This window comes from Etheostoma spectabile, chromosome 24 (assembly GCF_008692095.1).
Source record: "Etheostoma spectabile isolate EspeVRDwgs_2016 chromosome 24, UIUC_Espe_1.0, whole genome shotgun sequence".
Lineage (NCBI taxonomy): Eukaryota > Metazoa > Chordata > Actinopteri > Perciformes > Percidae > Etheostoma > Etheostoma spectabile.
The window spans coordinates 10,093,875-10,238,053 of NC_045756.1; the positions used below are offsets into that span (position 1 = coordinate 10,093,875).

The 144,179-nt window shown below is 40.4% G+C and overlaps 3 protein-coding genes across 3 annotated transcripts in view; 1 reads left to right on the forward strand and 2 right to left on the reverse strand.

Annotated features, from left to right (window-relative positions):
* Window positions 1–4,705: 4,705 nt before the first annotated feature.
* On the reverse strand, window positions 4,706–82,817 carry LOC116673667 (E3 ubiquitin-protein ligase HECW2). Its single transcript, XM_032505884.1, has 26 exons — window positions 82,157–82,817; window positions 66,232–67,564; window positions 63,450–63,557; window positions 63,146–63,240; window positions 62,869–62,944; window positions 62,607–62,776; window positions 56,974–57,116; window positions 56,267–56,367; window positions 51,184–52,046; window positions 50,963–51,104; window positions 48,997–49,108; window positions 42,794–42,910; window positions 34,589–34,668; window positions 26,750–26,846; window positions 26,578–26,661; window positions 21,150–21,259; window positions 20,607–20,727; window positions 20,385–20,498; window positions 8,559–8,711; window positions 8,355–8,453; window positions 7,782–7,911; window positions 7,423–7,569; window positions 7,155–7,269; window positions 6,787–6,872; window positions 6,085–6,197; window positions 4,706–5,520 (listed from the first exon to the last, which is right to left on the reverse strand). Exons 2-26 carry the CDS (start codon window positions 66,629–66,631, stop codon window positions 5,409–5,411), a joined length of 3,888 nt encoding a protein of 1,295 aa, XP_032361775.1. The 5' UTR covers window positions 66,632–67,564; window positions 82,157–82,817; the 3' UTR covers window positions 4,706–5,408.
* Window positions 82,818–87,621: 4,804 nt separating this feature from the next.
* Window positions 87,622–117,183, reverse strand: gtf3c3 (general transcription factor IIIC, polypeptide 3). Its single transcript, XM_032506495.1, has 19 exons — window positions 116,866–117,183; window positions 115,306–115,381; window positions 114,202–114,515; window positions 113,575–113,698; window positions 113,298–113,489; window positions 107,465–107,630; window positions 107,179–107,326; window positions 100,685–100,853; window positions 97,306–97,406; window positions 96,974–97,145; window positions 92,675–92,877; window positions 91,549–91,650; window positions 91,203–91,335; window positions 89,754–89,979; window positions 89,110–89,164; window positions 88,783–88,918; window positions 88,340–88,464; window positions 88,098–88,250; window positions 87,622–87,840 (listed from the first exon to the last, which is right to left on the reverse strand). The coding sequence occupies exons 1-19, from the start codon at window positions 116,956–116,958 to the stop codon at window positions 87,718–87,720; spliced, it is 2,811 nt and encodes a 936-aa protein (XP_032362386.1). The 5' UTR covers window positions 116,959–117,183; the 3' UTR covers window positions 87,622–87,717.
* A 23,387-nt stretch (window positions 117,184–140,570) lies between these two features.
* LOC116674068 (adenosine receptor A2b) overlaps window positions 140,571–144,179 on the forward strand; it is an 8,066-nt gene continuing 4,457 nt past the window's right edge. The window contains exons 1-3 of the mRNA XM_032506601.1: window positions 140,571–140,785; window positions 140,919–141,053; window positions 141,456–141,640. Of these exons, the coding sequence (XP_032362492.1) occupies window positions 140,606–140,785; window positions 140,919–141,053; window positions 141,456–141,640 (500 nt within the window). The 5' untranslated portion in view covers window positions 140,571–140,605. The remainder of the gene's footprint in view (window positions 140,786–140,918; window positions 141,054–141,455; window positions 141,641–144,179) is intronic.

The following is a 144,179-nucleotide window of genomic DNA, read 5'->3' on the forward strand; positions in this document are numbered from 1 at the left end:
TTCACGGCAAAAAGGTTTTTTTTCCCAAACTCTATTGTCCAATTTCGATGAGCTTGTGCAAATTGTAGTCTCAGTTTTCTGTTCTTAGCTGAAAGGAGTGGCACCCGATGAGGTCTTCTGCTGCTGTAGCCCATCTGCCTCAAAGTTCGACGTACTGTGCTTTCAGAGATGCTCTTCTGCCCACCTTGGTTGTAACGGGTGGTTATTTGAGTCACTGTTGCCCTTCTATCAGCTCGAACCAGTCTGGCCATTCTCCTCTGACCTCTGGCATCAACAAGGCATTTCCGCCCACAGAATTGCCGCTCACTGGATGTTTTTTTCTTTTTCGGACCATTCTCTGTAAACCCTAGAGATGGTTGTGCGTGAAAATCCCAGTAGATTAGCAGTTTCTGAAATACTCAGACCAGCCCTTCTGGCACCAACAATCATGCCACGTTCAAAGTCACTCAAATCCCCTTTCTTCCCATACTGATGCTCGGTTTTGAACTGCAGGAGATTCTCTTGACCATGTCTACATGCCTAATGCACTGAGTTGCCGCCATGTGATTGGCTGCTTAGAAATTAAGTGTTAACGAGCAGTTGGACAGGTGTACCTAATAAAGTGGCCGGTGAGTGTAGATTTCTAGTTTCTTTTGCCATGCAAAGTCTATGTGAAAAGTCTTTCTGGGCCATGGTTTTATGTACCACCCTTATCCATGGCGCTCTTCCTGGGGGCTTGATTACAACAAATTAACAGCATGGGACATTGTTGAATTGCTTGAAGCTTTAGCAAGAGCCACTAAATCTCACAATCACTGAATCCTGTTTTTTTTCTCCATTTTTCCGTTTCATGACTGCTTCATGCATGAACGGCTTCTTTACAAGGCTGTAATATTCATTGATTGATGTAGATCTTATCAGGAAAAAAATGGAACAGCCTTGGGAGGAGCGTGAGGGTCTTGCAGAACTGCATAAGGTAACGCACGTCCATATTTATAATGAGAGGAGTCTGTACATGTGTGCGCTGCATGGTGTCATAAATCAGAATGTTTGAGGTTTTGGCGCACTAAATCTTTCAGAATAGAATCTACGCAGAGTGCGTAATGAGGCCCCTGATCTGTATCACACAGGGAAGAAGAAAGAAGATTTGATAGGGATTGGGGATCATATCCTATCGTCTGGCTCTTCGATTTGATTTATTTCTTCTTTTATTAATTTATTTATACATTTATTCATGGATTTATTTATTTATGAGAAGAAGACATGGCTTCTTGCATTGCAGTGTCACACAGGAGGCAAGAAAGCTTTAACATCCTTATCCAGGTAAGATTAGCAGATACAGATTGCATGATTATAACAGGTTTACTATATATATATATATATATATATATATATATAATATATATATTAGAATTGTAAATAGAACAGATAGTTTGTCGTACTTAAAAAAAGACAACACAAATATGAATTTCCATTGTATCCTGCTTTGTTTGTTCAATTACAGTTTAATGAACATGGAAAGAAAAAGGTAAAGCTTGCAAGAGTGATGACATTTTATTGTAAAAGAAGTGCTTAACTAACATTCATAATCAAAAGTATGTTGGTTGTGTTAGGGTTAGATGTGCGGCAGTTGATTAAGGCTCAAAACTTTGGTACATTCAGGTAAGATTGTTAAGGGTGGGATATAATATAATTATGGGATGAAATTATTTTATCAAATTATGAATTCAACTGAATTTATTCCTCATCACCTTATTGTGGTGGATATTTTTTGGGTGAACCTGAGAGCTGTGTTGTCTGGAGCCTGGTGTTCCTGGCAGGGTCTCCCATGGCAAACAAGTCTCAGACGAGGGACAAGACTAACAATGGTTTGAAAAGCCGTAGTGGAAGCCCGGGGCCACCATCCCGGGGCCAGGCCCAGTTGGAGGGCTTGTCAGCAGTCGCTGGGTTTGCCACAGAGCCCAGCCTGGCACAGCCAGAACAAGCTACGTGGCCCACCCCCCTCTCCATTCCATAGGCCCACCACGTGTGGGAGGAACCTCTGGGGTCAGGTGCGCTGCTACACAGTGAAGGTCAGGGGCCTCAACGGACCAGACCCGGGTAGCAGAGGCTGCGGAATACAGGGATAAGTATACGATGATTGATTTTGTAATCGTATTGTCTGATCTGAGGCCACATGTTTTGGACACTCATCTAAAGAAAAAAAGCTGTCAACCAATCACCATTTGGTAATGAGTTGGGTGAAGGGGGTGGGGGAAGACTACCCCAAACGGGTAGTGCAGGTGAACTGGGAAAGTCTCTGACAGACTTTCAACTCATACTTCTGGCGGAGCTTTTCAGGCATTCCTTTGTAGGTTGGGGACATTTAAACCCAAGTGGGCAATGTTCAAAGCTTCCAAACCTGAAGCTGCGGTGCGGGGCTGTGGTCTTAGGTGTATCTTCAATCACCGGGGGGGGCAACAGTTTGTCAGGGAAGCAGTCCAAGTGAAGAAGGAGTCTTTCTGAGATATATTATCCCAGACATGGACTGGAGGAAGACTTTCGGTCGGCACCAAGTTGTTTCTGGAGAAAACGTTTTACACTTCAGGAGGGGGAAACGGGGAACCATCCAAGCTTTCTACAGTAAGGCTCCTGCACACTGCCTGCATGGCATGAGCGTTTTTATTTCAGCTCCCATGTTGACAAGTTAAAGTTTGCACTACTGACTCTTATTTTTCACAAGAAACGTAAGCGTGTTGGAAGCGATTCCAGGCAAAATGGAATACGAAAAGATGTAGAAATGTAAGATGTAATTTTGACAAAAATACATTTAATAAGTGACATTTTGATGTTTGAAAGTCTCAAAGTATTGACATAAATGCAGATTATAAATGTAATTAAAAAAATATGAATAAAATGTATTGATTTTCAAATATTGTACCTGTCAATATGTACAGACAAGCCGCGTCAAACTGATTTCTGGTGTGCAAAGACATAGAAAACACCACGCAACTGACACGCAACAGAGATGCCACGTTCACACCACACAGGCAGTGGGCAAATAGGGGGACCAGAGAGTGTGTGTCGATTACAGGGGTCTCACGCTCTCAGCCCCCTGGTAGTTTCTCCAAGGTGCTAAAAGGAGGGTCTGGCTGATGGTGTAACAGATGGAAGTGGATTAATGCGGATTCTGAATTCCTTCGCAAGGATCCTGGAGGGGCCTATAAGTGTTTTGTGGATCTGGAGAAGGCGTATGACCGAGACATACTGTGGGAGGTGCTGCAGGAGTTAGAAGTGAGGGGGTCCCTTCTCAGGGCCATCCAATACCTGTATGTCCAAAGCAATAGCTGTGTCCGACTCCGAGCAGTAAATCAGAGGTGCTCTACGCCACCAATCCTGTTTGTGACAATCATGGACAGGATATTGAGACGTAGTCGTGGTGGGGAGGAGTTGCAGCTCAGTAGGCTGGGGATCTCATTGCTGCTTTTTGCAGGTGATTTTGTCCTGATCATCGTTTAGTACTGTTCAGTACTGCTATTACCCCAAGTAAAGGAGTTTAAGTACTTTAGAGTCTTGTTTGAGAATGAGTGGACAATGGAACAAGAGATTGGGCTGAAAATTGGCGCAGCTGGGGCGGTAATACATTCACTCTACCACACCGTTATGATGAAAATAGCTGAGCCAGAAGGCAAAGCTCTCAATCTACTGGTCAATTTTTGTTCCTACCCTCACCTTTGGTCATGAAGGCTGGCTCATGACAGAAAGAGCAAGAACCCAGGTACAAGCGCACAAAATGGGTTTCTTTAGGATGGTAGCTGGCGTCTCCCTTAATGAACTAAAGAAAGAACCACATGTTGTACATGTTGCAAAAGGATCAGAAAATGGCACATTTCGTAAGAAACTCAGTCATCTGTGAGAACCTCAAAGTAGAGACTCTGCTCCTTTGCGGTAAGGAACCACAGGGCTTTAACTGTGGCTCAGAGTTAGAGTGGTCGGCTGCCAATCAAAAGGTTGGTAATTTGATCCCTGCCCCTGCAGTCCCATGTCAAAGTGTCCTTGGGCAAGACACTGAACCACGAGTTTCCCCCGATGCTGCGCCATCAAAGTGTAAATGTGTGTGAATGTTTATCTGATGAGTAGGTGGCACCTTGTACATCTGTGTGTGAATGGTGAATGGTTAAGCGCATGACGATAAATGGATGGATAAAAATGCATGTGAAAATATACCTGAGTTCCAACCCAAGTGTTAACATCAAACTGACAGTTTATATTCTGGATTAGAGTATATTCTTTAAACGTGTAAACAGGAAAAGTTGGTCCAGAACTAATAAAAATCTTTAGTGACATTTTCTAAGTATATAATAAAGTGGACTTAAAATGGCATCTTAAAATCAGATGACCTAACTGTGTTTTTGACACAAGCAGCTGTATTTAGGGAAGTCTTTCGGTTCTGAGCTAGGTGTGCATGCCACTCAGCTAAATGTATTGCCATCCCAGTTTTCTAAATTCACAACTGGTAGAGGACATTTACTTTACTTTGCCTGGACTGGAAATACAATTTTCTTTCAATCTGAGTTTAGACTACTTTTGAATAAATAAATAAAAATAGACCTAGATCAAAGCTAATCAATCAAATAAAATCAAAGTAAATAGACATAGTTACATACTATATGTAAGTTGTAAGTGGTGGCCCAATATCTTTTTCCAATTGATCCAGATCAGGTTCAAAAATACTTCCCACACCATGTACGTCACAAGTTATTAACATTCAAATAACATTGTCACTGCTACATAATTCAAAAATCACTTTTTCTTGCAGATGAAAATACTGTAACAATACCAAAGCATCTGTTTCTGGACTGCAAAATTAGCTGTAGAAGTTTACAGGAAAATTCCACAAACATTACCAAAAGTTATATAAGCAGGCTTTGAAACGCTTTAAGAAATAACTACAGGCCACTGAAGCTCACAGTTCTGGACAGGCTTATAACCTTTTGAGGTCCATCGACACTAGAGTAAAAAAGGCTGAGTCCACTCAGCTTTTGGCAGTGGTTGCATCTTCTCTGATGTGTACATCTTACACTTTAAACTCATGGTATCAAAGAGAGAAAAACAAAACATCCTGGGCTCTGATTGGTTAAATCCCAGCAGTTAGGATTCTGGTCTCAAAGGCAGTGTGGGTCTTCATTCATCACATCATTCAGGTGTACTAAGGTAGGTGCAAAATATGTGCACATGCAACCAAAAATCAGTGTTTACCTCTGTACATTTCAAAAGGTCAGAGTGCAGCTTAGTTGTTCAAAGGTCTTATAAGCTTCTGCTATAAATAGCCTACTATAAATTAAATAAAGCCATACATTTAAATCCAGCTTTTCGAACCTTTGTCCATCAGCTACCTCTTCACTACCACAAGCAGTCATTTGAGATTTTGCTAGGTGGACAAACAAGGCTTATTCCAACCCAAAGGTGCTGGTTTCTTCTACAGCGGTCAGCATCTTCTCATACAGCATTGAGAAGGACGGGTATGGTGGCATGTCCAGCCGGTTGAAGCAGGTATGAGCTCTGAAAAGAGACCACAGGAGTGATAGCATACACTGGTAACCAATTTCACTTAGTGTGAGCAGCACGTTCCTTATTGCAAATATCAAATTTCTTTGAAACGGCTAACCTGCTTCTGTCAAACTACTGTAACAAAAATCACCTACCAGCATCTTTGAAGCTTACTATATTTCTTATAACTTTGTTTAAATAGTACCAGATCAGTACTGTTTATTCAGTACAAAAACAAAAAGTGGTAAAAATCTATTCCAATAAATTCCATAAATATTCTGCCCTAATCTCCTTGGCCAAATTACTGACTGTTGCCTTGTTCCTTTTACTTTGTATGTACTATTGTACTCTAACTAAAGTTATTGTTTTGGTTACTACTTTTACTTCTTTTTGGTTCTAAACAGTAACAGTACATTTACTCTAATACATTTTTGGATACTTTAGCCTAATTAAATTTTTTTAACTTTCGATAATTCGTATATCAATCATACTCCAAAATCACAGTAAAAAAGATGACGGCATGAAATTGTGACCAAAATCAAACCCTGATGAGCATTGTGTGATTTCTGTGTTTACCTGGGCAGGGCTGTGACCTTTCCCCACTTCTCCACACAAAACCTGCGAGGTCCATTGCTGCCACGCAGAGAAGCAAAGCCCTCATAAGGAATACTGGATGTACCGGTCACAAACTGAATCGGCACAGAGGGGAAGAAGGGAGCCGGAGGGAGAGAGGAACAAAGATGGAAAAAGAGTATTAGAAAACTTAACAAAAGAGGTGACAAAAATTCCTGTTGCACTTTAATAAACAGACAGACACAGACAAACACACACACAACCAGACACACACACACACACACACACACACACACACACACACACACACACACACACCACACACCAGTTTGAGCCATTTATGCTATTTAATGTTTTTCATATTTGTAAATTTGTATCATAATAAATTATGGTTTATTATGATATTGTCTGGTTCTGTCTGTCACGGGTGAATTGTGATTAGGATACAGATATGGTGCCTCAGCTCTGCCTATTTTAGGTGACCACCTACGTATACAGGTGTCAGTGTGGAAGTGATTTGTAATGAGGTGGCGGGAGTACAAGGGAGACAGTTTTTTTAACCGTGGTATCTGATATATATGATATATGATATATGATATCTAACAGAACGAACTTTGAACATATATCTATCTATCTATTAAACACACACACACAAACAAACAAACAAACAAACACACACACACACACACACACACACTTACACACCTGCAGGAGCCGTAGTCTCTGTTCGTTGTTGAACCTCTCCACTGCTGCCCAGAACCACCGGATTACAATATGGTTGTCATGGTAACCTAAAATAACACATTATGTCATGTAACTATTTAACTACATTGGGTTGTTCCCCTTTTCCCCCTAGGGAGGTAGTTTATGGTTTTCCAGAAGCACCTTTGTGCTGACCAAAAGTCCTTCTCCATGGCTTCTCTAAACTTCTCCCACACCTGCTGCGGGATAACCCCTGGTTACTTCGTTTTGGGAATTTGCGTTAACTCATTATTATTGTTCATTTTGACAGCTGTATCTTTTCATTAATGTAGTCTAATAAACAGCCCATTCATCCATCTTTTATTCCATACCTCCTCTGTACTCTGTGTTGTTCCTCCAGTCTGATAAGTCAATCTCAGCTGTGCCGGCGATCACCAGCTCCAGCTCCCTTGCATCAAACACTGATACTAGCCTGGCATCCACCACCTAGAACACACACGCACGTGCGCGCACGCACACGCACACACACACACACACACACGTTACATATCAAACATATAGTTGGGAAAAAGCCTAAATAAGCATCGTAGTAGTATGTAGTTGTTGTTAGATGTTAAATTAGGTCACACTAAGCCATACTTCGTAGAAACCTCTGACCAGACTGTCAGTTTGTTGCACAACTCCTCTCTCTATCCTCCACTTAACCATCTGCTCAATGTATTCCTTTTTGTTCTTCTCTGACACAGGGATGTTGGCTCCACCAGGCTTCAGCTCCCTTTCTGTTATCTGTGGTAACACACACACACACACACACACAAAATTAATAAATAAATAACTCTTTTTTTGTCAGTTTTGAAAGATGTCTATTTTTGTGTGAATTGAAAGTCTGTCAGAGACTTTCCCAGTTCACCTGCACTACCCGTTTGGGCTTACCAGGTCTGTCCAGAGTCTCACTGTCTTGCCCATGTGTATAAATGGAAACACATTCAGAGCCTAACCTGTCCAAAGACTTCTTCATTGACGGTGAAGGTGAGGTCCAGCATGTCTTCTATGTCGTTGTCCTTCATCCACTGAAGGGACTGGTGAAACTCCTCGTCCAGGTACTCCAGGTCACTCAGGTCACAGAGACTATATGGTGGGAAATGAGAGTACAGTGGGGTTCAAAAGTTTGGGCACCCCCAGGGCGCCCAAACTTTTGCAGACGCCCTTTGTTGTTTTCTGTTATTTTGAAAGTGTAAATGATGGAAATAAAATCTAACTTTTTGTGACATATTATACAAATGTCTAATCTGTCATGTGATGCCTTTTGGAGATTTTCCATCTTTTCTTGGCTTCTTTATCCACATTAATACAAATTTTGACTTGGGGTGCCCAAACTTTTAAACCCCACTGTAAGTGTGTGTGTGACCTGTTGGCAATCCGGGTCACATTAAACACACACTGGCTAAGAAGAGAACCGGACAATTGCAAGAATACTCAACTTTAACTTGTCAAATGAGTTTAAAATTAGTTTAATAAGTATGTGTATGTGCATCAATGTCCATGCATCTATGCTTTGTATTTACACATACATGCGCAGTAGGCCTTTATAGAAGGGTCTAGTGAAGAAGGCATCCAGCAAGTACTGATGTATCAGAGCCAAACCAAGAATGCGACCACTAAACCGGAACCTGAAACACACACACACACAGACAAAGTTAACCAGGATACTAGAAATCACATCTGAGCTTTACTGTCTCTTGTATGTGTTACTGTGCGTGTACAGTAAACCTCACCATTCCTGGTGATTGTCTACAAATGCGGACATGGGGCTGATCTGGACAGTGTAGGTGTCATTGGCAGAATACTCAAATAAACCATAATAAGGGTTGAAGAGCTCCCTAGAAACCAGGAAGAAAAACTCTCTGGAAGGCCCGCTGTAATCCAACCTGCAACACACACATTTAGATCAATCCTTACATTACCATACATGTCAGTAGTGTTTTGTTGATGTGTTTTGGCGATGAGCAAACATGTTACAAACTATTCTAAAATTATTTGAGATAAACCAGGGAAATACCCTTATATCTATAGAATATTTCTGAATAATGAATAGTGCTCCATGTTCTAATTATTGATAGCTTGATTTGATAAATTGGTAACAGCAGTTCTAAATATATCAGAACTTGATCGTTTGGAGTCTACATGTATATTAGAATTCTGTTTTGCCTAAAAATATGTTTAAAATGTAAACTTATGTTCAATAATTTTGTTACATTTATAATTTAGATTGAACAATCTATTGTTGTGTCAATTGTTGTTCTGATGAAAAAGAAGGTTTAAAACATCAATTTATCATATATTAGAGTGAGGGCCTGAAGTTAACTTTTTTGACCACCTGCAACAGTTACTTTTTACCAGCCATTTTTTTGCCTCATAAAAGTGAAAAACAGGAATTGATGTGTCTCTTTGATCCTGTCCTATTCACGGTAGCCTACTCGTGGACATTACGTGCTGTAGTAGGAGGGCCCGTTTTGATTATCCAGCATAAAGACATAATTTCGTATCCTGGGCTGGGACACACATTCATACTTACTTGAACTTCTTATCATTGCACCTACAATAATGTAGCTGTCCTCAATTTAGGTCATCATGTACATCTCTTATGCGTTTATTCATGGATCCACCGTGTGTGATTGTGTGTGTTTATGTGTGTGTGTGCTTGCGTCAGTCGCGGGAAAAACAGAGCAGCAGCCCCGACCACTGCAGAGAGTCTTGATTGAAACAGCAACAACTTTCAACAACTTGGTGTTGTAAGCGTTGTAAGCGGAAAGCTAATGTTAGTTTAACTAAGAGCTAATATTCAGCTAACCGCTAGCTGACACAGCACGTAAAAGACCCTCGAAATATTATATACAGTACCGTATATATAACGGAATAGCGTTATATATAATATACGTCACGTCAGTTCTACTTTACATGTGTTCATTTAAAATACAATCACTCAAAACTTGTCTTTGTTATTACTGTAAAGTTTTAATTTAGCTGTAGCCTGCTTTCCCCACTGTTTAGTTTGAGTAACGTTATTTTAGACCAGTGGTTCTTAACCTGGGTTCGATCGAACCCCAGGGGTTCGGTGAGTCAGTCTCAGGGGTTCGGCGGAGGTCAAGACACACACCCGACTCATATGATTCGTGATGACACGCCCCGCTTGGCCATCATCAGAAGGGTTCGGTGAATGCGCATATGAAACTGGTGGGGGTCAGTACCTCCAACAAGGTTAAGAACCACTGTTTTAGACTGAATCAAAGCCAGCGGTTAGCCGGGAAGCTAACACCGGTGGAGGCTAACCGCTCTCTTAATACATCCATGAGGCTAACGGCTGACCGCTAAAAACATGACAGATCGTGCCGTACAGTGTAGCGATGTATTAGCTAAGGGATCTGTTAGCCTCCATCGGGAAGCTGACACTAGTTTAGCTAAAAGCTATTTTGGCTAACTGGTAGCTGACAGCATGATTCAGTCTAAAATAACATTACTCATACTAAACAGTGGAAAAAGCAGGTTGAAAACAGACTTTCTTTAACTATCTATGGGAACAGATTGTGCAGTGTTGTAAATCCACTCATTCTTGATATTATCTGCACATGTACGAATATCTTGCACAGGACGGATTGTGCAGGCAGAATGGATCGTGTACCGACATTACCCGCCAATTGCAAAATTCACCCACATTTAGCAGGTGGTCGGGTGTTAATTTCAGGCCCTGATTACAGTAATAGTGGAGCATTACTAATTAATACATGCCAAAGTGAAGTGTTGTAATGAACATTGTTGTCAACTGTTGATGTCAATAGCGTTAGTTTGTGATGTCGTAGCAACCGGTAGCAACATGCGCGTTCATGAGCTTCTCTTTCGTGTTGCTAACATACATAGTTTGTTCTCTTAATACATCCATAGTATAACTAGTAACGTGGCAAACTTATGAACTCACCTTGTCTAAAATATCATGTTTTCGTTGTTCTTGATCATTCACATGCTTATCTAAATACACAATGGATGTATTTAGAGAACCAAGGAGATGTAATCATTATATTGTGCTACTAGTTAACACTAGCTAAGGTTAGCCTGCAGTCATTGACATGAACAGTCAACAACAATGTTCATTATACCACTTCACGTTGGCATGTATTAATTAGTAATGCTCATCATAATAAATGATGAATGCAGTGCTGCCAACTTTTCCCCAAACCTTGGAGTGAGATGGTGGGGGGGGAGGGCACCCATATTTTGCTACATACAAAGCAATTTCTTTGGGTCTTTCAGCATCATTATCCTTGACGGTTTAAATTGGGATTTGTTAAGGGTGGGGCCAGGAATTTTTTTTGAAAAATAAACCATTAAATGGCCCTTTCTGGAGAGTTTTGTGCAAAAGAAATGGAGAAATCAAGTCTTACATGATATGTGCAAAACTGTAGGGTTAAGAGCCTTTGCATTGTTTTAGTATCAACAGGTATTACGGCATTTAGCATTTACAATAATGTTAATCAGTCATCACTTGATTACACATTATATTACCTTATGATAACATAACTGACCCAGACAATGAGCCAAACATAATGAGCCACATGAAGAGACAGTGGCATAATATAACAGTCGCAACAGCTGAGAAGATCTGGGTCTGTGGTGAACAAGTCCATGGGTCCCTGGTGTAGGGACCAGGGACCCAAAGTTAAATTAATGTTGAGGGATCAACTAAAACCACTGAAATTCTAAAGAATGAGAACCACTAATTTACATAAACTCTAATCCTTTAACCTTTGTGCCAAGGCTCAGTAATGTTTGGCCCTCATCCTCTGTGCCCCACTTACTCTATTTACTTTTTTGGGAAAATAAAGACTATTTGTTCATTTTATAAAACATTGAATGAATTATTTACAGTTACATTTAGAGATGCACAGAGGTTAGAGAAGCACAATAGTGGCCCAACGTTGCAGTATTGTATAGTATAGTAGCCTATAGCTCAGACGTGTTTCACCAGATTTCTGCTCATGTTTACAACTTTGTGCACATTTGGAGAGTTGTAATATAGTCTGCTGTGCATGTTTTTTCTCAGCTGATATGGTGGATCTCATTCAGACTGTCTGGCCTACTTGGATCTCTGGTCTCTGACAAAGTTTAGAGGAGGCTTTACGCTGCTCATTATCGGAGATCCATGCAAGGATGCAACGTGTCACTGCCCCCAGCAGAGCGAGTACACTAAAATGAACTGAAGTTGCTACACTACCAGCCGCGCTGCTCACCTCTATCTTTACAGTGAGAGTGGACACGAAGCGACGGACGGGTCTGTGATACTCAGAGCTCATACCTGAAGCCGGGAAAATGCACCTGGGATGGATCGTGAAAAAAATGTTCTCAGTTTGCGACATTTCGAAAATTCCACAGACATGGAGCGCTCTTGAACCCCCTCACAGTCTCTGAAAGCACAACTAGTCGATCACGAGTGGCTCAACAGGTAGATCTATAGATAAACTCATCTTTCAGAAATTTGACCGACCGGGTTGACACTTCAGCGTGATAAATCAGGGGTGTGGCCTGTGAGCGTGTGAAACCAGTTAAATGCGTGTGTCTCACGGCCAATGCGTGAGAGTTGGCAGCCCTGTGAATGTAGATAACCAAGGAGATGTAATCATTATGTCGTGCTACTAGCTAGATACTAGCTAATGTGCTACTAGCTAGGTTTGATCTCGCAAATAAAACTCGATATCTTGCAAAACTAAGTCAAGATCTTGCAAAACTGTTTGTCCCTAGTGCATGTTTATTTTTTATTAGTTTTTTTTCTTCCTCCGGGGCTCCGTAAGCTTCAGAATGCTATACCATGCCACGCTCAAAATCGGCACCAAGGATATGACAATGCCACTGAAGGGCAAAGGCACTTGTAGATATCATGATGTTCAGTGCACGGGTGGCAGAGCGAGTGGATTGAGTACAGATCACTGTCTTTTAATCCAAGTCAATCTGGAGGGAGTCCAATAGAAGTGATGCATACATTTGAACTGGATAAGGAGGCTCACATCTCGTAATATAGTTTTAATATTCCTAGAAATTCAGTTCCACTCATCATCATCAAGTGTTTATTAGTTTCTTCAGATCCCTTTCCAATGTCTGCAAATATGTGAAAATCTGACACCTTGGGATTCGGACTTGCAGTACCACATCCCCAAAGATTGTAATATTCCACGAGATACAAATCCCGCCAGTGATGACAATTCCCTTTTCCAACCAATCTCACCAATACATAACTTTGGATTTTGCCAAAAATTTGATGAGGTATATGGATCTAGTTTAAACAGCCAGGTCACTTGGGTCTTAACAACATTTAAATGAGAGATTATCGGATGTGTTTCTGCCTAACTATACAGTTTGCCATTGCTTTGTAAGGGCAATAATTGGGCAAGAACAGATTGCTCAATAAAATACTAGGGTAGGGCTCTCTCAGGAGGACTGGGCTTGATGCCTTAAATTAAAAGCATAGTAATAATACAACATCTTTGGTAAACCTAAATCTCCTCATATATTGGGTCTTTGTAATTTATTAATATGTGGCCGGGTTTTTTACAATACCATACAATGTCATTGTTTTCCTCTCAAACATTTAAATTTGATCGGGGAACCTCCAGAGGAAGAGATTGGATAAGGAAATTCAGCTTGGGAACACAAACCATTTTTATAACATTGACCTTCACTGCCTTTGAGATGTTGAAAGTCACCCTTCTCCTGTTACAGAGACTGGAACATTTATGCATTAAATGCATTGGCATTAAATTAATCTTTAAGTAAGCTGCTTTAAATCTTATATATGTGATCAGTCTCAATTAATCTCATGTTAACGATGAATCCTCCAGGTACGTTAAAGTCAGCCATGACGTTCCACAAGGCTCGGTGCTTGGACCAATTCTATTCACTTTCTATATGCTTTCTTTAGGCAATATTATTAGGAAACCCTCAATTGACTTTCACTGTTGTGCTGATGATACCCAATTATACCTATCACACAAGTCAATGCTTGCTCTTTGGGGAATTACTGGAATTGTTAAGTGTTTTAAATTATAGAGTGTGGTCTAGACCTACTCTATCTGTAAAGTGTCTTGCGATAACTGTTATGATTTGATACTTTAAATAAAACTGAACTGATTCAATAAAAGCACCTGTGGCGCAAACTTATGGAATTCTGAATATTTTGCTCTCAGAAAGTGAACAAGACAGGGCTCAACCTTTTCTCCTCTGTTGCTTTGTTTAGCCATAGAGGTAGGTAGGTTTTTTCTTTTGCGTGGAGGATAGCTCAGGGCTTGTGCTCTTTTCTGTCCATGAAGACAGACATATGAGAGGAGCAGCAGTAGGAGGTACCCACTTGGTGGGCCTGAAGGTAGCATTTGACCAATCTTTTAAATTTAGGCTATTATTAAAACAGAATAAAAGAATAACAATTTATAGATATGTGAATGAAATAAATTGGGTAGCACAGATAAAATTGATGATAAAATAAAAAGGAGGTGGCTCCGGCAGTCCTGGAAAATACAATAAAATAGAACAAGATTCCTAAAATATAAAAGTACTTAATTAACTGGATAAATAGATGTGAACACTGAATGAAATAACGTTACATGAGGTATGACGAGTGGAAATGGGGTGAATGGATGGTGTTAAATATAAGAATGTATTAGTGGGTTGTAAATTTGGATTCTAATGGTGGTTTGTTTTAGATGATTATCCGGTGGCTCATTGTGTTCCTGGATGAGCTGGATTGTGAGTGGCTCTCTGGATGTAGTTTTTTGTATGGATGATGTTATTCTCTAGAGTCCGGACATTCTGTGGATGTAATGGGTGCTGATGTATTGTGCCATTTGTGTTGCCTTGTTTTTTCCTTGTGTAGTATGTTGAAATGGTGTTGTAAGGCTGAGGTCCAGGCTGGTGCTGCATAGTCAAAAATTGATCTGATGTATGTTTGGTAGACCTTGAGAATGACTTCTGGTGATGCTCCATGTTTGTAACCGCTGAGTACTTTAAGGTGGTTGAGTCTTTGGTTTCCTTCTTTTTCCAGGGTATTGATGTGGGTGGTCCATGACATGTTTCTTTGAAATGTGACTCCTAAAAACTTTGCCAGGGTCAAGGGAGTGTGGTGGAGGGTGAGGATTTTGCAAAAGCCAGCTTGGTGAATGCTAGGGATGAGCCGAGTACCCAGCTGAAACGAGTATCCGGCACGGATAAAGCACCTTTGCCGAGTACAAGTATTATACGAGTAGTACGAGTCAATATCCGTGCTCGGATTGAATAAAACTCCTCAACTGGCCGCGCAGCGTTCTGTGATAGTCACAGCGCCCCTCCCCCCCCCGCCTACAAACACGCTCGGCTCTGTCACACACACACAGAACAAGGAGAAATGCGCTCCCTCGGCCTCTCACTGTGTGTGTCTCTCTCTCTCTCTCTCTCTCTCTCTCTCTCTCTCTCTCTCTCTCTCTCTCTTTCTCTCTTTCCCGCTCCGTCAGTCAATCGAGTCTGTTCCATTAACGTTTAGGGTTTCTTCAGCTTCAGGTTTGTTTTTAACTTCGGTTTGTAGTCCTTACATAGTGACCAGTAGATTTCTGGTGAACGTGGGGTTTGTAGTCCTTACATAGTAACCAGTAGATTTCTGGTGAACGTGGGTTTCAGACATGCTGCTTGGTTTAAATGCAACTCCCGTTGCGTCTCTGCCATCGGAGATTTTTTTTAACTCTCAGCTGCCCCCCGTCCCCTCTCTCTCTTTCTCTCTCTCTGTGTCTCTCTCTTACACACACACACACACACACACACACACACACACACACACACACACACACACACACACACACACACACACACACATACCTGGTGTGGAAATGAAAAAAAAGAAAGAACTAAAAACAAAAAAAAATCACACTGATCATAAAAAAATTAAAAGTTAAAAAAAGAAAATTATACTGAGTATGAAAACTCTTGTTCATTACATTTTACTTCATAATTGCAACCACATGTGTTGTATTCATTGTTGCCAAACGTTCTGTATATAGTTTGTTTGTTACCATGACAACACCATTGATCTGAAGCTCGATGCTGTCATGTAAATAGTTTTCTAATCAGCAATAAATATAACAATTTCTGATCAACCCATATCAATTGCATGCTTAAAATAACATGCTGGTTAAAGCCCCGCCCATTTCAAGACCACCCGACCCACTTCCGGGTTAAATCTGACCACTTTTGGGTTCAGCCCCGCCCAGTCCGAGTACGGATACGGATACGGATACAGATAATTCATGTGGTAAACAGATACAGATACAGATGCAGATAATGCAGTACTCGCTCATCCCTAGTGAATGCCCAGGAGTCCCATGTTTGTGTGCAGTGTAAGGTGTGCAGTGATGGTGCGTTCAAACCGTTTTCCGATGTGGCTGAGGAGGCTGAGAGCTGATTTAATTATGTTTTGTGTCCGGTGATCTAGATTTGAAGGTGTGTCTGCGTAGTTTTCTTTTCCTTTTGATCAGGTGAAGGATGTGGGTGGGAGCTGTTGCCGTGGTATAGAGGTGGCCAATGTGGGTGGCCAAGTGGTCCATTAACATCCCTGTGGGATCTGATTGATGTCCTTGGTGTGTGTGTTGATGTGATTGCTTTTTCCAGTTTGCTTTTCTATAGTTGTATTGTGGCTTTAGTGGCGTGTGCTGGAGTGAAAGGGAGAAGGTGGGTCACAGTGAAGTTTTGGAGTGTGACTGAGAGGTCTGGTAAGGAGAATGTCCATTGTAGGGTAGATAGAGTGGATGTGAGTAGGTCTGTCATTATAGAGGATGGTGAGGTAAGTGGTGTCCAGTCTTTCCTTGCGTGCTGTTCCTCATTTGTTGGAAGATTTGCAGTTAAAATCCTTGTGTTTGGCATTGAAATCACCCAGTATGAGCACATTTCTGTTGTTGTTAGTGATGGTCTTGATGAGTTTTTCAGAGGGTTGCATTCCAGGGGGGCAGTAGCTTGACGTAATGAGCAGAGTGTTGGATACATTTAAAAACACTGTGGTGGCCATGTACTCATTACACAGTGCTTCTTGTTCAAGGTTAGAAAGGGTTTCTGTGTATTCTATGCCCTTTTGCACCACCCTCACGTTCTGTTGGTCGTTCTTTTCTGAAAATATTAAAACCATCTTACCATTTTAAAAGGTGTTTCTTTTCTTATGAGGCTACTTTGACCTGTTTCTCAGTTAAAATTTGATTAAGTTTGATTTTTTTTTTCCTTATTCCTCTGATGTTGATGTGTTCAAAGTTGGCAGCCATAGAGCCACAGAGCTCTTGACAGACTAACTAACGAGGTGTCATGGTAGGGGGGGTGGTGCATAAACTTATGCTTTATGCGGGTGATATATTTAGGGGCCGAGCGCCGACAGTAGCGAAGGCCCTATTGAAACTGAAGGAATTATTATTCTTTCTTTTTCCAGGCAAATTAATTGCCTTTTTGAGGGGCTTAACATACTCAAAAAAAGTAAAAAAAGTTTCGACACGTCGAAGTGTCCTTGCGCAAGACACTGAACCCCGAGTTGCCCCCGGTGCTGCGCATCGGAGTGTGAATGTGTGTGAGTGTTTATCTGATGAGCAGGTGGCACCTTGTACGGTAGCCTCGGCCACAGTGTCTGAATGTGTGTGAATGGTGAATGTATCCTGTATGATGTAAAAGCGCTTTGAGTAGTCGTTAAGACTAGAAATATATATAAATACAGCACATTTACATTTACATTTACATAACATTTGAACCATTTAAAGTAGTGTTGTGATGTCATTGAACTCAGCAAAGAGTCCTTTCTTTATTGGTGATGGTTCGGTCCACCTCCTATTCTTAAGACATGCCCCTTTTATAACATTTGCACCGTTTAAGGTAGAGTCTTGTGTGACGTATCAATGAACTCAGCCGAGACTTCCTTTGTTATTGGTAAAGGTTTGCCCCGACCCCTGTGATTTGGCCACGCCCCTTTTCACAGCTATTGAACTGTTTGACGTAGTGTCTTGTGTGAGGTATCATTGAACTCAACAGGGTGTTCCCTTTTCAATGGTGACGATTTGCGGTGTCTGAGTGCCGCGCAAATGCACGGTTGCAAGGAGCGGCATCCGCCAGTGACCAGGATGCGCACAGAGGAGTAAGGGCCCATCAAACGCTGTTTGCAGCTTTAATACTTTTTGTGTCCGAACCTAGCAGATCACTACTCTGGTTCATTGACTCTTTTTCAAAATGTTCAGGTTATAAGGTAGGTTATATAGTTAGTCTATAAGTCCAAGTTCAACGTGCCCTGTTGCAGCCAAACAGGTGCATTTCAGTGGCCAAAGCAAGGTTTACCTACCTATCTCCCCCCCCCAGTTAAAAAACCTAGTTAATTTTAATTTGACTCCAATATTGAATAAAAGGTCAATTTTTTCAAAAAATTTTTGTATTCCCGTGCGGAATTACGTTATACAATCTCTTCCTTTGGAGGTTCCCCTGTCATATTTTAAACGGTTCAATAGACATTTATATGGGATGGTAAAAAAACCTTGCTACATCTACATATAAATTATAGGAACGTCTGTCTGTCTTTGTGTCTGTTACTTGCATATCTCTCGAACCGTTAGTCCAGAAGAAAGGTGTCTACGGGACAGAGTAAATGCAGTGCCACTTGATGCTGTTTGGATTAGAAATGCCAAAGTTATCGTTAAATATATCTGTAAAAGAAGCACACATTGGGAAAGTAACCTGCACGCCACATTAGTCCACACATGCAGAACGGTACGCTTAATAGGAGCAATTATATAATCAACGTTATATGATTGCTGGATATACCAAAAACCATTATCCCCATTATCACCATTACAAAACCTGTCTGTCAAAATGTATCAAACTGGCAAATACACATCCGATAATCACTCTTAAAAGTTATTTTGGACCAAAGTGGCCCGGCTGTTTGAACTGGATCTATATATCTAAATGTATTTTGTGAAATCCAATGTATTGATAGATTTTCCCTTTTTTGGAGGCACTGGCTGGAAAAGGGAGCTGTTACACTGGGGGATTTGTATTTTGGTGGCATATTAAACTAAAGTTAAAGAGGTCAAAGGTGGCGCCAAATCCTTTGAGGATGTGGTAGAGACATTTGAAATTCCCAGGTCTCAATTTTTCAGATACTTGCCATCTGTCAATGGGGATTTTATGATCCAGTTCTTCAGCCACAAAGGCACAAGAATGTTTAGATAAGGTGTTGATGAAATATGTGAAAGGTCATGAAGCTTCTGTTTTTTTTTCTATAGGATCCGATTATTACACTGGATAATGACTAGAAAGAATTTGTCGGAATATTAAAAGTATGTGACAAAGGGTTCGCCTCATTCAGTTTAAGATGCATTATGCATTATTATGCATTACTTCTATTGGACTCTCTCCAGATTGTTTAGACATGGATTAAAAGACACACCAAAGTGTTGAAAATGCAAGACAGGGAATGGCAAATTACTTCATGTCCTATGGTCCTGTGACAAGATCCAGGAATTTTGGACCGGGATTCATGATGGTCCCGCTACACGTTCTGCGATGCCATGTTCATCTTGCTACGCTCTGCTGTGCCCAGCTACGTCCTGCTGTGCCTTGTAATGCCGCACAGTGCCCTGCTATGCCATTAACTACTACAAAGAACTGCTACAAACTACTATTTTTTCTATTTTTGTTATTTCCACTCTTCATTCTAACCCCAACCGGCCCGTCAGACACCGCCTACCAAGAGCCTGGGTCTGACCGAGGTTTCTTCCTAAAAGGAAGTTTTTCCTCGCCACTGTCGCACTGTTGCTTGCTCTGGAGGAAACTACCAGAACTGTTGGGTCCTTGTAAATTCTGGAGTGTGGTCTAGACCTACTCTATCTGTAAAGTGTCTCGAGATAAGGAATTGATACTATAAATAAAATAAAATAAAATTGAAATTGAAAAATAACCTATGTCTGATTGCAGGGACACAGGTTCCATTCAGCCCAAGACTATTTGTTCTAGGAGATGGGTCAAAATTAAGAGGGATGGGGAAAAAAAGTTGAAATGATCTGAGAAGCCCATAAGAAGCTGGGTCAAATTAGTTTAATGATAGCCATTCAGATCATTTTAAGAAGATGGAGGAATGAAGGAATGCCTTCAATCCAGGAGTGTGCTTGTGACTAGTGGCAGTGTTTTAAAAAATGTCATATTAAACGGTTTGCAAGATTGAATGTCTACACTAGGAAATGGGGAAAGTATCTGAGTTTTCTGGAGGGCTCCTAAGAAGCCAGGTGCTGTGGAAAGGTGTATACTTTGTGCTTATTGTTTTGCCATATATATTTATTTGGTTTAAAGCTGTCTATTTTGTCATTATTTTATTATTTATACAGAATATTATCATCAATATCAAGGGGGGGATGTGTTCATGGTTGAGGTGTTCTGCATCTTGTTATAAATTTAAATAAAAACCGTTAATCATAAAAAATATAAACCAGATAGTCCAGGAAATGAGCTATGGTGCTCACATATGCAAAAGTGTTGTGGTTTTCATGCTTATTCTTCTTCTCCCCCTCCCACATACTCACCCCTCCTCCCCAATGAAGCTGACGTAGAGCTTGCTGCGCTGCAGGTCTTTACGAGAATAGCACATAATTTGGTTGAAGGCATCTTCAAGCAGATGATCACGACGGATGATCAACCTGAGACACAATCACAAGCAATTAAGTGGACAGACAGAAACATATAATTGTGTAAGCACAAAAAAACGAGAAGAAAGGTCTGTCTTCAAACAAACACATTACACCTACTTTAGCTTCCCTGGTCCTTGGCCATAGCCTTTAGTTTCCAGTTTTCTGTAGAAGTTGCGCAGTTTGGCTTCAAAATCTCTCTTGTAGGGTGCTGGGGCTCTGGCATTAGCTCTCTGAGTACCTACAAGCAGAGAGAAAGAGAAAAGTTGTGACTGTGTGTGACTGGACTCTCTGGGTTGTATTTTAACTATATAAGCGCACGGCGTGAACTACCTGGTGCAGGTGCGTTTAGGATGTGTACGAATACACTTTTGCTAGAATAATGGCAAAAAAGGGTCTGTGCGCCAGGCGAATGGTTCAAAAGGGTTGTATTTAGTGTCTTAATTAATCCTAGTTGTGTTTTGGGCATAACATGTAATAAACCAATCAGTGTTAATAAACCAGAGTGTTCTCTTCCATTAAAGCCAGGCGTGCTTGTACTTTGGCGCGTTGCTATTATAATGGCGGATTTTCTAAGCAGCAAGGAGAGATTTTCAGGAGAAGAAACTGATCTGATAGTGTGTGAAAAAAATGAAAGCGCACGAGAGGCCTTCAGTCTCTTACCAGGCGAGTTCTGTGGGGAGGAGACAGGGGAGCCTCGAGGTGACTGGCAGTAGCTTGGGTGAAGTAAGGCATGAGGAGGCACATAGGACATTACTTCATCTTCAAACAAACTGCAGAGGAGAGAGGAGGAGAGACAGAGCAATTTAGCATCACAACTAGCATGCACCATGCTCCCGGCGGACTTTGGTTGGGTTGTTGCTGATTTGCCTTTTACTGTTTTTTTAGTAAGGCCCATTTATGAGTGGATAGCAGCTCAGAATAATTAAATACTTACCAAAATATGACAATAAGGGTAGAACTACAGTACATCAAATAATGTGAAAAAAGTGGGACCTCAATGGAAGTAAATCTGCATTTACTAAAATTAACAATATATCAAATTCAGATGCAAAATACTTCCTCAAATTCGACATGCTGCAAAAGGTAGTGTTTAAAATTCAGTGTTAACATCCGGGAACCCAAGGAATCTAGAATAGTAGTTTTAGCAAAACAATTATTTTGTCTATTTCATCACTAAATTCAGTTTTGAGACTTTTTTATGCAAGAAATGTAATGGGGAGAGTTTGAATATGGGCAGTTTTACGAAAATTGATGGCCAATTACACATTTGCTCTTATGTTGTTGGGCTTGAGAAGCACTCATCGGCTGACCAGTGATACTCACAGACCCCGCTGTCAGCTGGAAGTCTCATGGACAATCGTTTGTCATTCAGGTCTGATAATGTTTCTCTGAACACTAGTCTGTCCTACAGGTGTACATTTGTATATTTATTTTTATAGCCTAGATTTGTTATTTACACATACTCTTACATGGCTATGTTAAGGACAGACCTATTGCTTTGCTCTGGGCAGGACAGAGCAGGAGTCAGAGGAGTACGAGAGCAGCGTTACCAGCAACTCATTAACGTTAAGCCCATAATCACTTGTGGAGCTTCATAACTCCAAAAGGCAGATAACCACAGGTTGCTGTTTATCTTATGTTTTGTTATTTGAACAAACAATTGAGGAAATAAACTTACCCATATGTCTATTGGCTGCCACCAACTAGCTGTCACATCAGACTGGAGCTTCTCAAATCCAACAACATCAGAACAAATGTTTAATTCGCCAGTTGTTGGCTGCTACTATGGCAAACTCCCGTTCTAGATTCTAGAATCAAGTGCTTTTCCATGGCTTCCCGGATGTTAACACTGCATTTTATACATTGTATTTTGCATTGGAATTTGTTATATTTAAAGATTTTACATTGAATTTTTGATTCTGAATTTATGAACTTTTAAAAATGTGTTCTCTTTTTTTTAGCAAAAAATTCAGATACATAATTTCATTCTTACTAGTCTGGCTATCACAAGACGTTAGAGGAAAAAGTAAGGAGAAAGGTGGATGGGAAAAATTCAAAGGAAAGAGGGCCAAGTCTCTCGAGACTGATGCAGCAAAATGCAAAAAGCTCCCAGAGCTGTGCAGTGCAACCGCAAGCAGCAGCAGTAATGTCGTAGTTCTAGACGACCAAAGTAACACTGTATAACTTAGCCAGAGTGTAAAGGACCATTATATGAGGCTTCCTTTATGCCTATCTTAGCAAACTGCATAGTCAGCTATCAACATGAGTGTGAAATGAAAAGGATCGTGCCATTTAGTGCTGTCAAACTTAACGTGTTTAATCATTTCTGTTAGGTTAAGGTTAGGTTGCTGCTACAATGAATGCTTTGGTATTGAATTCAATGGGAAAACATCAGGCATACATTAGTACTTCTTATCGTGCTAATAAACAGGGAAGAGGGCTAAATAATTCAACAAAATTTAACTGTACTGTGATGTTTTATAATTATAAGTTTGTGTAATTTGGGGTTTCTGTAGCCAGTGACATAACATTATTTGTATTTTATTTTCAATGCAGATGTAATGGCATTGTACAGTTTTTGTTTTCTTTGAAGGCTGAGGCTTAATAAACAACCCCAATTATCATCATTGGTCTAGAGATGTTACTTGCTGTGAATACCTTGTCTCATAGGCTACAGTATAGAGGCTACAGTATTGTGGCATAGTATCAGGACATCCTGGGTGGGGTCTGTTGTCAGAGATGGGAAGTAAAAAATTACAAATACTTCGTTACTGTACTCAAGTATATTTTTCAGATATTTTTACTTTACTATTTATTTATTTTTTTGGTGACTTTTTACTTTTACTCCTTACAATTTAACACAAACATCGGTACTTTCTACTCCTTACATTTCACAAAACTGGCTCGTTACTTCAGTTTTGTACTAAAAGTAGTCTATCAGGTGCGATTATGAGTGCATGTCAGAGAACAGCGCGGACACGCGCCTCACACCGCAAGCCGCCGCGCACGGCACAAGGAGAAGTGAGAGAAAAGAAAAAGAGACAGACTGTCCGGAGGATAACCAGTTGCGATCGTGAGTGTCTTTGAGAACTGTAAGTCATATAACTGATGTCAGTTCATTTAAGCCTGTTTTTGTATTGGTCTATAGTTCTGGCACATTTAAAAGTTAGCTTGATTGTGTTCTTCACCTGTTAACTAGGCGGCACCTGGCTGTTGAATAGATATAATGGCGATTGTTGAACGTCCTTGCTCATTAAGATAATGTAATTAATAGTGGGTTTATTGTTATTATTTACTTGCATATATCATTCCTATGCATTGTGTATTGTGGCCTTTACAATGTTATTTATTCCGACTGTTAAAACACAAACAGCCATAGCAGAGCTACCCACGCCCATGTTTATTCTGATGCTTGATTGTAATAAAGCATCAACAGAGAGAAGTTGTCATAACAGACACACCTGGGCTAAAGTTGGAAACCAGAATCAGCTTTAAATCCAGTCCTAATCTAGTCCTCACTAAGTTTAAAATAATTTGACTGGAGTTAATTGTTATTTTTTTCGTCATCATTACCAAATTGAATCTAGTTGGTTGGAAACATACACAGACTTCTCACAAAATCACATTTTAATTCATATCTTGCTACTCGGTCAAAATCTTATTAACCTGGAGTCCCAGTCTCTATCACAATAAATAAGCTGTATGTTTTAGGCCCATTGGCAGACAGCCATTTAAAATGTAGGCAATGGCATATACAGAACCTTTTTCCATGTCCACTGTAGTTTGTCAGCGGGCTCTCTAGTAACATCTGTGTGGTCCAGGTAGCTTTGTCATTCGCAAGGCTACTTTAACTTTTATACTTTAAGTAAATTTCCAAGCCTCTACTTTGTAACCTTTACTTGAATAAAGAAGTTAAATCAGTACTTCTACTTTTACCAGAGTATTGTTTAACACAATCTTCTACTTGAGTACGGGAAGTTAGTACTTTTGCAATCTCTGTCTGTTGTGCACAGCTGGTGGCAAATGGCCGGATGATGGGCCTATTTAGGAGAAAGTCCAGGGCTGTTTTTTAGCCCCAGTTCATCCCTGTCCTTAGTGACTCTTTAACTATATCTTTTAACTGGATTAAGGACTTTAGTAGTCAGACGAGGATTTTGAGTTGTTTCCGAAAACTGCTTTCAGCGGTGACAAAGAGTAGGCCTAAGTATAAACACATTATCTCAGTTTCTTTCAAGTCTCTGTGGGGATGATGTCTTTCTTGACATACCTAATCGCTTCATCAGATTCTGTGCATTCATTTTCTTTACTGTGAGATGCGTAGTCGGGCTGGGAATAAACCGGACGCCCTAGCGATTGCACAGCAATTTTAGAACCTCCATAAACGCAGACAGAAGAGTACAGTTTATTATCTGAAGTCTTTGTTTTAAGTTTGAAGATAGCATAGTATAGTATGAGTATAGTCCAGAAAGATGGTGATTGTTTCCCCGTTGGATCTCAGCAGAGCTCATTTGTGCGCAGGGCTCAGCACCTTGATGCAGTCTTGGTAATAGTGAAGTTAGCCATGTGGCCCGTGGTTTCCCATCCAATCTTCATGGAGCCAGACTATGCGAGCACATCCTTTCCACAAGCACAACCTTTTGCAGCTGTTGTGTTTCTCTGTCTTTTAGAGCTTGATCCATCAGTCTCTGCTATCCCCAGTAACCTGATGTTGCACCTCCTCATCCTTCCCTCCACGTTTTCAAATTTTCAAATTGCTTACCACCTTGTCACCTTGTCTGACTACGTTGATAGCCCACCTTTTACCTCTTTGATTGTAGCCTTTACAACAATTTGTATTTTGTTTGTAAGGAAACTTAAGTCATCGTAATTTTTTATTTCAGATTTAATCATCACTGATATGTCCACCGTTAGCAAGAAAAGCATCTCTGATTTCAAGGCCACAGCTTCCATCTTCTCTGGGCTGTCTGGCAGGGTTGGGTCATTCGAGTTCGGGTGATGCTGTAACTCAAAGTCGAGGCAGCGTTAGACCTGGATGATGTGTTTATATTTGCATATTTTTTCCGCCTTGACCCACATATCAACTATTTTCTTATTTCCGAAATAAAGCAGATTTGGTTGTGTTGTGTGTATTTGGAGCACTTTTCTGTATTTGGTTGTGTGTATTTGCAACACATTTGCTAAATGCTGTGCATGTGTTGTCAAATTAATGAAGATGTTTTCTTAATTTGTTTATGTTTTGTCTATTTGAGTTTTATGCAGTACGTTTGGCCCTGTCGACCACCGTACATGTCGGCTGCGTAGACAGTATGATCTGCTGCTGTATTAACGTTAATCACACAAGGAGATATAAGTTATTGTAATTCAAACAACACAACAGCATTATAATACACAAAACTATTAAGGCATTTCTGTAATATAAATCAGTATTAAATTTTAATCCAGTAGTTTAACAGTTTTTTTTCTTTTTCTTCAACAGGTGTGTCGAAAACTGTTCCACTGTTGATGTGTGTCCCCCTACATGAGCCTGAACCAAACAGAGGGGGACACTAAGCATTTTAACAGGAGGCCAACATTATTCGACAGGGGAACAGACTTCAACCTAACACCAGTATTCTGTAGATAGTTCTACTAAAGAGCTAACTGGAGACGAACAGTCATTCAGAATTAACCTTCTTTAATTCTCTGATTTGTTGATTTTATGGCATGTTGTAACATTGTGGCAAGTTGAGCACAGACAGAGCAGACTGGATAGGTTGAGAGAGAGAGGGAGACAAGACCCGTGCCAGTTGAGCAAGAGTTTGCAAAAGGTCACATGAGTAAACTGCGTGAAAGGGTTTATTATTTTAGTTAATATGGATTATAGCAAACGTGCAAATATAATGTATGCGCTTGCAAAATATATTTCTCTGAAAAGAGCAACAACCAATGGGCAAACACCAACTCTCACGTCATCACTTTTCTGATCATGGGTGTATGACCGACTTTCACACTTATATGCCTATGGAAATCAGAAATGAAATCGGGAAGCAAACATCAGAGAGGGATGGAGACACTGAGAAAAGGTAAGATGAAAGGAATCAGGTCTCACCTTAGTAGCATGACAAGATCAGCATCACCTGACAGCCTGGCCAATCCTGACCCTCCATCTGTGCGTATCAGCTGCACCTTGTCCCTGTCAAAGAAACATTACACTAAGACAGATGCTGGTGACTATCTTTGTTTGTGTGTGTGTGTGTGTGTGTGTGTGTGTGTGTGTGTACCTCAGTGAATGATTCCGGTTGAAATCAGGCTGTCTCTCCTGCAAAATCTCAAAGATGTTCGGTTGTCGAAGAAACGACACAATCTTGTCATTGTAAGCTGAAAAAAGAATACACATATTGTTAAGGAAAAGCTCAGGAGCAGCACAACTAATTTCACATATGATTCGGGAGATCTTGATAAATTACAGTGGAAACACACCAGACACTGAAGCGTAGCAAATAGCCGCAAAGTGTAGATTCTGCAAAATTGCCTGCATTTCTCCGCACCGGTCACAAAGCGATCTTTCTCCTCTAGGCTCTCTCTCTCTCTCAATGCGTGTATACGTATGTGTGTGTGTGTATGTGTGTGTGTGTGTGTGTCTGTCTGTCCGTCCATTGGTCACTGTCTCCTACTCACTGAGTATGGCGAGTATGCCTAGATTCCCTGAAAATTATGGAGTCACAAAGTTGAAGTACTACTCTGCCTGGAAAGATTATGAGGTCAGGTGTCTGTCTGTCTGTCCATTGGTCACTGTCTGAGTATGACAAGTGGATAGTGCCGCAGATAACCTAAAGAGGGAGACGGTCGTGTGACTGTAACATTTGGATGGAGTACAACATCGCCAGTGTACATTGTAGTTGATAAGTACGCTGCCACACCTAAGCGTCGTTGCCAGACAAAATGTATTGAGTGAATTCCAGTCAATCAATAAACAGTAAGCCTATTATAGCCTTTAGGTTTAAATGTATTTAAATTCATTCAATAAATGTCCCAGGCCCTTTATCCATTATACAAGTTGCTCTTAAAGTACTGACATATAAAATAATACGATAAATTAAATTTTAGTACATCATCAGCTCATGTGGCCTGCACTGCTGGAAGAATGCATTGTAACTCTAACATTTATTGAACATTGGCGCCATCTACTGGATCATTTACACTAATTGCCTTACTTTTTATTAAGCTTCACAGCTCTGTTTACATGTAACTTTATGTACGTATGCGTATATGTATGCATGTGTACACTTCACCAGTGGTTAAATTGGCCTTTGTGGGGAGGGGGAGCCCTTTTTTACAGTGAATGGGCCAAAATTAAATTTCAGCCGTAAAAAGATTTTCATGTTTTTTTTTAAAAAAAGGGGTTTTTTTTCCTTAATGTTTTTGTTGATTAGTTTTTAAAAAAAAGAGAAAACTTTACAATTCACTTCTTTTATTTTTTACCTTTAGGTAATGTTAACGGCATTTTACGTTTTTACCCCCTGGAAATTTTATGAAATGAACGTTTAAAAATTTTGGTTTGGGCAATATGTAAACATTTTTTTAAACAAAAAAATTATTTTGTTTGGATTTAAGAGAATCAGGGCCCCTTCTATTCGTGCGGTCGGCGCCCCCCGACTTTTTTTTAGCATTTAAACTTCTCTCCTGCTTTTGGAAAATTTTTGTATGAACATTTTTCTTTTTAATAATATGCTAAATTCTTTTAAAAAGGGGAAAAACACAATCAAAAAAAAAAAAACAAAATGGTAATTGCAAAAAGGTCTCAGGCATTCTGTATTGCTTGATTTTTTCTTCTTTAGATGACTTTTTAGTATTATTTTAGTCAAAAACATTACTGGCAAATTATTTTCCCCTCTTTGTATCTTTTGTTGGGTTTAAACCCTTGTTAAAGGGCATGAAATTTTTTACCTTGTTTATTATTTTTTTTGTTTATTAAAAAACCCCATGCTGAAGTTTAGATTTTTGAGCGGGTTTTCTGCGGTTTGTGGTTTAAAATTAGCTAGTAAAATAAAGTCAAATTTAGAAAATAATCTAGTATACGGTTGCTTGCTTGTACGATAGATCTCAGACTTTGACAGAAACAAGCCCTTTTTGGGTCTTGGTCTCTGAAGGGAAAAAGATTAGGGAAGGGGCTGTGCGGTACACGGAGGGGGAAAAACCCAAAAAATACCAGAATACACGGAGCTTAAACGCGAAAATCTAGCGCGCGTTGACAGCAAGCGCATCCAAAACTGAGCTGCCAGCTTTCAAGCAGGGGGGAAACTAAGCGACGCCCGGGTTTTTAATTTTGTCAGTAAATTTTTCAAAATGCATTGGGGGATAACGTAAAAACATTCGGTCAAAAGGTTTGGTGCGAAAAGGGGAGGGGAGCTCCCCGGGTGTGGGGGGACCTGGGAGGTGGGTTGGTCCGGCCCAAATTTTAAACCTCTTAATTAAACTTTTCGACATATAAAATTTAGGGTTTAACGTTATCTTGTTATCTTTTTTCCCAAAATATTTGCAGAACCCCCCAATTTTTAAAAAAAAATCGATTTGTTCAAAGGAAAACAAGATCTCCTGTGGGGGTGCTCTTTTTTGTTCGTCCTATTAAAAATTTTTTTTTCCGGGGAAAATTAATTGCCACCAAATGTCGGGTAAAACGTAGTTTTTACGGGTTTTTACGTTAAAAAAAATTAAAAAAAAGACCCGGTTGGGGGTTGCGAAGGACGGTTCGCTTTGGCCCATCCCTATAGGAAAAATCCGGAAATACTCTTCAATGACACGAAAAACGTTTGGAACAGTGTGAGCCTCCTCCAAAGGGGGCCTGGAAAAAACCCCAGCAAACCCGACCATCGAATTTATCAAATTTACTTCAAAGGTGAGCTCTAAAGCTAGCTGTGAAAATGCGAGGACACCTCAGGGGGGGGGAAAAGGGGGGGAAAATTGCGAGTTAATGAGGGAATAAACGGTTGAGACTGGCCAGGGCAATACTGGCTGAAATTGCAAACTTAAATAGATTTTCCTCCAAATGGTGGCTTTTATCAGCATAAAATTTTAAAAAAAATGTTAACGAATGCCCCGAGGGGTTTGGTGAAGGAATTGGGGAATCGGGGGAAGGAAACGTCACCGGTCTACAAGCTAAGGTCCAGGTCCTCGAAAATAAAAATAAAGAACCAAAAGGAAAAGTGGGGGATTGGAGACCAATCCGACGATCTAACTGGAGGTTAACCCCGAGGGCGCGGGGGGAGGGGCGCCGGGGCCCTTTGGAAAAGGCCCCGGAGCTCAAAACGGGCACCGCTACGCCCCCATCTGACAGGAAAGGGCGACCGGCTTGGCCAAAAAAAATACTCTAACCCCGGCACCAAGGATCTTATATGAAGTTTTAAAAACAGGGATAAAGCAACTGTGATAAGAGCTGCCAGGACGAAGGGACAGACCCCTTTCAAAAACCCCGGGGAATTTTATGAGGCCCTGCAGCTGGTTGCATAAAACAGAAAGGGTTTTGCTTTGGGGGAGACAACCCCCCCCCCCCCCCCCCGTGCCATGGGGTACGATACGTGATCCCCCCCGCTGACATGGTGACACACAACGGTCAGTCTCGGATCTTTAACCAACCAGCTGAAGCAGAGAACTTTGTAAGGACTCTGAAATCAGAAAGTGGACCTGGGTGAGACAATGACATCAATACATCGCAAAGTATTAAAAGGGATGGACAATTACAATACCTAAAGTTAAGTAAAATAAGTAAGACTTAAAAATGGTTTAAATTATTTTCCCCTTTTTTGTATCCAGGGCTCAGACAAAGGCAATAGAAACGAGTTTCTTATGAGGGGGGTGGGGGTAAGGGGGAAAATTTCGGGGCACGCGGCTTTTCCCCTTTGTGGGCGCCTTCACTTTAATGGGTACCGGGTCTAAAGGGGGGGGAGGAGGGGGGGAAAACAGAGTTCAAAAGGGGGATTACTGTTTGTTATCATTACCATGGGTATAGTTTTTAACATTCAAATGTTCTTGGTTTCTTTGTTTTTAAACAATTTGAAAAATGGGAAGCCCTTAAGTTTTATACATTTGCTGGGGGTTTAAAGAATTAAGGTTTTCTTGGAACTGCAGGGGTTACAGAAACTAAAAAAATTTAAGGGCAATAATGATAGGGTGAAATCTTGCACCTGATATGGTTTTCGGAAATCCCCTGTTTGTCTGGAAGGGGGCAGGTTTGGGCAAGGGGAGGCAAAAATATACACCCCTTTTACTTCCCAAGCAAGAGGGGTTATGATTCTGATTCATAAATCCGTACCATTCCGTGTGACAAGGGTTATTAGAGACAAGGCTGGGAGGTCATTATTTTGGGGGCCAATTACTCAGAAAAAAAAAATTGTAATATTTATGCCCAAATTTACGACCAAGTTTTTCAAATCCTTTTACAATTCTCTTTGTCGGGCGTATATTATGCAGGAGATTTAACTGCACAAAAACCCCAGAAGGAAAGAATTTTAGGTACGGAAAAACCCCACTCAAAAGTAGACAAAAATTAATACTTTAAAAGGAATTTTTTGGGATATTTGGAGAGACATGAATCCAAAGAGCTCACAATACTCGTTTTTCAAAACACAAAAAGTCAATTCAGTTCCGATTATTTTTTTAATTCTCCTTTTTGAACATAAAAAAAGGACTTCAATACGAACATCTTAATTTCCGACCATGCACCAAATATCTTTTTTAGAGGATTTAAAAGACAAGGAAGCCGTAGGTGGTTTTTAAACGAAATGGCTTTTGGACCAGATTTTTTTTTGAGATAATCAAATTAGCATCTATTTTGAAATCAATAGAGATGAAACACCACCCTCTTCAAGGTGGGAAGCCTTCAAGGCCTATATAAGGGGTCAAATAATTAGCTTTAAAACCCAAAGGAAAAACAATTTTATCAAAAACAAAGATTGGTACAGAGTTGGGGGTTTTGAGAGAGTTTTATCAACACTATGCCCAAACACCCAAAAAAAAATTTAACTAAGAACACGTATAACAACTTTCTGCCTAAAAACCGCTCAAAAATTTTGCGTTTAAGCTCGTTCCTATGATCAAGGGGAAAAACCTGGAAAATTATTAGCCTGGCGACTCCGACAATTACAAACTGAGAAAAATATTACCTCAGTTGAAAATAATCAGGGAGGGATTATTACCGATCCGTTAGAAATCAATGAAGTGTTTAAGGTCTTTTTTTGAAAAACATACAGCCAAAAAGAGCATAAGGAAAAAGAGCAAAATTTTTTCTTAGAATCTCCCAAACCAATATTCAAAAATTAATGGTAACGATCTCGTGCCTAACAAAAGAGGAAATATCTATCAAAGTCATTGAGAAAGAAAAACCCCCAGGCCCAGAGGGCTCCCAACAGAATTTTTAAAAAATTAAAAAGAAAAAGCTACCCCCCCTTTTTTTGAATTTTTTAATCTTTTTAAAAAAAGGGGAATTCCCGCCTCTTAAAGGACCCCTGATTATTTTATTCCCTAAAACCGGGAAAAAACCTTGCAACCTTTTGGGAAAATCTAAGACCGAAAGTTTTAATGTCGATTTAAAGTCTTGTAAGTCGGGCTGTAGAGGGAGAGATATTGCCGAAATAATTAGTTGTGACCAAAAGGGTTTTATGAAAAGACAGGGATTTCAAAATGTGAACGGTGGATTCTTTTATAAAAGGGAAAGAAAAGCGACAGTTTGTATCAGGGGTCCCAAAAGGCCCTTTTGATGAGTCGAGTGACCCTATTTATTCGAGTATGAAAAAATTTGGTGGGGGACAATTCGTCGAGGGTTAAATTTTAAAAATGAGCCTTATCTAAAAATAGAAAACAAACGGGTTATTCAAAATAATTTAAAAATTAAAAGGGGGCGGCGGGGTCCCCCTTTCCCTTTATTTTTTATTTAGCAAAAAAATTTTGCCATTGCGGTCGCCCCATAAAAAAATAACGGTTTTGAAAATTTGGCCAACGGAACATAGATTGCTTTTTTGCTGATGTTCACCTTTTTTTTAGAAAAACGAAAGACCTTTTGCCTTTTAGATCTAAAAAATACTTTGGAAAATTCAGGAATAAAAAAAATAAGATAAGTCCATTAAGTTCTTAATACAGAAGAAAAAAGTGTGGGAATCCTTTCAATTCAAAAAGGGTAGCTTTTTTAATATTGGGGATTAGGATAGACCAATATAAAGTTGTGCATTAACATCCCCAATGGAGATCAGTTGCTGCCTTTAGATAGATGGAATCCCCTACCTTTGTATTATAGCACAAATCAATTCCTTAATCCAACATAAGCCCAAACTTCTATATTTGTTTCAGAACATCCCTTTGCCACCTCCTGCAATTTTTTCGGCCTAAAAATTTTATACCTTTCTTGGAATAACAGCGACCAAAAGGGTTTGTTTAAAACTTTGTTTACCCTTGGAGAGGAGGGCCCAGGTGCCCCAAAAAACTTTGTACTAATGGGCAGCCATTTTAGGATATGGTTCTTTTTTAGTAAAGTTCTTGCCAGGGTGATTATTTAAATTGTTCGTTCCTCTCCCCTACCCATAATTTTCTCACAAACATCAAAAAGGGAAAAAAAAAAAAAAAAAACCCTTAGCAAAAAAGACTTGGTTTGTATCGGGGAAGAGTATTTAGGTGACCTCCCCCCTATCCGCTTCAGTCCAAAATGGGGGAATCATCTTTCCCCCCCGGTAGGAGATCCTGGTTTTGGAAATGGGTGAAAAAAGGGTTTAAAAACAATAGAATTGGTGGAATCGGAGGGCGGGGTTTTGTGTCTTTTAAGAGTTAAAGGTAGGTACGATATCCAAGCAAAAATTTTTTTTAAATATTGCAAATGAGAAATTTTATTGACATCTCAAAATCGATGTGAGTCCATCCCTCTGAGTCCCCCCCTTGGAAATTAAATGAAGATGATTTTCTTTTGAAAGGAATTATTCAAAAATATTAGCATTTAGTGGAGGGATCCTTGATATCTCTTGGGAAATCTGCCCGGAGGGGGAAAACAGGAAATTGTTTTGGAAAAATGGGAAAGGTTTGCTGAAGCACAAACCCCAAAATTCAAACAACCCCCCAAAAACTGCAATATCATTGGCAATGAGAAATTTTGTGACCCCAAAAAGTTAATAAACAAGGGCCATCCCAGATTTTTTTTGTGTGGAGAAGAAAAAGGGAAAATTCTTCCCCTTTCCCTTTGGAAGCAAGAAGTTTTTCAAAATTTGGAGGGAGATAAAACAAGCTCTAGAGACGATACTAGGTATAAATTTTTTTTGACCCCCGTTGTTCTCCAGGTCCTGAAAGGTATCATGAAATATCCAAACCTTACCAAAGGAAAAGTTCTTCATTTTTAAAAAAGGGAAACTATCGCATTCAAAATTTTTGGGGGCCTTTATGGAAAATATAAAAAACAAGAATAGGGGGCGGGGAGTTTGTAGCGGTTGGTCTTCCGCAGTGTCCTAAAAAAATCTTTTTTTTTGTAAATTGACTCCTTTTCTTTATTTTACATTTTAGTTGGTTTGAACCAGTAAATCTAAATAATTTGGGCAAATCCCGGAAAATAGAGAAAACCCTTATTGTTGTATTTGTTTTTTTCTCAGGGTGGTTTTGGGTTTAGGGGTGTTTTTTTCTTTTTTAATATTTTATAGTAATAGGCTGCTCTAAAAATTTATAAAACCTGGCGGGAGGGAAAAGGGTGAAAATTGAACTTAACCAATACCCTGGGCTTCCCCTGATGTGGAACACTTTTGCCTTTTTGATTGTTTGGAAACATGTTGAAAAACCAAAAAAGAAAGTTTGGAAAAAAAAAAAAAAAAAAAAAAAAAACTTTTAAAAGTAGACCCGAAAAAACTTCCCCCGCCCTAACAGACTTCCCAGGAGATAGTCCTAAAAAAAAAACATTCCCCTTTCTACTGTCTGATTTTACGAAAACTATGGGGGGGCACAAAGTTGAAGTCCCCCCGCTGGAAAGTTTTGAGGTTAGGGTTTGGCAAATAAGACCTGGGGGGCCCCGTCCCAAATTACATTGCATAAGTTTTAAATTTCCCCCAACAACTTTTGTTATTTGATTTTCCCCGAAAGGTTGGGTTGTTTTTACTGACCCCCTTGCAAACGTTTGGCAATGCCCCGTGGCAGAGGTAAAAGTGGGAAGGCCGGGCAAAATGGTGGGCCGGTTCCCCACCTACAAAAGAAGGGGAAAGGGCATTTTATAGTTTTTTAACAGCAGACTAGATACTTAAACACTTGTTTTTTTGGGCTACAAGTGGAGCTGCCCCCAGCACGTGGTGCGGGGTTTGGGGTCGAGTTTGGGGGTGATAGGAGGCCGGGCCCATGCTCTGGAGAGGCAGCCGGGGGGCAAGAAAGATGTGGACGGCAAATGATCCACGAAAAAGGTGATATGCGCACAAAAGAGACATAAGTGTTCATTTTAAGTTGATTAACTTAAAAAATTTCATTTTTCCAAGTTTTTAAAAAATCTATCACAAATTTTTCATCATTAGTGGATAACTGTAAAGTTTTTAAAAAATTTTAAAAAATCCCCCCGACATTTTTTATACTGGGTTTTTATTATTTTCACAATAACAAAATAGACAAAACAGGACATCAGACATTGTCATCATAGGTAAGGTGAAATGCTTGACATAATGAAAAAAAAAAAAATAAAACCTTTTTACATTAAAGCCCCTTTTAATCTAAAGACCTAAGGGTTTTTTCCCCCCATTCGGACGAAGTCTTTTTGTTTTAAACTTTTGAAAAAAAAAAAAATTAAATTAATTATCCAGTTAAGAAATTAATTCACTTTCAAGTAAGACTTCCAGTTTACCAATTTTTTTACATTTTTCAGTTGAAGTCTCAAAACAAAGCAATTTTTCCGTAATAAAAAATTTTTTCCCGACTATTTTTACCCCCTCGGATTTTTTAGGTTCTCTATTTAGCCATTTTTCTGGTTATTGTTTTTTTTTTAAAAAAAGCTATTAAGATAAATAAATAAGATAAGCCCCTTTTTTGTCCCTACAGGAAAATTTTTTTTGGGGTTCGGAGAAACAAAAGGCGACGCACCCCAACATACAGGTAACTTTTAGCCTTTGGTATGTTCCCTTTCCAAAAACTGAAATTTAAAAAAAAGTCTAACCAAATATTTATTTAAGTTTTTTGGTCTTTAATTTCTTATCCAGAATTTTTGAGAGACTGCGGCCCGTTTGGGCAATAGTCCGATATTTAGGAGGGATTTCTCCAGTAATGTTTGAGGAGGGGTTTTTTTTGTTTGTTCAAAATCCCCCATTTTGCATCCATAGGATCACATAACATACCGAAATAAATTGTGCTGCCCATAAATTGCTCCAAGATTTTAAAACCATTCCCCCTTATCTGGGGGTTGGTGTTTAAATTTATTTTTATAGTAAATTTTCCTACTCTTCCTAAATTTATATAGGTTTTTGGAATGTTTGTATCCTGAAAAAAATATGTATTGAAAATCTTTTATTCTCTCAAAATTTTAACTCTTCGTCAAACCTTAATTTGTTTCGTTTTTTTTCCAGTGACCCCTTTTGTTTAAACTCTCTTCAGCCTTTGGCACATCCCAAAGTTGGGGAAAAGTCCTTTTTATTTTGAAACCTATAGTCTTTAAATTTTTTTTTATTTGACATTGAGGGCCCTTTTTTAAAAAAATTGTTAAATCTCTAAAAGTCTTCTTTGGGTTGGATTAGGTGATGTTAAAAATAGGCGCGGCGGGAAATAGTTTTTAAAATAAGGTATTGTAGATTATAAAGTGGTTTTTTTAAATTTTCTCCCAAAGCATATTTCATTCCTAATTCTTTAAAGTTTTTTAAATTTTTTTTTTAAAAATACGTCCCCTTTTTAATTTTTAGTTTTTATTGAAGAGTCAAGGAAAGGTGTCAGTCCCCTTCATTAAACACAGATGTTTGTAGATATCCATGAAAACCCTCTTTAAATGTTTAAATTCCCGGGGGTTGTAATATTTAAAAAGTGTAACTTTATGGTTTTATATGTCTTTTGGTTTTTCTTTTTCATTTTAGAATCTTTACTTGGTTTTATAAGACTTGTAATCTTCAATTAAGGGTGATTCTCTGACTCTGTTCACCCGTAAGAAAAAAAAAAAAAAAAAAAAAAAAGATTTAAAACCCCCGTACTAAAAGAAAAATCTGTCGAAAGAAAAAGAAATTAACATATCAATTAGGAGGGGAACCCTAAACCCAAAGGGGCCAAACCCCAGTTCCCCGAGGGATCTGACTTACTTAAGCGGAAAAGTATTAATGTACGTAGCCTATGTACAATTTGTATTACTAATCTAAGACCTCTTTTGGGGTATGCAGTCAGTTTTTTGCATTCTTACATAGTTATGTCTTCACCACTTGCAAACCCTTAGCTTATTGGGGCCTTAGGGAGGGTTAATAAAAACCCCGTCGTCGGCTTTCCTTGTTGCAAAAAAGGGGTGTGTGACTCAAAATCTCAATTTTCCAACAAAACGTACATGAAAGACCCCTATAAAAAAACTTACCCCACGCCCAACATAACCTTTAACATCAGTACGCAGAAAATTTTGTTTTTTCGTAAAGCGGAAAGCTTGGGGTGTTTCCTGTCTGCTGCAGCGGAGGGCCACACAAAACCCCCAGTGGATCAGGAAAAATGGGTGAGACTACACAAAGATCAAATTTAGGAAGCTCGCTCATTTTTAAGGCAAAAAGTCTTTTATTAAAGATCAAGACCAGGCCGGATCGGTAATAATGAAAATCAACAGCTATTATAAATGTTTCAAATAGATTTATTTTAATTTTTTATTTTTTTGTCAAATCCACCCGCCTTTTTATTTAAAATTTGCATCCCAAACCTTTTGGTAAGGGTTTTTAGGGGAAAAAAAACACCCAGGATTTTTTCCCCCGAAACTTTTTTTTTTTTTTTTCAACCTTGGTTTTATTTCCCCTTAGTCTCACGGGTGGAAAGGCAATCAAGGGGGCAAAGTTTAAAGCGGGGAAAAAACACCACAGATTGCCTAACAATAAGGGGGGTTTTTCTAGACTACTACTACTACTATACACTAATACTTTTAAATAACTACTATCTACTATTTACGTACTACATACTATTATCCCCCGGACCTATTTCAAAAGGGTTTAAAAACAGCTGAAAGTGTCGTAAAGGGCACATCCAAATTTGTGTTTTTGGGGGGCCCCCGAATGTTCAAACATTCAGGCATGACATCCGAGCCTTTCCCTCCTTAATTTCCCCTCCTTAATCCCCTTTCCTTGGGTCTTGTCCCGCCCAAAAGGGCATTGACCGAGGATCGCAAAAAGCTAGAGGAGAGAGGAATGAGGCAATGAGCATTTAAAACCCAAAAACATCTCGCCTTTTGCTTTATTCAAAATAACGCCAATAAATATGAGTGCAGAAAAAACGGATCGCTATCCATGGTTCGTCTATGCTTTTTCCGTTTCTGTCAGAGAACAAAATGTGTTAAGAATTCGGAGGTCATATTTTGTTTTTAATTCCTTAGCTCCCCACAAAGTAGAAAGTTGAGTAATCTACAAGTCTAAAACCTCTTTAACTGAAACAATACATTCTACGTATCCAAAAAACCCAAAACTTTAGGTTAATAGAATATGAGACTTTTCAAACTTTATAGGACATCCCCCCCTTGCCAGTGTGGTCGGGCTTCACTCCCAGCCCCTGGGTCACCTGTGGTTGGCAAACGTTAGGAAGGCCACCCAAACCCGTTTTGCTGGTAGCGCTCAAAGTGGGGACATCCGACGAACCCTTATGGCAATTTCTTCAAACGTGTTGGGGGTGAACATCGGTAGGGGACTCTAGAAGCAAGAAAGGGAGGGGAAAAAAGGGGGGAAAGGAGAAAAGACAAAAAGGGAAAAATCAACCAGAAAAGGGGGAAAAGTTTGTTAGGGGAAGTTTTCCCCTTGAGCATGTATTCACCATTACCCTTTTTTTGTATGTGTTCCATTTTTTGATTCAAGATGTATGGAATTTTTGGGGTGGGGAGGGGGGGTAAAAACTTTCAAAAACGGGCACCCCAAAAATTAGGATTTTGTAATTTACCCAATTATAATTGTGTTTAGGGGTAATTGAAAATGTTCAGTAAATTTTAAGATCTTAAAAGGGTTATGTGAGGCAGATTTTGTTCCGGATTCCATATTTTGCAAGCTAGTTTTTTTCCCCACTTCTTCCAGATCTTTTATCTTTTAACTTTTGGCCAAACAGTAAAGAAGGTATTTCCCAGAATGTTGAACTGTTGCTTTAAATAGCCAAAGTCAGTGAATTTCATTCAAATTCACCTATTAGCAGTGGCACCAGCAGGATTCTATTTCATACTACGCACAAGAACTGCCCACAACATCTAGGTTCCAACACACACACACACACATAGGACTACTCGGCGAGCGAGCAAGAGAGAGAGAGATTGATTAATATATTACTGATACAGCAAACTGCATGCATTTCAAATACCAGCCAACAGGCCGGGTTTAGACAATCACACTGCAATCCTGTACTGTGTAACAGTAGCTCAGTTTAGCAATATTAATTTATCAATACAATACATAATTTAAAAAGCAACGTAGCCTACAGGAAACTAGTGAAGGGGGAGTGAAAATAGATTATTTGGGTGGGTGCGTGCAGATAATTTAAGCGTAAAAGCAGATGGGGTCAAAGCCGATCTGCGTATCACTCACAAACATACACAGCCCATATTAACACAATGTTCTAGGGCTTACCCGAATGCTTTGAAGCTTTGATTGTTGCCATTGTGATCAATGTCCAAATGAGAATTCTAATATCTTTTTGGAGGGGGGGATTATCATATATGCATTATCTCAAGAATCACGATGAATTAGGGAATATAAATCCCACAGTCCTCATATTATAATTAATTATAATTACTTATATTTTATATGGAGCACTGGTTGTTATGTAAAGGCGGGGTGTGTGTGTGTGTAGGTTTAGATGAGGTGCTGTCCCGAGAACTGAAATAGGGAAACTGGCATTTCATAAAACTCAACATGCTTTATGCTGGAGCGTCTTTGATCTGGGGGCCCATTTCAGCAGTACTCTCTGACCCTAAAGTGACCCAAAAAGGCTGACCCAACACTGAACCTGACAACCAAGTCAGCTAAGGCAACTGCTACTATTCTTGAGCCTTTTATCATCCTCACTGAGCGGTTGTTCCAAGACAAAAATGTATTGTTGTTAGCAGTTGTACCAATGCTGACAAATGTAAAAAAAAAAGAAGGATGACAACAATGCCACTAAAGCACTGAAAAATACTGCCGGAGGTAATTGAAAGGAGAGGTTGTAGCTGCAGTTCAACTGCTTGACTCTAGTGTCACTTGGCATTCTGAAGAGGCAAACAAATTGTTGTTGTAGAAGGAGGTGACCACGTTTGCTAAGCACCTGAATTAGTAGGTACAGTTGATTAAGAGAAAAGAGAAGATGAACTGAAAAGATGCAGATATGGAGCTCCTCCTCTCCATGGACGACTAAGCACCGGAAAGGGAAGTGACTGTCACAGCAAGGAAGGAACTAGAGGACTTTTTAAAAGAGAGGTCAAAAACTGATCCCGGTCCTCTTGACTGATGGAGACAAAACTGGGACTTTTTTTTTTTTTCATTTCTTAATGTAAGTAGGTAATGACTGCAAATTTGAGGAAAGTATTATAGGCCAGCTTTTAAATAAGGTGTGATACGCTGTGATACTGTGCAGTCACTATCCATTTACCGTTTTTATGTATGTGCTTCCAATTTTATGAGTCAAAGATTGTATGGAAATTATTGGTATGGGAAGGGGGGCTGAATCTTTCATTCTACTTTATAAAGAAAGCAAGACCTTCCTCAATTCGATGATTTAGCTAATTACCTTACCCCAACCATTATGCCCTTTCCAAATTATAATTTGTGTTTAGTGCTAATTATCAAAGTACTTTACTTAAGTATCATAAATGTCCTGTTCGGCAGATTTTGTTACCTTTGGGCAAAAGGCTAGTTTTCCCCTGCCCAAAAACATTTGATAAACAAGTAAGCATGCATTTAAAAATGAAATTTTTCAATGATAATGTTTTTAAGGGATTTTTAAAATTATACGACTTATGAACTTTTCCCCGTATGCCCCCAAATCTCCCGACAACCCCCCTCCGTAAAAGCTTAAATTATTAAAAAATTCCATTGAACCCCCAAAAGGGATTCGGCAGCCCTAAAATATTTATTTTCCACGGGGTAAAAAAATGTAGTAACTTATTTAAACGGAGAGAACCGGGGCCCCGGACTAAAAAAAAACCCAAGGCCCCTGTATTCCCTTAATTTCCCGTTGGAATGTTCTGTTTCTGATGTCATTAAAGTGTGCAGCAGGGGCAAGGGTGGAAAAAAAAGTGGGAAAATTTCCGGTAGAGTGCTAAGCTCGTTGGGTTTCTGATACAATCTCGGGAAAACGTGGCAAGGGGACCTTAAAGTGTTGGGCTGGTGATTTAAAAAGTACTCCCAAAAAAATGACCCGCGAAATATTGAAGTTTTTTTCACCAGCTGTCTATGTGAAAAGTTTTTGGGGCTGGGGGGTGCAGCACCCCCTTTCCCCGCTAACCCCATGGGGGTTTTTAGACAGGCGCTCTTCCGGGAAATTGAGGGGGCCGGGTTTAGGGGTGCTATTTTTTCATTGCGCCCCTGAAAAAGGAAATGGGGTAAACTGATTTTAATACAAATTTGGGTTGAAACTTTTTAGGATTCAAAGAGTGAACCCGCGACCCCCAATTTTCTTCAAATGCGGTTGTGTCATCTACAGAACCTCAAAGCTGAAAGGTTATTAAAAAAAGATTTTTGTGGGGTTTTGGTCGGGGGGGCCAAATTTTTACTTTTTTAAAAGAAAAGGGAAAATTTTTTTAACATTTTAAATTTTGCCCGAAATTCTAACATTGAAAGGGTCCCGGCCTGGGGGCTTGGGAAATTGATTTGGTTTGCAGGCCAAAAGGAAACTTTTTGAGGGAAAAGGAAAATTTGCCCTTAGCACAAAAAAACTTTAAAAAAAAGAACAGTGAATTGGCATTTTGCAATACACATGGGGGTGCCCCCAAAAAAAAAAACTTTTTAGGTAGTTTTTTTTGATTTTTTGTTTACCAATACCACATGCTTTAAAGGTCCAAAATTTTAAAAGACGCAGCTTTAAAATGGTTTCTGCATTTGGCATAGTCTGGAGGTTTTTATGGACGAGAATTTTGGGCAACCCCCCTTACAAAAGGGGCTTTTTTTTTGGGGTTAAGATTTCCTTTTAAAGGTTTTTTAAATTAGGGTAGGATGGTCAGGGGAAGGAACAAAATTGAACAAATTGGGTTCGTTCCGGAAGGGACGCCGGGGTCTAGGGGAATGTTATAAAGGGGGGGGGCCAATAAATGGCGGGGTTCAAGTAATGCACAGGGACCACGGGGTTTTGCGAGTACTGGATTGAATGAAAATAAATCCCCGTAACCGAAAATGAATGAAGCCAGGTTTCCCTTTTTTTTTGGGGGGAAAAATTAATAAACCTTTTTTAAAGCACGCCATTATACCCGTTTTTTGGCCTTGGGCTTTGGAAGCAAATTTTGAAAGAGGGGAGGGTTTTTTTTTGGGAGTGACATTTTCAGCCCATTTTTTGTACTTTACACCCCACGGTGGTTTTTTTCGTTCGGCCCCCGGGGTTCCGTTACCAAGATACCAAAAAAACCAAAACCAAAAGGGAACAAAAAAAAAAAAGGGGGGGGAAAAATAGTAAAAAAAATAAAAAAAATTTATTTCTGTAAAAATTGCAGAAAACTAGATGTTCCTTAAACGAAACAAAATTTTGCTTTTTTTGGGATGAAAAAGAAAAAAATTATACAATTGCACGTTTAAAATAACAAGTCTGGGATCAGAAAAAAAAAAGGGGGGGTTTCCCAAAAATTTATGGTAAAAGGAAGTGGGGGAAAAATAGAGATTGATTGGTTAAAAGAAAAAAGAGAAAAAACAGTTCCACGGTTTTAATGCAGCACAGTGAAGAAGTCGGGGGGGAGGAACTTCACGCTGGGGGATGAACGCAGGTGAGGCGAGACCGGAACGGGGCTGAGCACACGGGGCCTTCGGGCTGCAAAAACCACCACACACACACCCCCACACAAACCCCAAAACCACCCCCACACCACACCACACCACACACACACACACACACACACACACACCACACACACACACACACACCACACCCCACAACACAACACACACCACACACAAACACAGTCTGAAGAAAAAAAAATCGATCTTCTGGACATGCTTTACAGACTTCAGTGCAGTGAGAGAATTACTGGGATGGAAGGGTGCATGTCAGTCTCATCAGCCAGCAGCTCACTGGCTGGCTGTTCCTCAGGTCTGCAGTCATTAGTTATTGTCCTCCGTATACTCTGATATCTGGTAAAGTGTGTATGTTTGTGTTAATTACTATGGTGACAGTAAAGGTAATCAAAAAAATTGCAAAAGTGTACCATATAATCAAACTAGAGAGAGGCAGGGTAGTATAGCCAGATCTGGCAGGGAAGAGTTCTAGCCCGACCAGACTCCTCTCTTTACCCTGTCTCTCTTATTTATGCTGTTATCGTTTTAGACTTCTGTTGACACACTTAGTTCCTCTCTCCTCTATCTTTCCATTTGTGTACATCTATGTCCCAGAAATGCTTGTAACTAACGTAGCTCTGGGGAGTTATTCCCCTGAGTTCTTATGTTCTTTTTTGCCCAACATGTTTCCTTGGATTAGGGATGAACCTAAGTCATGGTTGCAGCTGTCGCTGTGGTCCTGCTACCCATCCTGCGATGCCCTGTTACATCCTGCTACGCTCTGCGGTGCCCTGCTACGTCCTGCTACGTCCTACTGTGCCCTGCAACACCGTGCAGTGCCCTGCTATGCCATGAACTGGGGCTGCACGATTATGGCCAAAATGATAATCACGATCAAAATTTTTATCGCGATTATTCTCACGATTATTTGTTTATTTTAACCAAAACAAAATGTATTGTCACATAGGCTGTTTATAACTGCGAGAGGGAGTGTGATGGACGCTACTCACAGAGAGACGGCTGATCATTATGAACGGGTCCAGCACGGGTCAAATGGCGGATACACATGTCTGTATCGTCACTGCGCTGCATTTTTATGAACTATGATATTCTGGCCATGGGTCACATCTCTGGCCCAGGTCCAGCAGCTCCATCTTACGCTGTTACTGTACGACTTGAAGTTAGTTGCATTCAATAACTTCTTCTGTGTTTTTCGCCGTGGCGGCCGCAATAGTAGAGTTACCATGGAAACACTGGTACAAATACAGGTTTGCCCCTCATATTTAACAATATACAGCTGTGTTAATAAAAAATTAAAACTGTGGACAAATGTCAGAAGTGTGGACCGGCGCTGTGTGGCCGGGCTGCTCCAAGAGTATATGGATGCAGCCTGGAGCGTCCCATGTCATCCGTCCCGTCTCATGCGGTCCCATGTCATGCGGAGTTGTGTCAAACAGTAAATCCAGAGGGTCAAAAATACGAAATCGCGAATAATTTTCCAGATGGAGTCAGGGGTAAATTCGTGACCACATTTGTTGCAATCAATTGAAAAAACGTTAAAAACTGTTAAAGTAACAATTTTGCCACACATATAGTTTGCTCATTTCTGAATGTTATGCTTGTGTTGACAAGATAAATGCAAACTATCGTCTGGAAAAAAATAAGCCTGCGTCAACTATCATGAATAAAATACTTTTAATATTTGGTGTTTTTTTAACGTTTAGTTAAAAAAAAAAATATTGAAAGTATTTTATTCATTTGCATGTGAATACAAAAAATGAATAAAATATGTTTGTTTTTTTAACTAAACATGTCTATAAGATAAATGCAGACTATCATACTGATGAATAAAAACACTTCAAATATATGTCCGTCTATAAAATAAATGCAGATTATCGACAAACTAAAAGAATCCTTCTGCCATCTCCGAGTTTCTACTTTTCAAAATAAGAGCTTGCATCTGGAAAAAATACTACACCTCTCTTTCTTTTCAAAGTAAAAGCTCACGTCAACTATCATGCTAATGAATGAAATATATATATATATTTTTTAAATATTTAAAATTATATGTCCGTCTCTAAAATAAATTCAGATTATAGACAAACTAAAAATTCCCTCTGCAACTTGGATCAAAGTTGCAGTTATAGAAGGAATTTCTCTCCCGACAGAGGTCAAGCATTTGGTTTTGGTTTTCCCCCCTTTCATACAATAGGCTACAACACAAAATACAATAGAACCGCTGGCGGAAGTGTAAGAAAAATTCAATTGCATTCTGGCCCAAGGCCGTGGCAGCTGAGATACGCAGTCAAATGCAGGACGGGTCCCAGAGACCCGAAGGCCAAGGCCGCGGTAGTAGAAAAATACAACCGTGTACTGCCCCGGGTCCCAGAGACCCGACAGCCAAGGCCGCGGTAAATACATCCGCGTTCTGCCCTGGGTCCCAGAGACCCGACGGCATTCTGCCCCGGGTCCCAGAGACCCGACAGCATTCTGCCCCGGGTCCCAGTGACCCAACAGCATTCTGCCCGACCCGACAGCCGAGGCAGTGCCAGTAGAGTTATACAGTCTAATGCTCTCGCCATGCTGATAAGCAGTTGTATTTGCAGCAATGTCCCGATGAAGTGTGAAAACAATATAGGCCTAGAATATAAAATTAAAAAGTCTTGGAAAGAGTGTAACATGTTTATTTTTGTAGTCTTGTTGTTGTGTATGCAGATCGTGGATTTCTCCTCAGGAAATACTGGCGTTAGTTGGCAGAAACAGCTGATGTCGCTGATGCAGGTTTCATCAGATGTAGCAACGTTATATGGAACAATTCAACCATAATCATAAATGAGCAAACTATGTGTGTGGCAAAATTGTTACTTTAACAGTTATTAACGTTTTTCACTTGATTGTAACAAATGTGGTCACGAATTTACCCGTGACTCCATCTGGAAAATCATTCGCGATTTTGTATTTTTGACCCTCTAAATTTGCCGTTGGACACACCTCTGCATGAGACGGGACCGCATGAGACGGGATGGATGACATGGGACACTCCAGGCTGCAGCCATACCCATCTTGGCTGCTCGGAGAGTAGAGGAGAGAGAGTAGAGGAGAGAAAGTAGAGGAGAGAGAGTCGAGGAGAGATTCAACACAGACACGGCTTTACAGACGAAATGGGTCATGTAACGCAAAATTAAACCATATCCATATAAACAGCATTGTAGCGGATGCGAGGACATTAGCACCGGTGTGTCCTAGAGGAGCTAACAGCTAACAGACGCTACTAGCTAACAGCTAACAGACGCTACTAGCTAACAGACGATACTAGCTAACAGACGATACTAGCTAACAGCTAACAGACGCTACTAGCTAACCGACGCTACTAGCTAACAGCTAACAGACGCTACTAGCACCGACTAGCACTGCTCACTGCTGTTGTTTGAATAACAGACGAGTTAACGGAGCGGTGGATGGGCTTTGCAAAAAAACCCGGAGCGTTCTATAAAATGACGTTTTAAAAAAAAAAAATCGCTCGACCCACGCAAATTTTCGTGGAAGCCCAAAATCTTGTCCGAAAAAATTCATTAATTTGCCCCTCCATGAACTACTCCCAAACCTTTTTTAAAAGTCGCTTTCTTTATCTTTTTTGGGGCTTTTTATTGCCACTATTCATTCCCACCCAACCCCCCCCCGTCAGACTCCGTCCCAAAGACTTTGGTTTGTCCCAGGTTTCTTACTAAAAATTTGGGCTTTTAAACCAAATACAACTAACCAAAAATTTTTCAGGATACCGTGCCCCGGGGGGGGGGGTTTGGGGTTTTGGGAAACCCAAAGACTCATTTTTAAATTCCTTTAAAATGTAGTACAGGGGCCCAATGAAAAACCCCGGGCGGAAAGGTTAAAAAAAAAAAAAATCCCCCATCCCACCTGCCGGGCCCATATTCCCAAACCCAAAAGGGTCAGAGAATTAAGGGGTGTAAAAAGTGTTGCAAAACCATAGAGTTTTTTTACGTTTTTTGATACCATATCAAAATGCCTCTAAATCCGCCAAAAATTTGGGTATCGGCCGAGTAGGGATTTTCAAACATCGACCCGATAACATTTAATTTTTAAAATAGAAATCTATTTCGTTTTACTCCGTTGCACATTTCTTTTTTTCCGCTCTTAACGGGTTGGGGCTGGGGCCCCCATCGCACTGCGGGAATTTTTGATCCCGGGCGTTTCCCTTTTAAAAGAAGCTAATTAGCACGCTTTTCCCCGTTCCCAAAAGACCCCAAACACCCATTTTTATGCAAAAAAGAAATTTCCCGGAAAACTCCCTTTCCCAGCGATGTGTTAATTTCCCAAAAACACCCAAAAAAGCCCAAAGAAACTGAAAATTTTGGATTTTATTGTCCTGGATCCCAAACCCCTTTTTGGGAAGAAAAGGGTTGGGTTTTTTTCGTCGCCAAAGGGGCCCCTTTGGACCCAAAGTACTTTTTGCCAGGCCCATAAACATTTTCCCAAAAACGGGCGAAACCCCAAAATTATCCGAGACATTGGGGAACACTTTTAGTGTTTTGCTGAAAGGGGCCCTGAAATCAATTTTAAACCCACGGACTTTTGGGAGCTCCGACAGGGTGGAACAGTAACATATATGGGGGTTTTTACGGGGCAAGGGGCCAATTTGCATAGGAGCTAACCATGACCTACGGTTACCCCCTTAGGGCAAACCCAAATTGGGCTTTACTGCAAAAAACCAAAAACCCACTTTTATAGCACCTTTGAAAACTGACCAAAATTAGCTACCCCAACCCCCTTTTTGCAGCTGAAGCTATCCCCTATTTTTACAGTGCTGAAACGCCTGCTTGCTCGGGAAACAAGGGGACACGGGTGAAAAAAACCATAAAAAAAAACCCCTTCTTGGGGCGTCCCAAAAAATTTCAACCCATCAAGAATGGCCCTTGTATGCATTGCACTTTTTTTAGATCCCCGTTTCAGACAGGTATGCCCTAAATTTTTTTTTAAATTCTATTTTTTAAAAAAACCTTTTTGAAATGGTGTTTTGGAAAACTAGGTATTGGCATTATTATTGATTACTTTTGCATTAATTTTTCCCCACTAAAAGCTCTATGGAGGGGGTTGTTTTTTTGGGTTTTTTTACACACAAAGAATTATTTTTTTTTCCCTTTGGGTTTTTAGATAATTCAAAAAGGAGAAAAGACACATCAAGCTTTCCAAGGATCCCTCTGCCAAAGAGGTTAGAAGAGGGAATTTCTGATGGGAACACACCTGAGGGAGCACAGACATGCCAAAAAATTTCCCAAAAACCCCACATATAAAAAACCGTAAAGAACCCAGAAAAGAAAAACAGTTTTTAAAAAAGAACCCTAAATTTGCTTTTAAAAAATTTAATCTTTTGTAAAACTTCGTTTTTTTAAATTGCTGTTCCCTTTTTTTTTATACGGGTTTGCTGTATTCATTCCTTTTTAAAAAAAGGGGTTTAACCTGACCCGGGCCTTCCCAAAAAATGACATCATATCAAAGTCGTTCGGTGTAGAAATGATTTTTTTTTTTTTTTTTTTTTTTTTTTTTTAAAAACACATTTTTTATCGAAAACCAATCTCGGTATCGGCATCCCCGGGCAGCACGAGTATTGGAATTGGTGGGAAAAAAAAGGGTATCAGAACACCTACATAACACTTACCGAAAAAAAAAAACGTTGAAACGGAGTACCCCGAACAGGGGGAAATCTGAATTTTTTTAGCCCAGGGGTATAGGGTTTTTGGGTCAAAAATATGTTTATCAATTTTTGTTGTTTTTTGGTTGATTTTTGGCCACGTTAACTTAAAACCCAACCCTTAAACATTGTAGATATAACAAAAAATACGAAAAACATAAAAATGCCATTTTAAAAACTTAAGGCTGACCACGAAAGCTTTGTGTGTTGTGTTTTCGACCTGGGGTTTTTGGGCTGCTCCATCCTGTATAAGTTGGACTCTGGGGGGTCTGCGGGGCGGGGGGAGCGGGGGGAAACCTCCCAAAATTTTGGGTTCTTTTCCCGGGGGGGTCCACGAAAAAGATCCGCCGTGGCTGTCTACGACCCTCCCCAGTTTTTAAACCATACACACAAAAATTGACAAAAAAAAGCACCCCCAAAATGGGCCAAGACATGCTCACGAGGAAATTTTGGGGGGTTTTGGGTATCTAAAAAAAAAAAATTTTTAACTAATTTTATGCATCTTTTAGCTCATTATAAATTTCAAATTTCGGGAAATGAAAGGTACACTCAAACAGGGTTTAAGAACCCCTTTTTAAAAATTCTCTTTTTTAAACCAAAAAAAATAATTTAAATTTGACTGAGCCCGGTGGAGAGCAATTTCTAACAAATTAAAACGGGGGGCTTAGGAAAGCTAAAGTGAGTGTTTTGTTGTAAACAAACTAAGTAAATTGGTCAAAATATTAGAAACCCCCACTCACTAGGTGGTAGTGGCTCGTCTACTCTCTGGTAACGACTGATGTCATGGCGGACAGATGGCAGGGAGCGAACAGATTGGTGACCATTAACCTGAGCTGTGGCTCCTGCACAAACGCACACACACACACACACACACACACACACACACACACACACACACACACACACACACACACACACACACACACACACACACACACACACACACACACACACCCTGAAAAACCTCATGAAGTGAAATTTTTATGCCATGGGACCTTTAAAACAAATACTACTTCATTCATTCATCCAAGCGTAATGAGTTGTTATTCTTTGATATATTTGATACTTTGTGTATGGCTTAGTCTTAAAATGAACATGGTTGTGTTGTCAACTCAGAAGAAGTGGGCTGGACACTGCTGAATGGACTGTTGCTCCTTTGCAATTGAGAAAGCAGAATAGCAAAGTAACAAATGAGTGTTTTGGGACACTTTGATTGATAATCAAGCTACTTTTAGTATTTTAATGTAATAATATAAACTGGTCGATTAATGAAGTGTATACAATATTTATAGTTTGACTTAAGATGGAAAATAAGCAGCTTGTAGGTTTTTATTTGATCAAATTTGAAGATAAAGCCCTGTTTTGACTTTAACTATCTGTTCTAGTGTACATCTGTATATAATAATAATAATAATAATAATAATAATAATAATAATAATATAAAAGACCTGACAATCACTCTGGAAGTAAAAGGTTTTTATTCTTGTGTTTTAAACATGTTGCTGGGTGATTATTAATGACAGATTATGCTTTAAGAAATCATTTTTTGTATTATACACTAGTATTATACTACAGATATATGTAGTGGGTTCTCTTTTTTAATTGTCCTATCTAGTGTTTATATAGTGAAGGTTGTAGTAAAACTCTGGCTTTCAGTTGTGCCACTCCAAATGTAAAACTGACATTTACATATATGCTATGATGCAAGAACAAGTAATTCGATACGTATTTTTATTTACATTTACCATTCTTTATTGCACTCGCTGCTGTCAGTCCCATATTAGTCCCATGTGTTCGGAACTATACAGGATTACATGAACCATGTGACCCCCCGCTAGCAAGATCAAAAGGTGTCGCAACTCTCTCTCTCTCTCTTTCTCTCTCTCTCTTTCTCTCTCTCTCTCTCTCTGTGGCTCTGGCGTGGTTATGTCAACCCGTACTCATTTACACTAGCCTGCTCGACATTTCACACGTTTTATCATAATTTACGATTTGAGCTAACATGTAAAGATAACATGAAAATAAACTGTACAACTACTGTTAGCACACTAGCAACGACTAGCTCTCATAGGACAGTGATCTAACACCAGGGTTTAGTTTGTGGTCAGCCTACCTGTAAAACAGATAGATAATACATTTTAGGTCAGGATTGCTCTCTGTAGCGTAATCTCATTCATCCCGTACTGACAATTACTTCTACTGCTAGCATCAGCTACTGATGCGCAGTGTATTGTAAAGCCTAGAGCGCCCTCTGCTGACTATGTTGAGCTTAGCACAAACAACCTCACCCATTCAAACCCATTTACTCAGAATACTCTGTGACCAGACACTGAGAAAGATAAGTGATAAAGTAGTTGTATTTTTTGAGTCTTCAGCTTCTACTCAATTCAAAAATAAAGAGTGTGGGGGGGGGGCTAACATTTGCTTGTCTTGTAAGACACACTGTGCCACACTCTCCACGACTAAATTAAATGTCTCCTGACATTTCTACAGGAATTTAGACAATTCCACACACCTCAGCCCTCCAAGGCCTCCAAAAGTGTCTAGTTTCTCTTACCTGAGCATCTGTTACCGGCTGGTGCGTCGAGGAACAAACCTCTACATATGGGCTGTACCAGGTAAACTACCCAGAGAGCCTTGTGTATTGTAATTTAATAATAGTAATAAATGTTGTTGCCCATTGCATAAACAGAAACATTTACCAACTCCAGAAGTCCCTCCTCCTTGGTCAGCTATGATGTTGCTCGTAGGAGCTGCTGCTGCTACTGGTCTGTTTGCCTCGTTGCCCGATGAATCCCCTTCCTCCTCTGCCTTTGGCGCCACTTCTTTTCTTGTCTCCACCTCCTGAGGATAGGATAGGAAAAAATGTGAGTGAAGAAGAGATTTGACCTATATTTCAGAAATGTAAACTACAGCTGCTCACCTGAATGGGTGAAAGGGGACCAAGTGAGGGATTACAGGGTACTTCCTGGTTTGCTCTGCTCTGCTCCTGACAGGTACATTCCACCACAGGCTTCCTCAACCCAGCTACTGCAGCTGACTCAGCCCCTGATGCTTGAGATGAGCTGGAAGTTTCCCCAGTGATGTGTGCAGCTTTAGCTGCCGCTCCAGCAACCTCTGCAGACCCAGCTGTTGATATTTTGACTGCACCGTCTGCAGCTCCAGGTTCAGCCCCTGGAGGCTCAGTTTCAGGCTGAGCACTGGAAGAGGAACCTGCCTCTGTTGTTGTCCCAGGTCCAGTCCCAGCTCCAGTCTGCTCCTGTGGCTCTTCTTTTGAACGCTCATTCCCCTGAAGAGATTCAGATGTAGACGATCTCAATAACTCTGGGTTCTGCTGTGTCCTCATCTCCTGTTGCTCCCTGTGTTGTTCTGTCATCTCCTCATCCTCATCTGAGTCTATGTGCAGCATGGCATTAAGCCGTGTGTCTGTTGGAAAGCTGGAGCGGAGTTTTGGAGACGAACCTGCCAGAGCTTGATCCCCGGAGCTCCTAGTAGCCTCGATTGCATCCAGGTAGTTGTTGAGTGACACTTGTCGGTGGGTTTGGCCGCCCAGAGGCACAGAATGCAGATCCTCCTCTTCCATCTGCCCAGGCTCCCGCCACACGCTGTCATCGCCATAATAACAAGCACCGTTGACTAACAGGGAGCCCTCGTCAGGGCCTGTGGGAGAAGATCTGTATGTAACGGAAGAGGAAGGGTGAGGAAGGTCTTCGTCATCTGAGGGACTTCCGGGGTCACAATTTATTGTGCCACCTAAGATGGTTCCCACAGCATTGGGGGAGGCTTCTGAGAGAAAGAGAGGATGTATGAGGAGGGGGGATAAAAGAAAATTGGGGATAAGCACAGTGGGGGTCATATGGTAGAATACAAATGTTAACCATGGAAAGGGATATTTTAAAGTAAAACTGATATTACATTCTGAATGAAAGCGTGAAACTATAATAAGTAAGTTAGCCTCGAAGACCAGTCCAAAACCTGAACGCAGCTCGCCAACACCGACATGTGAGCGACCCTAAACCCTTTCATGGCTCATACTCTAGTAAACAGAAGGGCGTGATGATTCTCATTAATAAAAATCTAAGTTTTGTCATGCTAAAACAACACAATGATAAGGACGGCAGAATTATTTGTATTGAAGCTAGAACTGAGCAATATATCAATATTATATCGATGTTGAGATATGAGACCACATGTCGGTTTAGATTTTGGATATTGTACTACGGCTGAATTAGCAGAACTTTCATGCATTTCTTTCACATCTACAGCAGTCAGATTCACATTGTTCAATCCGAAGGAATCACTGCACATAGGTAGGGACTTGTAATGACATTTTAAATATGTTCAGAGGCTAAAAACACATTTAAAACTTGCCCTGTTTAAGCCTGTTGGGTGCTAACTCTAGCAGGAGGATAACACGGAGTAGACAGCACCGATTTGTTTTGTTTCTCTCTCTACTGACAGCAGTCCAAATTTACAAACAGAGCTACGTGTTGGAATCTACCAGAATTCTCCGCTAATATAAAGATGATGTGGTCAGCAAGAGAAACGGGAGGTATGGGTCTACCTAATGTATGACTATATAATCTATCATTCGAAATGTCTAGAATGATAAAACATGGAAAAAGTGGATTGATCAAGAGCTGAGCTGGATCAAAATCGAAAGGGAACTAAGTATTCCGTTTGAACGTCTGGATGTCCTCTCACATGGTGTAACTACTTCTGGGTATAATAATTTTTCAAACCCAGTGTTCCTATTCTAAAGCAGTCTGGAGAGAAATTCATAAGACGTATGGTATTTTGCACTTAAACAACCTTACGCCTCTCTGTGGTATAACCCAGCCATACGTATGGGGAAGAAATTTGTTTATTGGAATCAATGGCTTGTTAGAGGGATACACAAAATAAGTGACCTGTGTGTGGAAGGAGTGTTCATGTCGTTAGCTGATATGCAAAAATATAATCTGGAATATAAAAGTAATTTTTGGAAATATTTACAAATAAGAGACTGTATCACAAAGGGTAAATTTAGGCACGACAAGAATGCATTGATGGAGGTTTTGGACCTACCTAGTATACCACACAGAGCAGCCATATTCTACAAGACACTTGATGGTATACGAGAATATTTGTGTATGTGTATGTAAATCTGAAGATCATCTGGCAGAAAGATCTAGGGTGTAACATGAGCGAGGAGGATTGGTTAAATATCTTATTAAATACAGAGAAACACGTGAGAGAGGCAAAAGGGAAATTTATTTAATATAACATAATTCATAGATTTTATTTCACCCCTTCAAAACTTCATAGAATGGGCTTAATAGAAAATAATTAATTTTAGAAGTGTCAGAGTGAAATAGGGACAATCTTGCATGTAATTTGGGGATGTAAACTGGTCTACCCATTTTGGGAGAAAGTATTGGAACATATGAGTAAATGGCTGGGGGTGGTGGTTCCTGTAGCACCGAGACTGTGTTTGTTAGGGGACCAAACAGGAATGTCAAATATATATAAATATGAAAGAGGGGTTTTAAAAGATGGGATGGATACAGCTGCTCGGACAATTCTATTGAAGAGTACAGTTGCCCCAGATGTTTAAAAAAATGGTTGGAAACAACATCAGAAGTCATATGAACGCATGTTGGCTAAAATTACCAACGAAGAAGAACATTTTAGGAGGACCTGGGAACGTATTTTTTTGTAGCTAGGGCATATGGAAAAATGTATAGACATGGTACTGAATGTATGTTGGATTCAAAAAAAGGAAATGTTGATTTGCAGGAGGCCTTTGTATATGGGGTGGTATGCAGGATATTCTGTCTGTTGACATTGGGTTCAGTGTTTGTTCTCAAGTTTGATTTTATGTTTATGTGTGTATGAAGAAATAAAAACTTTAATGACAAAAAAAAATCATTTTGATGCTACACTGGCATGCAATAAGGAAAATGGTGCATGTATGATTCCCACTCGATCTCCTGTTCTAGCACTATGTAACTATGGCGAGTGGGTCGGATTTCTCGGAGAAGTGTGTTTCCATTATACAGCACTACCACTGATTTTGGTGAAACTGAAACATATGTTTTGAAGAGAATGTGTACTTGTTTTCCTTCTGCTTTTCTCCAGCTGCTCTGACACAACTATCTGTGATGTAGAAAGTTTCCTGATGGACAGAAAGCTTTACTTTTTGCTTAAGTAATGCTAACTGCTGCTAATGTTAGCTGTCATCAGCTAGTTAGCTCATGTGCTGTGCTGCCAGGTCTGGGAGCTTGGAGCACCGAGGAAGTTTGGGTGTTTACTAAGGGTGTGACGAGATCTCGTTTTACGAGATCTCGCGAGATTAAAACGTGATGAGATTTCTCGTCGAGGTGAAAAGTTGTCTCCTGAGGTGATGTGATGTCAGCGTGATGGAGCGTGAAATTACTATTGAAGATCCCCCTGCCACTTTTAAATCATTTGTGTGGCAACATTTTGGTTTTCCTGCGGAAATGATAAACGGCGAAAGAGTGACAGACAAGACGAACACAATATGTAAACATTGTAAGAAAAAAATGCCGTATATCGTGGTTAACACGAGCACTATGCAAAAATACTTACAGCACCACCACAGCTCTCTACTAACTTATATAATAACTTATACTAGCTTATATTCTTGAAAAAGAACATGACCATATCTTAGGCTGTTCTGTGTAGTTTCTCTCTTTGTCATGCTTGAAGAAAAAAATTGTTTCTGTTTAAACTTGTAGTTTTGAGAGAGCAGTACTTTGGTTATTGATACAATTACTGTTTGCATTTAAAGTGTTATTTTTCTGTTATTTACACATTTATTTTATTTATACTGTTTATTTTTTTATGTTCGGTTTGTGGAAAGGAGTTAGATTTCTCGTGTGAAATTGTACAGGACAGAAGCCAGTTGGTAGAGTTTATACAAAACATTTTGCAGTGTTTGCACGTCCTTCACTGCATATAATTCATTAAAATAGTAAAAAAAAAAAGTTAAATAACATTCATCATTAATAGTTGATTTCCAAATGCACCTAAATTGTTTTGCATTTTGTGATTTTTCAGTTGAATAAAAAAACTATTTTCCATTTATATATTTCATCGAGGATTTCTTTAAAGTTTTTTTAAAAATCTCGTCTCGTCTCGTTCTCGTGAACCCAATCTCGTGATGTGTCTCGTCTCGTGGAGTAAGCGTCTCGTCACACCCCTAGTGTTTACACCGGTTGACACAGCTACCACAGAAGCTGGGAGGAGATTTTCAGGCACAAGGTGTGGGTGGAAATGTTGGGAGGTGATCAGCAGCAGTTTCATGCCAGAATTTGAGCTAGGCAAGTTGGCAGCAGAACCGGCTTCAACTGCCTCTACTGACATCATGGCAAAGGCGAAGTGACCAAAGAGGACATTGATGCAAGAATGTTAGAAGAGAAAAGGACAGAGTGACCAATTAAGAAGTCGCCGGACAAAAGTAAATCTCGGATTGGCTTTTAGTTCTTAAATGAAGAGCTGCAAGACAGACACTGAGCCATGCATGCGTTGTTTTGTGTTTTTGCCTTTGCTTGATGTTTGGTTGTATTAGCAGAGTTGACGACTAGCTAGTTTTTGATCATATGTAAAGTAATCATATCAAAAGCACCAGGTACAGCTGTTCATATTCACAACAGCTATGTATAAGTGAATTGCACTCTAAAACTTTAGCAGCACCACATCACAAAAGAATACCACTGTTATGCAATGTTGCTTTAACTGTCAAACCAGTAAATGAAAGAACAGGCTCACGTCAAAAAGTTGTGAAAATACATTAATATACCATATTTGGTTTTTAATACAACAAAAACTGCTGGAGGGACTGTTGGTCAGTGTGTTACATGTAGGCTATGTACAGCATACAGGAGTTGACATGTATTGCATTGTACATTACTACTTTATTTTATAGTAGCTAACAGTAATAAAATACCCTTAACATTTTTTCACAAGAGAATAATGTATATACACACACACACACACAACACCTTCATGTCCGGCGGAGGTGATATCCACCCTGAATAGAAGCTGCCCGCTCACATGGTCTGTAGGGAGACGACGACACAGGCTGTAGCTGACTGACTGATCACTGTGCGCACACACCCACACACACACACACACACACACACACACACACACACACACACACACCACACACACACACACACACACACACACACACACACAATTTAATGACATCACATAAACCAACATTTATCCAAATGAAAGAGTTAAAACGTTTTCCATTTAACTCTTTGCCATTCACATGCAAGCCACCATAAACTGTTAAGTCACAGTGGTTAAGTGTTCCTCCTTCTCCCTTTCTTTCTTAGAACTTTTACTATTACTACTATTAAGTCGTAGTTTAGTTGTACTATTAAAAAATAAGCAGGAGGTGGGGTGCCCAGATAGCTCAGTTGGTAGAGCGGACGCCCATATATAGAGGTGTACTCCTCAACGCAGCGGGGCCGGAGTCGGTTTGACTCCGACCCTTTGCTGCATGTCATTCCCCCTCTCTCCTCTTTCACATCTTCAGCTGTCCTAAAGGCCTATAATGCCCAAAATATAATCTTAATAAAATATATTCATTTACACAGCTTCTTTGTCAGTTGTGAATCTATTTTAAAACCTGCACCTTTAGATGTGTAATAGATGTGCTCCAAAAGTGAATCCTGTTATTTGTGCATTGACTCACTCAGTTGTTGGTCCCTCCAGAAGTCTCTGAACAGGGATGATCAGCTGACCAAGAAACCGCTTGATAATTGGACGGCTCTTGGCAAATTTATCCTTAACCTCGATCTCCACCACGTCAGTCATCAGAGCCACAAAGGTGTATTTCTACAGGAAGATTAATAGTAAAAAGTATAGTTTCATTTCCCTTACCTGGCCATTGGTACATTTTCAATTGTATGTTTTTAGAAACAAATTGGATTTAAATTAAATTAAATTGGTTCCACTTGCTTTTGTCCCTTCATTTCTGGTTGCGATCACTGGCAATAGTGAACACATAATAATCACATGTCAACATTGTCGGTCCCAATCGGTTCCAAGCGCCTACTATAAACTATGTGGGACCACATCCACGTTTTTACTTAAATATACTGTATCTAGATTTTTTTATTTTCCAAACATTACAGTCAGACAAGACAAAACAAGACAAAAAAGAGGGGGTGGGTATACAGAATATTTCAAAAATCTGTAGTAGGCTACATTTCCTATTATTGTTATTACTATTAACATTGTTTTATGAATAAGCTTTTTGTAAATTCTATCTAGTTGGTTTTACAACCAGACAAAAGTAACATAGAGCTGACACATTATTTGTCAAGACATGATCAATAAAGGTCCAGGGACCTTCAGTGTCATCTGGCATATATACTGTATATTCTACAATTTTTGTGTGGGCAGTAGACATTTATACACCTAATATCCGTATATATGTAGTCGGGCAAGGCATAATGGCAATTCAAAGAGAACATGACAAGAAAAAGATTATTATCATTAGCGTACTCTCTACCTAACAACTATACCAGCACAATTTTGGTTGTGTGTGATCAATTTCAATGTACAATGTGTAATACAGGCTCTATGTAGAATCTTCAATTGTATAATCTTGTATCTTACACATTTTTATATTTTGGTGCTGCTTCTAAGTGCTGAATTCCATTGTAATGTAGATATGGATGTACCAATATTTGCTCTCATTAAATTTTAGTTTGATTTTTTCATGTCAGGTGTGGTGGAACATAATGGCCTGTACTTTGCTGAGACAGTGCCTTTCCTGCCAACAGCTCCCATGAGTTTGCCCTCCAAGACAATATTTCCTATATGGACTGTTTTTATGTAGCGCATTTCTAGTCTACCATTCACACATACCGTTCACACACATCACATGCCACACAAGGTGCCATCTGCTCATTAGATGAATAGTCACACACATTTACACTCCGATGGTGCAGCATCGGGGGCAACTCAGGGTTCAGTGTTTTGCCCAAGAACACTTAGACATGGGACTGCAGGGCCAGGGAGCCGATGCACCTGGCGACCGCTCTACCACTGAGCCACAGCCGCCCCTTATATATACAGTGGTGTGAAAAAGTGTTTGCCCCCTTCCTCATTTCCTGTTCCTTTGCATGTTTGTCACACTTAAGTGTTTCGGAACATCAAACCAATTTAAACAATAGTCAAGGACAACACAAGTAAACACAAAATGCAATTTGTAAATGAAGGTGTTTATTATTAAAGGTGAAAAAAAATCCAAACCATCATGTGTGAAAAAGTGATTGCCCCCCTTGTTAAAACATACTATAACTGTGGTTGTCCATCCTGAGTTCAATTTCTCTAGCCACACCCAGACCTGATTATTGCCACACCTGTTCACAATCAAGGCATCACTTAAATAGGAGCTGTTTTGACACATTAAGGTCCACCAGAAGATCCTTAAAAGCTACACAATCATGCCGAGACCCAAAGAAATTCAGGAACAATTGAGAAGAAAGTAATTGAGATCATTTCAGTCTGAAAGGGTTTATAAAGCCATTTCCAAAGCTTTGGGAATCCAGCGAAACCACATGAGAGCCATTATCCACAAATGGCGAAGACATGGAACAGTGGTGAACCTTCCAGGAGTGGCTGGCCGCCCAAAATTACCCCAAGAGCGCAGCGACGACTCAATCCAAGAGGTCACAAAAGACCCCAAACAACGTCCAAAGAACTGCAGGCCTCCTTGCCTCAGTTAAGTCAGCGTTCATGCCTCCACCATCAGGAAAAGACTGGGCAAAAATGGCCTGCATGGCAAATTCCAAGGGAAAACCACTGCTGAGCAAAAAGAACATCAAAGCTCATCTCAATTTCTCCACAACACATCGTGATGATCCCCAAGACTTTTGGACAACATTCTGTGGACCGATGAGACAAAAGTGGAACTCTTTGGAAGGTGTGTGTCAAGTATATCTGGCGAAGAAGGAACACTGCATTTCATAAAAAGAACATTATACCAACAGTAAAATATGGTGGTGGTAGTGTGATGGTCTGGGGCTGTTTTGCTGCTTCAGACCTGTAAGACTTGCCGTGATAAAAGCAACTATGAATTCTGCTGTCTACCAAGAGATCCTGAAGGAGAATGTCCGACCATCTGTTTGTGTACTCAAGCTGAAACGAACTTGGGTTCTGCAGCAGGACAATGATCCTAAACACACCAGCAAGTCCACCACCGAATGGCTGAAGAAAAACAAAATGAAGACTTTGGAGTGGCCTAGCCAAAGTCCTGACCTGAATCCTATTGAGATGTTGTGGTATGACCTTAAAAAGGCCGTTCATGCTCGAAAACCCTCTAATGTAACTGAATTAGGACAATTCGGCAAAGATGAGTGGGCCAAATTCCTCCAGGACGCTGTAAAAGCCTCATTGCACGTTATCGCAAACACTTGGTTGCAGTTGTTGCTGCTAAGGGTGGCCCAACCAGTTATTAGGTTTAGGGGGCAATCACTTTTTCACACAGGGCCATGATGGTTTGGATTTTTTTCACCTTTAATAATAAACACCTTCATTTACAAATTGCATTTGTGTTTACTTGTGTTGTCCTTGGACTATTGTTTAAATTGGTTTGATGTTCCGAAACACTTAAGTGTGACAACATGCAAAGGAACAGGAAATAAGGAAGGGGGCAAACACTTTTTCACACCACTGTATATGTCTCTAGGCATAAGTGATTTCAAAACAGATTTTATTTGTAGATTGAAATTCAGAGTATTTCAGTCTAAATTGTGTTTAACCCTCCATTGGAGGCCTGAAAATAATTTGTTTTATTTTCTTAAACCAAATAGGAGGGAATTTAAATGGTATAGAAGACATAAAAAAGCCAGCCTTGGTAGCCAATTCATTTTTATAACATCGGTTCTACCCCATAGGGATAGAAGCAAAACGGTCAATCTCATGAAGTCCTCCCTTATAATTTTTTATAATTTTTTAGAAGGTGCATTTAGCTCAACTATTTTTTCAATGGTAAATTTGATTTTAATTCCCTGGTCATTATGGTATGTGGCCTCCAGCTGAAAGGGGCAGAATAATCCCTGACAGGCCACAACACGTAACATTAAGACAACACATGGAAATAAATCACAACATGGTTTATTTGAGTGCGATTTAACAGTCCCATAATGATTCACAAACAAACCGGCCATTAGCCCAAGGCAGGAGACAGACCCAGGACCACTCTGGTTCATAAGATCATCAGACAGGGACCAGGGGTCTCATTTTAAAACGGGGCTTACGCACAAAACAGGGCGGAAAATGTGTGTACGCCACTTCCCACGCAAAGGTTCTGATTTATGAAAAACAAACTTGACGGTAGAATGTGAGCTCCTCCACGCAAACTTGGACCCATGCGTACGCACATTTTGGAGACAATGGGAATTGTCGACGCAGATGGTGGGGTGGTGAACTGAAGTCAAACATGCCCTCCTGGTCCAAACACAGGTCCTCGCCACTCTGGGGACAACCGACTGTTTCCAGGGTGAAATGGCAGTGAGTGTTATTTATAATCTTCAAATTTATCTCTAAAGCTTTTTTAGATATAATGTACAGTTTTGTTACATCTTTTCCTATGCACTACTAGTCAAAAGTTTGGGGTCACACTAATTTCTATACCACTCCGTTATAGACAGAATACCGGCTGATCTGAGTGGGAGGCTGATCTTTAATGCAATATCTACATTTGTCATTATCAGCAACCATTCATCCAATGTTCCATAGGCGCATTCTGTTTACTAATCTGATATCATTTTAAAAAACAAACTGAGAAAACATTGGAGAACCCTTTCTGCAATTATGTAAGCACATAATGTAATCTGAAAACTGCTGCCTTGGTAAAAAAAACAATGCAGCTGATCTCAGCTGGTATTCTGTCTATAATGGTACAATGGTGTAATGGAAATTTCTAAGTGACCCTAAACTTTTGACCCGTAGTGTATGCAAAGGCACAAACCTGTATCCTGCCAAACTTTAAATAGATGCCAAGGATGGAGTTAAGACATTTGAATGACCTTGAAAGGTAATGGAATTCATAGAAAATATGGAGTGATTTGTTGGCACAACGTGGGATTTGCTTTGAAGTGCTGATGGCTGCCTCCGTTTACTCCGTATGCTAATTATAATGACTTCATCCACAGGGGTGTGCTGGAGACATAGGCAAAAATGAACCATTGTCTGTTATTGACAAAAACCCACCCACTCCACAGCCTCTCTCTCTCTCTCTCTGTGTATACTCTGTCTCAAATGAATATGGGCAGCCAGCCAATTATAATGACTTCATCCGCATTGTTCAAATCATTTAAATATTGAGCCAGGGCACTGACAATATTTTAGATTACAGGAGCCTATAACATCTGTAGACTACTCCAAAACAACAGACTCCTCAAATGCCTTTTTCTCAACATTTGTTGAGTTGAAAATTTGACAAGAAGTCACTTTGTGAGATCAATGTTGTTGTCAATGTTACATTGCAGCTTGGTTTGCGAAGGCACTTCATTGTGATCTTGCTCAAAACTGGACCATTATCAAAGATTTTTGGTCACGTCAGACTATTAGACACAAATGCCTAGGGAATTGGGGTCCAGGTTGAAAAAACACAAAATTGTCCCTTGACATACCCTCCTAAGTTAATGCTGCTTCAATAGCTAAAGGTTACAGGGCTGACTTCAACGTTAGCTAGCCCTGCTGATCATCTATTGCAGAGTGCTTGGGCATCCCTGCAGGTTACAAATTTTGTGTAACATGGTTAAACAGTCTGAAAGGGATCCACACAAAAGGTCTCAGGGGGTAGAGTGGTCGCCTGCCAATTAGAAGGTTGGTGGTTCCATCCCTGGCCCTGCAGTCCCATGTCAAAGTGTCCTTGGGCAAGACACTGAACCCCGAGTTGCCCCCAATGCTGCACCATCGGAGTGTGAATGTGTGTGAGTGTTTATCTGATGAGCAGGTGGCACCTTGTACAGCAGCCTCGGCCACAGTGTATGAATGTGTGTGAATGGTGAATGGTTTCTGTACTATGTAAAAGCGCTTTTAGTAGTCGTTAAGACTAGAAAAGAGCTATATAAGAACATTCCATTTACATTTACAAATCGGTTGAGAGTCACAAATATATTTCCATTGAAAAATGAAAAAAAGTTGATAAACGCATCATGATTTACTGCACGAGTGGTAAAATAGAGGCACAGATTCACATTCAACATTAACACTTATTTCACTTCTTTTGGATGCCATGGTGTGTGCATTTCCATAGGTGTGTGTGTGAGTGTGTGTGTGTGTGTGTGTGTGTGTGCTTATCCTGACCTCTCCGTGCCACACAGGGTTGATGGTGTTGGCTATGATGGAAGAGCGTCTCTCCTGGCCATGGTGAGTGAACTTGTGGAGACCGCTCCTTTTTCCGGGCTGAATGGACATCTTCAGGTAGGGGTCCGGGTTGAAGAACATGCCCTTCTTCAGACCCAACGCCCGAATGTCTAAAGTGGGAAAACACACATTCATATGCGTGTTTGTTTATTTTTTACTGGACCACAACTACACCACAATTCCACTGAATCAGTCCTCGCACCTGATAGGGTGAAGCTGACTAGTTTTCGGCAGTGCTCAGTCTCTGATTGGTCCTCCACTTGGCCTTCACTGCCCACCTGAGAAAACAACCAATAGAAGAGCAGTATGAGTGGGACAAAAGTAAAATAAAAATATCAGTGGGACAAAGAGAAAGAAAGGAATGAATAAAGGAGAAGAAAAAGAGATGATGGTGAAAGATTGGAGGTGGAGGAATGACTGTGGGGATCTGAGGGAAATGTAGATGGGACACACACACACCCACACACACACTGACATACCGGTACTCCAGGGTTCTTGACAGTGATGCAAGGAGTTGTTGCTCTTAATGCTCCACTTACACCATGATAGTATTTAAAGCAGATCTTAGTCTCTGCTGTGGAGAGAGAAAAGATACACAAATAATGACATATCTATGACATAATCAGTTTTTTTCTTTGACTTGACAAAGCTATTTCATATCCACAGGAGACACTATACAACGTATGTGTAAACATATATCCAGCTGTAAAATCGGTGGAATTCCCCTTTTAGCAACACATAGCTGTAACTAAGGCAAAAACAGCGCCCATGGTCTCCACTCACACTCCACGAAGTAGGGACCTTGCTCCAGTCTCCACACGATCTGTCCTCTCTGGGTGCCATTCACGCCACGATTCTTGGAGTCCCATACATTGGCCACACAAGTCTCATCTGTGAAACACACATTTACATTCACAAGATGTTAATTTGTTTTGCTCTGTCTTTTGTTTCAATTACACACTTGACTCTACACATATGCTTTTGTAAATTAGGTATCAGTTGTTCTTGAAGTGATTGTCAATCCTTAGCTTGTGGTTGTGCTTGGCGTTTTTGATGCCCCTATTCAGGTTAGCCCTGGATAAGTTATAGGCTTGAACATCATCTGATGTTAATGGAATGTCACGGGCCTTCAGCTGGAGTCTGACCTCACTGTTCATCCATGGCTTCTGATTAGTGAAAGTGGTAATCCGTTTGAGGGTGGTGACACTGTTGATATGAGAGTTGACACAATCCAAAACGGAGGAGGCATATGAGTCAATGTCCGTGTGGGAGTCATGGGTGGCCTGAGTTGCAAACTCTCTCAGTGTTACCAAGACCCTGTTGAAGTGAAGAGTCAGCTCCTTCTGGCCACACTTTGACCAGTTTCACACGCTTGATGAGTGTTAAGTACTTGGGCAGTAGAAACAAAAAGGTGGTCTGAGTGGCCAATACTGAGGAGGGGAGCAGCTTTGTATGCATCATCTACATTAGTGAAAATGAGCATGATGGGGGGCAAGTAGCACAAGTTCAAATACAGACATATTAGACGGTCCTAGACAGCACATTCCAGTATTGGGGAGTCAACCAAATTTGGTTCCCCACCCTGGTTGCCACTGCAGCAATGTTTCTCAGTGCTCCAGTGTTACAAGGTGTGTGCAAACAGGAATATAGGCTATATTCATTAAAAAAAAAATTAAAGTAAAAAATAGTAAAAAAAAAGGGAACTTTCTCAGAGGAAAAAGGGCAGGTACTGAAGCCCCTTTTGATGTGTCTATGTGTGCACATGCTTGTTTGTACACCTCGACATGGGAGTGCAGGGACCGGGTTTAGACCGTTACAGTGAGAAGCTGAAGGCGGTCAAGCCGTCAGAGAGCACCAAGACGAGGGGTTAATCTCTTTTATTCCGTGGTGGTCGGCGTTCTTCAGTATATAGCGTCCAACTAGAACATTTGTAACGTTGGGCAAATACTGCCCCTGTCAGGCCTGGAAGGATTAAATCCCTCAGTACCAAAGGTACTGTAAAGAAAATGAGTACCGTCAGGTTTTCGGAATTTTGATACGGAGGATCGGTTCTTTTGACATCCCTTGATTAAGTTTTGTATTTTGCTCTGTTTGAAGTCAAAGACTTTTCAATGGTAAACTGTAACCATTACCATGGTAACTGGTAATGTGTCATGGGAGAACGAAAAGCTTGACAGATGTAACAGTAACGAGAGGAACAAGGCTTAGTGAAAGGTCAATGAGGTGACCAGCATTTTTGCAGGCAGAGAAAGAAATATCTCAAAATCAAGCTTTTCAAATGTGAGGATTTGCTGATTTTTGCTGCTTGTAAATTGATTAACTTTGGATTTAAGATGGTATGTTCTACAACATTTAAAGACATTAACTCTGGCTCTGAGAAATTGTGATGGTTGTTTTTAGGGATGAGCCGGATACTAGTATCCGGTACGGATAAAGCACTTTTGCCGAATACAAGTATTATACAAGTAATATGAGTCAATATCTGTGCTCGGATTGGGTAGCGGACTGTGTCTGTGTTCTGTGATAGGCTAGTCACAGCACCCCTTCCCTACACTATTTGTGATAGGCTAGTCACAGCGCCCCTCCCCTACACACACACACACACGCTCTGCTCACTCACACAGAACACGGAGAAGTAAACAGCTGTCTCCCTCTCCTTCAGGCACTCAGGTCCGCGGGTCTTTCCCGTTAACGTTTCTTCAGCTTCAGGTTTGTTTTTTACTTCGGTTTGTAGTACTTACTTAGTAACCAGTAGGTTTCTGGTAAACGTGGGGTTTAGACATGCTGCTTGGTAGAATGTGACTCCCGTTGCGTCTCTGCCTGTCTGAGTTTTTTTATTTTTTTTTTAATATTCAATCTATTTATCTATTTGATCCGTAGAAAACAGTCCCGCCCCCGCCCCCTCTCTCTCTGTTTCTCTCTGTCTTACTCACTCACACGCACACACACACTCACACATACCTGGTGTGGAAATAAAAAAAATTAAAAAAGAACCAAAAACAAAAGAAATCACACTAATCATAAAAAATTAAAAGTTAAAAAAATAAAGTTATATTGAGTATGAAAACTCTTGTTCATTACATTTTACTTCATAATTTTAACCGCATGTGATGTATTCGTTGTTGCAAAACTTGTTCTGTATATAGTTTGTTTGTTACCATGACAACATCATTGATCTGAAGCTCAATACTGATGCTGTCATGGAAATAGTTTTCTAATCAGCAATAAATATAACACTTTCTGATCAACCCATATCAATTGCATGCTTAAAATAACATACCGGTTAAAGCCCCGCCCATTTCAAGACAACCCGACCCACTTCCGGGTTAAATCTGGTCCACTTCCGGGTTAGGCCCCGCCCAGTCCGAGTACAGATACAGATAATTCATGTGGTAAACAGATACAGATACAGATACAGATAATGCTGTACTCGCTCATCCCTAGTTGTTTTACTTCGTTGTTTTTTATAGTCTAAACCAAACGTCAAACTCAAGGCCCGAGGGCCAAATCTTTTTCTTGACATTTCAACACTTCTGTACAGGGAGGCGCTTTTGAATTTGCTCACCGATGTGGTACAGGCCAATCCAGTCAGTGGCATCCACTTCCTCCTTGATGTCCCAGGAGATGACCAAGTGGCTATGGCCTAGAGTCAGCTGGTACGTAGATGCTGTGAGTGATGAGCGGCTGTCTGATGTCAACAGGTCTGTGTCACTATTGGCCCGCTGGAGCCCCACCACGGCTGTTTCTGGTTGGCTCCCTGACGACATAGTAGAGGAGGAGGATGCAGAGGTACCAACTGTGCCCTGCACCGCCAGGCTGCTGAGGTTTTCAGGACCAACTGTGTACGGCCGGGTGTGAGGGGTGCGCCGACGCACCGCCAAGAGGTGCTCCCGGGCACTGCCATTGGCGGACGATGAGGAGGTAGGTGATGAGGCAGAAGAAGAGGCAGTGGCAGCCATCGCCATGGTTCCCGCAGAAGAGGAGGCGGAGAAGGTAGGGGGCAAGAAGCAAGGGGGAGAGAAGGAGAGTTGGTGGTGGTGATATGAGTAGGGCTGAAGGTGAGGATGGTGGTGGTGATAGATGTGGTGGGGGGAGGAGGGGGCAGAGGAGATGGAGAGGGAGGGTGATGGTGGGCGGGGGCGAGGGTGCAGGACGGCTGTTGCAAGAGAGGGGCAAATGGTGGAGGCCAAGTGGGTGGGCCAAACAAGGAAAACAAAGAGGAGGAGGGGTTGGTGGGTTAGAGAAAAAGAAAGATAGGAACCAAGGGAACACGTAGGTTCTTTAGCTTAAGTGGACCACTAGACCAAACTGATGCAGCAACAAATGGCTGAACAGATGAAGTGAAGAAAATGGGAAAAATTGAGAAAAAGATGGCCGTGTGGAGGTACAGAAGGATGAATGGTGTACTCAAGAGAGCTGTACACTGTGCAAAGTAAGTTAAAAAAGAAGACGTTTGGGTTTCTTGATTTACATTTCTTTGGCCCTACTGCCCTTGGATAAGGAACTTCAGAGGTCCCAGCTTCTACTAGTTCAAGTTGCTATGAGGCAGTTTGAACCATAGTTTAACCTTTTTTTGCCCTAAGATCAGGCATGGATATGTTTCCACTGTGAATGTTGATGTTGATTTAGCTCTCTTAACACCCTAGGACACTTTTCCATTCTGACAACTACTTAAGTGTCAAGAGCAGAGCAATGTCTTGCATTAAGGGACTAGAGTACTTTGTAAACCATTCAAGTACCCATTATAAAGAAAAGTGGTAGATGTCCAGAGACGGACAAGAAATTAAGCATGAAAGGCAATCTGGAAATCCTTCTGCTGCTCTGTCTAGGAGGAGGGGGTGATGATGGGCGTTCCTCCAAAGAGACAAGAGTGGTGAAGGGATGTTAAAGGGAGAGACCTGTAGGGGAGGGAGAGAGAGAGAGAGGAGAGAGAGAGAGAGAGAGAGAGAGAGAGAGAGAGAGAGAGAGAGAGAGAGTGAGTGAGTGAGTGAGTAAGTCAGACAGAAAGGTTATTGGGGAAAGAGGAGGACAACCGGGACAAAAGAATAGTATCAATCTTCTCATCTAACTCAGAACAATAATGTGAATAGGATAATTTGCCAAAATTGCTTTTAATTTACAAAACAATCCATCCATCCATCCATCCATCTTCATCCGTTTATCCGATATCTGGTGTCGGGGGCAGCAGCTCCAGTAGGGGACCCCAAACTTCCCTTTCACGAGCCACATCAACCAGCTCCGACTGGGGGATCCCGAGGCGTTCCCAGGTCAGGTTGGAGATATAATCTCTCCACCTAGTCCTGGGTCTTCCCCGAGGCCTCCTCCCAGTTGGACGTGCCTTGAACACCTCACTAGGGAGGCACCCAGGAGCCACCTCAACTGGCTCCTTTCGACGCGAAGGAGCAGCGGCTCTACTCCGAGCTCCTCTCGGATGACTGAGCTTCTCACCCTATCTCTAAGGGAGACGCCAGCCACCCTCCTGAGGAAACCCATTTGGCCACTTGTACCCTGGATCTCGTTCTTTCGGTCATGACCCAGCCTTCATGACCATAGGTGAGGGTAGGAACGAAAATTGCCCAGTAGATCGAGAGCTTTGCCTTCTGGCTCAGCTCTTTTTTCGTCACAACGGTGCGATAAACGGAATGTAATACCGCACCTGCTGCTCCAATTCTCCGACCAATCTCACGCTCCATTGTCCCCTCACTCGCGATCACCCGCAAAACGCAGCAATGAGATCCCGAGTCCACCAAACTGCAACCCTTCCCCGCCCCGACTACGCCTCGATATCCTGTCCATAAATATTACAAACAGGATTGGTGACAAAGCGCAGCCCTGGCGGAGGCCAACCCTCACCTGGAATGAGTCCGACTTACTGCCGAGAACCCGGACACAGCTCTCGCTTTGGTCGTACAGAGATTAGATGGCCCTAAGAAGGGACCCCCTCACCCCATACTCCCGCAGCACCTCCCACAATTTCTCCCGGGGGACCTGGTCATACGCCTTCTCCGGATCCACAAAACACATGTAGACTGGTTGGGCATACTCCCAGGCCCCCTCCAAAATCAACAACATGTTATTGTAATATCACATTTACCCGTATCTCACTCAAAACAGTCTGTATGCGTGTGGAAGCACCAGAGACACAAAATAACACCAAATCCCAGAAAAGGTTTTTTTTTTTTCACAAGATGGGCACTTTAAGCACTTTTCACGTGCCTTGCATATTGTTTTTGTGTTGAACCAATAATATTATTATAGTATTTCTTCTTCTAGTTTAGGGATGTAACAATTACCGTAAACCATGGTAGAAATGTTGACAGTAATAATTACAGTTTTTTCATTTTAAATATCCTTATTATTGCCACTCTTCATTTCAACCCCATCTGGCCCCGTCAGACACCACCTACCAAGAGCCTGGGTCTGTCCAAGGTTTCTTCCTAAAAGAGAGTTTATCCTCGCCACTGTTGTACCGTTGCTTGCTCTGGAGTGAACTACTAGAACTGGTCCTTGTAAATTATGGAGTGTGGTCTAGACCTACTCTATCTGTAAAGTGTCTCGAGATAACTTTTGTTATGAACTAAAACTATAAATAAAACTGAATTGAAATCAAATTGAATTATTATTGCGTTGGATTACCACGGTGTGGAAACCCTGTGTATAATCTTTCCCAACTTAATCCGGGGCTCCTGAAGTTGCCGCGCAGGCGCACTGTGCTCGGACAAGAGAAGGGACAGAATATAGCAGCTGTTAAGACTTTTTTCTTTATCTTTTTTTTTTCTTTCCCGTTTTCGGTTTTGTTAAAGTAATATGGGTAGCCCACAAATGTGGGTAATAACAAGTTACATTTACTTGAGTAAGTTTTTGAAAAATTGATACTTCTAGGAGTAGTTTTAAATCACTATACCTTTTACTTGAGTAGATTTGTGAAGAAGAAACTGTACTCTTAAGCTGAATCTTTCTCTATCTTGCCCCAACCCCTTACCCCTTAACCCTTACCCTAGGTTTTGCACGAGACCTAGTGCTGTCCCAATACTCTTTTTGATTAAGGGCTAGGGCTAAGACGAAGGGGTGTATACTCCTTCAAACCTAGTGAGGACGCGAGCTTCCTTGTAAACGAGGGCTAATGTAACGGAAAGCAGCAATGGCTGCCGCATCGACCTGAGAGACCCATAAATGTAAGTATTTTCGGATTAAATAACTGATTTAAAAATTACGACAGTCTTGTTTTGTGGTCTATAGAGTCCTGTACATACTGTATATACTTGCAACCATGTTCTTAATTGAAACTTTTACCAAATCACCAGTTTGCTATGCCAACGCTAATCGCTAACGGTAACGTTGATTTACACAATGGTCCGCATTTCTCTGCCTTGAATGGACTCCATGCATGTTTACAGTTTTAACCATTAGCAGAGAATTTTGTTTGATATCAGTGAACACTACTTGCTTTGGAGACATGGATACATGCTTTACATATACCGTCCTGTATCACACAGGGACGCAGGAGGACACAGCAGCTGATCCACTTTCGGGCTGAAAACCAGCGGAAGTTTCTTAAATCACGTGCTCATGCTGTACCCATTTATTATTGAATTGGTACTGTATTATTGTAATCATTTGTAATTAATTCCTCTTAAGATTAGATTATACTTTATTCATCCCACGACGGGGAAATTCTGTCGTTACAGTAGCAGCATAGCAGCAACAGCAAAAAAACAAAAAACAAAAACAAAAAAACAATAACACACAAACAAGTAAGCACGAAAGAAATACAAGGCAAGAAATACAGGCAAGAAATAGACAATGAAAATATGGTAGACTGAGTAAGTAAAATGCCGTCAAACAAAAGGAATTTTAAAGTGCGGTCGTCATGATAAGAGAAACAATATTGCAGAGTAAGTGACGTTAAAAATTAAGTTGAATGTGTAATTAGAGCAAAGAAGCAAGAGTCGGTAGCATAATTTAAATTATATTAACCTGAGACCATAAATATTTAAAAGTAAGTACTTGTAATAAAATAATATAAATACCAATATTAAAGATAAACAGAAAATGTGTGATGTAGATGGGAGAAAAACAGGAACAGAAACTACAACACTATCAGGTAGTGCAGGTGTTGTAGAGTCTGACAGCGGCCGGGATGAAGGACCTGCGGTACCTCTCCTTCTTACACCGTGGGTGTATCAGTCTGCTGCTGAAGGAGCTGCTCAGGGACCCCACAGTGTCATGTAAGGGGTGAGAGGTGTTGTCCATGATGGATGTCAGCTTGGCTAACATCCTCCTCTCCCCTACTTTCTCTGCACTTAATGCACTTGTATATTGTTGTTGGTTACGATACGGGACACTGATGAAAGAAATGTGAGGGGGCGGGGGTTACTGGCCAACAGGCATCAGACTGGTCTGGAATATCAGAACAGCTGTAGTTTACAAGTTTGTGGTCTTGTCTCTTTTTTTAGTTTTACACATTTGAGTGCCTTTTTATGTGAGTGACATGTAAGTTATGGTTCTAGTAGTTGGTAATGGCTCTGTAATATAATATATTTTATGTAATGTTTTTACCTGTTATGTTTAATTTATTGGGCAATAAAGACAGATTTTTGTTAAAATGTTTTTCTGAACATCAATGACATTCAAAACGGTGATAACTGAAACGGATATACAACACACCATGTGTTTGTATACACATATGTATTGCAAACAGACCTAAGTATTACACAGATAAGAACATGTGCCTCTGCACCACCAAAGTGAACATAAAATAAACTATAAAATATATACATATATAAATGCATATGACACTGTTGTCAAAACCCACGCAATCGACAGACAGAGACGGCATCTTGGAAGTTTGTGCTCAATACTATATGGTGATGTAACCAAGTGGTGTCCCATTTCATTTGGGTATGTTTTCAACCCTAGCCCTTACCCCTTTGTGTCAAGGGCCAAGGGGTAGGGGTAAGGGGTAAGAAGGAGAAATGTGATTCAGCCTTATTCCACTACATTAGGCTACAATAAGCCCATTACTTTTCTTTTTACCTCTTTGGTATTCTACGCGTCATTGTTTTTATCCCACGTCTCATTTTAATGTTTTATTTTGACAGAGTAAGAAACTTCCGCTAAATGCTCTACCACATGACTGTGTTTCACCATGTAAACGTCAATGTGCAGTCTCGTCATGTGACCATACTAAATAACACCGGCTGGACAGGTTAGCTTTACAGTCATAGCCAAACAAAAATGTCAGAATCAACCATCGGCAACACAGACACAGACCAGGAGGAATACCCCTGGCCTCATATTGAAAGCATGTTTACCTGAGTAAAAGTGCAAAACAGCAGCTATGTTATGTCTGATTGAATGCTTGTGTTAAAAAATTACCCAGACGTTACTCAACAGTTACTCAGTACACTTTTTTACTCTTACCCAAGTAATTATTTGGATTACTACTTTTTACTTTTACTTGGGTCATATTATTCTGAAGTAACAGTACTTTTACTTGAGTACAATTTTTGGCTACTCTACCCACCTCTGGTAGCCCAGAACGTAAGTTAAAACTATTCTGTAGCTTGCTAAACTGTCATGGGTTTTACTGCCTCGTTATCTTCAGTAAGTGTTCCGCTACATTGTGGAAATTTAGGTGTTACAACATTACATTTATTTGGAGAGAGATCTATATTATCGCCGTAATAATATTGTCACTGCCGTATTTCTTATTGCATAGCTGATAGACGTGCAGATTATTTAACATTACTTGTGCAGCCACATGTTGATATTCGGTTGCGTTAGAGCAGGGGTCATCAACTATATTTGTCAGAGGGCCAGAATTTTACCAGACAGTCTCCTTGGGGGCCGGACCCTTAAATAAAAATTAAATAAAAAATCAAATTTTGGTTTAACATTATGATTGATGTTTATTGTTAATACTTTTTCCATTTCATTACATAACTGAAGGCCTTTATGAGTCAGGTTCCTATCACCTATACCACAGACAACCACCAGGGGTGATAGATATTTTGCCTCAACTCAATTAAGTAAATTTTACTTGTAGAGCACTTGAAAAACAAACACCGAGGAAGTGACAGGAAAGGGTCTCTTAACAGAGGTAAAATGGCACTCTCAAAGGCTATGAAACGCAAAGTTGATATTGAAAACAGGTCCTTCAATGATGACTGGACTGAAAAGTACGCATTTATCATGCCAACCTTCCGGAATGCCTCACCAGTATGCCTAATTTGCAACAAAACTGTTGCTGTTGCAAAAGAATACAATCTGCGCCGTCACCACCACACTAAACATTCAAATTTTAAGATTTCATATCCTGAGCAGTCAGAGGCGCGTCAGAGAAAAATCGCCGCACTGAAATCTGCCTACTCCCACGCAAGTGGCATTATTACTCGAACTTTAACTGATCAAGAGAGAGTAGTTTGATTTTGGGGTGTAGCCTAAATGGAGTCATAAATGGTGGTGATTACTGAGAAGAGACTCAGTTGTTGCTGCTTTTAGTTGATTTAATAGTGTAGAATAGGCTTACATATTTTCTCTTTGATCCTCACAATTTTGGAATCCAGTCGGGGGCCGGATCGAACGGCTTGGCGGGCCGCATTCGGCCCGCGGGCCGCCAGTTGATGATCACTGCGTTAGAGCAATTTGCTAGCAATGTGCAACTGCCAGTAAATAGACTAGTGTTGACTTTTAAAAAGTTAAAAACAATGTTTTGAAAACAATGTTTTTCTGTTTGTGTATGCTGCAGCCAGGTTAGGAAAATACGCATTCTAATTCTCATTCTTTGTGTCTGCGAAGAGGTCAAGACCGGCCCTATTGTCTCTCACCTTCCCCCTCTCTTCCTCTGCCTCTAAAGAACTGATTAGGCCATATCTATCATTGAGCATACATGTGGAAGCTCATTGTTCCCACAGGAAAGGTAATTGCTGTCCCAGCCTTTGGGAGCCACCCCTGTTGGGCCAGACATGATTGGAACAAAGAATGTGTATTCAGGTAGTTTGAAAATAGGTGGCACTGACTAGGGCTGCACGATTATGGCCAAAATGATAATCTGGATTATTTTGATCAATATTGTGATCACGATTAATTATCACAATTATTTGTTGATTTTAACCAAAACATATTCTATTGTCACACAGGCTATTTATAACTGCTTTCACATCATGTAAATGAAAATTAGCTATCTGAAATAAATAGTGTAGGATAAATATATACATAGTATATGTTTTTTAATGTCTGTATCATCACAGCACTGCTTTTTTATGAACTATGATATTCTGGCCATGGATCACATCTCTGTAGTCACTGTCATTCACATTAGCCTGGATTGATTATTATATGAATACAATGATGTCATGCTAGTCAACCAGCGTATTTCTACCTGATGTCCCTCTCCAAAACCACTTCAGAAGAGTAACATTAGTCACAGCGCTTGGCTTACTTACTTTGGTGTTTGTAAAGCATTAAAGTTCAACAATGGTTCACATTAGAAACCATTAGAAACTTCTATGTAGATGCACTCCCCTACAAAATCACTGTAGTAGTCGAGAATGATTTATTATTTCCAAATAGAGCTATTTATGTCATCTTTTAAAAATTACTTTTTCTTTTTCATGTTGCAATATACTATATTGCAGGGAAAAAAATATTGCAATGTAAGATTTTTCCAATATCGTGCAGGCCTAATCCATATGGAAGTTTTTTAAGGAAGGGGGGCAGGTTGGGTCACACACAGACAGAAGCACACACACAGATAGCACACAAGGAGTTGGAACTAAATCAATCTTTGGCTTTGCCGTGTCTGAGTGCCGGCAAATACACGGCCGCAAAGAGTGGCGTCTGCCAGTACCCCCGACCTGCAAGGAGGCGAGGACCCGTTCATCACTGCTTGCTGCTTTAATTTATATTCATTTTCTGTTTCCTTTGTTCTGCATTTGAAATGGTTTTATATAATAGATCTATTGTGCAGGCATTTTCTAGTCCCCCATCCAGGGCTTTTCTTCATATTGATGCCTATTTTGAGTTTGTGTCGGGCCGTGATAATCATACAGGGTGTGAGAGAAGACAGGAATCCATTATAAGCACTGTTTGGATGGTTATTTAAAGCCTCTTTAAAAGCTTTGATGGTTTCTGGTGTTCTCAGGCGAGTGAGTATAAATATTTTTATGGATCTTGTTCTTAAAGAGATTTTGTACAGTTGGTAAGATGGTAGGAATGAGACTTAAATTGTACATTATGTCCATAAAGTCTCTATTCTTTTTGTTGTCATTCAGTAGATCTATGTTGAAATCCCCACATAAAAAAACATCTGGCATTCATTTTAACATACATACATTTTCGATCATTTTTTCATTGAATAAGTTTAGGCAGGATCCTGGAGTTCAATATCTACAACTTATTATGTTCTTAGACTTTAACATCTATTTCTAAAGTTATATATTTCATGGACATTTTCAATTGTTGCTGACATACTTTCTACAATTTTGCAATTTAAATCATTATTTACATAGAGTCCAACCCCTTGTCCCATTTTGTTTATTCTGTTGGTGGTGAAGAGTTTGTAGCCCTCTATTTCTACATTTTTCCCATTTTCATTTAACCAGGTTTCAGATACAGCAATTACACCAAACATGTCATATTGGCTCAGGTTAAGTGAAAAATTATCAACCTCATCTTTATTTATCATGCAATTATTTGATGTATTCCCTCTCACGACATGCCTAATTCTGCCTTTTTAAGATTTCTTCCTGCCTTGCAATATCGGCATTTTTCTTGGTTCCTGCCCTGTCTCAGTAGTTCCATTTTGGCTTTTCTATTTACAAAGCCTACTATAATGTTCGGTTTGACGTTACTGTCCTTCCGAGTAATTGTGTGAGATGCTGAGATGGCGTTTGCTTGCATATTAATATTGTGGCTTTCAAGGAACTGAATCACTTGTTTTTCCAAGGGCTCTGGCTCACTCTAGCTTCTTCACCTTTTTCCTTATCTGTCTCTAGAGCATAGGTTTGATGTCCACTTATCAAGACATCCATTCGAGAATTTGTTCCATGTCATCTACTCGTCTCTCCAAGTCAGTTATTTTCTTATCCTTCTCTTTTATTAGAAAGTTGAGCTCCCGTTTTTCCTCCATTAGCCCAAGTACTTTTGTTTGTATGTTTGCCACTTTTCTTATTTCCTCTGACATAAAGTTCTCTATCATTGTGCTGTTGTCTCTTTGGGTGGCATTCTAGTCTCTTTCAGTGGCAAAAGACGGACAAAGATTTGACTTGTTTTCCAAGTCGCAGAGCTTCTCAAATCAAGCAGCACTCACTTCAAATCAGGTGCTGGTGTTGAAATAAAGCATGTGTCTCTGCTCTGCACCTCCAGATCTGATGAAAAAAGACAGCGAGGACATGTACCAACACTCAATCCTGGTTAGTACTTGACCCCAGACAATGTGACCTATTTTTGGTGAAATTCTTTCCTCTTGGTTTTGCTGTTCATATTTGTGGTGTTTTTAAAGCCCCCTATGGGTTAAACTCAAAATCTTTGCATAGGCCTATTCTTTTGGAAGGACTGAACATATCTTACAAATGTTCTGTTGATTGGTCAAAACCATAAGTGAATTATGGATAATTTACTGCTAAGCTCAGCCCTTTGCGAAATTCTTTAATTGATGGCGGACATGTTTCTTCACCAATCTTGCTCATTTATAGTAGATATGTGTACTTTTTACAGTCCCGCAAAGTAGCAATACCAATTCTGGTGTAGATAGGATCAAAGTTGACAAAGTTCTATTAATTTTATAGTTTTTCACATTATGCAAATTAGCCAAAAATCCATCATGGCAAACTTCTATAGTCTATTTTCGTAGAGCATACTGAGCTGCATATGTGTGACACATTTTAAGTCAATCAGACTTATGGCCTGAGGGGCGTTTCCTTCCTAAAATCATTTTTTTATCTGTTGCGCCACCATTTTGCCGAATGGGAACCAAATGCACATCATTTCCAGTCATTGGGCCATTGTGCAAGCGGCTATTCACGGCTTCAAACCCTTTGGTAGGCAGGTAGGCAGGCAACAACTTAAAAACTAAAGCAATCTAACAGGTAAGCAGGCAGAAAACCAGACACACGGAGCATGAGATAATTAAATCAAAAGGAAGAGAAGACAGCGCAGAACACAACTGAAAACGAAACACACAGGAAACACACTAACAGGAAAAATGCTCCGACAAAAGACAAGGGAAACACAGAGACTAAATACACATGGTAACAAGGACTAACAAGGGACAGGTGATACAACAAGTGGAACACATCATGGTGGGGCAGAACAATCAAACAGGTGGGAAAACACATGACAGGAAGTAAAACAAGACAAGACAAGGGACAAAACTGAGACTTCAAAATAAAAGAGAAACTAACATACATACACTAACAATCATAACAACCACACTTATATACTCACACACAGAGTGAAATAGCTGTAGTGTGACTGGAGAACAATGAGGCAGTCCAATCAGAAGCAACAGCTTCCTGTCCCCAACACATTCCTCTGTGCCAGTTTGTCCCTGTGTTTGTGTTTCTGTGCATTCTCGTACTTTTGACCTTGTACAGACCAAATTTCCCAATCCAATGTGTCAGACATGACAGTGCTCCACCAACGGAACAGATGACAGATGAGCTGATACTTTTGTGTGAGAACAATCTGATTAGAGGCAGAGGTGGAAAAAGTACTAAAATATTGTACTCAAGTAAAAGTACCAATACTTTGTAAAAAGTAAAGTAAAAAAAATGTATCAAGTAATAAGTAGTTAATTTAAAAGGTATTTTAAGTAACAGTTACTTAGTTAAATGTAAAAACAAACTGTAAAACGGGGTAGGGGCGATCTCTCCCATGTAGTGATAATAGATCAAGGGGTAAATAATCCATAATCCAACGATTTTGTTTTTAATTAAAGAAAAATCTATACAAATGTATACACATGTAATAACAACATAACACATGTCACACATGACATTTCATGCTACAATCCTCTCCAAAAGAACTGAGCTCTCCCTTTACCATTCACACTGCTGATACTTGGACTAATGTTCACAGTCCAGACTAGCAGCTAGCTTCTACACACCTAAGTAGCCGTATGAGCTAATTAGATGTATTCATTTAGCCAGTGTCCTAAATAAGTTGTCCTCGGTGGCTAGTGCTAGACAAAAATTAGCAATGCCACAAAACATTTTGTTTTGTACTTGGTAGGCAGTCTAGTTGCTGATTATTCCACACTGTAGTGCAGGGGTTGTCAACTATATTTTTCCAAGGGCAAATTTGTCTAAGCATATACTCTGGGAGCCGGACTTTCAAATAAAGAAAATAAAATTAATTAATACCTAATATGCCTATTCTTGTTTGAAATTTTCACTTTCTTTCTGAATTAATGCTCTTTCGTTTTACATGTCCTGTGTGAGCAAACTCCTAAAAAACATGGAAACTCAGTGATGATAACTGGCTCTTTAACTAGAAAAAAGATCTCAGACTAAGAGGCAGTTCACTGAGGACTGATGGTTAAAGTCTGTGATTACTGAAACATGGTTGTGGTATGCAGCGCTCTGATTGGTGGAAAATGCTTGCAGAAACTGTTGTTTTCAGGTAAAAATGTCACCGTCAAAGAGGTTGAAGTGAAGCGACGTGGAAAACCCCAGTTTAATGAGGAATGGACTGATAAGCAGGCTATGCATTTGTCATGCATGCCTCATTTGCAATGAAACCATGCTGTTGCTAAACAATACAACCATCATCATCATCATCAAGAATAAAGAAGGTGAACATAACAAAGCGTCATTCACGTGCATATTAAGTAGCCACACGTATTTTTTTGGGGTCTTTTAATAAATCCATAGATTTACCGCTCCAGCGGAGAGGATGGTTCATTTAGCCAGCAGTTAAGTTTATAAGATTTCAAGATTCTCGGCAAACTAAGATTAACAGTTAGGCTACAAACCGACAGCTTTTGTTTTAGCTTGTTTGTAAAAATTCTTTGCAGAGTAGAGCTGTGTTTGAGGATGAGTGGACTGAGCAGACAGAGCAGATTGAAATATCACTTTCTACATGTTCATGCTTGTCTATACTGGTGAGTGCATTGATAAGTATTGACTTTTTACTCACAAAGGTTTTATTTTAGCCTACTTAGTTACCTTAGGATCAAACCACCAACCTTCCAATTGGTACGACTGCTCTACCAGGCAATCATAATTAAAAAAGGGAAACGGGATAAACAAACCATTGCTTGAATACATGCAACAAATCAGACAGGAGATTTTTTTTTACCGAGGCAAATACAGCGTGTTGTTTCTTTTTAGCAAGAGGATCAGAATAAAATCAGTTTTACTACTGTGAGTCCATTCAGTTTTACAGATATCGAACATAGCTAATAAACAATTCATCATGTCGTTACTAAACATTGTGCCAAAATAGAAACAATAAAATTGTCGTCATGGGCTATGGGGAAAAGGGGAGTGAAAGCAGATGACTGTTTGCTTGAGTTCATGGAGCAGACAGCCCTGCCCAATAGTATGATGACGACTTCATGACATTTCATAACATGCTGATGCAGCGGTGTCAATGATTTCTTATATAGTATAAAAACTGGTCTCCTGCGGAGGGGAAATGGAGAGATCGCGCAACCTGCTACGGCTGGCTGGATACTTATATATATATATATATATATATATATATATATATATATATATATATATATATAATTAGCTTGCTTGCTAGGGGGCTCAGTTCTCAGTCTAGCACCAACTATGGCGCAGAGGGAGAGAGTAGGAGAGCTCTACGGACTTTAAATTATGTTTCACAATATAAGACATTATTTTATTAGTTTTTTTATGTAATGTGTAGGTATGTAGATCTTTTACATCTACATTTACATTTACATCTACAGGGGAACTATTATATAGCATTTTCAGGTTCATACTTGTATTTTTGTGAATCAACTAGAACATGTTTACATGCTTTAATGTAAAAAAAAACAAAAAAACATTCTGTTTCTCATTCTGCCCATGGCTGCTGCACCTATATTCACTCGCTGTATGAAACACTGCTGAAGCACCTGTCTCTTTTAGCCCCCCTCCTGAAAAAAAAAACCTGCTTTGATTGGCCAGCATGTTTCCTGGAATCTCCGCTGTGCTCCAGTTTTGTTTCACTAGTACTAGTTTCATTAGTAGCTGCTGGAGCTACTGCAACAGAGTGTATAGCAGGACTTTGTGAAAAATCATAAATAAAGGATTCTAAACCAAAAACTACAGAACCGGACATGTCCTAGCAGTAATGTGACCAGAAATTGACAAGTTTTGGCCACCAAAATGACAGCTATCTGGCATTAGCATGCTGCTTCTTAAGAGTTACCAGTATGCTAATGTTAGATTGTAGCGGAACGAAGCAGCACTTTCTACCGTCAATAATCGCAAGGCTAATGAACCAAGTACTACCCAACCAGACATGTTTCAGCAGCAAGGCAACCCGATATTGGGGAGCATTTAACATTGGTAGCCAAGATGACATAACTTATTGTCGTTAGCATGTAGCTACTATAGTTACCGGTGAACACTAATTGAGTATAGCAGCACTTTCTACAGTAAAAAAACACAGATTAAAGGCTTTTAAACCAAATACTACATAACCAAAATGTTTCAGGAGTAACGTGACCCGGAATTGGGGAGAATTTTACAACATTGGCAGCCAAGAAGACATATTTTACTGCCGTTAGCATGTAGCTACATATAACAATGTTAACACCGCAGTATCTAAAAAACCTACAGTCCTGCCTACCTGGAGCAGATGACCAATCGGAGAAGTTCGGGCTAAGTGTTGCTTAACAATCACCCAAAAGTAGAAAAAAAACTGTTGAAACTGGAGCGTTAGAACAGTTGGAAATCTGAATGTTTTAGCTCACAAGGATTTATCGAAAATACCTTTACGTCATTATTTGTTTTGGCCACGTTTAACATTAAAATCCGACATAACATTGTTGACATGACAGAAAATACAGAAAAGCATAAGATGTCCACTTTAAAAGATGCTTATGTTGAAATAAATATAACACATGTTGTATTTTGTTGTACTGTATTGTATTAGCCCTGTTATGGACATAATGTGCAAAAATAGATTTTCCAATAGATAGAACCAATGTGTCTTTTAGAAGGAACATTTGGATGTCACTGGTAGGTTTGGCGGCCTTACCATGTATTGGAATGATCAATTGACATGAAGATGAGAAGAGCATAATGTTTGTGCCATCTTGCACACCTATGCTTTATAATCTATTTTAACATAAATGGGACTATAATTTACAAAATGAACATTATGCTGTACTGTAGAAGACTTAAGGCTAGCAATTGAGGCTATAATCTCATTACATACATATTTATTAAGGTAACAAATTAAGTGAGAAGTAGGGTATATTTTCCCATAAACTTCTATAGAAAAAGACTTTTTTAACCAATGGAGTTGCCCCATGCCGGAAAATTGCTAGAATGCAGATTTAACGCACTTCTGCATTGGCTTCACTTTTGTGGCCCGGAAGCTTCATCTATTATTTTTTACAAGCATTGATAATGAAGGATGTATCAAATATCAGGTCAGTAGGTATAGTAGCCAAAATAGGCTTAATACACTTGAGAATCTTCCTTGTATTCGAGTGCAATGCCAAGGTGCAGCAGTAGCAGAGTAGCGGTGGAGTTCAAGAGAGTATACTTCAAATTCTACTGAATGATACATAAATGATATTCCTCCTGCATGAATCTTATCCAGCATCACCCACATAGGCCTACTACTTTAGCTTTCACTGATAATGCAGCACATCTAAATTAAACTATTTTTGCTAAGGGATCCTATTGGGGTATCCGTTTTTAGAGATAAACATATCTGCAAGAGAAATATTGGTGCATGCTAAGGGGCTTACAATCAGTACATGAAGCTATTAGATAAACTGTTATTCTGGGATTGATTTGATTGTGAGCACATATCTCTGATCTGATTTGTGTGTGTGTGTGTGTGTGGTGTGTGTGTGTGTGTGTGTGTGTGTGTGTGTGTGTGTGTGTGTCTGTCTGTGTGTGTGTGTGTGTGTGTGTGTGAGTGTGAGAGAGAGGGAGAGAGAGAGAGGTTAATCACGGTTGACTATTCGCTTTTTGCATAAAGCCTCTTAGATTTTACTACAACGCATGATGCTGAAGATTTTAGTTTGGCTTTGTTGTTGTTTCTAGGCCTTTGTCACTGTTGCTCACATCACAGCATGACTTCATCATCTCACAATAACAGCCCAGTCGGAGGCAGCCCTATACAGAGCAATAACCTACAGATTGATGAATGAAAACAAAATGTGATAAAAATATATTTTCGTGTAGGAAATGCCAGTTAATGGCTTGATGACAACATTACGCTGCCAGATCCACATAGTAACCTCTAACGTTACACTAATATCTATCAGGCTAGACAACGGAGGCATCACTTACCTTTGCTACGGCGATTTAACGTCGTTTACGACCACACCTAGCCTACATGCAAAAGAATCACTGAAGAAGTCCCTTAGTTATGGATGACGGACCTCCATGCGGCCCGGGCACCGCCGATCTTTCATCGGCTTCCAAGCCGACTCCGGTGCTCCAGATCCCGGGCGCTGCGCCGCTGACCCTCGGTGATACAGCCTCCGGTTAAAGTTAAAATGAAAATGTTTGTTTATTATTATTCCCGTTTTCAAATCATAGTTGCCAAATATTTCTCTCTACAGTGTCGTTAATTTCTTCGTGATGCTGCAAGGTTGCATAAGACGTGTTCATATCTTATTTATTTGGCTGGACCGCTTCACATCCGCCTCCCCATTTCCGCTGCTTCACACACTTTACTTGCGTACGCTGGTTAAAGGAAATCAAAGGTCTTAAAATACATCCATAAATAAAACCAATCGCATTCCGTTTCTGACGACATATTTCCGTTTTATGCTTGTTCGGATCGGAACTTTTTTTTTTAAAGCTAGGCCTTGTTTGTTTGTGGTAGTGGACAGTATCCTGTCGAAGCTCAGCATCCAAATAACAGGACCTCCCTTTGGAAATCACGGGTCGCAATGCCCTCACTGACCAAGGTGCAAACTAAACAACTTTCTTTTGTCTTATTTGCATATTACCATTTTAAAGCTAAACAGTAGGCACCACTAACATGTTTTTAACACATTTGAGTAGAGAAATAGGCAATACTAACTAGGGAGATCTTTTGGGGACATTGGTGGGAAAAATATTGTATGACCACAAATTATTATTGGGAGGGCACGCGTGTGGACGTCGTGGCCACGTGTTATTAAAGGAGAATTCCGGTAGATTCCAACACGTAACACAGTTTGTGGTAAATTTGGAGCGCTGTCAGTAGCGTGGATGTATTAGGAGAACTGGATGCAGTGTTCGGTGGGAAGGCCTACGGTGGCCGACAGGGGCAAACGCCCTGCAATCAAAGAAAACACACGCGAATGGACAAAACACAAGCAAATTAAGAAATAACTTCATTAATATGAGAAAAAGTATGCGTAGCATTTAGCAAACGCGCTGCAAATACACACAACACAACCAAATACACAAACACCCTGCAAATACACAAACGATGCAAAAAGAAAACCACACAAACTCCAAAAAAAGAAGTGATGCAAAAGAACAGCAGATGCAACAGAAAACGCTGCATCTAGATTACACAAGAGAAGTTCTCCAGGCCTCTAGAGGGAGCACTGAAGGGAACAGCTGGATTTTCAAGAGAGAGAGCAAGCCAGACACGTTCAATCCATAGACCTTATATTATTAGTTAATTAATATACTATTATATTATTATTATTATTATTATTATTATTATTATTAATATTAATATTAATAATAGATCAGCAGAGATGTGTCTGTAAACTCGTGGTAATAAAAAATTCAAAACTGCATCAACATTTAACGTTGACGTTTGTTTAAGCCATTTTTAATTTCATCTGAAAGGTGCATCACTGACGTGTAGGCCTCCTACTGTAATATTGGGATTATACAACGGTTACCAACAAAATAAGTAAGAATATAAGTAATCAATCTGTATTCATATTATGGATAGTACTGTATGCATGAAAAAGATCACTAAGTTGTGAGTTGCTTATGCATCAATTTGCGACACGTACCATACAAGATGCTTACAAGAGACTTCTGTCAATACAGTAAAAATGGACTTACTTAACAAAGTTGGTTCACTGCGGGCTACAAGCTAGCACTGAAACACAACAAAGGCTGTCAGGTGAATGGTGTTTTGAGCTAACGTTAGCAATCAAACAACCATAGATAGCTAAAACGTTTCTGAAATGATTTCCATCTTCTGTTATTGTTTGTAATGAGAACATTTTATTATTTCATGGATTTCACAAATATTAGTATGACACGTTATGCCGTAAACAGTTTAAATCTGAGCATTCCTGGCTCAAATCTGCACTTGACTCACATCGGGGAGTGACAGTGTCGACCAATGTTTTCAGCTGAAAAGGAAAGCCAATGTGGAAGTGCCTTAAACCTGTATTCTATCTAATGTCCAGCAGGGGGAGACTTTACTGGCTCCAAAAACTAGGCCCTACTGGCCTAATTCTTCCTTGATTTAATACCTCAATAAACATTTACTAAGAGTTTATGGCCTTAGTCTCTAGTTTCAAGTCTTCTTTAATACAGTGCCGCGTCCATTGTGCACGTTCATCATGCCTAGTTTAATAACTCTGGATTTGGCTAATAGTGAATGTTAAAATGTTAAAAATTTGACGTTTTAAACAAGGACCCTTTAAATGTTCGGGCTGGTAAGTTGATACACAACCCCAAAAATGATCAGCTGAAATACAGAAGTTTCTTTCGCCATGCAATGTCTAAGTGAAAAGTCTTTCTGGGCCATGGGGTGCAGTACCACTGTTATCAGCTAAGCCCATGGCGGCTTTTAGACAATTTTTACTAGCAAGCTACCAAACACATATCATATTATATCTCGGCCAAATTAAATGTTATCAGCAAAAGACTTGGTAGCAATGTGTCACATCTAGTGATGGGCAAATGTATGGGGCGCCGTTTGTAAAGCGGCTCGTGCTGAAAATAACAGCAACATTTTGTCACATTTAGCTTTAAATAATGTTTAAAAAACTGGTATGAAATTTTGAGGGTCACTTTCTTGCACATTTACAACAATATTTGTCAACTTGGAAATATTTTAAATAGTTAAATCCAAATATTAAATGTTACACCTAAATGTTAAATGTTAAATCTATATGCTAAATCTAAATCTAAATGTTAAATCTAAATGTTAAATCTAAATCTAAATGTTAAATCTAAATATTAAATCTAAATCTAAATGTTAAATCTAAATCTAAATGTTAAATCTAAATATTAAATCTAAATCTAAATGTTAAATCTAAATCTAAATCTAAATGTTAAATCTAAATATTAAATCTAAATCTAAATGTTAAATCTAAATCTAAATGTTAAATCTAAATGTTAAATCTAAATCTAAATCTAAATGTTAAATCTAAATATTAAATCTAAATCTAAATGTTAAATCTAAATCTAAATGTTAAATCTAAATATTAAATCTAAATCTAAATGTTAAATCTAAATCTAAATGTTAAATCTAAATCTAAATCATCGCTAGTACCAAATTTGGCGAAGATGACCATCAGGAGGCGCTTTAATCAACATGTATTAGTTTGGTCTAAAAACTCAATGCATTTAAATGGGAAATTTGCAGTTGCAATATCCCTGCCACAGTAAATGCTATCAACACGAAACCTGTGATGATTGTTTGCCGCAGGCCGCCCGGAGGCTCTGTACCAAATTTGGTAAAGATAGGCCATTAGGGGGCGCTATACTCATTGCAGACGTAGATTTTAATAATAATAATAATGTGTTCTTTATTAATCAATTTATTAATTATTAACAATTTGCATTCTGTTGTTGTTACACACATGCCTGAGGTACTGAGTACCTATACATTCACTAAATGGAGAGATGTCAGAGTGAGGGGGGGAAAGGCACCCCAAGCAGTTAGGGGTTCGGTTCCTTGCTTAAGAGCACCTTGGCGGTGCCCAGGAGATGATCTGTCACCCCACCAGCTACCAGTCCACCACCATAGACTGAGATACTGCCACCCCCTTATCCTTATTGAGGTTGACTGAGTCATTTATGATGCCAAACGGCACTTCTGTTTCATAACTTTGTAACTTAATAATATAACTAGTGGAAACATACTGTCTTTTGGAGCTAAAAGCTAGCAGTGGCCCCGTTCTGCTGATATCTTTGTTGTCTTCCTGGCCCTTACAGAAAGTTTTGTAGCCAGCCTAGAAGCCCAGAGGTTTTCGGGTTCATTGTGTAATTAATCTATACTGTTACATGGAAGACTGATACACTTTATGTAAATAATTAGTCAGTTATATGAGTTATACTGTTTATTTTGCACTGGATGACTCCAAATACATATAACTGTTTTGGACAACACAAATGCTCATGTGGAATTGCTGTGTGTGTGATATCACTTCAGTTTTATTTATTTGTCTTTATGGTCCCACAACCTTTTTAACATTTAAGTGACCTCAGTGCAGCACAAATATTCTAATAGCTGTTTTTCCTGAAAAGAAATGATGTTCATAGATTGACTATGGACACCAGGGTTGATGTTTTACATGCTTTTATAGAAAATAAAACCTAAAATCCTTTAGGGGTCTAGGATATTTGCAACGGCATTGTACAGCCAACCTTGCAGCTCACAACTCTCAATATTCCCTGATGTTTGCCTCCCCATGTTTTACAAAGTATCTGTGTCATTTGCTACTCTCAAGCTATAGTGACAGTTTTAGCAAATATGACAGTTATTATTATTATTTTTGTTATTATTATTACCTACTGAACTTTTAAGGAGCCCATAAGATCCCCCCCTACTTCCTGCAGAGGAACCTGTAACGGGTTGACCAACCTCTTCTGTTATCTGAAGAGACTCTGGACAGGACACAGACTTACAGTTACTATATTAGTATGAACTGTAGATATCATGAGAGAAATATAAACTCATTATTGACTAACTAGAAAAGAGCATACTTACTATATGATTAATACTAAGATAATATTGGGTACACCAGGGGGTGTAGACACAGCAATATCATAAATGCATAGGACTATTTTAAAGTGATTACATTTTCTCAAAAACAAAACATTCCATCTCAAGGAGTAAACAAATTTGAATATTGAATGTGGTACTTTTTAAAGTATTTTCTCAGTTTATTGCAAATTACTCAACTGTACTACATGAGCTCTAAATCCAGACAGGGATATATGATTACTACAGTATTATACTGGGCTTAAAAAAATTATAAACTGTGAAAAACAGACTGTTGAAAATAGTGTTCTGATTGTTTTATGATTCAGTAGGCAAATCTAGTTTACTAACGGTTTCTTTTAAACAGTTTATATACTGTATTTTTGAACAATATTACTAACATTATTCAGTGACTGGGACACAGGGCTCAGACACGAAGCCCCACCCCCGTCCACCAGCAGGCCTGTCCCGCGCCTGGCCTACATCGAGTGCAGTGACCCAAAAGAGAAAGAGGAAACATAATGGAAGCAGATGGTTAGGATAGGAGATAGAGGGGTTTGACAAAGAAATATAATACCTTAATCCCTGAAAAACAAAAGGAAAAGTCTGTCCCTCCATTTTTTGTCACATTACAGTTAAAAGAAAAAGAAAAATTACAACAGAACATGACCATAGCAACATCGTGGTTATTGTTATATAAATTTATATTTAAAAAAAAATATGAACAATATATAAACATCTGAGTCTTTGACTAAAAATGTTTGAACAAAAGTACTTTTATTTCAGTATTTATTAATATATACATCCATTCTAACATAACATTTATTTATGTGTTTTAATTCATAATTCTTAGTCTTCCATATTTTTTACAAGGTACAGTACTTGCAGGGGTTCTCAAAAATCAATATCAAAAACCTTGGCACATATATTCAGTCATTTATGTGCCTTTTCAAACAATGCAGTGTGAATTGATGATCTGGCGGGCCATCTCCGTGTTTCCACTGGCCTGGTAGATGAGAGAGATATTGAAGGCGATCTCCCTCCTCAGATCCACCTGATCATCAGGAATACCCTGAAGGGAAGACCAGTAGTGAAAGGATAAAGAGAGAGATAGACAAAAAGAGGAAACGACCTTACAAGGCTGCAATATTGAGGTCTATGAGAAAATTGTCTGTGGACCAAAACTGGTGAAAAAAATAATTCTGGATGTAGATCCATTTATCAATGTCCTGAATACAAGTGAGGGATATTTTCTAAATTGAGTCACTACGATAGAGCAGCCTGAGCACCCAAACATGGTCTAAATAGTTAGCTGGTATGTATACACACCTCCAGTTTCTGAGCAGGTAGTGTAAGTGCCTTCTGGTAGTAATGTATGGCCAAATGTGTGAGGCCCATCTGGTGCAGAGCTCTGCCCAGGTTGTACATGCTCTCTTGACACTCTCCACGGAGCTCCACGTACCGCCAAAGAAAGGAGAAACCCTGAAAACACACACTTATATTTAAGAAGAAAAGAATAGGGTATGTAACTGTAAAGCTAAAAGAGGGACTGTGTCAAACTAACACTGTACCTGAAGCACCAGTGTATGTCGTTTGGCAACATACTTCTGAGATGCCATGTGGAAGAAGGTGAGACCCACACAGAGGCTGTGGAGTGGGGCATTTGGGTGAGTCTGGAAGGCCTGAACATACTGGCCTAAAGACACAACAAGTGTTAATTTGAATACTAATGGAATATTATAGAGAAATATTTCTTAATGCCGAAATTACTATTAAAAACAAGGCAGGAACTAATGTAAGCCTGCTGCACAAAGGTGAAGTAACTAGTAACTTTATTCAGAAATCAATCACTAAAGGTAAAAACGTTTTTGGCATTGTAATGTGCCTGAAATTCAGAAAAACATGTCATATCAAGCGGTGTTGTCAGAGCAACAAGACGACAATGAGCAAGGGGTGTTTTCAAACCATTTTGAACTTAAATCACTAAAACATGCAGAACAAGTATGTTTGTTACCCAGAGCATGTTTGAAGCTCCCTGACACCATGGCGTTGTGTCCACACAGGACACACAAGGCGTGGTTATCAGGATGTTTTAACAGCAGGCGTAGACAGAACCGATGGTGACGCTGGTGTTGGGAGGTTATTGTCAGCTGAGGGAAATAAAAGAACATCTCATTTGTATACGTCTACAAGAACAGGAACAGTGTTAAACACTATTTGGTATTCATGTCATAGATTTTTGGTCTTTACAGATTTAATGTAGTATATTGCGTGATAGGAGGGTGTTTTCTTAAAGACTATAAAAAAAAGAAAGATTTTTGTACATAGGGAATAAGCAGACCTGGTTAAATATATTCCAAAGCTGAGGCAGATCCACATTTTCCATCAGCATCAATCTGTTGAAAGAGAAAAACAGACAGAAGACAATTTATATCTTACTTTTCAACAACTGTCATAAAAAGTAGCAATACCAAGGAACAATTGATTCACTGCCTAACTGAGCTGTATATGAGTTAGTCTATATCCACGACATTCCACTTCAGGATCGTTCCGTTGCTGTCGGAAATTCTGCCGGATTTCACTCTTTTCAGCCGGATGTCCGTTACCTTTGTTTGTGTTGGAATTTTGAACTCTAGTCGATTTCTGAAGACTATGGTTAACTGCTCCTCAGATCTCTGCAGGGTAAATCCAGACAGCTAGCTAGACTATCTGTCCAATCTAAGTTTTCTGTTTCTCACAACTAAAACAACTTTTGAACGTACACGTTCCACCAAAACAAGTTCTATCCAGAGGCAATTTTGCAGCTGCGCCCTGGCTTTTCCCGGTGCTTAGCGCCCCCCATGACAATTGTGACTGGTTTGAAGAAATGCCAATAAACCACAGCACAATTTTCTCCCATCCCAGAATGCGGTGTGAATTAGCCAGACCCTCCTCCGCAACAATGTGGAGGAAGGTCTGGCAAAACGAGACTCTGCATAAGTCAACCTAATGTAATTGTAGGCCTTGTAGTAGTTGTGGTCAAGGATGGTGGCGGACAGGCCGAAGAACTCCATCTCCTTCCTCTTGGGCTTGTTGTCGTAGAAGGAGAAGAACTCCATGGCAGACTCTACTAGGAGCTCGGCCTCCTCATAGCGCCGCACCTCACATAGTGTCAGCACACAGCTCACCAGCAGCTGCCACCAGTCTTCTTTTGACAGAACGTTTGTTTTACCTGGGCACAGGGATGAGATTATGCCATAGCATCAGTATGCATTTTAATTAAGCCTGCACGATATGAGGAAAATATGCAATAACATTGTTTAATTTCATTCTGCATTTCTTTGCTTTCAGTATTCTGCTAAAATACAACAAATTGCTTGTTGAATTTAAAACAAATAAAAGGAAATCATTTATCTTCTCTGCTTCTCTTCATAGTTGTCAGACTCATCTACAACCCTCATAGAACTGGCTCAGGTCTACCTTGCACCAGCTCTTAATTATGGTGTTAGTTTTAGACTGCCGGGGGACTTCCTTCCTTTGACACACTGAGTTCCTCTCTCTTTCCATCAATGTCCCAGAAATGTTTGTTACTAACCTAGCTCTGGGGAGCTTATTCCTCGGAGCCCTTATCCTTTCTGTTGTTTTTTCTTTTTCCTTGGATTAGGGTGGCACCTAAATTGTGGTTCTAGCTGTCGCTATGGTCCTGCTCCGTTCTATGCCCAGTTACACCCTGCTATGCTCTGCAGTGCCCTGCTACACCCTGTGATGCCCTGCAGTGCCCAGCTACACCATAAACTACTACAAGTACTATTTCTATTCATAGTTGCAATAACTTTATTGTGACAATTATTGCCACTGTTCTTCGCACCCCCAAGCGGCATCGTCAGACTCCGCCTACCAAGAGCCTGGGTCTGACCTACTCTATCTGTTAAGTGTCTGGAGATAACTCTTGTTAGGACTTTATACTATAAAAAAAATTGACTTGAATTGTTGCCAGTTTCATTACATATAACAAAGTAGTGTCCATTACATTCCAAATATCTTCCTATGGGCGATCTACCTAGTAGTCTGTAGTCTGCTACTTCTAGCATTGTTTATTTGTTGAGCATGGCAGTCAGCAATTATTAATCACGTGAGCAGATGAAAACATTGTGCGCATGTTCAACACGCTTTCAATAAGAAGCTGTGGGGCAAAAACATGTTGGCCCCATAGCCAATAAAACATAATAGAACGACCTACGTCAAGATGTTTATGAAACTTAGTTTATGTAGTATGGGCATTGCTAGCCAGCTACTAGCTAGCACAACTGTCAGTTATGTTTGTTTGTTAGCTACTACTCATAGCCATCCAAATACAGCAAAGCAATTTGAATCAACGTAGGTGTAATTGGCAAAGGACAAAAAAAAGCAACAAATATGCCACCCAAACCCCCACACCCACACCCACACCCATACCAGTGTTGTCCAGATAGGCAGCTTCATGGTCAGCAATCTCTGGCAGCATGTCCTTGGTCTTCCCCAGTCTCAGATGATTCTCACCTGACACGGTTACAGAACGCACACACACCTTAGCTCGCTGCATGGCCACCTAGGACACCGGATAAAACAGAATTGACCTCTCAAGTGTTTTAATAAAGACCCAACGTACAGTATATGATCTCATTAAATCCAGTGCCAGTATTTAGTAGCATTGTATTTAGTAGCAAGTTTCAAATTTTTTTTATAAAAAAAATGGACTGTCTGTACACATTAAAAAAAATCTTCCTGGATAAATCATTCTCAGTGAATGTGGGTGTGTTACCTTAAGTAGCATGGAGATCATGGTGATCATAGCATCCAAGTAGTCATGTGTTTGTCCCTGAGTCTTTAGCAGTGTAGAACGATGCAGCAAAAGCTTTAATTCCTAAAACCAAAGTATACAGAGGGATATTAGTACATACATACAAACAAATTATCCAGGCCCTCTTTTACAATCCATACACTCAGGTTTTAATTGTTCAAAACATGACCGTAGGGGTATGCATGATAAAAATAAAAACAGAATCTAGAAACTCTAGAAAATCTAGTCATGGTGTTGAATAATGGCAAAACATTTTTTTTCCGAACATGATGTCACAATAAAGTTGACCTTAGACCTTTTGGGTACAAAATGTCATAATTAGCATATGCATTCTTGACTGGTTTTCATGATGTGGTTTTATGGACAAAAATGTGTTTAGTGAGGTCACAGGGACCTTGACCTACGACCACCAAAATCGAATCAGTTCATCCTTGAGTCATAGTGGGCGTTTGTGCCAAATTTAATAAGGTGTTTATAGAAAAAGACATATTTTAATAATCCCACAAGGGGAAATTAAATGCTTTCCAGGATATCACGTTTAGAAGGATGGGACAGACATGAGGTCACAGTGAGCTTGACCTTTAACCAGCACAATCACTCTATTATTGAGTCCAAGTGGACCTTTGAGTCTAATTTTAAGAAATTCAGAAATATCATGTTCAAAAAAATTTCAGGCAAAAAATAAATATATATATATATATATTAGATTTGCAAAAATAAAATGTGGGCTTACTATTTTTAATTACTAACTTAATGCTAACAATACGAAGAATAATGGTAACCCCAAATTGAGTTTACCATTAGTCTTATTATTTTAGCATGGCCAAGTTTTCATCTTTTTATATATTTTTTTCTTGCCAAAAATGGGCATCCATAAGTATGTCTATGTATGATTGAGTGAAAAAAGGTTGTGAATGTGGTCTTGTAAATCATTTTTTCAGTCCTAAAATATCAGTATTCCAGGAATTCGATGACCAGTGGAAATAATGTAAAACTGATGAAATGCAGTATCTAAGGCCTCTTAAGAACAAGACACCTGAAGATGCTTGACTCTTATTAACCCATTCAAAAACAAACACGCTCTTGCCTTTTGTGCAGCTGATGAGTCCTGTGCCAGTGTGTCGCTGTCGTACATGGACTCCAGGGCCTTAAGGGCACACTCCGGCCGGCCCAGCTGCTGCTGCAGGGTGGCCAAGGAGAGCCGAGCCTCCAGGTGCTGCGGAGCCATCTCCACCACCTTAGTGTAGCTCTCTGCTGCTGCCTCCATGTGGCCCAGCGCCTTTAGACACTCTGCATGGTAGAAGAGGTGAAGGTGTGTACACAACAGTGTTTTCATTTCCTCTAATCAAATTGAGGAGTCACTATAAATCCTGTCTTGCACCTTGGCAGCAAAATTTCACCCAGTGGAGAACCTTTTTGATGCCTTTTTGATTCTGGAAATACACTTCTCCTTTACCGAAAGGGTTTAGTAGAGGTAGACGTGTATATCTTCAGAAACAGCATCCGTCCTTTTTTCTGTTTTTCTTTATAGTTGTCTGATTCATCTACCAACCCTTGTAAGATTGGCTCAGGTTTACCTGGAACCAGCTTTTAAGTTATGCTGTTATAGGACTAGGCTGCCAGGGGACTTCCTTTGACACACTGAGCTCCTCTCTCCTCTCTCTTTACATCTGTGTCCATTCATGTCCCAGAAATGCTGGTTACTAACCTAGCTCTGAAGAGCTTATTCCCTGGAGTCCTTATGTTTTCTCACCTCAAAGTTTTCCTTGGATTGGGGTGGCACCTAAATCATGGTACACCCTACCACGCACTGCTATGCCCCGAACTGCTACAACTATTATTATTTTATTTTAGTCATACTTCTATTATCTTTTTTGTAACTATAATTGCCACTGTTCATCATATAAACTTCTATAATTATTATTAACCGTACTTCTCTATATCTGTGTCCTAAGATGGCTGCCCACCAAGAGCCTAGTTCTGTACAAGTTTTCTGCCTAAAAGGAAATTTTTCCTTACCACTCAATGTTTCTGCCTAAAACAAAGTTTTTTTTTCTTGCCACTGTTTTTTCTTGTGTCTTTGTAAATTATCTGTAAAGTGTCCAGTTCTCTAGAAACAATCTCTGCATTTTTGGAATCCCAGAGGGGAAGGAGGGGGACAACGCGCGTGGATTTCTGGAGATTTTATTTTTTAAGATTATTTTTGGGGGCTTTTCCCTTTATTTGGCTAGATTCAATTAAATTCCATTTTATCTATAATATCAAATCATAACATGAGTTATCTTGAAACACTTTACAGATGGAGTAGGTCTAGACCACACGCTAATATACTAAGACCTAACAATTCTAATAATTCCCCCAAGAGCAAGCATTAGTGCAACAGTGGCGAGGAAAAACTCCCTTTTACGAAGAAACCTCGGCCAGACCCAGGCTCTTGGTAGGCGGTGTCTGACGGTGCTAGTTGGGGGTGTGATGAACAGTGGCAATAAAAGTCACAATAATTATAATGGAACAATGACTATAAATAGTAGTCGTAGTAGTTCATGGCAGAGCACAGCAGGACGCGGCAGGTCACCACGTTCACACTGCAAGTCTTAAAGCTTAATACAGATTTTTGCTCAGATCTGATTTTTTGTTTGGCTGTTTACATTACCTTTTGAAATGTGACCTATATCAGATTCCAGTGTAAACCGTTTCACTACAGAGGTCTGTGTGACCGGACAACTGATTTGCACGTAAGGACCGCTACGGAGTGCAGCGAGGGTTATTGATGTAAAACTTATCAAATCCACTTTGGCTGTTCACACTGCGGCTGCATTAAAAAATAAATAAATAAATCAGACCTGGGTCTTATTTAGGACCACCTATGGAATTGGCCAGAATCTGATTTGAAAAAATCTGATCTGGGCTAGATTTGAGTGTTCACACTACTTCTAAAGAAGTCGGACCCCCCCAAAAATTCAGATTGTGGCCACTTATGGCTGCAGTCTGAACATAGCCTTTGATAGTGACAGTGGATAGACAGGAAAGGTGGGAGAGAGATGGGGGGTGACACGCAGCAAAGTGCCACAGGCCGGACTCGTACCTGGGCAGCTGCAAAGGACTGAGCATATGTTGGACGCACGCTCTTACTAGGTGAGCTGGAGGTTGCCCCAGAATTTCAGAAGAATTTTATCAAGTCTGAACTCTCGCTCTCAGACATTGACCTAAAAATACAACGTTGCCATTGATCACTCGGACCAAGACCCCATCACAAGCTCCCCTTTCATCTATGATCGCAATCTTCCTCGCCTACAGAGGTACTAAAATCAAGGGACTCTGGTTCCAGACACTGGCATCCGCAAAACTCTGAGTCTTCTATGAAGAAGGACCCACAATATACAACAATGCTAAGGAGGCGACGGAGGGCCTGCTGAGGACGGCTTTGACCGATGAAGAAACGTCACCGCCAACACACGGTCAGACACAGCCGCGACACCCCATAAGAATCTGGGGGTGAACTCCTGGGAGATTAGCGGCCCCGAAAGAAGTCGCACCTGTGCTACAGATGTTAATCCAGTCTGAGAGAAGCTCGTAGCTCTTTTGTTTGTGAATTTGGACTGCTGTCAGTAGCAAGAAAAATTAAAACAATCGGTGCTGGCTACACCAAGTTATCACCCAACAGGCTTAAACAGGCCAAGTTTTAAATGTATTTTTAGCCTCTTTACATGTTCAAAATGAATATACAGAATATAGTACACGGACATAGCAGAGCTTTCAAACTGTGGCTTTTTTGTCGACATAACTCACTGGAAATCCAAAATACTTCCACACTTTCACACACTTCAGTGAAAAAGGAGGGGCTCAATTTCTGTCAATTGGCCTCCAGTATCTGCAGTTGCCATGCTGTCTTTTAACTGTCTTTAGCTAAATTACAGCCGGTTGACTGCTTGCAGCACTTCAACACGTTTTTTCCGCTTGACAAGCCGACCGGACATGACATGGGGGCGTGGCCGTATGGACGATTACATTTTTTGATATTCAAGATTGTGACTTAATTTCACTCAATTTTGATTTTAAATCAAAATTGTGAGACTAGAGTTTTGACTTCCCACAATCAAATTTGCGTGATCGAGCGATTATTTTTTTTAAAGCGTCATTTCATAGAACGCTCCGGGTTTTTTGTATAGCGCATCTACCACTACTACCGTATGATCATGAGCCAGTCAGTTGTTCCCTGCACCGTGCAGCTTAGTTTCTAGATGTAGACCGTCACAGAGGACAGAGTAATGGAAGGAAAACTCAACAGAGCAGTCGGTTATACGTCGGTCTTTAGGTTTACCAGTTTACCAGTAAACGCAACCTTTTGTACCGTCTGTTATTTTTCAGACAACAGCGGTGAGCAGTGCTAGTCGATGCTATTAGCGTCTGTTAGCTGTTAGCTCCTCTAGGACACACCGGTGCTAATGTCCTTGCATCCGCTGCAATGCTGTTTATATGGACATGATTTAATTTTCCGTTACATGACCCATTTCGTCTGTAAAGCCGTGCCTGTGTTGAATCTCTCCGCGCCCGGCCACACTGCGCCGGTCCACACTTCTGACATTTGTCTACAGTTTTAATTTTTTATTAACACAGCTGTATATTGTTAAGTATGAGGGGCAAACCAGTGTTTCTGTGGTAACTCTGCTATCGCGGCCGCCACGGCGAAGAACACAGAAGAAGTTATTGAACGCAACTAACTTCAGTTGGTAGAGTAGTAGCGTGTGAGACGGAGCTGCGGTCCTGGGCCAGAGATGTGACCCATTGCGAGAATATCATAGTTCATAAAAATGCAGCGCAGTGAAGATACAGACGCCATGTGTATCCGCCATTCGAGCCGTGCTGGACCCGTTCATAATGATCAGCCGTCTCTCTGTGAGTACCGTCCATCACACTCCCTCTCGCAGTTATAAACAGCCTATGTGACAATACAATTTGTTTTGGTTAAAATCAACAAATAATCGTGAGAATAATCGCGATCAAAATTTTGATCAAAATAATCGTGATTATCATTTTGGCCATAATCGTGCAGCCCTACGTGAGACCCTTACTTGACACATTTGTTCACATAGACAAAACAATCGCTGCAGCACGTGCTGCCGGCAACACAACAACGTGCTGGATAGGCCACGAGCCAGGGCGTTCTTGTGTTTGGAGTAAATGGCAATCAATTTTAGGCAGGTGATCAGTTTTTGGCATGACACAGGTAGCCGGTGAACCACAATCAATGAGCCTTGTAGCAACGTCCCCCTGCTGTACTGAGCATGTGTTGGTGCTGTATTGCATATGTGTGGGGGTACACAGAGATACCCTGATTTATAGATAGATTTAAATAAATTAAACTTTCGATATCTGTTGGTCGCACCTGCATGTCGGAGCCAGACAACAGCTAGGTTGTACTTCTCGGATATGACGAGGGCAGATAGCAGAGTCAGAGCAGACATGTACTCGCCCTTCTCCAAGTAGGCTTCACCTACATCCAGGTACAAGTCACCAATCTCCTCTGGACTCTGCTCCATCAGCGATGACACTAGTCCCTGTGAGGGGGTGGGTACAAAGCAGTGGAGACAGAGGTTTTTAGCCATTGTTAGTTTCCAAAAAATTAAAACTGATTATCATTCTATATTGTTTAGCTTAAGTTACATTGCATCAATGATGTATCTGTTTAACTAGGAAAATCATGCAAGTTCTGTTTACCTCCAAGGGAATGTAGACATGCAGGTGTATGAGGCAGACAATTAGCTTGGCCTTCAGGTCCACTGGGACACTGTCTGGTACCTGTACATCCTTAATTCCACCTGCAGACACACACATACAGACATCCTTAATCAGCATTACTATGCACAAAAAACAACAACAATACACTTGTTCAGACTTGGCATTAACATGCATCTTGGATGATCAGTTCACAAGTGGACAGTTCTGTACAGTACAGGTGAGGATGCATTGAGATCCGATCGCTGAGACCACATTTGTTTACTCCTTAAATCAAATAAAGTAAACATTTTAGATAATTTTACTATTCATGTGGACGTCGACAACGAGAAGCTTAGTATTGTATTACTTATACATTTATCTGACTATTAGATCTAATTGTGTGTGTTCAAAACCCACTCACTGTTTTAACCACACACTAGACCTAGAATAATACTGTACCTGAATTTAAAGAATTTATTCCAACTGCAATTACTTCAATGGCCTTAATATAACAAAGGACTTCTATGTTAACTTTAGTCCCTTCCAAATCATCTTGTAGACATTTCTGAAGGCCTTTGGTTTGGTTTATTCATGGACATGTAAAAGCAAACAGTTTTTTCCAATTTGGTGGAAGACAACAGGACATAACACATGCAAACACAAAAAGCCCTTCTAAATAAAGCAATAAATTACCTAGTTCCCTGTCTAGAGTCTATTTTCCTCTAATTATTTATTTTATTCAACAAGTAAGCCCTAACTTTATGTTTAAAATCCCTTATATTTTCTGCCATGTTAATTTTAAGTAGAAAACTATTCCATTAAATAATACTGTATAAAAAAAGGATTTTCTTGCTTCACTATCTACACATGGCACCTTACATGAACGGACACTGGCCCTAGTCTCATGGGCATGTTGATTGTGCACCATCAGAATCTGATATCCCAAACACTTTGGGGCTACACCATTAATTATATTGTACAGAAGATTGAGTTTAAGTTGTTCAACCCTAACATTTACAGGAAGGAAGTCAACCTTCTGAAACTCATTTATTCCAACATGATACCTGGAAGGTTTAGATAGTAGGAAGCGGATCATATTGTTTTGCATAACCTGCATCTTATTTTTAATTTTCATCGTCAGGCCACTGTACCATGCTGAGCATGCATAGTCCAATGGCACTGTGCTGATACAATACGTTTTTTTGTTTATTTTGGAGTCAAACTTTGCAAACTTTCACAGTCTATGGGAAAATCCAAAGATCTATACCAAATAGTCCAAGCTGTTCTAAAGCATCCTAATTACCCTGATTCATTGGGAACAGCTGTCTTAATCAACTCAACAGGTAAAAAACAGAAGCTCTCTGCTGTTGGTTTGTTGACAGTCACGGCTAAGACAACGGAGCTCACTGAGGACCTGCAGCTGCGCATTTTGGCTGCTCACGAGTCAAGAAAGGGCTATAAGACCATATCTAAATGTTTTGACATTTCTATGGCAACAGTGCAAAGACGTTCCACACTATGAAAAATCTCAGAGGACATGGTCGGAAGCCAAAAGTGACACTTGTGCTGGCCAGGAGGATAGTGAGAGAGGTAAAAAAAAAAAAAGAATCCAAGGATCACCACCAAGGCCATCCTGAGGAATCTGGGCTCTGCTGGTAGCAACATGAATTGTTTGTCAACAATGATGAAGCCTTCATTTGGCGTAAAAAAGGAGAAGCCTTCAACCCTAACCGTATGTACACACCGCTACCAACTTGAGCTGCAAAAAAGCACTGGCCTCCCCGCCAAGGATGCTTGTCAAAAAGTACAGGGAAGCTTTTCGACGCGTTGGCCGCTCTGAGGTGGCGGCGTTCTCTGTTTGACCGGGAGAAGCACACGCAGCCACGGCCAATACACTGACACTAAAAACCTTTTATAAATTCCATATATAATGACAGAAGCAATTAGGTCGCTCGTTAGCCTCTGAACCGTATTGGCGTGCAGGCAGAGCGAGCAGCCGCCAGACTCACCTAGTGACCCGTGCAGGACTTCACTGTGAGTGGATTTGAGCGGCAGGGAATGTTAACTGGTCCCTATGTGCAAACAACGTTATATTATAAACGATAGGTAACCCAGCAACGGCGATTATGAGCTTGTCCTCAAAATGAATGTTTTGGTAGGAACGAAAGTTTACATTGTATGTTTCTCCGGGATCAGCCAGTCTATATTCCAATTGGCGGCTGACGTTAGCCGCTGCTTGCTGCTGAACCGCGTCATACCTTATTACCATAAAGTTGAACAATTTCAACTTTCTGATTGACGCTCAACATGCTCACAACACCCAAACAGTGCCGACAGATTGGCCGCTCCTTGCGGCTTCCATTGAAAATAAATGACTTCCGGTAACTTGAGATACTCAAGTCGGTGGCGGTGTGAATGTCCGGCAAGAACACCATCCCCACTGTCAAACATGGTGGTGGGAACCTAATGTTTTGGGGCTGTTTTTCAGCCGGAGGACCAGAGAACCTAATCACAGTAAATGGCACCATGAAAAAGAAGCAATACATAAAAAATTCTCAACATCATCAGGCAGTCTGCAAAGAAACTTGGCCTCGGGGACCAGTGGACATTTCAGCACGACAACGACCCAAAACACACATCAAAAGTGGTGAAGAAATGGTTAGCAGACAAAAACATTAACTTTTTGCAGTGGCCCAGCCAGAGCCCTGACTTAAATCCCATTGAGAAACTGTGGAGGTAGCTACAGAGAAGGGTGATGGCAAGGAAACCCTCCAACCTGAAAGAGTTGGAGCTCATTGCTATAGATGAATGGGCAAAATTACCAGTGGAGACATGCAAAAAGCTGGTCCGCAATTATAGCAAGCGTTTGATTGTTGTAATAGCCAATAAAAGCTTTTCTATTGATTAATGAGATGGGTAAGAAAAGGTTTAGACATGCCACTTTTTGTTCAAATATAAATCACACACACACACACACACACACACACACACACACACACACACACACACACACACACACACACACTTTAATAGCTGAACACCACTAACCCTGTATGGATGTGATATGCAACCGGCCCGTCAGACACCGCCTACCAAGAGCCTGGGTCTGACCGAGGTTTCTGCCTAAAAGGAAGTTTTTCCTCGCCACTGTCGCACTGTTGCTTGCTCTGGAGGAAACTATTAGAACTGTTGGGTCCTTGTAAATTCTGGAGTGTGGTCTATCTGTAAAGTGTCTTGAGATAACTCTTGTTATGAATTGATACTATAAATAAAATTGAATTGAATTGAATTGAATTGATATGGAGAAAAGGTAACCGTAAGGTCAAAGACACAGGAAGCATTTGCATACTGAATTACGTTTTTCCAAAGAGATACTCACTGTTCTCTTCCGCAGCAATTTCCTCTGGAGTCTTTGACTTGCCCTCTTCATTTTTCTTCTCTTGTTCTGCAGTAGTCTTCTCTGCCACTTTCTCTGCTTGTCTTGGTACTGCAAACTCTGAGTTGGATTCATCTGTGACCAAAACTATACCTGCAAACTGGACCAACACCTAGGAAAAAACACAAAAAGTATATGAGGGTTCAATTCAATTATAGCAATTCACGCTTGCTATAATTGCATCCCTACTCATCAGTAGGGATGCACCGATCCAATACAGATATCAAGCCAGTACTGACTCAAACAGACACCGGTAGACCACATAGAGCTAAAAACAAAAATGTCAGCTAGTTGGAGAATTCATCTGTTCTGAAGATTATCCAGCAGGACAGGTTTTGAGTTGCCGCAACAATATCTATGAATTTATGTTACATTCTGTCTCATAAAGTTAGGAAAGTAATATTGAAGTCAAGCCTAATGTTCCTTACACATAAAGGAATGGGCCCCAGGTATTGATATAGGGACTGAAAAAGTTGGATTGGTGCATCCCTAATGATCAGGGACGTTGGGTGCACAAACTGGAGTCGTTCGTAATTCCGGTGCCTGGGTCCTGGTGTACCAGCGCCATTCAACCAGTGATTCTATAATTGTACCTTGTACAATTTCATGTGACAAATACATTTTATTGATTAATTTAAGTATTATGTATTATTATTTATTAAACAACCCACGATTAGAATGTATTACTAGAAGAATCCACTCTTATCCTCCACTCTTCTCTGCTTCTCTTCATAGTTGTAAGATTTATCTACCAACCCTCATAGAACTGGCTCAGGTTTGCCTTGCACCAGCTCTTAATTATGCTGTTATAGTTTTAGACTGCCAGGGGACTTCCTTTGACACACTGAGCCACTCTCTCCTCTCTCTTTCCCTTTGTGTGCATCAAAGACCCAGACATGCAATACTAACTTAGCTTTAGGGAGCTTATTCCCCCCAGCCCTTATGTTTTTCCACTCAGATGTTTTCTTTGGATAAGGGTGGCACCTAAATGGTGCAGCTGTTGCCGTGGACCTGGTCCACACCCTGCTATGCCCTGCTACGTCCAGCTCCGCCCTTCTACACCCTCTACACCCTATAGCCCCCTGCTACACCATGAACTACTACCACTAATATTTCTAGTCAAAGTTCCATTATCTTTATTTGTGACTATAAATACCCCAACCGGCACAGTCAGGCACCACCTACCAAGATCCTGGGTCTGTCCAGGGTTTCTCCCTAAATAGGAAGTTTTTCCTCACCCCTGTCACACTGAATGCTTGCTCTTGGGGGAAGTACTGGAATTGTTGGGTGTTTGTAAATTATAGTAGTATAGAGTGTATAATAGTGTGGTCTAGACCTACTCTATCTGTAAAGTGTTTTGAGATACCTCTTGTTATGAATTGATCCTATAAATAAAATTGAATTGAATTAAATACTACAATGAATGTCACCATGGCCACAAGCTTTCCTTTTAGACCTAGGTTTCATTTTTTTCCTCCAGTGTCAAATGGCACTTTGACTGCCTTCCCAAAAAGGTGGGCTTTGATATTGAGAATCTGCTCTTGGCACCTGATTAGACTATTAGGGCGAATTTGACCAACTCCTAAAAACAGGCATTGGAGTTTTTAGCCAGGAATGAGTCCATTATCATAAAAGCAGCTGTAAAAGAAAGCAGTGGTGGTAATGGGTAAGGAGAAATATGTTTAAGAAGCCTTATGGCAATTGGATTACCCTGAATATTGTCACAAACGTTCCTTTTAATCCATTAAGCAACACACAGGATACATTGAGAGGAATGTTATCTACAGCTAAGGTTTTGGATTACCAAACAAAAGCATGCTTTTTTTTATGGTGTGAACATCCCAGGATACCCACTTTTTACATGCTCCCCAAGGTTCACAAGAATCTTAAATCTCCTCCAGGAAGGACTATTATATCATCAAATGGATCCCTTACAGAGCCCGTCTGTCAATTTGTAGACTTTCATATTGTATACAACAACTGCATTCATACATCCAGGACACCACTCATGTTCAGGGTTTTTGCTGCATAGAGAACATTTTGTCACCCCCAAAAGAAGTTTTAGCCAACGCCAAAGGAATATCACAACTGCGAAAACGTTCTTTTTTTGTGCAGCCTCTCAGCAGTGTTTTATTATTTTTAAACACTAACAGAAATTTAAAACTGTGAATTGAGCATTTTAAAATTTGACATCAGCAGGATACCGATGGAGTGCCTTCTTCATGTAGAGAATGAGTCCTTACCCCAAGTGAAGGAGTTAAAATACCTTGGGGTCTTGTTCGTGAGTGAGTGGACAATGGAGCAGGAGATTGGTTGGAAAATCGGCGCAGCGGGGGCAGAATTACTTTCCATTTATCACACCTTTGTGACGAAAAAAGAGCTGAGCCAGAAGGCAAAGCTCTCGATCTACCAGTCAGTTTTCGTTCATACCTTCACCTATGGTCATGAAGGCTGGGTCGTGACTGAAAGAACGAGATCCAGGGTACAAGCGGCCAAAATGGGCTTCCTCAGGAGGGGGGCTGGCATCTCCCTTAGAAATAGGGTGAGAAACTCAGTCATCCATGAGGAGCTCGGAGTAGAGCTACTGCTCCTTCGCGTCGAATGGAGCCAGTTGAGGTGGTTCGGGCATCTGGAAAGGATGCCTCCTGGGCGCCTCCCCAGGTAGGTGTTCCAGGCACGTCCAGCTGGGAGGAGGCCTCGGGGAAGACCCAGGACTAGGTGGAGGGATTGTATCTCCAACCTGACCTGGGAACGCCTTGGGATCCCCCATTCAGAGATAGTTAATGTGGTTCGGGAAACGGAAGTTTGGGGTCCCCTGTCCTGTCCGGACACGCGGACGAAGATGGATGGATGAAAATTGACATCAATTTCCTAGATTTTACTATCTTTAAGGGTGAGGATGGCCATGACAGACAAAAACAGTTTGCGGTTTCTGACAGTTGCGCAAATGCGCGGCCGCAAGGAGCAGCCTCTGCCAGTAACCCCGATGTGCGCAGAGGTCCGAGGGCTCCTCCAATGCTGCTTGCAGCTTTGAGTTGTAATGGTAGAGGGGCGATGTTCCTGTAGGATATCCGCTTGTATTGTTGACTCCAGGGAAGTGAATATTTCAGTTGTATATCCAGCAGATCAGGAACCCCATTGAAATACACTCAGGACAGGTATTAATTTCCAAGGAAATTGGCACAGTTGAGCGGCTGTAACTTGCTGCTGACAATATGCTCAGCTCAGACTCAAGGTCTTGAAGTCCCATCCCCGTTGTTGCACAGAGGGCTGTTTGCTTGTTAATTCAAATTTTATTAATACTGAATGCGTCATGCAAACTTGAATTGACACGTCCTTGGGTCCCCAGCAATCCAACCACCAAGTGTAAAGTTGATCGAATGAAGGGTTTCATGAGATACGCAAGATCACAAAAACTCACAAACTCTTAAAATATAGTTGTAGGAAATTCTGGCCTTTAACTTAAAGTAAAGCAATCATTACTGTATAATAACTATATACAGTATTATTTGGATGTTAATCTAACTAAACTAAATCATATTTGTATGTAAAACATGCCTTATTTGTTTGTTGTTTGGATGAATTTTTTATTCCAACATGTTGGAGTCTGGAGAGTGACTGGATTAGTATCTTACCTTCTATTATTGGTAATTGGTAATTGGTAATATTGGTATTTATATTATTTTATTACAAGTACTTACTTTTCAATATTTATGGTCTCAGGTTAATATAATTTAAATTATGCTACCGACTCTTGCTTCTTTGCTCTAATTACACATTCAACTTAACTTAATTTTTAACGTCACTTACACCGCAATATTGTTTCTCTTATCATGGCAACCGCACTTTAAAATTCCTTTTGTTTGACGGCATTTTACTTACTCAGTCTACCATATTTTCATTGTCTATTTCTTGCCTGTATTTCTTGCCTTGTATTTCTTGCCTTGTATTTCTTTCGTGCTTACTTGTTTGTGTGTTATTGTTTTGTTTTTCTGTTTTTTGCTGTTGCTGCTATGCTGCTACTTGTAACGACAGAATTTCCCCGTCGTGGGATAAATAAAGTATAATCTAATCTAATCTAATCTATCTGTTGTCTCCTTAACTTCCCCTTGTCTCTATGATTCAGTAATAACAATGTGTAGTTTCAAATTTATTAAATTAATACAAAACAAAACGCCTCGCAAATCTTCCGGCTCCATCCCTCTCCCGCTAATTTCAATGCTCTATCCGTCCCTATCACGTTACCAAGATTGAGATTGACTCCCGCGAGAATCACGTGACTCGTAGCAGTCCCGAAAAATTGTCACCCTCTAATGTGCATTAGGGCTGAACGATTTTGCAAAATAATCTAATTGCAATTGCAATTTAATATGCTATTATTTTTTAAGCTCATTGTCTTCTGTATTATTCAACAAAGACAAGCAATAAATCATTGTATAGTATAAACAAAATACTGATTAGACAGATTAACCCTGGGGGCCCTGAGGCCATTTTTACAGTTTAATTTCCGTCTGGATTTATTTTATATGAAAGCTTGTAAAACATCAACCCTGTTGTCTACAGTTAAGATATGAACATCATTTTTTTTAGGACAAACTGGGTTATTAGAATATTTGGGTTGCATTGAGGTCACTTGCATGTTAAAAATGGTTGTAGGGCCTTTAAGATAAATAAATAAATAAATGAATCTTCCAGATATGTATTGATATCACAGATATATAAGTAAAACCTAAGCCCTTTTCCATTCTAAAACACTTCTCATATGTCTTGGGAGTCACACTGTGAATAAATAATCATTATAACCTATACAGTTGACAAAATACATGCATTTTTTCCAAAAAAGTCAAGACGTTTTGCTCTTATGACATTTACTTATGCCAATAATAACATAATAATGTCATATTTATTGATATTACACCCACAGCAATGTTATACAAGCAAATATGTGTCTAAATAGTGCATCATTTGGCCTTTAATAGAGTATATAGGCATTTTTGTCCCCTCTGGCCTTCCATACAAGAGGGGTGCCTTTATCTCCCATATATGGGCATGCACTTCCTGAAAAATAGACAGGACAGACACATCAGAGATTAGACGAACGATTCAGCGGCTAAATTGAGCCAAAACGCGATGAATTATGGATATAAAGTGGACCAATCTTGGATATAACAGTATGGATTTAAAGCCCAAAGAGGCTGAAGTTCCAGGCTGGATAGAAAATCCCCTGTAGAGGCTAGAAAGACAGGGAAAAGACCGCCGTAAAGATGAAATTGTCAGGATTCAAACGAAACCGAAAGTGAGTAAATCACTTGTATGGTTCAAAAGTTATTAAACTATGAATCAGAGGTACTTTTTTACTCGTGGGCGAGTGTCTCGGTCTCAGAGGGTTAAACAAAGTGTTCTTTCCTGGAGGCCATGGGATGATGAAATTAGGTGATGCATGAATTTATGTGAATCACATCTTTTATTTAACTACTTCAATCATCCTAGTATAATGAGCATTGACCAAGCCTGGTGTAAAAATTCATATGAAAGTCAGAAAATAAATTACACAAACTAAAGTACAGATTACAAAAATATATTTTTAGATATATATATATATGGCTTTACCACACTTACCACAGTATTTATCTAAATTATTATTTACTGTAATAAACATGAAAAAATGTGGATTGCACTTTTTAAACACTGTCTTTGAACTTTACTAGACAGTTAAATCAGTAGAAATACACCACACACACACACACACACACACACACACACACACACACACACACACACACACACACACACACACACCACACACACACACACCACACACACACACACACACACACACACACCACACACACACACACACACACACACACACACACACACACACAGGGATTAACTGTATTAATAAAACCGTTGAAACACCATTGTCACGCTGCTCTAAAAGCTTCCTGAATGTCATTTATCAGAGTCTGGTTGTTACCCCTCTCTTAGCGGCAGTCTCATACACTCCACATCTTTTTAACGGAGCTAGGTAACCGCTGATCAGAGCTGATCAGAGCAAATCAAAGCTAATCGTTGCTAACCGAGCCTTCAGTTCTTCGTGCCTGTATCCATTAACTGCATGTATGGGCTCGAGCCCAAATAAAACCCTTAATTTTACTAAAATGGATGTAAAAGTTTTTAACTACAACTCAGAGTTGTTTGAATGACAGAAATTTGTTCAAGTTACGTCGTAGTGTTAGCGGCGTGCAAAATTGTGTCACGTGACCAAATCATAGCCTTTGCCATTAGGAAATCGCGTTTTAACATATTGCAATATCATTGCAAATTTTGCTCAGCCCTAGTGTGCATTTATCAAAAGAAAATACACCTTAATTGTCTGTGTCATTAAATGATACACGCAAGATTTTGCTAACTGCACAAAAACACACAGAAGTTACCTGCAGGGCCTTATTGTACTGCCGATTGGCGATATAGAGCTCTGCTGCCATGTTGATGAAGTCATCGCTGACAAGGCTGGGGTGTCGCGCCAGAGCTTCATCTATTACACCCAGAGCTGAGGGCAAGTCATTACTTTCATAGTAACTCCTAAACAGGACAAACACACAAACACACGCTTCAACAACATATAGTCATGACATTAATGAAATAATGTGTTAGGCCAGACTGTGGATGAATGTGTGGATCTGGTTTAGCTGTCTCTGTGTGTTGGTGTGTGTACTTTACTTGGCCATGTCTTTAGAGAGCTGCATGAAGTGCTCGCCATCCTCCAGCGGCAGCAATGATAGAATCTTGCGGTAGCCATCCATGCACTGTTTGTGCTCGCCCAGACGCATGTGAAGGCTGGAGCGCTCCCACACGTAGCGCACATTGGTGGGGTCATACTTAATGGCTGGATGACAGGGGGTAAGAGGGAATGAAGTATATTAATATCAGGGCACAGCTGATGGCCGAGTATCACCCATGTTCTGTGCATGAGTGCAAAGAAACAACTCCATGCCAGCAGGCGGCGGTAATCTATTCGTCATTCAAAAAGGGAAACCAGAAAAAAATGTTGCTACAGTGGTGCTCAAAAGTTTACATACACATGCTTAAGTTGACTAAAAAGAGGAATAAAAAAATCATGTTTTGGAAATTTATTTTAATACCTAAATTAAAAAATGAGGTAAAATCCAACCTTTAAGGACACCAATTTTCTTTGTGAATGAATAACGTATTGTAAATAAATAAATGTTCTTATTTAAAATACAGGGGTCATAAGTATACATACCCCTATGTTAAATTCCCATAGAGGCAGGCAGATTTTTATTATTAAAGGCCAGTTATTTCCTGGATTCAGGATATTATGCATCCTGATAAAGTTCCCTTGGCCTTTAGAATTAAAATAGCCCCACATCCTCACATACTCTTCACCATGCTTAGAGATAGGCATGGGATACTTTCTATAAATCATCTCTCAATGCAAATCAAACCAGGTATTAGTCTAACTGAAATAAAACCATGCCTATCTCTAAGCATGGTGAAGAGTATGTGATGATGTGGGGCTATTTTAATTCTAAAGGCCAAGGGAACTTTATCAGGATGCATAATATCCTGAATCCAGGAAATAACTGGCCTTTAATAATAAAAATCTGCCTGCCTCTATGGGAATTTAACATAGGGGTATGTATACTTATGACCCCTGTATTTTAAATAAGAACATTTATTTATTTACAATACGTTATTCATTCACAAAGAAAATTGGTGTCCTTAAAGGTTGGATTTTACCTCATTTTTTAATTTAGGTATTAAAATAAATTTCCAAAACATGATTTTTTTATTCCTCTTTTTAGTCAACTTAAGCATGTGTATGTAAACTTTTGAGCACCACTGTATGTCACCCACAACATGGTGGCTTGCGGCTGAGAGATAGAGTGGTTGCCCCTCAACCACAAGATTGGCAGTTCTATCCCAGTCTCCTCCGGCCGCATGTAAAAGTGTCCCTGAGGAAGACACTGAACCCCAAGTTACTCCCCAGATGCTGTATGTATAGCTGTCCACTGTTCCTAATACTTAGGATGGGTTAAACTGCAGTAATTCATTTTCACTACATTGTACGTTTCTTTTAACAAACAGCAAATACTCAAATCAGCAGCGGCAGAAGCAAACAGAGCCTAAAGTCCCTCTGCTTCACACCTTCACTGGCAAAACAGCGGCCACCGAGAGACAGCTAACCAGACTATCCATCTCTGAATCTCAGGCAGCCCACTCACTCTGACATCTCTTCATTAGTGCATGTATAGGACCTGAGCATGTGTGTGTATTTCAGGCCTGTGTGTAGTGTGTAACAACAACAGAGTGATAATTGTAATTTCCTAATAGGGGATCAATAAAGAGTATACATTATTATAATTTTAAATCTTTATATCAAATTTTACATTTTTAACATTAAAGACATGTCTTTTAAAAGACGTGCTATTGTTGAAATAAATATACCTCCACAAGTAGTTATGTACACATTTGTATGTTTGCCATATTATAGACATTATGTGCAAGAAGTTATTCCAATTGTTTGAACCTATGTGTTTTTTAGAAGAACTATTCAAACGTAATTTTAGACCACTTTTGACAGCACTTGTGTTTGTGTGTTGGATTGATCAGATGAGATGGAAAATGAGAGCCTTCTGTGTGTGCTCTCACAAAGGTTTGTTTGCTTTTCTTACTATCATTTTCAAGCTAAATAGCTACTCACATCGGACTGTCTGCCGACGGTCACCTTGGCTTGTCAAGGCTGGTTAAGGAAAAACTGAAGCTGTTTGTTAGCTTTGACAAAACGATCTCTCATGTTTTTCCACACTCTCCAGCAAAATGTTTCTTCTTTTCCCAGTGTGGTGCTTCTCTCTGACCACATATTTAAGGCTGTACAGACGAACCTGCTCTTTCCAGCCGGCCGTGTTGAATTGAAAGCACAGCATGTGCAGTTGTGCAGTAGTTACAAAAATGCATAGGTGTGCAACCACGCTGGGATGAGTTTGGGCCTTGATGATGTAATGGGAGAATTGACAATTATTTTAAATTGCCATATGTAACTTTTTTTTTTTTTTTTTTAAATAACAGGTTCAGAATTATCTTGATGGTACTCTGACTTGGTACTCTGATTTGTGCCTCTGTCATACCCACTACATGCCCAATTGGCTGTTTATGCAGTATGTAACTTTGGTGGACCTGTAAAATCTCCCGGGAAAAGTGCTGTAACGGTTAACGGTACAACCACTGAGTTTGGTGAAACTGGATAATATTGTATAATGAAAATGCATTTTGTATATATATATATATATATATATATATGATATGACCAGTCAGTCCACAAAATATATATATATATATACACTACCGTTCATATATACACCATCTCGCCGCTTGTCAAACTCTTCGAATGTTATCCTCCCTTCCAGGTAGTCAATTAGCTCAGCGCTGAAACCAGACATCTCTGGCTGTTACTGTGTCAGTATCTCTGGCTGACTGAAGGCACAAGTAACGTTTCTTCAAACAAAATGGGTCATGTCACCTAGAGCAGTGAAATAATATACCGTTGGGGTCACACTGAAATGTCCTTATTTTTGAAGGAAAAGCACTGTACTTTTCAATGAAGATAACTTTAAACTAGTCTTAACTTTGAAGAAATACACTCTATACATTGCTAATGTGGTAAATGACTATTCTAGCTGCAAATGTCTGGTTTTTGGTGCAATATCTACATAGGTGTATAGAGGCCCATTTCCAGCAACTATCACTCCAGTGTTCTAATGGTACAATGTGTTTGTTCATTGGCTCAGAAAGCTAATTGATGATTAGAAAACCCTTGTGCAATCATGTTCACACATCTGAAAACAGTTCAGGTCGTTACAGAAGCTACAAAACTGACCTTCCTTTGAGCAGATGGAGTTTCTGGAGCATCACATTTGTGGGGTCAATTAAACGCTCAAAATGGCCAGAAAAAGAGAACTTTCATCTGAAACTCGACAGTCTATTCTTGTCCTTAGAATTGAAGAATATTCCATGCGAGACATTGCTAAGAAATTGAAGATTTCCTACAACGGTGTGTACTACTCCCTTCAGAGGACAGCACAAACAGGCTCTAACCAGAGTAGAAAAAGAAGTGGGAGGCCGCGTTGCACAACTGAGCAAGAAGATAAGTACATTAGAGTCTCTAGTTTGAGAAACAGACGCCTTACGGGTCCCCAACTGGCATCTTCATTAAATCGTACCCGTAAAACACCAGTGTCAACATCTACAGTGAAGAGGCGGCTGCGGGATTCTGGGCTTCAGGGCAGAGTGGCAAAGAAAAAGCCCTATCTGAGACTGGCCAATAAAAGAAAAAGATTAAGATGGGCAAAAGAACACAGACATTGGACAGAGGAAGACTGGAAAAAAGTGTTGTGGACGGATGAATCCAAGTTTGAGGTGTTTGGATCACAAAGAAGAACGTTTGTGAGACGCAGAACAATGAAAAGATGCTGGAAGAATGCCTGATGCCATCTGTTAAGCATGGTGGAGGTAATATGATGGTCTGGGGTTGCTTTGGTGCTGGTAAGGTGGGAGATTTGTACAGGGTAAAAGGGATTCTGAATAAGGAAGGCTATCACTCCATTTTGCAACGCCATGCCATACCCAGTGGACAGCGCTTGATTGGAGCCAATTTCATCCTACAACAGGACAATGACCCTAAACACACCTCCAAATTGTGCAAGAACTATTTAGAGCAGAAGCAGGCAGCTGGTATTCTATCGGTAATGGAGTGGCCAGCGCAGTCACCAGATCTGAACCCCATTGAGCTGTTGTGGGAGCAGCTTGACCGTATGGTACGCAAGAAGTGCCCATCCAACCAATCCAACTTGTGGGAGCTGCTTCTGGAAGCGTGGGGTGCAATTTCTCCAGATTACCTCAACAAATTAACAGCCAGAATGCCAAAGGTCTGCAATGCTGTAATTGCTACAAATGGAGGATTCTTTGACGAAAGCAAAGTTTGATGTAAAAAAAATCGTATTTCAAATACAAATCCTTATTTCTAACCTTGTCAATGTCTTGACTCTATTTTCTATTCATTTCACAACGTATGGTGGTGAATAAGTGTGACTTTTCAGGAAAACACAAAATTGTTTGGGGGACCCCAAACTTTTGAACGGTAGTGTATATATATATATATATATATATATATATATATATATATATATATATATTTTGTGGACATTGTTACAATGGTATAGCACCTATAGACTGATCTATGAGATCACCTTTGCCTGCTGTGTCAACTAATGTTTCATAGTATTTCTCCGACCAGTGAGTAACATTAGGCCTATAGCCTAATGCAGAAGTAAACTGTTCTCTTTGATGGGCAACACATAAACAAGCAACTATCAATTATATTTCTACTAAATATTTGCGCAAGAAAAATTGTAACGTAACTGTTGTTTATTGTGGCCATCTTTATATATTCTCTCTCAAGGACCATCACTGCCAGAATAGTTTCCCACAGCTGATGATATTGCATTCAGAGCCAGAGCTGTCTGCTAACACAGGAGCCCTGCACAAAGTTTTGATTAAACTTAAATATATAACTGAAATAAATTTAAATATTTAACAGACATTTGATTATAAAAATGTGAAATATAATATAAAAGGTGTGCAAGGCTCAACCGGTTTGATTTTATGCTAACCAGATGAACCGGCATTTGTCAATATGGCACCCCCTGGCAAATTAAAAAGAAGGAGTGTCATAATTTTAAATGGATAATCATTTGAAAAAGGCTTTTGATTTTGACTATCAAAATCAAAAGCAGGATCAATGACTCACCAGTGTTTATTATTCTTTCTAATGGTGCACTTCTACACTGCCATCACTGAGTCCATCCTCACTCTATCATTATCTGGTACGCTGCTGGCAACCCCAACGACAAGGGCTGATTTCAGACTTTATTTTTTTAATTTATCACTCAATTCTTTTTTTCCTTTTTTTTTTTAAAATATAGTACTAAAGTTCTTATCTTATATGAATGGTAATGACGCAGCAAAAAAATTCACAGGCGCTTGAAACTTTGGGCAGGGGGTGCTGTCAGCCAAGAGTTACCTTCACCCTGTGCCTGTTCAAGCCAATCTAGAGCTGGCAGACGCACCCACCAAGGGCCAGCCAGCACCGGGGAGACGAGGGGAACCACATTGAACAGCAATCCCAGGGGCAAGTTTAAGTTTCCCCCTGGTAGAGAGCGCAGACCACACCGACTGAGAAGTGTAAAAATATTTTTGGTTTATTTTGAAATTGTGGCCGGCCTACCCAGACTGTAGGTAATTAATGCGAAACACTGGATTAGTCATGAAAACCTTCTGAGTTTTCCTACTGTATAAAGCAGCAAAAAGGTTGTAGCATGACATGTTTGAGTTAATTTGCCTTACTTGACATTGTACGTCCTGATGAGACTATAGAGCAATGTCGAAAACAATGTTGAAAATGATATATCATACAGCCCTAGTAGACATTTATATATTTATATACTGTACTTTGACTTTTTAATGGCAAACTGACCCTTTGAGTAGCAGACAATGGCCTGTCGGATGTTGTCTTGCTCCAGAGACATTTCTGCCAGTCTGATCCATTCCTCACAGTCTGAGGGGTTCAGGTGGGCGGCAATCAGACCGAACTGCAGCGCTTTGTCCATGTCTTCATCGTCCTCGTAGATCATAGCCAATGTGGAGAAAGGCTCATAGGCCAGAGGAGCTGGAAAAAAGGGAGAGAAGATTGATTTAGATAAATGATAAATGTATAAGTTGATAACTCCAAAAACAAACATGTTGTTTCATACCCTGTCTTATGATCTCCATACACATCAAGATGGCGTCGTCTTTCTCCCCTCTGGCGTAGCGGATGTTTGCTTCTCCCATCAAGCCTCTCAGAGCTCGGGGTAGCTTACTGCGATGACGGCGCTCCTGGACAGTGTAGAAGAAAAAGAAATACCAAACCACTTTTGTTTGTTTCATTTTATCTTAATATTCCCTTTCCTGTTCACTAATCAAACACCTACTGTTCTGTATATTTTGACTATGCCTAAACGATTTTACCTAATCAATCCTGATGTAATCTGCCTTTTTACTTGCTTAGTGCTAAAAGAAGCATTTTACTTTGATCACTGAGTGAGATTCACACCTTGATTAGTTGGAGCAGACATTACTAAGCCAGACTTGACGTGACTTGACTCTTTTCTCAACCTTGTTAATTCTGTTGCTTCCTGTGACCGTGTATAAAACCCTGGCCAGAAACTCATTCTGATTAGAGAATTCTACAGCTTCTTGTGAACTTCTTTCTCCACTTCGCAGTGAATAAAACTCATCTGAACCAGCCATTGAATTGACCTGAGAGAACTTTTCTTCCACAATACACAAAGAATAAGAGCAGGGAAAATACACATAAACAGTCTTCCCCTCCATCTTACCTTCATCATCTTCTTGTTTTCTCGGTTCAGCTCCATCTCCAGCGCGAACACATCCCCCACCGTCACATCCTCCTCAGACAACTCACTCTTCTTTCTGTTTTTGCGTCCTTTCCCTCTTTTACCCCTTTGCTTCGGAATCTTCTCTGTCTTCTCCACTTTCATCTTTCCCTCCTCCTCTTGCTCCACCTTGTAATCCTCATCATCTTCATCATCAACATAGCTCAAGCTGTCCTCCTCTTCGGAAGATGGTGGTTCTGGCCTTTCTCCCAGCATGGAAGCAAAAGCCAGCTGGACCCCAGGGCTGACACCCTCCTCTGACAGAAGTGGACAATTGTGTCAAGTGATGTTATCAACTGTAATAAATAATAGTATATTTTTTTGTAATTAGACTGTATCTTTAACCTACCCATCCCACACAGCCTCAGCCATAAGAACCTAATTTATTATTTCATACGTACATTAGGCACTAGTCCCTTTGAACAGAACCCTACAAAAAACTAAGGGTGTAAATCACAGGTTTTATCCCAATACGATATTATATTGATTCTTTAGCCAACAATACAATATTTGCCAATATTTAAAAGTCTGTCACATTAGAGATGGCAGAGAGAGAAGACAGCTTCTTTGAAAAAGAAAATACACATTGGCTGCTAAATATATAACTATTTACCTTGTAAAAACAAATAGTGCTTGTGTGTGCTGTGAGCTCATCTGTCTCTGTACTCCTCATCACTCAATATTTTCCAAACTGGGTGTTAGATAGTCCCCTTTCAATGGAAGTCTGATCACCTTAGAAATATTTCAGTGTACATTGTACTATGCTTTGATTGTCAGGTGAAATACTAAATAATTTAATCCTAATTTTTATTTAGTTAAAAACACATTGCTCTAAAGATGCAAAAACAATATCTATCTAGATTTGCATCTGATGTGTAAGTATTAGTATTATTAAGTATTAGGTCTCATTCAGAACAAGACTTTAAGTGGTCAAAAAGATCAACTGACTTCAGTGTCCCACCACTTCTGAAACCAAATATATATGTCCTGATTAGCAGCAATGTACATTTAACAACCCCACCAGTGTCAGGCAGACATGCGTTTTACCGATGTTCCCCTGGACTTGTGCAGAGGTAGAGGGCTGAGCATCATCCTCCACACCTTCAGCAGATACCTCTGACTCCTGAGAGAGAAAACAAAGTATTGACTTTATCTTAACTTAAAACAGTGGTGGAATGCAACTACCGTAATTACACAAGTAAAAGTACAAATTTGAGGTCTTTTTTTCATGCAACTTAGTACTTCTACCTTAGTACTTCTACTCCACTACAATTCAGACTATTTGATGGTTTGTAATTTTTTATGTAAAAAAACTGTTCTAGCGTCTACAATTTGCATAGATTAGTTTTACTTTTAATACTTTCAGTAAATTTTGCTTATCATACTTACCTATTGTTACTTCAATTTAACATTATCAATGCAGGACTTTCACTTACTTTTTTTTTAACACTTTTTTTGTTGTTGACTATCAATGTAAAAAAAAAAAATCATACCAGGTGAACATAATTTACAAAACTCAGAAACATAAAAACAATCATAACAAAACAATTACCACAAGTAACAAAAACACATTTTTATAAACAGATAAATAAGGACACACATAGACACATTTGTATAAACAAGTAAATAAGGACTAATAAGCATATTATAATTAGTTCAATGCAGCTTATTGATGACCATTCATTACCAAAAGACAAACTGAGGGGGGACCACTCTTACAAAATCATCATAAAGCAAGGTTCCTTGCAGTACATTAGTCAGCTTCTTTAGTTCATAAGGAAGAACTGATAATTTATCATACCAAATTGTTTTTCTAGGTGGATCCACATCAAGCCAAGCATGCAGGATTAACAGGCGAGCAGCATAAAGCATCCTATTGAGTAGTTTTGCCTTTTGACCAGATATGGAGTTTAAACCAAGAATATAAATTTCTCAATCTCTGCCTTACCATAGGACCAAAATACTTCGATGGCAGAACATGACTACATTAAATGAAAATAAGTGCCTACTTCTTTATGGCATTTTCGACACGTTTCAGAGCATAAACCATAACATTTAGTACGTATTTCAGGAGTACCATTTAATTTGTTAATTATCTTATCTTGTGTTTCATGTGACTTATCTTAACTAGTAGTAATAGTAGTAGCCTACTAGTAATGGTAGATGTGGTCATCTAGGGGTTCAGCAAAGTCATTTTCCCAGCTATGTTTAATATTTGTTTTAGTATTATCGTTCCTTAAGCAAATGGTCATTCATATAATGTAAGTGTCTTACCTAGTGTGGCTGCTTTTACAATAAGGTCCTCAAGGATTTTAAGCTTTGCCCCACTTTTATAATATGGACTGGAGTTAAGATAACTTCTTATGTCTTCTTCCACCATTGCCTAAATATCAATGTATATTTTGAAGCAGACTATTTAGTATATTATAAAACAGTCCAATGCTTTTTCCTAAACACAAAGTTAGCATGGTGATAGTGTGAAGTCTAATAAAGGAATGTTAACCAATGCGTCGGCTGGCTGGCTAGCTAGCTAGCTAGCTGAGCTAACTTTGGGGTTTTGCCGCTTTAGCTAACTCGTTAAAATATCCATAGTTTTGATTTAACTACCTTGGCTTTCCGCTCATCTCGCCGCTTGTCAAACTCTTCGAATGTTATCCTCCCTTCCAGGTAGTCAATTAGCTCAGCGCTGAAACCAGACATCTCTGGCTGTTACTGTGTCAGTATCTCTGGCTGACTGAAGGCACAAGTAACGTTTCTTCAAACAAAATGGGTCATGTCACCTAGAGCAGTGAAATAATATAAACTGTTAAGAGAAAAAGAGACCCTCATTACTAACAGCTCATGGATGTATTATAACAGTGACGGCTACACTTGCAGTAAACACAAATCGCCCGCATGTCCTTCTTCTTCTACTACTTCAGGTTCTTCTTTTCGTTATTGGCGGTTGGCAAACCAACTTAAAGGTGCATTACCACCACCAACTGGACTGGAGTGTGAACGAGAAATATATTCAGGAAAATAAAAATAAAAATAAATCAGTTACCTGAAGGTAATAGATGGTGCTGGTTGTTGAGGTTATGGGTGGGGTCCGATATGATGAGGCTCCTTTTCCTGATGGTCTATTTGTCAACTATGGCTGTGAGAGTGGTCTGGGTTGTCCACTCATATTCATGGCTCTGTGTAGTTGATATATTTCACCTCACTGAGGGAACCAAACCATGCCAGTATGCTGAAGGTGAGGGTGGAGTAAATGACACAGTAGTAAAATGACTGGACTATTGATTTGTTTTACAAATCAAATTTCTTAAAGATGCAGTCGGTGTTACTTTTGGGTTTATTAACAATTTCCTCACTGAAAAAAGTAAAGTCTAATACAATTGCTAGGCATACCGTATATAATATATAGGCAATTGTTGTTTTAAAAAAGTCCCCCCTTGTTGCTCCCAAATGTTGTTTTTGTTTTCTCAAGCTGCTTTCGACTTGTAATTTTTAATTAATACCCCCTTTTTGTTTGATCTCTTTTTTTTCATTTGCACTGACATTTTTTTGTAGGCCTACCTATTGATGTATGACGGTCATCACCAGGAAGTCAACAGTCCCACCCCTCCTCCGAGAGACGTTCCGCAATTAAATTTCCCATTCATTTCTCTGTATTTAAAGAGTTTTAGACCATGCCTTAGGCTAACAAACTCCAACATGACTCAGAAGCGTACAACATATCATTTCGAGTGAAAAAACAAAGAGAAAATCCCCCAAAAATACAAGGTACAAGACTGTGTACATATTTTAATTTCTGTGAGAAGGAACTACTCATCTCTTAAACCACCGCTCACCACTGAAAAATATAATCGAAGACAACCGCGAAAGAGCCTCTTGAACAACTTCCAATCCTGCGACAGCCTTGCACACTTTTTCCTCCAAACATAGTCAATGTACAGTTAATAACAGTTCTTTTAGTAGTAATCATGTAAATAATAGTGTTTTGTGTAGGTATATTGAATTTTATATTTATCATCGTGTATATTGTGTGTGAAAGCGCAAAACTCACCACAACTTTGTAGGCCTTGTCCCTCAAGCTGGCCCTTACAAAACCCACAAGCTGTGGTACTGCAAGAGGAAACACAGAAGGAAAGGATTCAGCTCCTAGAAGAACAGCAGAAAAAAGAACTTGAACTTCAGAAGGGTGAACTGGAGAGACTAAAAGCAGAAAAGGAAGGTTTGAGCTCCCCTGATCACAACACTCGGGGGTCTCAACATGTGTCTCCCCTCTAACGTCAACAGTCATCCAGCAACCTGTAAGGTCAGCTGTTATCCAGCAACCTGTGTCTCCCCAGCAACCTGTGTCGCAGCCTGTTATCCAGCAGCCTATTAATATTCCCACAGCATTATTACCTCCACAGACAGATGTTTCATATCTTCATCAAGCAGTGCAAGAAACAATAGCCCTACACATTTTTCAGGCTTCTAGGATTTTGTTGCCTTCATGTTAATGGAAGCAGAAATTGCATGTAATCCAATGACCTTCGCTCATCAGAGTCACCTACAGAAAGGTGGTATCCTAAAGACAAAAATACTAAATCCAGTGTGTTGCTTACACAGACAATTAGAAATGTTGAAACCCAAGTGCACTCAAAGACAGGTTTAATGCCACCATGTATGTTCTGTCAAGACAGCAAACATCGGGTGAAAGACAGAAATGTGTAAAAGAAAAGAAGCTGTGTTATGGTTGCCAGGCCAAGCCAGGCCATAAAGCAAAGGACTGCCATCACAGACACTCAAATGACACCTGTAAGGGCAGACACCCAGCCTGTCACCACGATGACAGTTACACTAAAGCCACACCAGTGTCAGACTCAAATCATGGTACCACAGATGAAGCGGCTTCCACACTGTCACTTTTTGTGGATAATGAGGACCCATCTTCCAACACCTCCATGGCAGTGCCAGTTTGGGTTTCCTCCATCAGCAATCCAGGCACAGAAATGCTTGTTTACGCCCTGCTTGACACCCAGAGTGATTCAGTTTTCATCAACAAAGATGTCAGCCGGATCCTTCAAGCAAAGACTCATCCTGTAAGGCTAAAGTTCACAACCATGAAGGGACGAGCTAGTGGACAGTGAAAGGGTCTCAGGTCTCAGAATATGTGGTCACACTTTAAGAACTCTCATAGATCTCCCCCCTTGACTGTTTCGGATCCAGCTGGCAGATTCGTTATTTTACAAGCCTCGTTAATAGACCAAGACTTGATTCTTGTGAATTTCTATGGTCTTAATAATGATGACACAAACTTTTGTAATAATGTATTTTTATAATTCCTTCTCTACATAATAATTAGGGGTGATTTTAACTGCACCCTGGCCGCTCTTCAGGCATAGATCTAACTCATAACTCAAAATAATTCACCAGTTTATGCAGGAACTTATCCTAATTGATATTTAGAGAGTAGAAAACTCTGCAAAAAAGTTTTCTTGTCATTCACATAATACTCATTGATTACTTTCTTATGTCCAAATCGCTTACTCATAATGTTATTGCTTGTATTTACAAGAGTATTCTCATTTCTGACCATGCTATACTTCTGCTTAATTACTCAACTTCTTCTGCTGTGCCTAAAGCCACAGTGGTTACAAAATCCCAAATTCCTTGACTATGTTGGGCAAAATATTGATGACTATTTTCAGTTGAACACAACAGAAAAAGCTGCCTCAATGAGATGGGAAGCTTTCAAAGCTTTTATTAGGGGTAAAATGATGGGAAATACAAAAAATAAATCAAATAAACAATATCAGAATAGTCAACTGTCAATACAGAAAGAAAGTTTGGAGTGAGTGAAAAACTTTTAAGGGACTGGGGAAAATGTTACTCTTACTGTAATGAAGAAAACTAAGGAAGCTAATCACAGGGTGTAAGTAAGATGGCCAGAGCTAAAGCACAGATGGGTGCTTGAACAACTTGCTTCCGGGAGATGCTTGTCAACTGTGCAGTTACATCTCCACGCCCTAGTAGTTCTGTGTGCTATTGTGTAGTTGAATAACTGTTAATGTTTTACGTTAACATAACAGACCCCTACCGTATTCAGCTTGGTGTTCTGTGTGCTAAATGTCTGTTCTTGGTCTTGGATTTGGTGAAATACATTTCTAATTAAATGCAATTTATAGTCCAGTGTGACTTACTGTATACAGAGGGGCTCAAAATTTTGGGCACCCCGGGTTGTATTATTTTTGCATAAAGAAGCCAAGAAAAGATGGAAAATCTCCAAAGGGCATGTGACAAATCTGACATTCGTGTAATATGTCACAAAAATTTAGATTTTATTTCCATCATTTACAGTTTCAAAATAACAGAAAATTAAAAAATGGTGTCTGCAAAAGTTTGGGCAGAGTTAATACCTTGTACTGCCCTCTTGGCAAGTTTCACAGCTTGTAAACGCTTCTTGAAGCCAGCCAATTCTTGTTTGAGGTATCTTCGCCCATTCTTCCTTCCAAAAGTCTTCCAGTTCTTTGAGATTTCTGGGCTGTCTTTCACACACTTGTCTTTTAAGGTCTATCCATAGATTTTAAATTATGTTGAGGTCAGGAGATTGTGAAGGCCATGGTAAAACCTTCAGTTTACGCCTCTTGATGTAATCCATCGTGGATTTTGAGATTTGTTTAGGATCATTATCCATTTGTAGAAGCCATCCTCTCTTTAACTTCAGCTTTTTCACAGATGGCATCAAGTTAGCGTCCAAAATTTGCTGAAATTTTATTTTATCCATTTTTCCTTCTACTCGTGAAATGTTCCCTGGGCCACTGGCTGCAATACAACCCCAAAGCATAAGTGATCCACCCCATGCTTAACAGTTGGACAGAGGTTCTTTTCATTAGATTCTGTGCCCTTTCTTCTCCAAACGTACAGTACCTTTGCTCATTCCGGCCCAAACTTCTATTTTAACCTCATCGGTCCACAGAACTTGTTTCCACAATGCATCTGGCTTGTCTATATGTTCATTTGTAAACTTTAAACGCTGATTTTTGTGGTAGGGAGAGGTTTTCTTCTGATGACTCTTACAAGAAGGCCATATTTGTACAAGTATCTCTTTATGGTGGAATGGTGTAGCACAACTCAGTGTCTGCCAGGTCTTTCTGAATGGATCGTGCAGTCAAACATGGGTTTTGACTTGCTTTTCTCAAAATCCTGCGAGCTGTTCTGTCTGATATTTTTCTTGGTCTTCCAGATCTTGCTTTAACTTTGACTGTTCCTGATGACGGCCATTTCATAAGTATGTTCCAAACAGAGGATATTGGCATCCGAGAACGCTTTGCTATCTTCTTATAGCCTTCTCCTGCTTTGTGAGCGTCAGCTATTTTCAGTTTCAGTTTTTCTAGACAACTTCTTACAAGAGCCCATAGTGCTAATTGTTGGGAAAAGGTCAGATTAGTCTGGGCTTTTAAAACCTTAAGATTGACATCACCTGATTTTTCCAGACGATGTTTGAGAAGAATCCATGACGCTGTCAGGTCTCAGCTTTCCAAAGGAGTGCATGCTATAAACTCTGCAGGGAGCCCAAACTTTAGCAGACGGCATTTTTTAGTTTTCTGTTATTTTGAAAGTGTAAATGATAGAAATAAAATCTAACTTTTTGTGACACTTTACACGAATGTCTAATCAGTCATTTGATGCCTTTTGGAGATTTTTCCATCTTTTCTTGGCTTCTTAATGCACATTAATAAAATTTTTTACCTGGGGTGCCCAAAGTTTCGAGCCCCCCTGTACATGTTTTTTTCCTATTCAGAACGCATTTTTTGACTGATGCTATTTATACTCCAGGGCGACTTATAGTCTGGAAAATACGGTAATCTTTGCACTTACAATAGTAAGCGTAGCTGTCATCAGTTTAGGTCATCTGCATCCACCGTGTGTGTTTGTGTTTGTGTGCGTGTCAGTTGCGGGGGGAACTCAGCAGCCCTGCCCACTGCAGGAAGCCAACAGGATTGAAACAGCAGCCGCTTCAGTGAAAACCCATTGCAATGTACATTGATGCGAAAATGTATACAGGTTGGCAGGACGGTCTGACATGTTTTGCATGGTCTTTCACTATACATTCTCTTGGTAAATGTAAGATTGTCGAGTGACACAATAGACAGTTAAAGACATGGACCAAAAGCTCCCGTTGCCCTGGACGGAAACCAGTGAAAGATATTAGAACCCCTTTTCTGGTGCGTGCTGAGCATTACTGCGCAGCCTACAACTGTGCTTGAAGACGTAGATGTCATGTGAGCAACCTGTCAGTAGCAACCCGGTAGCAAACAAAGCACGTGAATTATTGTTTCTGTCGATAATGAGAAGGACTGCCTTGCACTCCTCAGTTCCAAATTATAAATGCAAGGACTCTCTTTAGGTGTTATAATGGGCCTGCATTCAGCTTTTCAACACTCTCTTTTTTCTATTCTCATCAGTACGACAGTTCTCCAAGGAGATTGTTAATAAAATAAACCTGTATAGTTCAGCATAAAGATGACTGTTGAAATTGACTGAATGCATCAAATACATTTTACTTTACAACCTCAGATCCTTAACTAAATACTTAGTAAATAGTAAAGTTAGGAATGCGTGGGAAAGCTTTATTGCAAGCAAAAGTGTCGCATACACAACCTTGCTTAAGTAAGAGTAACCAATGTATTATTAAATTGTAAAAGTGTATGAAAAGTGAGCAGTAGAGGTCCTTCAGTTAGGCTGTTTAATGTATCTGAACTGTGAACTCACTGTGTCAACTTCTAGTCAAATTGATTTCCTTTCCTAGGTAAATGCATCCATACCTTGCAATATGGGCAGATTCTGTTGCTCTTTCAGCCTGGGTCTCATTGGCGTCAGTGTCAGAAGCATCCGTGACACCCTGCTCTGTCCCAACATCACTGTTCCCATTGCCAGAGTCACCAATCTGATGACAAGAAGAACTTCTCACCTCGGTCTGAGTTGTGGATAGGGCTGGGCTTTTTGGGTTTTCTGGTTCAATGACCTCATCCTCCCGGCAAGCTGTTGGAGGCCAGCTGATGGAGTGTGAAGGTAGGGCGTTTCCAGTATGTTCTGCAGGGAATTCCTCATCCTCTGATACATAATCAGTGTATCATAATCAACTATCTTCAACAATCTCCAGAGGGGTAGAGTTCTGCTGACTGGAGGGCTTTTAGCCGATGCTGGATGTGGTTTGAGGAGATGAGGAGTCTAGATGACACTTTATTTGGTGACAACCTGACAGCCTTGTCTATTTGTTCATCTAAAACCGGGTGGACCTTCTTCTTCAGTAGTTTACGAAAGCAGCTCCACCACGGTGACTTCTGCTTTTGGATTTTGATGGTATGTTTATCCGTCAATCGGTCATCTTTACTCTCACAATCTGAATGTTTCTGTGTCTCAAATTGTATAAGGAGGGATTTCATTGCCCGGAGTACCAATATCTTTTTGCATGCTCTGTAACTTGAGAGCTTGCAGGTATCAGAACGGACAGGAGAGGATCCTCCACTCTGCGAGGCTTGTATGGTTTCATTAATCATTAATCGCTCTCATAATGGCCTCTGTGAATTTGGGTGTAATGCTAACAGAGGTGTCTGTACCAATCACTTCACAGTAAGCCTCGCTGAAAGTGGTTTTCAAACTCTGCTGAAGGGTTCCTCGGTGAAGACAAAGTTCTGGCCAACTGCCCCACATGCCTGGGAAGAGGTGGGACTCCTCCTGCTCCTGGGGGAGCAAATTGATTCATGGCTTGTGATAGAATATCAGTGATGGTCTCTATGACAGTGGTTCTCAACCGGTGGGGCTCCCGGGGGGGCGCGAGTAGACTACAGGATGGGAGGGGGAAAAACTGAAAAAAATAATAATATATATATATATATTTTTTTTTCAAAAGCTAAAATTTTAGCGATTTTTAATGGGTTTTTGGGGGGGACTTTTTGGTGTTTGAAAACCAAAAAGCACAATCACTGGCATTTTACCAAATTTTTCTCAACCCCGGTAAATGCCGTAAAGCCCCTCCCTCCAAAAGACTCATCGGAGAAACCTCGCCCCAAAAGGAAAACCACCCCTTTCATTCGGCAAGAGAATACCCCAAAACCCCCCTTCCCGCGCGCTCACTTCGATCCTTTTTTTTTTTAACAGAAACCAAAAGGAAAACCCCGGGCCGGGCCTTTGTATTTAATTTTTTGCCAAAAACCCTTCTCCGTCAGATATCAAACATAAACCCAATTAAAATCGAGATTTTCCCTGCCCCTTTTTCGTAGCTCGTCTTTACCCCATTTCCTTTTAAAAGCGAATCCCCCCCCAAAAATTAAAAGGGTCAAAAAAAACCAGCGGTGCCGCCGACATAAACAGCTTGGGGAAATTTCTCTAAACTGTTTTTAATTCAAAAAAATAACAAATAGCAAGGGGAGGTCTACCCCAGCCTTAATGACTACTGAAAGAAAAGGGGAAAAATCCCTCTTCGCTGGGTTTTCAAACGGACGGGTTTTTGGAAGAAAATTGGGGCCCTAGGGTGGCCGTGCTGAAAAAGGAGCGGCGGGACCCCCCTTAGGGGGTTCCGGGATCGAACAGTTTCCGGCTTGGACCTCTAGGGGGCCCTTTGGTCGGAAACCCGCGGCGGGGCCTCTAGGGGTTTTCCGGGGATCTGCCCCTCAGGGGCTGGACCTCAAACGGGGTCCGGGATCTGAAAACCCGCCCCCCCTTTTTAACCAAGCGGAGAAGCCGTCAGCCCCTAAATCCCCGAAAATTTCACTAAAGAACATTGCCACCCTGAAACGTCCAGTCAAACTGGACCGGGCCAGCGGGTTCCCCAAACCCTCGCCGACCCGGAAAACGAGGGAAAACTAAAAGCGCCGTAAACTTTTTTTACAACATTTTGGATGGGGGACGCCTTCCCCAAAAAAGCGGGGATTTTTTTAAATTACAAACTACCGATTGGTAGCCCAAATTTTTTTAAAAAAAATTTTTTCAACGTATTTTAAAGAGGTTTAAAAGACCCTTTTGCGGGGGTTTCGAGATCCTTTTTGTTTTCACAGAAAACGACCCTATAAATTGGATATGCAGGAACACCTTTTATTGAGGGTTTTTACTCGACAAAGGAACTCTTTAGCCCTTCCTGCCCCCCTTTTCGCCCTTTTTCTGGCATAAATTGATGCGGTACGCTGAACTTTTGGGACTTCGTTTTTGGGAAATTTTCCCCTTTTTCCCTTTCGGGGAAACCTTTTTGTGTGAGGCAAATTTCCCCCAAAAATACTGCAAAAAAAACAAATACCCACCCAAAATACTCAGGGGGTAGAGCGGTGCCTATGTACAAGTCTTGCCCCGACCAGGGGACCCGGGGTTTGAATCCGCCTGTGGCCCTTTTGCTGCCTGTCCTTCCCCCCCCCCCTTCCCCCTTTCAAACATCCCGTCACTCTACCCAAAAAAAATAAAAGGGAAAAAAAACGGAAAAAAATTTAAAAAAAAAAAACAAAATACCTTTCCCTGCACAACTCGAGGATGATTTGCGGCTATGTTTATCAAACATTGAGCCAAGAATTGAAGATCTTTGCAAGGCAAAGCAGGCTCAGGTCTCACATTAATATCACCAACCTGCAAGCTTCTTTAAAAAAATGCAGATGATGCCTACTATTAGACCTAGGATAATAATAATAATAATAAAGCATAAATTAATATCAGAGGTTTGGTGCCAATTCCCAATTATAGCAATAGCCTAGTAATAATAGGCCTACTGATGATGATGATGATGATAATAACAATAATAACAATAAAGCATGTAACCTCATATAAATATATAGCAATAGCCTAGTAATGATGATAGGCCTAATACTACTCATAATAATACTAATAATAATACTACTACTAATAATAATAATATCTGCAAGCTCACATTAGAAGTCTGGTACTACTGCCAATTATAAAATTAGCCTAGTAATGATAATAGGCATACCTACCGCTACTGATGATAATAATATTAATAATAATAATAATGTGGGCCTAAAAATAATAGCCTATCTATCTATCTATCTATCTATCTATCTATCTATCGTTCGTGGTGTGTGGGGCGTTGGGCACTAGGGCCCCAACTACAATGAACCAGCTTTGGGGGGGCCCAGCTTGCAAAAGGTTGAGAACCCCTGCTCTATGACAAGCCTCAGCACCTCTGCACAGTTGTGAGCCAGCTTGTCCTTCACATCAGTGTTATAAACACCTTTTCTTATTTCTCTCAGATCCCTTAAAAAGACAAAAACAGTGTAACAAAGCTAAATCACAAAACAAAAATGTATATAACAACTGTCAATCATATTCAAATGTTGGCAGGAGTTTCTATGAGAAAATGAAATAACCTACTCTTCAGTAAGGCTGTCAAAGAATCCCTTGATCATGGTATAGAAGACGTTTTTCAGGCCAACGAGGTGGGGTAATGCTGCTGCTCCATTGTCCTCTTGGAAACCCTCAGGATGTCTGTCCTGTTCTGAAGGTGGGAAGGAGCTGAGGGTGGATGGTTTTGAGGCTTCTTTCTCTTGTGGTGTGACATCCTTATCTGCCACATCCACCAGTTCCAGAGTGACACAAGTCAGGCCTGATTCCTCAGCAGCCTTGTTGTCCTCACTGGAGTGTATTGAAGCAGTGGTAGACGCCTCTTCAGAACAAGGAGAGACAGATTTTGAGTCACTGCTTTCTAACTTGACAGCATCATCCAAATCCTGTCCTGTTTTCAGCTTGACATTTTCCCTTGGTTTTGATCTGAAGAAGGTATTCCATGCAGATTTCATCTTCTTAAAGATCTTGCTTTCACGTCCGCCTGCAGATTTCTCATCTGTCCTGACAGAATTACAATACTTCTGTGTCACAGTCCCACAGACTTTTTTGTCGTCCTCCTATGAGGGTGAATCAATCTTGATGACACTCTCTGCTGTGACATCCTTGTCTGCCACATCCACCAGTTAGAGAGGGACAGAGTTCAGGTCTGCTTCTTCAGTAGTCTTGATGTCCTCATTGGAGCATATTGAGGCAGTCAGAGACACCTTTTCAGAACACGAGGGTGCATCCATCTCCATGTAGAATGGCACTTGTCTCAGATTAGTGTCTTTAGATGTCGAGTTGCTGCTGGCTGACCTGACGATCATATCTTTTTGTTCTGCTTCTGAATGTCTGAGCACTTCATAATGCTCCTCTGGCTGGGATGAGCCAGTGAGAGACAAAGTTGAGGAAATATGTACGCTCTCCTCTACTGTGATATCCTCATGCTCCCCCTCCAGATGGTCGGAGCTTAGGCCTTCAGGACACTGAGAGCCATCCAAATTCTCTTCTTCTGCCTTTTTTCAATTTGAAGTAGCGCTTCAATGCAGACTTCATCCTCTTAATGACCTTTCTGCCATGTGTGCTGCGATTTGTGGGTACATGATGTCCGTCTTGTCCTGTTGGGGCCTGTGTTAAATCCATCTCAGTGACCCGGTCTTTCTTTTTGTCTTTCACTGTCTCTCCTTTGTTCTCTGCAAATATTGGGCAGAGGCCAAAAAACCTTTTTAATTGCCGCTTCACCTTTTGGTTGGTGCGACTATCCACTGAGGATTTACCCTTATCATCATCCGTCTCTGACTTAGAGCGTTCCTCAGCCTTCCACCAGGAGATAGACTGCATCAGCCCGTTGATATTCCTAGAGGTCCGATCCAGTGTGTCTAAGATGAATATCCTGGCTATTTCAGAGATTACTGAGATAATTGATAAAGTTGAGGTGACAGTCTTCACACTTCCCCAGCTGGAGGGTCTGGAGGTAGAATCTGTCTCTCTCTTTTTGAAATGTTTTGCCTCCTTCTCCATTTTTTCTGGATCCAGTTTGGCATTCATATTCTGTTGGAAAAAAACATACAGTGGCAAAGTGTAAGAAACAGGTACTACTAGTACTAGTGTTGCCACAAAGCACATGTGGAGCAGTGTATATGTATAGTATAATATGATGTGTACATAATGTGAGCAGGGGAAGTACAATTTTACTGTTTGTTTAAAAATAACAAATTGGTTTTTTGGCTTCAATTCTACCTTCTAATACTTTTCACAATTGATATAATCTCATGAACATTGCTTTTTGGGTTTTTGGAGCATTTAGATTAATGCAATGTGTCATCATTTAAAAAGCTAGTGTGTATGTTTTGTATTTAAAATTTGAAAAAAATAACCAGTACTGGTAGCAGTGAAATTAACATTGTGCTGCAAAAATCAAAGATTCATTTTTTAAATTTAGTCGAAGTGGGTTAGAAGTAAAAAGCAGCCAAAAATACTCAGGTGATTTATACCTCTTTCTTCAGTTTGTTTTTTGTTCTTCTGCTTGTTGTCCTTGCAAGTGATGAATTTGAAGTGAAGTTTTTTTTTTTGTGGTTGAAATGTTCACAGTTCAAAGTCCAGGACTGAAGTGAGCTTCTATGAGAATTATGTGCATGAACCTGGGAAGTGGAACTGTGATGATGTCACAAAGAAATTCTGTTCTGTTCAACTTCATTATTCCACACACACGATACACGCACACACACATTCCATGCTCATACACTCACTCTTTACCTAGTAAATAAACACATGATACATAGTTCATAACACCTTATAATGTACAGTACAGTGTAATTAATGCACAGTATCTCCAACCATTAATGTAACTGATGGCATTAAGACATATTTTACATGAACTGTGTTACACACACATTACAAGAGAGGAAAATGGTCCGGTATCCTGGACTACCCACCGTCCCTCACTTGCTAGTTTGTGTTGCCAATCATACATCAGCCCTGTCTCCCACCGAAACAACTGCGTGGTTCTTTGAAGTGAAATGTAATTATTGCTGCGTGTGAGGGACCACGCAGTTAGGCATGAGGAGTCACAAGAGAAATTCAAAAAAGCAAGAGTTTTATTTCCCAAAAAATAATTACAACAAAATAAAGATAAAGCTCCGGGCCCTTAAAAGGAGGTCAAACAAACAGTAACAAAGGCTCAAACAGAAGAGACTCAAAAATACAACTGACCTCTAACAAAGAAACAAAGGGGACTTATATATTGGCTGATCAGACCAATTTAAAACACACAGGGGGAGACAAACAATAACTACAAACTAACTTCAGAAACAAATAATGACAAACCTACCTAAAAATGCATTCCAAATTACATATACTTTTATTTATCTTACTCTACAAAAATTACTTTTATATAAAATCTAAACCCCAGAATCCCTACAGCGAAAAGAAGCTACCCCCCTAGACATATCAAGCAGTGGTAGTGTCCAATTAGGCCACCTCCCCTATAAAGCTGGTCTTTCTCCAAGCACCACCATCTTTTAGCCATCAGACCTGAATCCCTTCCAGGTGTGGACTCCAACTGGTAAGCTCAAAAGAAAACCGGTTATATACAGTATGACCATCAAAAAGTAACTAATAGTGTGCGCTTGCTAAAAGATACTTTCTTCTAAATCAAATAAAGTATATGCATGTAAAATGAAACAGTGTCCTGTAAGTTATTTATAACTGAATAATGGTTGCAACAAATGAAGATGTATACACAAATCATATCAACTAAACCTAAGGAAAAATATAAGTGCTTGAGGTTACCGCTCTTAAGCTGGCTGTGTGGCCATGACTGTGGCCATCACACACCCCTCCCCTTCAGAGCTGCTGCTGGGCCAGCGAGAAAGATAGTCTGCTGTGGTGTTGAATTTACCAGGGATTACTGGACAGTAAACCGGAACGGCTGCATGGCAGGTACCACCTGGTGATTCGCCCATTGGTATACTTCATCCTCTCCAGCCACTGCAGTGCCTTATGGTCAGATTCTAAAGCAAACTCCCTGCCCATCAGGTAATACTTGAAAGAATCCATGCCCATTTGACTGCCAAGGCCTCCTTCTCCACTGTTGAGTAGCGAACCTCTCTGGGTAGAAGTTTCCGACTGATATATGCCACAGGATGGCGTTCTCCCTTGGGTCCCTGTAGAAGCACCGCCCCCACACCCCTCTCGGAGGCATCATCTGTAATATGAACAGTTTCTCAAAGTTCGGACTATGTAAAACAGGGCTCTTACTCAGAGATTTTTGATGTCTTTAAAAGCTGCCACTGCCTCCCCGACCACTGGACTTGTTGGGACATCTGGAGCCCGTCTTATCCGTTAATGGAGCAGCCCTGGCTGAGAAGTTAGGGATGAACCGATGGTAGAAGCCAGCCATCCCCAAAAAAGTTCTTAGCTGCTTCCTGGTCTGTGGTAGAGGACATGATTCAATTGCATGGATCTTTTGAACCTGAGGTTTAATTAACCCACCTCCAATGGTGAAACCCAGGTACTCAGTTTCCTTCTTGGCCAGGGCACATTTAGCTGGATTGATTGTCAAGCTGGCAGAATGTAGGCGGTCAAAGACCACTTTGAGATGCTCCACATGTTCCTCCCACGTTGTACTGTAGACAACAATATCATCAAGGTATGCACATGAAAATTCAGACAATCCATAGAGTACCTGGTCCATTAGTCTTTGAAATGTTGCTGGAGCCCCATGCAACCCAAATGAAACTGAAAAAGCCCCCAAGGAGTTCGGAAAGCTGTCAGTTCCTGAGACCGCTGGGTTAGGGGCACTTGCCAGTAACCCTTACAGAGGTCAATGGTAGTTAGATACTTTGCTTTTCCAAGGCGGTCAATGAGCTCATCAATTCGTGGGGTGGGGTAAGAGTCAAACTTTGAAATTGAGTTAAGATACCTGAAATCGATACAAAACCTTATTGTCCCATCCTTCTTCGGACCAGCACTACAGGATTGCACCACTCACTCTTAGATTGCTGAATTATCCCCAAAGACAACATGAGTCAACTTCCTTCTTCAGGGACACCAAGAGGCGCTCCGGAATCCTGTAACTCATACGTCTCACTGTTGCATCAGGTTTTAATACAATGTCATGTTCGACCAGCTTTGTGCGCCCTGGATATTCTGAAATAGTTTGAGTGAAGTAGAGTTTGTACCTGAGACTGCTGATCCTTTGACAGATGGCTCACATCAATCTCTGTGGACACTGGTAGGGCAGATACTGGTCATCTGCCTCCTCCTCTTCCTTTACAGCTTGAATCAGGAACACCTCAGCTCTTGGGACCCACTCCTTGAGGAGATCACATGAAGCACCCGGCTAGAACGCTGATGTCCTGGAGTGGAAACTCGATATGTGGTGGGTCCCAACTTTTTCTTAATCTCAAAAGGTCCCTGCCATTTTGCAAGTAGCTTACTGTCATTGGTTGGCAACATAACCAAAACTTTCTGGCCCGGTTGAAAGCCTCTCTGTCGTGCCAACTTGTCATACCAAGTCTTTTGGTGCTTTTGGGCTTCCATCATGTGTGTCTGGGCTAGTTTCCGCCATTTGCTGCAGTTTCTCTCTCATCTTGACAACATAGGAGATTACATTAATGGTCCCTCCCTTCCCCTGATCCTCTCCCCAAGTGTCCTTCAATAAGGCTAGAGGACCCCTTACCTCCACGACCATAGAGTAGTTCAAAAGGAGAAAAACCTGTGGAGTCTGAGGTACCTCCCTGTACGCAAAGAGGTAGGGAAGCCAGTGATCCCATCTGATCCAGTCTCATTCACAATTTACGGAGCATCTGCTTAAGAGTTTGATTGAAGCGCTCTGTCAGCCCATCTGTTTGCGGGTGGTAGGGTGTAGGCGCATACCCTTTATGCCAAGGAGTTGGTAGACCTGTTTTAAAAGTTTAGACATGAAATTAGTTCCTTGGTCTGTTAAAATTTCACAAGGGAAACCAACTCTTGAGAAAATTGCACCAGGGAAAAAGCCACAGTTTTTGCTTTAACTGATTTCAATGGGAAAACTTCTGGATGTTTGGTTGCATAGTCAGTTACTACCAACATGAAGCGGTTTCCTGTTTTACTTTTCTCCACCGGACCAACAATGTCCATCCCAAGACGCTCAAAGGGGATACTTATAACTGGGAGAGGTTGAAGTGGAGCTTTGGAGGGCCTTTTCATTGATGTCTTTTGGCACTGAGGGCAGCTTCTACAGAACTGGGCTATATCAGTTTGCAAACCTGGCCAGTAGAAATGGCGCTTAATACGAGCAATGGTCTTATGTTTACCCAAGTGGCCTGCCCAGGGAATGGAGTGACCCAAGGTAAGTACCATTTCTCGGGCCACCTGTGGGACCACTAGCCGCTTTACCCGGCCATTCTGATGGTAAAGAACACCGTTCTGTAGGACATACTCCTTTAGCTCATGGTTAGCGTTAGTCTCCTGCTTCCTTCCTCGTACTCTCTGCAAAAGGGTAGACAAAGTTGGATCATTTTCCTGCATTTGCATTATATTGGTAGGTATTTGAAAACCCAGGGGCATGTCTGGAGTAGCCTCAGCTGGTGATTGTATAGCCGTGCCCTGAAATTTGTCTTGCCTCCTTTGGCTACGAGTCTTGTGAGCTTTCCCGGGATATGTTTCAAATTCTGCATTATAGAAGGGCAAGGCACTGAGGGTTATGGGATCTGCATCCTCCTGCTTAGCTTGTGCTCTAGTGACAACATTACACTTTTGCACTGGCTTTATCAAATCATACAGTACTGGCAAATCTTCACCCAAAACTACAGGGAAAGGTAAGTGATCTGCAACTCCCACATTTAATAGATACATCTGACCCTCTATCTCTAGATAAATACCGGCAGTGGGATAATGCTTCTCATCACCATGCACACAGCAAATAGAGACAGTCTCCAGGGTACAGATCGCATTGGCTGGTACATATTTCCTCTGTACAAGGGTCTGAGTGCTACCAGTGTCAATCAGGGCTTTGAGGTTTTCCCCCTTGATTTTAACCCAAGCAGTTTTCATGGTGTGATTACCTTTGGGCTCAGGGTTAACACTATGGCGTGGAACAAAACACATCTGGGTCAGCTTAGCTGGATTCTTCGGGCACATTAATTTAACATGACCTTCCTGTCCACACAAGTAGCAAATGGGTGTTCTGTTAGGAGCTCTAGGTGGTGCACATTGGTTCCCCCTCATGGGAGGCTTACCCGCTCCTGGCGCTGACTTCTGTTGGTACTGAGGGGGTATGAGGCTGTGGTCATCCTTACCACCCATACTACTCCATGGCTGGCCTTTTTCCCGGGCAGTAACAAACACATCAGCCAGTGTGGCAGCTTCAGCAGCAGATTTTGGCCCATGCTCCTTTACCCAAACCTGAAGCTCAGGGGACAGCATTCTCAAGTATTGTTCCATAATCAGGATCTCACTGATTTCATTAAGTGTTTTACCTTGTGGTTGGATCCATTTTACATACAGCTCCTTAAGCCTCACATACAGCTCCTTGGGGCTCTCCTCAGGTTCCACACGGAGGGATCTGAACCTCTGCCTGTAGGTCTCAGGGTTAATATCATATTTTTTAAGAATAGCTGTTTTTACTTTATCATAGTCATGAGCATCATCGACATCCATATGCACATAGGCCCCTCTGGCCTTTCCAGTCAGCAGCGGGAGGAGGCGAAAAACCCAGTCCACTTTTGGCCACCGACATGCTGCTGCAATTCTCTCAAAGGTAATTAGAAAATGTTCAACATCATCATTTTCTGTTAATTTTTCAAGTCTTGGCTCATGAAGGGATCGAGACTGACCTGCTGAAGATATATGGGGGTGGAGCGACTCTGGAGAGGGTGAGGTTTGGGCCTTTGGATGATTCACAGTCAATTCATAGCCCTCAAAGGGATCTGGCACTGTGGAAGCAGGCTCTGGTACTGGAGATGTGCGAACCTCTACCTCCTGCTGCAGAAGACGAAACTGATGCTGTAGTGCTTTGAACTGGTACTCCTGACGGTTTGCTTCATCTCTCAATCTTGCTTCCTGGGCCTCCTGTTGACCCAAAAATTGCCGCATGATCCCTGCCAGGTCACTTAGCGTTGGCTCTCTGCCATCTTCACCCTCAGCGCTTGATGCTCCATATAGTGCTTCACCTTCCATTATATCCTCACCGTCCACCCGATGTCCTCTCTCCATATGGGTTGCCTCAGTCTCTTTATTTGCTATCTGGCCGCCTCTTGTCACTCTCCCTCCTGGCATGCTTCACCAAGTGGAGAAAAACAAAAATGGCGGAATACAAAACAAACAACCTTGTACTCCTCAACTGGCTTATCCCACCACTGCCACCAATGTGAGGACCACGCAGTTAGGCATGAGGAGTCACAAGAGAATTCAAAAAGCAAGAGTTTTTATTTCCCAAAAATAATTACAACAAATAAAGATAAGCTCCGGGCCCTTAAAGAGGTCAAACAAACAGTAACAAAGGCTCAAACAGAGAGACTCAAAAATACAACTGACCTCTAACAAAGAAACAAAGGGGACTTATATATTGGCTGATCAGACCAATTTAAACACCAGGGGGAGACAAACAATAACTACCATCTAACTTCAGAAACAAATACTGACAAACCTACCTAAAAATGCATTCCAAATTACATATACTTTTATTTATCTTAACTCTACAAAAATTACTTTATATAAAATCTAAACCCCAGAATCCCTACAGCGAAAAGAAGCTACCCCCCTAGACATATCAAGCAGTGGTAGTGTCCAATTAGGCCACCTCCCCTATAAAGCTGGTCTTTCTCCAAGCACCACCTCTTTTAAGCCATCAGACCTGAATCCCTTCCAGGTGTGGACTCCAACTGGTAAGCTCAAAAGAAAAACCGGTTATATAACAGTATGACCATCAAAAAGTAACTAATAGTGTGCGCTTGCTAAAAGATACTTTCTTCTAAATCAAATAAAGTATAATGCATGTAAAATGAAACAAGTGTCCTGTAAGTTATTTATAACTGAATAAATGGTTGCAACAAATGAAGATGTATACACAAAATCATATCAACTAAACCTAAGGAAAAATATAAGTGCTTGAGGTTACCGCTCTTAAACTGGCTGTGTGGCCATGACTGTGGCCATCACACTGCGGCACTTCTCACGAACACTGCATGTGTGCGTCTACACCTTTTTATTTTATTTTATTTTATCTTTTTATTTTTTATATTCCTTTGAACGTCTATGTGTGTGTGTGCTTGTGTGTGTGTATGTGTGTGTACATACACCTCACCATCAAAACTCCCTCTGCTGAACATGACAGAACAGATAGGGAGAAAGAGCAAGCTGCTCAACCCTGCTTTCATCTTCTCCCCCTTTTTACTGCCTGAGAACTGAGCTCTGATACATAAAAAATCATCACGTATGTATGTATGTATGAGAGACATTTCATATTTCATGCTACTGACGATTGTAGGAGTTATTATTTTGTTTGCATCCAAGTGTTGTGTGACAAAGCAGCACTTGTGTGTGAAGGACAGTGTTTGTCTGGTGTGGTTGAATGCTGTTTGACATTTTTTGGAAGCAACTTTGATGACTTGACAGATTGTATGTGAGTGACACGCTGGTGTGTCTGCTTTCATTTAAATGTGTTAACACTCATTGATGCTAACACTGACTGATGGTTTTTGGTGAGAAAATGAGCCAGCGTTTGTATGTGTATGTGCTGTGTTCTCATGAAGCTATGCTCAGCAAGCAGCAAGCACCTGTATCTTCTTGATGGAGACATAAAATGAAATAAGCTAATGAGCCAACATAATAATAACCCATCATCACGCAGACAGAAAAAGTACACCTTTGCAAAGGATCTTAAGGAACATGTTCTGCTTTTGAGAAATAGTTCTCAAATAAAGAAACTCCAAGTCTTTTAGTTACAACATTTCTAATTAATTTATGCTGTATGTTTCCTGCGGTACACACATTAAAGAAGTATACACTTAAATAGCCACCACACCTCACACAGCAGAGGAATATACAAATATTGAACATTTCTGGTTATGTTATCTTCTGTATTAATACCTATTTACAAGTCCAATATATAACACTGACAGCTAGCGTTCAAAATGGTGATTGCAGTCCAAATTGAAAATACTGGAGAGAGTCGTGTCCCCTGGCCACTCCTACCCAGCAGAGTTCAAATTGTGGGACTAATAAAGGATACATTCATCTTAATTAATTAATCTTAATCTTAAAAAGTCTGCAAGCTCGTGGCCCCAGTCACTGTCTGTCGGCTACGGCTGCTGAACTGAAGCAGGGGAAGAATTTCGGCAGCAGGGAGATTTTCAGGAATAGCTACTACTTTCCAGACCTCGTTATACAGCTTGTCTATACAATGCACTGTATGTTACAAATTACTGTTGTATGACACAAAGTGTGAATCTTCTAACCGTTGATTTCCCGCAACTGCGGAACAGCTGTGCTGCGTGTCGGCTCCGTGCTCTGCTGTCAGTCAACACCAACCATGAGTGACAGCTGAGTCACGAGGACCCACGAGATCTCGCAAATTCACGTATCATCGCGCAATACAACAGGATGTAGTAATTTTGGGATGTTTCTCTGCAAATATGTGGACGGTCTACTAGCCCAATGCAACCGCTAACGTTAACATTTATTAGCTAGCTTGCTTATTCCACTTGACACAAAATGAGCCTAACAAAGTTGTCAGTCATCTGGTGATGGCATCGGTCGGTGTAATTTTGCGTCTGTCTCAGGAAGGAGGTTTCACAAACTCTGAGTCTAACCCTGATCTCTGAGTTGATTTATCCTGAGATGGGAGTTTTTGGTTCCAGAACAGCTGATTTGAGTTGGTTCAATCAATTTGGAGTAGGTTCAGTCAGAGTTAAGCACGTGCACCACCATGAGTAAAATGCAGCATGAATGGATATGAATACAGTATATACACACAGTAGATATTGCATTTATATTGTTTATAAATACAATGCAATGGTAAAAATGTAACCAGTGGTTCTGAACCTTTTGACTGGTGACCCCTTTCAAATATGCAGTGTTAGTCACATTTTATCTGCATGTACTGCAAATCTGAAGAGAATTTCTTGAAAGTCTAAAAGGAAATATTAATATAAGTGCTCTTCCATTTGCTATGTATTGTTTTCCTTACGTTACGACCTTTAGCTCAGTAATAATGTAACATCTGTGTTGTTGTAAAGTGGCTTTGCCTACCAGGTGACATGGGGAAGTTGAAGTTCCCTAGAGAGATAAGGATGCATTTATGTTGAGGAAGCTTTTGATTTGTAAATGAGTTAATTAATTAACGAATGTTTGACATTCAAATCATCTGAGGTTATTTACATTCCTCCTGTACCTCATGTGTTATAAAATGGCAAGACATGGTATAGATTACATTAATCATGGAGGTTTCTCATATTTGAAGCAAGCTGAGGCCAATGACCTGCAAATATGTTTTCTGTGAGTATTATCTTTGAATTGTTTGAAAGCTAGAATTAGAATTAGCGGGATTAAAGTATTTAATCAGACTGGACGCACCAATCTCATGTTATTTATCATTTATCATTGCCATTACCTGTGCTGTGTGAAGAGTTTGATTTGGTTAGTATTCAAGACTGTTAATCCAATTTGCCCAACAGCATTTTTCATTTATTCATAAGGCAAGGCAGCTTTGTTTGTAAAGCACATTTCAGCAACAGGGCAATTCAAAGTGCTTTACACAAAAACAGTTAAAAACAGTTAAAAAATAAAAACAGATAAAACACAAGAATAAACCGGTGAAAAGTAAAAACAGATAAAACACAAGAATAAAAGTTACAGTTCAGTATAAGAAATTAAACATTAAAGAAATGAACAACCATTTAAAGGGGCAGATGTGGCTCAGTGGTAGAGCGGTTGCCTGCCAATTAGAAGGTTGGTGGTTCAATCCCTGGTCCTGCAGTCCCATGTCGAAGTGTCCTTGGGCAAGATGCTGAACCCCAAGTTGCCCCCGATGCCTGGACGGCCATCGGATGCACATGATGCCATGGTAGGGCTACAATATGCCAGGCAGTTACAGGACCGATTGGAGACGGCCCACAGCTTCGCAAGGGACGAATCACAGCAGGCAAGGGTCCGTCAGGACTTCCAGGCTGGGGATTTTGCCTGAATGAATGGACACAACAGAGTTAAGGGCTGCCGCCCTAAGTTGGACAGCACATGGATTGCTATGTGGTCCAGAGGGTGGGCCAGGTTGTGTACTGCGTCAAACTGGCTCCAAGAGGACGCACAGTGGTTCTACACCAGGATAGGATGGCACTGTACAGAGGGATCCAGGAAGATGTTGTCCTAGTTCAGCTGATTGGTCAGGTTCAGAAAGGGGAAGGGGAAGGAGGGCGATGGGAAGTGAGGTATAAGCGGAGAGGATGGGAGTCAGGTGCTAAGGAAAGGAAGCTAACTTACCTGTTACTTTTTGCTGTTTTGGGCACTCTTCCAACCCTGTTATTAGCCTGTGTTGTAGGGTAATAAAACCAGGTCTTCTAATTCACGTCAGCCACTGTCTCTTCGTCATTCAGCTAGTAAGCCAGCCGTGCGGCAGAGCCACGAGCACTACAATATATACAATATATGCTCTACCAGAACACCAGTAAAATTCTACTTATGTATTTTAATGTAATGTGTACGTTTACTTTTTGATACATTTCGCTAATACCACTGTACTGTATGTTTTTTAATTTATAGATGCAATTTGTAATTCATGTAAGTGCACTTGATTTTTTTTTAAATTTTAGCTTCACATCAAGTATGCTTTACACAACATGTTTGGCGTTGTTATTCATTGTTCTTTACTGCAATGTCACAAAGTTTTTTTCCATATGAAAATGTAGCTCAAGCCTACGTAATTAAAAAATTGAATATGACATGTTTGTTTTGTCATGTACATACTGGTCATTTACGTCAAAGCTGCTTTCCATTTCATTCAGATCCAGAGTAGTGTGGAAACTGCTGCTGTTCAAAGACTCGTGCTTGACGTATTCTGTATTATCTTTTTACCATGCAAAAGTGGTGGGTGTGGTTTCGTCCTGGCTGCTACTTCCCCATTTTCCTTTCAGTGTATCCTGCACATCAGCAAACTCTGATGCCTCTCCTTCATCAAGCTCACATTTTTAGTGTCCTGCATGGTCTGGACCTTCCAAACTGTGTGATGACTGCACCTGAAGCATAGTGAGTACACATTACAATCTTAACCTGAACTACTTCATCCAACAAAAACAGTACTTGTGCAGGAATTTGCATTTGGTTGTATTAGTTTATAGAATCTTTCATGCTTTTTGCCTTTTTTATCATAATCTCTAAGGGACTGTGTAAACATTATTAGTGGGGAGGCGGTGTGAGAAAAGGGTTATGTATCTTGTATTTTTATGTTGTAACAGGTTACAATGTTTAAATGTCTTGTTTATTCAATATATGCAAATATTTGGCATGTTTGCTTGATTCTGTTTCAATCGATTGACTCATCGAATAATCTTATAATAAATAATCAGAACTCAGCTTGTTACTTGTTACTAATGATTGAAGCAAAAACATTAATGGCACAGAAGCCCCTCAGCCACTACCGAGCTGCATGTCCCCCGCTGGCTTATGTGGTGATAACTGTTTATTTAAAAGTTCTTGGTTTAAAAATAGGAAGTTGCTTGTAAACAGAGCACACATTTATATGTGTATCACGTTTTTGGTAATTAATAAATTAATTACTAATTAATGGGGGCATAGGAGGTACCGCAGTCCGAGAGCAAATAGTCCAATTAATCTGACTATTCAAGTAAAAAATAATCTGTTTGGATTGCACTTTATTCTTGACCGCACTATTTCAATTTAAATATGGATATTTATACTTTATACTCTTTCCTAACTGTATGTATCTAGTATCTAGATTTTTATATTTTTCTGTTTTTTAGACGTTATATTTTTATATTTAGCACTCTGCACACCCATAGAAGCATTTATTTATTTTATTTCATATAACTAATAACTTGACTTTTCCACAGTGTTTTTAATTGTTTCTGTGCTGTATTCTTTTAAGCTGTGAACTTTGCACATAATTTCGTACTACAGTGTACTGTGGTATGACAATAAAGAAATCTTGAATCTTGAATCTTGAATGTGTGCACAGCAACATGTAGCAGGTTGGGTTTAAATATTAGTGTGTGTAAATAGTGAACATTTGGGCCTGTGTGTGTCATTGTTGTCCTTATCAGGAACAATTTTCACCGCTCAGTTGGTCAGCACAGAGGCCACAGGCTGAGCTTCACAACAACCTGTTTCTCTGTACTTTCACATCTGCTTCTTCTCTTCAGATAAATTCAGTCCGCGTAATCAAGGTTAAAACTAGAATCTTCTGTCTCAGTCAGCAGAACAAATAAAGGGGAAGATTTGTACACCTCTTACATGTAGTTTGTTTACAAATTGTTAAAATGCTACTTAACAGGCTAAATGTCTCCTCTTATATCCAGGTTTTCAATGACTGTGGAGTCTCGGTCTCCCTTTCATCATGAATGTGACTCCTGGCTCTTGCACAGCAGAAATGCCGTATGGATACCAACCCCGTCTGAAAGGGCTATACATCGCCACTGAGCTCATCATTGCAGTGCTGACCATAATAGGAAACTTACTGGTTTGTCTGGCTGTCACCCGCAACAAAAAACTTCGTACTGTCACCAATTACTTCTTGGTGAGGAAATTTGTTTCTTCTATCCCAATCTGAAATGTGAAATTCTTATCATACAAACCTGTAGTTTGGGAAAACTACAAGCAGATATCTAAGGACCTAAAGTATGTTTTACTCTGTATGCATGTGTTTGAAGGTATCATTGGCAGTGGCGGACATCCTGGTGGGTTTGGTGGGTATTCCCTGTGCAGTGCTGACAGACCTAGGTCAACCTCACCATAACCTGCCCCTCTGCCTGTTGCTGCTTAGCATCCTGATGGTGCTCACACAGGTAGGAACATTTACCCAGTGGGTTTGGTGAGGATTTCTGCAGGCCACCAGCACCACTCATACATAACCTGCAATGTATGTCCATATTCTCGACGTTCCACTTGTGGCATTGTTCTGGTGCTGCAGGATATTCCATTGGATTCATGTTGATGAATTTTAAACTCTGATACATTTATAAGGACTATGTTTTACTGCACCTCAGATCTCTGCATGCCGTACATTTTATCTGTCCAATCTGAGTTTTCTCGCATGACTAAAAACAACATTTCCAGTACACGTTCCATTAAAACAAGTTCCTTCCCGAGGCTATTTTGCAGCAGCTCCATGCCCATGACAATTGTGATTGTTTGCAAGCACAATTGCTGTATGTATATCTCTTAAAAAATGCTCCTTTCTCCTCCAGAGCTCCATTCTGAGTCTGTTAGCAGTAGCAGCGGAGCGTTACGTGGCCATCCTACTACCATTTCAGTACCAGCGTGTCATGAGCCCCAGGAACGCCCAGCTGGCCCTGCTGGTCACGTGGGGCCTGGGAGCCATCTCCGGCTCTGTTCCGCTTATGGACTGGAAAAGACAACCAGCAGGCTCTGAGTAAGAGAATGGGGAGTTGAGATGAGATGGACATATGTATGTACGTATGGATGGATGAATGGATGGATGAGGAACAGACTAACCATGTAAATGAAAGAGTTAATGGTAAAAAGACTGCGTAAAAAAGGGCCATACCCACCACTGAGGTCCCAGAGGTCTGGTTTTGTGCCAGGTTTTGCATGACTGCTGAAGAACGGTGTGACAGTTACTGAGGCGTTGTATGCTCTCTTTGTCGAGGGCCATCGCCTTTTGTGCCTTCCCCTCAGTAACCCCTGGTTCTGCTATGCCCTCTTCTGCTGTAAGGCAACACCCATTACCGTTAGCGGAGCGCATGTTTGGTCTATTCTAAAAGGAGTTACTTAGAAACTTCCCTGATTCCTAAGAATTAAATTCTCAATCCACATACGTGTGATTTTCTAATTTAGCCTTAAATTTCTTCTTTTTTTTTACAAGAGACACACATGCCCTTGCTAAAAAAAAGGTCCTCGCCCAGATCAGGGAACCCCAAGGTGAGGCAAGAGGCCTTTTGATTTTACCCCAGACGTCCCCTAATGACGGGCCATGGTCCCGGTGTATGAATAGCACTGCCCGAGGGAATCTTTACAACCAATGATTTTATCTTTAGTACTCAAGTGTTGGCCATTCCTCTTAGGGTCACCGGAGGTCCCCTCCTTCTCAAGGGTGCCCCCTAGCCTTTCCTGGTCGCCAACCTGAGAGAGGTGAGGTGCTCGGTGGCTCTGATTAGCCAAGCGGGTGGGGAAATGCACTCCCACTAGGAGATAACAGGAGGGTAGGAACTCGCCCTTGCAGTTAAAGAGAAGTCTTAACTGCCCCCGCAAGGAGGGTAGCCTCTGCCCGGCTGATAGTGGTAAGAGAGAGAAAAAGAGAGACTAGTCAAAATCAAAGAATTCAAATCCTTTGGTCCCCTAGCTCACAACGAGCTCAGGTATTTTTTATTATTAAAAGAGAAAAAAATTACAAGCGTACAAAGATAACCGGTCACAAGAAACTTACAATTTCCTTTTTTAAATCTGACATTCATACATAACTGAATGTACAGCGTTATGTTAAGGTAAAACAATGCAAAGAGGGGGCACAGGAAACTTAAAGGATAAGCTAACATCCTTACTTAACTGAAAATGGGCCCCTTTCTCTGTCAGTATTTTCCCACTAATTCAATGGTCATAGCATGGTATCTACTTTACATAATATAGTTTTAGATGTTTTGGGTTTTCAAGTGAACCTCAGTTCAACATCCTCCTTTGAAAATACAAAAATTGCAATGTTCAAACTTTATTATGATCCAGGATGATAGCCAGTGGGTCACAATTACTGTAAGTGAGTATCAAGAACCAGTTGTTGGTTTATCGTCGGAGAAGAGATGACTTTTCTTCATCTCCAAAGTCGGGGAGGAAGACAGGCATGGTGGAAACAGAGGGGTCTCCACTGGCTGGTCCTTTTCTGCCTCTTCCACCAGTCTTTCTTTCAGGAGCATTTGCTACCACCATGGAGTTGGTAATCATGGTATTGATGAGTGGGGTGAGGCCCTTACTGCATTCTGGCTTTTTGTTGAGCTGGGTTGGAGGAAGTTGAACTCTCAGCGAGGAGTAGTCAGTGGTGAGCTCACTTCTACAGTCACTGGTCACTACAGTCACTGGTTTCTGGCCCTTCATCCTTGGTTGGAGCAAAAGTCTAGACGTGAATATCCCATGACTGGTAACTGACTTCTCTTTTACCGAACCTAGCTTTTCCAGTATTAAGGAATATCCATTGGGGTCCCTTGTCTGGATCAGACTGGGTAGGCAATAGAGAAAAGCATGGTTCCATTATTACATATGGTTAAAATTTCATTATAACTTGGTTACCGCAAGATCATACATCGTTCTAACCCTTCTTATTGGTCTGGAGATGTCTGGTGATCTCTCCTCTAGGTTTTGGGGTTTTTTGACACACCAAACACACTGTTAACAGACATGGTGTGCATTAGTATACTGGTAAGATCAGTCCTAATATCTCTTGGATAAAAATAACCAATAGATAATAACTAACCAGAGTATTTTAGCAAATATTTTGCAGAACCGAACACACACAGACACACACACACAGACACACACACACACACACACACCACACACACACACACACACACACACACACACACACACACACACACACACACACACACACACACACACACCACACACACACACACACACACACACAATAATAGCAGACGTCCATGTTTGTACTGCTTGTACTGTTCTATTGAATGGATGTACTGTTCTATTGAAAATATCAAAAGAGAGAAGTGGTCTCCATCGGTGTTTTGGCAAACGTACCTGGGCAAGTTGGAAACTGGAATCAGCCTCAAATACAGTCCTAATTTTTTTTTCTTCAGTAACATGGAGGTCCTTCGAGCCGTAATCTAAGCTTTACGCCAGGATGGAGATGGAACAGTACAGTGGTGGAGCACGTCCAAAGAGGGATAGACAGTCACCACGTCATCTGGATGACTACAAAGTGGACTGTCCTAGCCACA

Bases quoted from the DNA above. Each gene is read 5' to 3' on its own strand.
- LOC116673667 (XM_032505884.1), bottom strand. From the start codon at position 66,631: ATGGCGATGGCTGCCACTGCCTCTTCTTCTGCCTCATCACCTACCTCC. The intron at 56,368-56,973 runs GTGAGTCAATGC...GTGTGCGCACAG, and splicing joins CTGGAGGGACCAACAACTGA to TGATCAGTCAGTCAGCTACA. The intron at 26,662-26,749 runs GTACACACACAC...TTTCTTTGACAG, and splicing joins AACCGGAATCATTCACTGAG to GGACAAGGTGCAGCTGATAC.
- gtf3c3 (XM_032506495.1), bottom strand. From the start codon at position 116,958: ATGTCTGGTTTCAGCGCTGAGCTAATTGACTACCTGGAAGGGAGGATA. The intron at 107,631-113,297 runs GTCAGTTTGCCA...CCTGTCATCCAG, and splicing joins CATTGTCTGCTACTCAAAGG to CCATTAAGTATGACCCCACC. The intron at 107,327-107,464 runs GTAAAGTACACA...TGTCCTGTTTAG, and splicing joins CTCTCTAAAGACATGGCCAA to GAGTTACTATGAAAGTAATG.